Source organism: Gymnogyps californianus, chromosome 5 (genome assembly GCF_018139145.2).
Source record: "Gymnogyps californianus isolate 813 chromosome 5, ASM1813914v2, whole genome shotgun sequence".
NCBI classification, from domain to species: Eukaryota; Metazoa; Chordata; class Aves; order Accipitriformes; family Cathartidae; genus Gymnogyps; species Gymnogyps californianus.
Genome location: NC_059475.1, coordinates 32,973,784 through 33,082,885, shown reverse-complemented (window position 1 = coordinate 33,082,885; position 109,102 = coordinate 32,973,784). Strand labels below are relative to the sequence as shown.

Here is a 109,102-nt window from a genome sequence, read left to right as displayed (position 1 = left end):
GAGCGGCGCACTGCATGGTATAGGAACAGTAGTTTGCCAATCCAATTACCACCACGTAGGTGTGTTTTGATTAGTTCAGCTGCAGCCCCAAGGTGTCAAACTCAGTCAGCAGCAGGAGATGGGCCCCAGGTATGATTACAGTCAGTGGCCAAGACACGTCTCCTGGGCTGTAAAACGTTCCCAGTCTACACTGGAAATGCCTTGTCAGAGGGAGGTTTGGACAAAGCCTTCAGGTAGATTGCAGTAGACCTTTAGGGAAAAACTGCTGTTCCAGTTAGCGACTGTGTCTGCTCATTCACCCACCACATTTTGCCTTCTTTCCACTGTTTTCCAGCTCTCCCCGTTTGCCCTCTGCTAAACAGACCAAGCAGTGAACTTCAACCACAGTGCAATGATGCGGGGAGCAAGAGCCCTCACATCCGTGCTGGTGGGCTTTCTCTGCAGCCCCTAAGGCTACAAACAAGATGAAATGTTGGCTATGCTGGAGTCACTGCAGGTTTTATCCCAACTCTAGTACTACCAGGGAGCAAGGGAAGTTTTGTGCAGGCTGGATTTGGGCCACTGGGCATCTCTTTTCTAGGTATTTGCAGCTACAAGGGCACACATGGACCACGGCGGTATGAACAACACATGAAGAAGACTGTTTTTTATCAAGGACCTTGTCCAGTGTTACAGCAGGATTGGTTTCACTGTTCAAACTGATTGCTGTTTTGAGGACGAGGGTGAGGGGACAGGCTTGTACCTGGAAACAGTAATGCAGCTGTTCTTCGCACAGCTACCGATATTTTTAGGTTTTGGTGTTAATTAGTGCTTTTCACCAACGGATATGTTTTACTTTAATAACCACTCAAATAAATAAGTAAGTAAGTAAATAAATAAATAATAAAATAGTACTTTGTGCTTTGTTAGCATCATTTGTCCAAAATCTTTGAAGCGTTTTGGCGAGTGTTACTATTTCCTGCAAGTCCCGGCAATCCCGAGAGCCTGACTCTGCTTCCGTTTATATCAATAGGGGCAAGCCCAGCCCCTGAGGACTTGCCTGGCGTTACACAGCAAGCCAATGACTGACGGAGCAAACATCGCTCAGGTGCCCTAATTCCTACTTTCATGCTGCCTGCCCTCACCATGGGTGAGGGTGCCTGCAGCACCAATTGTACCGTGATTCAAAGAGCAAGTTCCATCAAAATCAAAGAAAATCCCTACTTGCTTCGTTTTTAACAGTTTTTATAATGCCTCCAGCCTTGTAGGGAACCAGGGTGTGCTTGGTCTACTGTTGTTGTTGCTGTTCACTTAACACCTTCCTTAAAGAGGTTTTTTACCTGCTGTCACCTCCTAGGAAACTCTGGTAAGCAATCTAGGCATGCAGGACTGCATGCCTGTGCCATATGTCAACCTTCTTCCGGTTTTCTCTTCCGCTGTGTTGTTTGCCAGAGACATCCGCAAGGAAACGAGATCCTGGCTGTTCTTGCTGCTTCTCCCCCATGTTCCAGGTCTGATGCTGTCACCACAGCAACCCCAGCACGGCATCACGGATGGTGGAACAGAAAGCTGGCGCTGCCCGGAGCCAGAAAAAAACAGCAGAAAGTGCCTGGTTTGGATGTGTGCTCGTTAACTGCAACCCAGCAGAGAGTAAACGTGGAAACCTGGAGCAGAACACTGTGTTACTTGAATGCTGTGCACAGGGTAGGCTTTTCACGTTTCCAGTGCATTAATGGCAGGAGGACTCAGTTACCTCTAAACGGTATTGAGTTTGAGTTATAAAAAAGCTGTGATCCTCATCCAAGAGAATCTGTAATGTACCTTATTTTGTGCATCTACTCTTTCTTGTGCCCTCTATAAGAATACGACTGTTAGCACCAGTGGACAGACAAATGCTGCCCTGCTCAGTAGACAACGATAAGAGCTGGGTGAATGTCTCATTGTAAGCAACTCATAGAACCACTAGGTTGGAGAGGACCTATGGAGGACACGTGGTCCAACCTCCTGCTCAAGGCAGGCCAAATTGGATAAGGTTGCCGAGGGTCTCCTCAAGTTTTGAGAACTCCCAAGGGTGGCATTTTCTCTGTGCAATCTGTTTGCAGATTTCCATTTACAAATGGATCCGCATGTTTGCCACAAAGGCCAGCTTCCACAGGTTCATTCACTTTTATATCTTAATGAAAAAGTGGGTTGCACGGGTGCCTGGCAGTCTGTGGATCGCCCACAAACTTCTCTCCTTCTCTCCCCACCTCCAAAAGAAAAGAAGAAATTGTACAAATGTTTGTAAGAGAAACTTGGAAAGGAGAAGGAGGGGTGAGGATAACCAGGACGGGCAACAGTTGCAAACAGCAAAAGTGAAATTGTATTTGTGAGCCCTTCTAACAGCTTCTGCCCAGCTCTCATCATAACGTCTACTTACATGGTGTTATGAAGTCTTGATCTGTGCTTTCTCTAGCTCGGTACCAGCAGCGGGCGCGGGGCACCCAGGGGCATGTGGTGTTCTCTACTCCAGCCCTCCACACCTTTGCCATGGGAGCGCAGCAGCTTTGAAAATGCAGTCCCGTAACTTAAACCAAGCTGCCTGTCACTCAAGCCAGAATCAGCTGGGGTGGTTTTGGTTCTTAGTCAGTAGGCTCTAGGAGTCAGCAGTCTCTGTTGTCTGCATTTCCAATTGAAGAGAGTGCAGCTGTAGTCAGCTCCGGTGTAGACAATCAATCGGTAACTCAGAGGCTTCAAGCAGACTTCTTCTGCAGCCCTCTCTGAGAAAATGTGTGTGCTTGTGGGGTGGAGGACACAAAAACTCGCTTCCCCTCTGTAAAGATGACTGAGGTCAGTCCTTAAAACACACCTAGAACAAACCTGTATTTTAAACAGTATGTGGAATAGCTGCCACGTTTTTGTGCGGTATCCTGCTCCCCCAAAATAAGAAATTAGGGTGGTTGTTGGTTCTTGGGTTTTTTTAAATGTTAATGCAGAGGAGCTTTCTAATGCATTATGATGGACAACCGGTGATGTATCCCCACTCATCCATGACAAGATCTTTCATTTCTTATTCAGGTGGGCATGCAGTTCTGCTTCCAAGGCCATCTTGTCAAAGGTGCGCATGTTCGTCTCCTCCCGTACCTTTTCCCGGACATGGAAAGACGCCCGAGCAACAGACCTGGCATTTTCTAAGACAGTCTTCTTCTCCTTGAAGATCTGCTCACTCCTCTCCAGCTTCCTCTCTATAGAGAGGAGGATCTCCCTGCGCCGTAAGTCCTCGTACTGTTCCACCTTTTGCTTGTTCATCTTCTGCACTTTCTCCTTCTCCAGACGGCTCAAGACCACCTTGCGGGCTTTTTCTTGGACGACCTCTTCAGCCACCTGGGCAGCATGCTGGAGCTTTCTCTCTGTCTCTCTAGCCAGAGCCTCCAAGTGCTCCTTCTGCTCTCTTTCCTTCTTCTCTGCTGCCAGTTTGGCTCTCTGGATCTGCATGTCCTCCCGCCTGGCCTTCTCCCTCAGCTCCTGGTTCCTCTTCTCCACTAGTTGCTCATAGTTCTCCTGAGCCTTTGTCAAACTCATCTCCAGGGAGGCCTTCAGCATTTCCTTTTCTTCTGCCTCTTGCTTTGCCAGTTCCTTGAGCAAGGCCTCATGCTTCATCTTCTCTGCTTGGTTGAGCAGCTTCTTTTCCTTCTGCAGCTGCACCTCCTTCTTCAGCCTCTTCTGCGCGGCCGTGGACAGCTTCTCTTGCAGGAGCTGCTCCTCTCGCTCCCGGTGCTCCTTCTTGCCCTCCTCCTTCGCCTTCAGGTTGTGCTCTTGATGGAGCTTCTTCTGCTTGTCCTCCTGGACGGCCCTCTCCAGCCTCTCCCTCCGCAGCCGCTCCTGCTTCTCCGCTTGCTCCCGCCACCTCTCCTCGCACACCAGGCGCTGCCTCTGCTTCAGCAGGGCGGCTTCCTCCTGCTCCTGGCTCAGCCTCCCCCGACGCTTCTCCACCTGGCTCTCCCACATGCGCTGGCCCTGCAGGAGGGCCCTCTGCTTCTCCTTCTCCTCCTGCTCCTTCCGCTGCTCCGCCAGGCGCCGCTGGCTGTCCCACTGCAGGTGGGCCGCCTGCCGCTGCTCCCGCAGGAGGCTGGCCTCCTGGTGCTTGGCGATCATCAGCGCCGCGATCTTCTTGTCCCTCTCGGGCACCTCCGAGAGGCCCTTCCTCCTCTTCACCTCCCTGACGATCCTCTCCACCCTCTGGGCAGTCTGCGGCGAGTGGCTGAGGTCGCCCAGGCTGAAGCTGCGCCCCAGCAGGGAGCCGCTGACGGCGACGGCGGCGGCAGCTCCCCCCCGGCCCCGGCCGCCCCCCTTGCCCCCGCGCTCCCGCAGGCTCTCCCCGCTGTAGGAGGACGAGGCCCCCGACTCGGAGGAGGTCTTGCCCCAGCTGCCCTCACGGCGCTTCTGCAGCGAGTCCAGGGAGTGGCTCTTGGCCTTGGCACCCCCCGACGCCCCGGCCGTCCCCCCGCCATGCGGCCGGGGCCCGCCGGCGGCGGTGGCGGCAGCCCGGGGGGCGGCGCGGGCGGCGGGCGAGGGCGGCAGGCTGCCGAGGGGCGCGAGGATCCGCCTCTTCTCCTCCCGGATAATCCTCTCCCGCTCCTCCCGGCACTGCTGCAGCTTGCGGCGGCGCTCCCGCTCGTAGGCCTCGTAGAGGCCGGCGGCCACCCGCATGGAGCGCCCGGGGGCCTCCCGCAGCAGCTCCCCCAGCGCCCGCGGCAGCAGCTCCACCGGCCGCACGGCGCAGCGGGCGCAGGCCTCCAGCGACCGCGGGCTGGTCAGCACGTACCGGCTGCCCTCCGCCGCCGCGCAGTCGAAGTTGTACAGGTCCAGGTGCAGCAGCGGCGACTGCTCCCCGGGCCGGGCCGGCTCTCCCCCGCTGCTGCCGCCGCTGCCCCCCGGGCGCCGGGCAGGGCTGCGGGGGCGGCTCAGCCGGCGGCTCCACCATGGTTCGGCCTGCAAGGGAGAGAGCGGCGGCGGGTGAGCGGGGCGGTGGGCGAGCGGGGCGCACGGACCCCTTTTGTCTTCCCGGGAAGGCGCAAGGGCAGGGCGGGCAGGAGGAGCCGGAGAGGGGCGGTGGGGTTTGCACCGGCGGGGGGGGGCGGGGGGTGCCCGGGCTGGGGGAGTGCAGCTGGGGTGTGTTTGTGGAGGGAGGGGGGCAGGTTGCGTGGGGTGTTTGGGGGGGGGCAGTGTTTGGTGGAGGGGGGGTGCCTGGGGCGGGGTGGTTTTGGGGCGGGGATGTGTGTTTGGGCGGTCAGTGGGGGTGTTGGGAGTGTGTGCTCGGGCACGGGGGGAGGGTGATGGGGGAGTCTTTAGGGTGCGTGGGTTGTGCATGGAGGTGTGCGTGGGGGCGTTTGGGGTGACGTGGGGTGCGTTCAGAGTCCCTGCGGCATGTTTGGGCTGTGGGCGCAGGCTTGTTTCGCAATGAATGGGGGTTCTGGGGGTGCACGGCGTGTGTCTGGGCTAGAGGTGGGGGAGTTTGGGGTGGGGGGTGGTCGGGCTATGAACGAGGATGCTTGCGGTGTACCGGGCTTGGCAGAGCGGCGGACGGGGGTGTCTGGGCTGTGAACGAGGACGAGGGTGCACGGGGGTGTTAGGCAGGGCTGGGTGCGGGACCGGGACCTCCCCCCCGGGCCGGTGCCCACGGCGCAGGACGGAGCCCCCCGCCCGCCTCGGCCCCCCGCGGCACTCACCGGGCGGGCGCGGCGGGCAGCCCCGCGCTTTGTCTCGGTGCCGGCAGCCTCGGGGATCAGGCGGGCGGCGGCGGCGGCGGCTCCTCCATGGCACCCCGGGCCCCGCGCGACGCCCCACCTCCGAGGCGGCGGCGGCGGCGGCGGGCACGGCGGCCGCCCGCAGGCTGCGGCGCCCCGCGCTGCCCGCTGCAGGCCCCGCGCGGGGGGCGGGCGGAGGCGGGCGCGGGGGGAAACCGCCCCGCAGCCCCGCGGCGGGGCCGGACCGGGCCGGGGGCAGCGCTGCTGCCGGGCGGGGGTCCCGCCCCCCGTCCCCGTCCCCCCACCGCGAGGGGCCGGGCCGGGCGGTGCTGCGGCGGGAGCACCGGGCAAACGCCCGGCCCGCCAGGCGTGTGTCCGTCACTGCAGGCATCCTCCATCCCGGTGTGCGCATCCCTCCATCCCTGCGTCCCTCCGTGCACTTGCCCCTCCGTGCACGCAGCCTTCCCTGCAGACCTTCCCCGTATGAGCGGCACTTCCAGGCTCGTGACCCCTATTTTGCACTGTGCCTGCACGCAAACAAGCCCGTCTGTATTTACAGTTAATATAAACAAGGGTAAAAGGGGTGTAAGAAGGAGGAGGGGATGCTAACCCAGTTTTACAGATAGCAAACTGAGCCAAAGGGAGATGAAGGTGCCTGCCTTGGGCCACCTAGGGAATTCGTGCCAGAGCTGGAAAGGAAAGGCACAGCTCTCAAATTTCAGTTCAAAGCACTTTCCAGCCATGAAACCCTATTCCCTTTAGTGCTAATGAAAGCTATTGCTTGCTGCAGGGATGTGTCAGGACTGACAAGGGGGGAACTAGATTGTTATAGGCAATACAGTACACCTTTTCAGGTACCCACTTTGAACATGCTGGTTGCAGTTACTTTGATAGATCCCCCATTTCTACAGGTATCCTGGGCTCAGCAGCCTCAGTGGGGTTGAGGAATGCCCTGCTCTAGAAATACCGTTCAGCAAAAAGGGGATTGTTGCTGGTTGTGGAGCTGCAGAGCATCTGTGCCACATAGCGGAGCAACTCTGATTTTGTCAGGCAGAGGACAGTAGTAGCAAATGCACCATTAGCCACTGTGTTACAACTGCAGCGCTTTTCAGCAATTTCTCATTTAACCTCTACAGGTGCAGCTTAATCTGCTTTACTTTAATAAGGAAGGACATGGCACTCACCAAAGGACTTCCAGGATGGCCCAGGACGAGGATGCAGAGCAACAGAAGGACCCAAGAAAGGCCTAGGGAGTCCTTGGGAGAAAGCTGAAGAGCTGCAGGTTGGTTGTGGTTTCATATAGTACAGGCAAAGACTGAATCGTGCTCATCCCCATGCTGATGAATGCACACAGTAATGATGCATCCACAGCGAGTGGGCAAACTCCACCAATAAACCATATTGACTAATCGGATCTCATTCATCATCATCGTAGTCTGCGGGGGATGGTTATAAAGCTTGGTAATTAGTTATGTGAAAAATCCTCAGGCCAGAGAACAGCTCTCTGCTGTCTGTAGAGCCCAGCTCGCTGGTTGATGGGGCTAAGCATTAATACTAGCTGCAGCACCGGAGCTGTCAAGCCGTGGCTGTGTTCCCTCCCTGTGGAAGATATTAAGCCGGTAAGTGTATATGCCACGTAAGGTGTGGGCTTCGCAGGGCTTTTGGCAGGTTGCTGTTTCAGGCTCCAGTGGGGCTGTATTTGGGCCTTGATCTTCCAGGTTTCCTTGTGGATCTTTAGGAGTCCCATAAGTGGTCTCCCAAATGCAATTGGAAAGAGATTAATTGGGAGATTTTAGAAGCAGCTGGATATGACTTTAGGAGACATTAACACACACTATCCAAACATGGAGTCATATCCCTACCTTATCAAGACTAAAGGAGATTTGGGATGGGGCAGGAGGAGATCTCTGGAGGAGTTAAAGAGGTTCAGTGCTAGTGAGTCATTTTCCCCCCCACAATTATAAAACCTAATTCTCTGTTGGCTAAAAATGTCTAGAAATCTACGCACTCAGGTGGAGCAGTACTATAAGGTTACGCTCCTGCTTTAATAAACATTTTCCTTCTTTGCGTTGCTGTTAATGATAGGAAGAGATGCAGGGCAGTGGAAAATTGGGACTACAGATTGTGGAGGTGGAAATATTTGTATCACTTCAACAAATTCTTCTGTGTGCTCTTCATTGCGCATGTATTAATTACTTTCTTCCCATCCAACTTTAAAACTGCCCGTACCTGGGTTTTTCCCTGCTCTTCTCGTGAGAGCTATTTCACAACCTACTAGAGCTCATTGGTAAAATGTTATTAGTTACTTTCAGCTTTGGTTTTTCCTCTCTTTGTTTTGTCTTCTCTAGTAGGTAATTTGCCCCCCCCTTCTGCTTGGATTTATGCGTTACAAATGTTTGTAAACTGTTTCCATATCCCCTCAGAGCCAAGGAAAACGTACTGTCATTGCAAAGCAATCCCCTGTAGTTGCACAATGAGCTATCAGCTTGCTTCTGACCTCCTCCCAGTGTGTCGGGCTCTCCCAGTAGCTGCTGCCCTGAACTGAGCAATCGGCTCCTGCCCAGCACTTACTTCTGTGCTGCGTGGGACAGGGTAGCTGTGTGCACAGTCCTGGTGCCAGTGCGTTGCCTTACTGCTCTCTAACATCTCTGCATGTCCCCTCCTCTAATTTGCTAGCTGTCCTAAGGTTTCCTCAACGCAGTTTGGCTTTCCAGAACTGTTCCCCCTCTGCCGTGGGGAACATTAGTTAGTGAATTACTTCCTCCTTGCTAAATAGCTTTTGTTTTCCACGTTGAATCCTGTCTCCATCTACTTTGCAATTTCTACTGTCTCTTTCTCATGCTGTGTTTACACCGTTGTTGGGAGGACCCTGACCTAGCTATTGTGTCGCTACTCCAGCTCTCAGCCTACTCACTCCTGTTTAGACTCCTGGTTTTGCACCAGAATACTCCTGCTCCTTCCTGAGCCCTGGGGATAGGGGGAAGGTGACAGCCTTGGAGAGAGCAGAGTAAGGAGTCCTCTGACACAGTTGTTAGGCTACAGGCTGCTGGTATCTCCCAGGCACAGTCTCCTTCTCTTTCTAGCTGCAGATGGAGCACAGGCACCCAGTGCCTTCCCGAGGGGCAGGAGGACAAGTGTGTCCCTTCCCTGCCTGGAGGCAGCTCCTGCACCTCTCCCAGACACAGCAGAGCCTCTCCAGCACAGCCTTCCTGTCAGCTGGACGGTTTAAGTACTAGTTTAAAACTTTAATGAGGCACTCAGTCTGAGGTCTTACTGATCCCCATCCCCATGGTACTCTTGGTCCATTCCCTCTAGACAGCCCATTGCCACATGCCATAATCCTTTGTTTACAGTCCTGCAGCCCATCCACCTGAGTGATTTTGCAGCCTGCTCTGAGCTAATGCTGAACATAAAGTCCCATGAGACTTCACACACTGGGCTTGCCTGGTAGCCAGGGACTGAAACCCAGCATGCCACAATGTCGGTGTAACAACCTGACAAAAGCCAAAGTCCTCCTCCAGGAGATTTCAATGTTGGCTCCTTTTCTCCATTTCCTGTGCTTTGCCTCTGGCTTTTGTCACTGTCTGTTTCTGCTCTGCCCACAGCGCTGGCACGGCCTGCCTTTCCCTTTCTCCGTGGGCAGCAGGATGGGCGTTTGCTTTCTTCCTTCTGCTGCCACAAACTGCCTGCCAGGGAGATGCAGGCAAAAGCCTTCCTCCTCCCCTGGGTTGTAGGCATTGTTCTGCAGCCCCCTGCCAGGCTGTTGCAGTGCAGTGAGCACGCAGCACCCTGAGCAGCTTCAAAGTAACGGCCCAAAGCCGAGGCACCATCCCCACCGCTCGCAGCCCAGAGGCTCTGCTTAATGTTGTCATCTGTGGCTGGGCCTCAGCCACTTCACAGGAGTCTCTCGGGAAATGGAGCTTCTGGCTGGGGCAGATGCGCAGAGCAGGGAAGCAGAGGAGAGACAGGGCGTGAGGAGGTAGCTGGAGACGGCGACATATGGTGAGGGGCAATGCAAGAGGGCTACTGCCAGAAGCAAAATGTTTGGCAGCCACTGGGGACAGACTTGCACTACAAATACTACATCCTTCACTCTAATTTAAAGCCAGAGTCTAAGGCCAGCATGTGAACCGTGCTGACAGTGAGTTGTTATTAGTGTTCATCTTGCTGGGTAACACTATGGTGTGTGCTGTTTGCTGTCTCACCAAAAACACTTGGTCCTCAGTAACGAAAAGGTTTTGTTGGTCCCTGGCTGAAAGGATGTCCAGACAGTTGGTGCTCTCTGTATTAAGGACTGGCAGCAGTGTTGCTGCACGGATGCTTTCTTGGGGTCACGCTTGTCCTGGTTTCAGCTGGGACAGAGTTAACTTTTTTTATAGTAGCTGGTACAGTGCTGTGTTTTGGATTTAGTGTGAGAATAATGTTGATAACACTCCGATGTTTTAGTTGTTGCTAAGTAGCGCTTATCTTAAACCAAGGGCTTTTCAGTTTCCCATGCTCTGCCAGCAAGCAGGTGTGCAAGAAGCTGGGAGGGAGCATAGCCGGGGCAGCTGACCTGAACTAGCCAAAGGGGTATTCCATACCATGGAACGTCATGCCCAGTATATAAACAGGGGGGAGTTGGCCGGGCAGCGCGGCTCGCGGCTCGGGAACTAACTGGGCATCGGTCAGCGGGTGGTGAGCAATTGCATTGTGCATCACTGGTTTTTTTTTTTTTTCCCCTTCCCCCCCCCTCCTTTTTTGTTATATTCCTTTTTATTACTATTATTATTATTATATTTCATTATTACTATTGTTAGTATTATATTTTACTTTAGTTATTAAACTGTTCTTATCTCAACCCACGAGTTTTACTTTTTTTTTCCCTTTGCTTTCCTCCTCCTCACCCCACTGGGAGGGGGAAGGGGGAAGCGGCTGCGTGGTGCTGAGTTGCTGACTAGGGTTAAACCACAACAACGCTGAACAGCTCTCTACTTGGCTTTGTGCAAGTTTGGCACATCTGCAGTAGTCTTTGTATTTGGGTAAACCTATGCAGTTACCAGGGCTGTCTGAAAAAAAATAGGGTAGGCTGGCAGAGAAAATTTTGAAAATGAGGGAAAAAACCTTGTCACTGCGTATTTCCATGGAAACAAGTATAGATGTGAGAGTAGATTTTATTTGCTTTTGGGGATATTCTGTTGTCAGTGATTATTTCTGGAGAAATTAGAATACTGGCATGTTTTGGCTCAAACCAAATCCAAGGTGTGGCAGCTGAACCTCATGCACTCAGCTCTCCTGGTGAGGCTTGGCTTCTTACGGAGAGCTCATGGGTCGTGAGGGAGTTACGGAGCCCTTGCACATCGTGAATCATGGAGGATAGGTTTGGCCCCAGGGTCATAGAGCAAACTTAAGATGAGGTGAACAAATACATGAATCACTCGGAAATTAATATAAGGACATCTTTGTTATATCAGAGGTCAGAGTACACCACTGGAGTGATCTGCGCAGGACTACAGCCTACATCTGCATGAGCTACTATCCATATACAAATAGTGCAGTGACCCAGAATTGTCTCTAATAAGCAAGTGCCATTGAGTGTAAACTCGACAGGAAGATTACATGCTAACGCTGGTTACATTTTCAAGCTGAAGCTGAAATGCAATTACGTTCCATTCATTTACTTGAAAACTGTTGGTTTTGAGCAAATGATCAGTCTTGCATGCCGCTTCAGTTTCCAAGCTGTGCTATTTATTCTAGCACAGCCTGGAAATCGCAATGTTGAAGCTATTGAAGAACAGTGGGAAATATGACATTGCTGGTGACGCTCTTCAGGGGCAGTAAAATGCGAAGTGTAATCAAACAGAATAAACTGTTAGATTAAGACCGGAGATTTTAAATTATTTTACTTTTAACTGATCTGAGGTGTTTATTAGCTGAATAGTAAGAGATTCTTTCTCTTCCTGTATGATTTCTACCTTGACCATGGCATGGATTTTATCAGTTAGGTATTTTTAGGAGAACTGCAAAAATCTCACAACACTCCTCCTTCCCCTATCAGAAGCCACACCAAAGCGTAGTTGTCCAGGGTATAGTATTTAACGTTCCAGTCTAAATACGAGCTACTTTTCCATTCCTAGATTGTACTTGGTCTTGCCTGATGGTGCTGTGCCAAGGAGCTTATAGACAGAAGGAAGAGATTTGCTGTTTGCTTCTGCTTCTGTGGGAGTGAAGTGCAGCAGGGAGCATGAGAGAGGGGTCAGAAGTTGGGAGCTGGACCCTTCCTTGCTTCGTTAGCCGTACACCCATGCTTATGGAGTGTAAAAGAGGTATATGGGGGCTTTGCACTCAGCCTGCATTGATGTACGTTACGGCCTGAGGAGAAAGGCAAAGAAGTGTTAAGCCCATGATGCCCGCCTCCCGAATTCAGGAGAACTGAAAGACAAATATCACACTCGGGAGGCAGAGCGATCACACACGGGCAGAGTCGTGTCATGCACCCACATTAGGCCAGCGACGCCGTCGCCCAGAGCTGCGTTGCCCCTGCTGTTTCAACACTGTTTAACAATAACCTGAGCTACCGAGTCTGCCTTGACTACAGCCAACCCCCTTATGAATAATTCTGCTTCATTACAGGCGAATGTCTGCAGCTGAAGCCTACTACTCGTAATGAGAGGATTACATTTAAATTCCTCCAAATTATACCTATATCTGTATGTTTAGACTTTGGAGGGGATAAACTCTATTATTCTTCTACAGCACGAGCTGGGATTCCTAATTCCTTAGGCATCAGAGAGCATATGTCCCGAACCCCGGAGGCCATACCAGTTCCAGTGCAGTTCAGATCCCGTCATCTGAATCCCATGTCATAAAAACCTCGCCGGGTAGGGACACCATTCTACCTGAAGAGTGAGAGACTGCAGCTGGAGACAGTGCCGAAAAGATTTTTCTTTTCCGTTGGGCTGATATCTGGGAATAAAGCCAGCTGGAAGGCTGCTGGAAGGAAATCTTCCTAACTCTGATCATACTTGCAATCAGTGTTTATGCCAGATGTTGCCTCAGAAAATATGGAATTCAGCAGACAGTAGTTTTAATATGCAGCTTTGCAACTTGAAAAGGGCTGAGTTTTTATAGAAAGGAAAGAAAATGAAGATTTTACTGCTTCCTTGAAGTGTACAGAGTCGCTGTGTGTAGCCAAACAATGCAAAATCATGTGGAAAGAACAGACAGGAATCCAAGAAGTTAACAAATGTCCTGTAACAAAAACCTACTGTCTAATAGAAAGAATTTTACAGCTACCCTTCATTTTGAAGAATAAGTCAAGAGATGACTGACTTTCTTAATTTAATTTTCAAAATTGACAATGAAAGGAGAAGCCGAGAGTAAATCGGGCTGCTTTTCACAGGAAATCCTGGAACATGAAGTTCTCGTTGGAAAAAAAGAAGGGTTGAGGACAATGGACATTAGACAGGAACAGGTTCAGTTCTTTGCTTTGTCACTTTTTTTACCTAAATAAATACTATGAGTGAGTATCTTTGGGATCTGGGCCTCCCTCTTCCATCTGTGAAGAGGAATAATAGCACCTTCCCTAAGCAGTGCGTAGCCAATGTGATAATGAAGCCGTATATTAAATATATTAGATAAATTTGGCAGTGTGAGGATCTCAAGATGGTTGGAAGGTAATTTAAATTAATCACAGGATTTTACAGTGAAGGAGATCTTGTCCTTCAGCCTCTTTGAAACGGAATCCCTCAGACAAGCAAGAGCGGGCCCCCTGAACCTCTTTATTGTAGCACATAGGCAATGATACAGCTACTGTATCATTGAACAGGTACTAAAAGGGGGCAGGATGGATATTTTCCCCTAACCGTTTTGTAGAATTGGTGTTTCATGTATATGTGTATATAGGTCAGATTCTGCAGTTTCTCTGCTTACACTAATGGTCTCACTGGACTCAGTAATTTGAGTTTTGTTGTACCTTTTTTCCCTCCAACTCTCATGCTTTTTAGGACAGCGTAGGGATGAGATTCATGAGATGGTGCTGAACAAGCTGGTACAAGTCCATGGCCCTGTAGAACACCATGGTGAGATACCTGCGCAGGATGGCTGCTGTACAGCGGCGCTGTGCCCAGGTGAATCGTTCTGCTGGGATTTGGGTGCAATTCTCTTGGACATGGAGTAGGTGCTGATTGCAGGGCGGCTCTGAGCTACCCATATGAAGCAAATGCTAAGAAGGCCAGTGTGATCTTCTGGTTTATTGGGCAAAGTGTCTCCGGTAGACATGAGGGAGTACACCACCAGTTTGCGAGGTACCGAGGAGACCCTCTCCAGAAAGCTGCATGTTATTCCAGCGTTAGGAAATCCTGCAGGCAGGACTCTGGTGTTAAGAAAGATTAAATGAAGTTTGAGACAGCAGGGCTAGTTAGGATGATCAGTGAACCAGTAAGCTAGCCTTAGGACAGGAGACTAAAAGCGCTTCGATCTTTGAGCCTGTAAAATGCAATTTGAGGCAGGATGTGGCAGACCTTTAAAAATACGCAAGGGACCAGGCAACTTGCTCAGCCAGTGCCTTTCATATATCCTGCATTTTGCTGTGCTAACCCAGGGGCATGTCACAGTCAACTTCAGAAATGCAGGCTCTGAAGAAACCACTCTTGTGAAAACCGGGGTGGTTTGGTTGTTGACTTCAACATGACCAAGACCTACAGGAAAATCCCTTTTCCTTGCTCTGAACATTTAGCCCTTAAGTGAAGTGGAATTAATACCATTGTGCTGTGTGGCTTGAATCTAGCACAACTGGAGCAGAAGTCAATTTGCTGTATTTGAAAGAAAATTAATTAAGGCCTCGTTCGTTTTCCTCAGAGAGAAAAGCTCTGGGTAGTTTCCAGGAGATGATTTTTTTTTTTCTGAGCTTCTTTGGTACAGGCCTGTATGTACAGAACAAATGTTGTACAGCTTCAAGCCCCAAATCCCTATAAGCTTCAGGCTGCGAGCTGGGTCTTCTGGCTCCCACAACGGCGTGACAGCCCCAGTGGCTGCTCCACAACTGCACGCTGCATTTCAAGTCACAGAAAGGAAGATTATCTCAGTGCAGTGAATATTGGTGGTACTCCGGGAAGGGAAGTGTCATGCAGGGATGATGCTCGTAGCCTGGTTTAGCCTCACCTGTCCTTCATCAGCAGGCTATGAACTGCACAGAGAGAGGGCTAAAGGGATGTAGAGACGAGGGGCTCGGCATCATCCCCTCTGCTGCTGGAGTGCCCCAGCAAGGTAGGAGGGTGGATAGTGTGCCAAGATTTCTGTTCTACTGTTGCTTTTCCCATGTTGCTTCAGTAGTCTTTTGGAGACGAGCTTCTCTATTTGCATCTACTCTGAATATTAATAAATGAGTAATGCCCTGCCAAACATGAAAAATGTGCGTGGGTTCCAGTGTATGATCCTGGAAGTGTAACTGAGGGCTGGCAGAACAGGAGATGTGTGCATAGGGAAGTGGGAGAAAACAAAACAGGAGAGGTAAACTGTACAGGAGGCTAATGGGCTGTGGGGATTTCAGGAGCACTTAAAAACTGATTTACTGCTGCACAAATCCCACTTCAAACAAGTTGCCAATGAATAGGTCACATAGGTGTTATCAGCAAGAAGGCAAAGGAGCAAGAGTGTGCGTGGCTGTCATGTATGCCCAAGTGGGAGATGCCATTTGCTAGAATCATGTCTGGCATGCTGCCGGCTCTGAGGAACAAAAGGCACCGCTGGTGTGATGCCAGCTACCTGCTTTCCCACTGGAATCTGGACATGGAGCGTTGATGGAAGCAGCCAAAGGTGAGTAGCTCTCCTGCATCTTAACAGTAAGAGTTTCAGAGCTGCGTCACTAAGGCGAAAAGGTTTGTGAGGGTGCCCTCTGAAACCAAAAAGTCTTTGGTGACTGAGCTGGGTGCTGAAGGATCTCTGTAGCAGCTTGTTCTTGGAGTGAAGCTGTCTCAGTCTTTGGGCTTGCTGGCTGGGCAGCTCTGCAGGGGAGGGAGCAAATGGCATGGAGCAGGTACAGCACTCCGTCGTCTGCAGGAGCACATAGTGCTGGGGAGGAGGATGTCGCACAGGATGGTAGTGTTACCAGGGCTCATGGGCAAGGATGGGTTGTGTCACAGCCTGAGGTAACGTTATCTCTTAGGCTATTTTTTTCTCCTCTGATAGTGCTTAGACTGTCATGAGACCTTTTCCAGCTGAGCACTACCATCAGGAATCATATTTTACCTGTGGCTTCTCTCTCAGAAGTGAAATTAACTTGAAATTGGGGTCATGTTAGATATGTGGTGCCTGGACAGACATCGATAACCTGTGAAGTCCATCTTGGGATCGAAGGGATGGGCAGGTGTGTGCCTGAGGGTGAAAGGTACCATTTGTTTTCACGAGGATGTGAAGGGCTTTCAGCAGTTTGAAGGAGAGGATAAGAATTTCATGGCTGGGATTAAAAAGATGTTTCTTTTATCTGAATAATCCAGTGGCAGGTCTGGATCTGGATGGCAGCAACTGTCCCTGCGGGGGTCTATCAAGGCGTGCAGAACAGCGTGCGTTTGCTGCACTAGGAGAGATGCTTTGTATTGCTGTAAAACAGGGCTTCTCCAGCCCGGCTTCCCCCACCATCCCACTGCTGCAGGTTTGCCAAGGGGACTGGGGCAAAATGCAGTGTGGGGTGCCCCACTGCCCCCATGTATGGGCCGCCCTCTTCCCTCAGCCCCCTGCCAGCGAATCACAGCCTGACCAAATGCCCGTCGGCATCTCTGCCAGGAAGGAGCGTATTGATGGGCTAAGACTTATGTGATAGTAATACTCCTTCTGTGGAATAAAAGCAACATCCATAACCACCGGATAAGAAATTAATTGTTTAATCAGATGGGACTGCACAAAATAAGTGTGCTTTGACCCCCTGATGAAGTTTGGCAGCTTTCATGCTTTAAGATTTCTGCTACCCAAAATTAAATGTTTCAATGAATTTTTTCTTTTCATTTCTATTCAAGCAACCTGAAAGCCTTTGAACATCAGGAAAATCATGCCAAAATACCTGGGTTGAGACCATAAGCTTTTCACCTGGGGGAGAAGTGCTCTGGTGGTGGCAGCTCCCGATCTTCCTTTATTGACACGTGTAATAAAGGGAAAATATTTCACCTCCCTGTTCAGAACCTGGAGCCCAAAAAGAATGGAACCAGCAGGTCGCAAGCACTGGGCTGTGAAGAGGGAAGTACCTGTTTCGGGGGCAGCTGGTGGCGTTTACTTCCTCTGAAGCATCGGCTGTTGGCTAATGCTGGAAACAGGATATTGGATTAGACAGATCGGTGGTCTGATGCAGTATGGCAAATCTGAGGTAAAAGGCATTAGTTAATGTCTGTGTGATACTTTGGACATATAACATAGTCTGTAAATGCTGATTTCTGTGACTCCACAAAAACCAAAAAAACGAGCACAGTCACATTAGCGTATCTGAGGCCCCAAAGGAAGAGTGTAGTGTTTTTTATTAAGGCTTGATACAGTTATAAAGACAAATACATATGAATGAGAAGTAAGGAAACAAAGTATAGCATAGAAATTAAAAAGTTCCTCTAAGTATTTAAGAACTTTAGCTGATTGAACACAAAAATGTGAACCAGCCCCCAGTGAGAGGCCATTTTAGCGAGGATTTGCCAGGAGTTGCATCTTTCTGTGTGCGTTAATACCATGAGCAGAGGGAGCAGCATGGCAGCCTCCTCACAGCTCTTTTCTTTCAGAGTTTCTGTATGGGTTCTGTATGGGTTTCTGAACTTTTCCTCCAGGTCCAGGAGAGCTGCACCAACGGGTCAAACCAGAGCAAAATGCAAAGGTGGAAGGGATCGAGTGAAAATATTGGCCCGCATCCAAGATTTCCCAAAAAGAGCAGCTGTGTGAATCGGCAGGTTTGCGTGCAGCTCTAGCTCCCGTGTTCTTCCTTCCTGCCTTCAGGCATGTTTTCCGGATGACCATGTAGTTTTTTCCTGCTTTTTGGTTTTGAAGTGCTTACAAGGGGAGTATTTATAGGGAGTGTTTTGTCATGTGCCATATTCATCTCCTACATCCGATCAAGTGATGGTAAGCCGTTTCTATAGCCTATTATGGGCTTTTACTATACACGATCACTGTGCTATTGCAGAAAAATAGGAAAAGTAAACTTCCCTCCACCTTTCCAGTAGAGCTACGTATGCTTCCCCCCCATATAAGAGGGAGAACAGCTTACTCTCCATACCGAAGTATGAATAATATATCAGATCTATAAAAGGTAAGTGTTAATTCAAGGAAGAGAAAGGAAAGCAAAGAAAGAGATCCTTCTTGATTCCCTGCGTGTACTGTTGGATACAGAAGTGTTGTCTTGGGAGAGGCCGTAAACAGCAGATGAAGAGAGAGAGGAGGTGGCAAGAAGCTGTAGAACTTCCCCCTACACCTGCATGCACCAAACCCCCATGAGCGTGCTCTCCTCCTCCAGCAATGGCTCAGCCTTGGACCTTCCAGCCAACAACCTGTCTCTGCTGGTGCTGCACAGCAGGACGGAGCCAGGTGTGGCTTGTGTTTCCACAGGCCTGCCACCAGCAGGGTCCGGCTAGGAGGGGAGCCAAAGGGGCTGCCAGCAGGCAAGCTGGGGAGACAGGGCAAGGAGCGGGCTGGCAGATGGACGTCTGCTGAAATAGCAGCTGCTGACGGGGGCTCAGCACGGCTTCTGTGCTGCTGTGGTATATTCACAGTGACATGCCAAGGGCTGAGCCTCTCCCCTGCCCAAGTTCTAGTATGATTCACAGCCACAGCAACGGGAACGGGCATCTCACTGTGAGTTAAACCCCTCGGCCTGGGAATAAAAAGGGTTGAAAACGCAAGGAAACGACTTGGATTTTGCAGCAGCGTTCTCCCCTGCTGCTGCGGAGCCGCTCCTGCTCCGGGAGAAGAGCAGCAGAAGGCGGGAGAGCGCTCCCGCTCCGTTCACAGCCGTTGTTCCCAGGTGCTGGGCCGAGAGCGAGCGCCACGTGCCTGTGCAGCGCCGCGCGGCGCCGCGGGGAGGGGGTTTGCAGCGCTCCCGCAGGCCTCCGACAACTGCAGTTGCTGGTTGCGGTGGGGCTCCCTCTGCTTTGCTACGGCGCGTAAATCAGAAGCGGCAGCTGCCGGTTAACCGGGCCAGGAGCTCGCCCGGCGGGGCCCTGCCCCGCTCGCCGCCCCGCTCGCCTTCCACACGCGCCGCTGCAGCCGCTCGCAGCGGGCGGGACGGCGGCGCACCGCAGCGCCCCCCACCGGCCGCGCCGCGCCACCAGCGGCCGCCGCGCGGCCCCTTTAAGGCCCGCCCCGCCCCGAGTGCCCCGGCCGGCGGCGCGCGGGGCGGGGCGGGGCCTGGCGGGCGGCGGCGGCGGCGGCCGGGGCGTTGAGCGGGCGAGACGCCGGGGCGGCCGGGGTGCGCGGCCGCCGACCTTCAGCCCCACCGCTGCGGCACCGCCGCCCCGCCGCCCCTCCGCCGCGGAACCGCGCCGCCCGCCCGCCCGGCCAGGCGCCGGCCTCGCTCCGCGACCCGCCGCCGAGCCGCCCGGTGAGCCGCCGCGGGGGAGGGTGTGCAGCCCGCTCCGGGGGCTGCGCCGCTGAGGGGCCGCTCGGGCCCGGCCGGTTGCGCGGGGCGGAGGCAGCGGCAGCGGCCTGGCTCCGGCGGGGCGCGGGGCCGGGAGCCGGGCCTGCCGCTGGCGTGCGGAGGAGCGTGCCGCCTGCCCGCACGGGAGCGTGTGTTTCGGCGGAGGGCTTGGCGGCGGGGGCAGGCGCCGGCTGAGGCGGAAGGTCTCGGCGGCGCTTCCCCGGGCGCGGGGCGGAGCGGCCCGGCCCGGGCCCCCGCGGGGAGAGGGGGAGACCCGCCTGGCTGCCGGCCCCTGCACCCGCGGCCGGGGGACGGCGTTTGCTTTGCTCGGGGCTGCGGCGGGAGCCCCTTCCCCGCCCGGGAGGTCGGCGCTGGGCGGTCCAGCCGGGTCTGTTACATAATGCCACCTGTGGTACCTGCGTCTCCCTCGTGCCACAGCGGTGTGTGGCCGGTAATAACGACAGAGTTGGATTCTTCTCTGAGGTCTGCTATGTTTAAAGTGTCTGTTTAGGCTTGTGGATCCTCTTGGTGTGGGATGAAGCTCTAGGATTTAAAAGCCCCGAGAGTAACAGCCGAGAAGTATTCTTTGCTCTCTTCTGTTTTTCCTTTAGTAGAGCTTATGGGTGCATAGAGAGACACAGAGGAAAAGTGGTGCCTGAGATGAAGGTATTAGCGAAGGCACTGCTGCAGATGACTCAATGTGAGAAACTTCGTGTTCATTAGGGCTTCATCTTTGCTTTCTTGTTTACGGTGCCTTAACAGTGCCTAGAGGTCAGAGCTTCCCTAGCAGCTGCCTTGACACGTGTGCAGTGCTTAGGCTGAACCTGTACATGTGCATAACAAATCTATCGCAAATCCCCTGGAAAGCAATAACTGTTGTAAGTATCCCTAAAATTGAGTAAAAGATGAAAAAATACCATAATAAATAGTTCTTATTTCTAATATATTTACTAAATGCAAACAGTGACACATTTTTTCATCTTTGTAGTGTTCTTTTAAACAGATTAATGCAAATACAGTAGTTTCCAGTGGGCTTATTCTCAAGGGGGTTACGTTATTGTTGGGAATGGACTTGATCTCAGTGTAGTTACAGTAACACAGATTTTGCTGGGTGGAAGGAGGTGAGAGGAAGTAAACATATAAATTAAAAATATCCTGAAGTCGTCTTTGGAACAGTTGAGAGCTAAACTGAGCTGATGGGCAGAGAGGATTTTGCACTTGTCTGGTTGCGCTTCCTAGTGGCTTTTTGTGTGTGTTCCCATAAATGCTATTATGTAATGGTGCTTCTCTTGGCAGGAGTCTATTGTCACCGTAATTCCTGAGGTTTCTGGAGCAATGCAGCTTGTTCAGGAGACTCGTGGTCAGAACAATGGGAAGAAAAGTTCTTAAGAGGAGGTTTTAACCTCCTTAATTTTCCATGCTGTAAGACTAAGCTCAAGGCATCTGGATCTCTTCCAGAGTATCTTTACTGTCCGCTGTTTGTTGTTCAGCTTGTCTTTCTCTTCTCCTAGGCTGTGCTATAGATACCGGGCACCAGCTTGCTGCTTGCATCCTGCGTCAGAGCTGGGAAGACATTGCCTCTCTCCTCTAATAACAGTTTTTATACTTCTCTTTTTTGTGTTTTTTTTCTTTTCCCCTCTGAACAGAAGCAGAAGTTATATAGTTATTTTCAGAGCACTTAAGTATTTTTTTCTAAGCAACAGTTGAGATAATGGGGAAAGGGGACTCTCCCCAGTCTGCATCTCTAGTTAGAACTTGTCTGTATACATCAAAGGGAGGCAAAGCACCTAAGTGGAGCGAGAATTTGCGTATTAAATGCCAGTGCTCTAAGGATCATTGCTTTTGTGTTTGCAGTTTATCATTGATTTCATCCGCCGCCTCCTCTTCAGGTGTCTGTCATAAATCTCTTTGCAAGTCTGCCTCCTTTTCTTCTTTTCGTGCCACGCTATTCTTTGGGGGTATATTTCTATGCAGAGAGAATAATTCTTTCCAGCATTGTGATCTGGTGGCCAGTTGTGGTACTGGCAGTTTTACAGATCACCCTTCTGTCTTTTTATAACTTGCATGTTGTTTCTGGTAGTGATTCTGTAAGCAAAACTTGGAGAAGAAAATAACTTTTTTCTTTTTCCTTGTTTGGAGTTTCATCTGCCCTCTTAAATTGGCTTGTCCTGTTATATAAATGAGTGTTTTATGGACCACTAGAGAAGAGAGTACCGTGTGAAAGTAGGAGGGTATGTTTCTTTAAGGGACCACTGGGATGAAGGAAATGTGCCTGAAAGACCTGCAACCTAATCTAACTAGCTTTTAAAATCGAAGATGATTGTTATCGCTTTATGGTGTTGCACCTCATTGTAGAGCAGAGTAGCACATGACAAGGGAGTCATAACCTCCTCTTAGACAAGTCCTCGTCAGAACCCAGGTGCCCTCATGTTCCTACTTTAAAGGGGTTTTTTAATACACAGATGCTTTGGTGAAGTCCGGGTCTGGGAAAGTACTGATCTGGAGGCTGAAATTTCTGAACCACGGTATTACTGTAGCAGAGACTTTGGTTCTGTCACCTTCTCTCCGCTTGTCATGCAAATTGACCACCTGTGGTCTTTGAGGAGGGCCCAACGTCCTTGAGTTGTTCAGTGCACTGTGTCTCTGCTGAAACAGTTTCCAGACAGTTATCAGCAGAGTTTATATTTAGTGCTGCATGTGAAGGTGGACTGAAATGGCTGCTTGAGCTCATGAGCTGCCTGGGGAGTCAGTGAGCAATGGTTACTGAAATCACTAAATGTGTGTCCTGCCTGTAGTGTAGTGATTTTGATGGGATTAGTTCTGTCCTGTGATCATGGTTGTTTTCAGCTATTTTATTCCTGCCTGGAGAATTGTTTCAGCTCTCAGTAAGAGCAGTCTGCAGTGGTCTTAACCTCACCTCCTCAGCTGTGCAACCTCTTAGCTGCAGACTTAGGTTTCTGTGTCTGCAGCTGTTCCTGTTGCATCACTTCTGCTTTTTATCAGCGTATATGCTCACACCACAGCCATCTACTGCTATACCGCCCAAATAAGTCTCTTGCTTGTTTTGCTTTCATGAGAAAACAGATGTAAGCTGCTGGCCGCTGTCAGTCCGGGAAGGTTTGATGCTGCACCCAGAGTCTGTGTCAGGCCACTGCTGCCTTTTTTCGCCCTTTTGAAAGTTGCATCTCTTCTTGCTAACCTGAGATCCTCCCAGAGAAGCCCATTGCCTGCCGATATCTGCATGAAAGGTCAGTAGCTTGGAAGCCTTGCTCCACTGTTTCCCAGTCTGCATCCTGTTGTGCACTCTGCCAGGTACAAGGACCCCCCACAGCTCCCCTGCCCTCTGAGCCACTTGTCAGCTGCTGTAACCAGCTGATCCCAGCTGATCAGGCTTAGCTGGGAGAGAGGTGATCTTTCACTGGCAGGGCTGGGCCCCCTTGCCTGAAAGACTCAGGGTGGGCGGGGGGCGGCAGCGGCTGGAGGAGAGGCAGCAGGGATGGAATTTTGCTTTAGGAGTATGTAAATAGAAACATGAAGGTGTTTCCTAGAACAGGAAAAGGGAAAACTTAACCAATACGTAGCAGAGATGCTTGCTTATAATGTGGTATTGGTTACAGTAGATTTCTCTTGCCAGAAATACAGTAGTCTGTAATTATGTTTATCTAGTTGTCATAAGTGTCATGTCTTTAGAAATGTCATCATACATATTTAATCTCTGTTATGAAGCTATTCTGGGTACAAATGGAATTACTTCAGATGTAACGATTTAACCCCCAGCACAGAGCGTAGTAGTTAGGGACAGGTAGATGACTTCGATGAAGCACTCTCTGTCTGTGTAATTCATCTGGCTTTGCTGTTCTGTAGTTATGCAGACAGTATTTTCCTTGACTCTGCTAGCAGGCTCGTTTGAGCAGCTGCAAAAATTGATTTTAAATTTAACCAGTGGAAATGCTTCCTATAAATTTCAGGAAGTGAGCTCTTGTGTGTAGCAAGAAATGTTTTCACCCGCCATTCGTATGCTGTTTGGTTTGTTACTGAGCAGTGGCAGCTAGTGCTCTCACAGGAAGCTTAGTGTTCTCACACGGCTTACATTGTGATGCAGTCTGCAAACAGGGTATTTTCAGACTGAGCCTAGTGATGCTAACAAGAAACCAGTGGAAGCCTGGCATATTGTTTGCTTGCTTATTTATTTACTTTAAACTGATGATATTTGTGTGTAATAGTTCAAGACAGTTTATTGAGGAAGCTCACACTGCCAAAGAGCGGCAGGACCAGAGGTTAGAGGTATAAAACCCCTACCTCTTTCCCACTGCTTCAGTTGTCCCCTTCCCCCAGCTTCTGGCTTCTTCTGCCTGTGTGTTGAACGGCGGGCAGGCTCCAAAAGCGGAGCATACACTGAGAACCTGCTCCACAGCGTGAAGGGTTGATGTGTGTCTCATGTTGTTCTGGTGGTTCCCCGAGGGGAACTGCTATCCTGGCAACCGGCCCACCCAGCAGTAAATTTGCTTCCTGGTGTAAGTGAGTGTTAAGTGGAATGGGTTGGTCATCACCTCTGCAGCAGTAACCTTGTAGGCAGGGTGAAGTACAGCTTTTGGAGCTGGTAGAGCAGGGTAAAGGGAAACTGGCTTCTGGAAGCACTTTTATGTGGAGAATGAAACTCTGCATTGTATTTGTGCTATAGACTAGAATGGCTTTCAGTCCAGCAGTGTAAACTCACTTGCCATAGGAATGACTTCCTTGTAGATGCTTGAACTTTGCTAGGCTGAAATGTGCACCATTTTAACCTCATGCTCAGAAGTGAACGAGTTTCAATACTCGGTGTCTCTGTCCATAGCTTCCTTATGCTTTAAAAGCTCCAGAACCATTTTGAAAACTTTAAAGCTGTTTACATTTTCCCTCAACTCATTTTCCTCCTGGTTTGTAATTAAATGTTGCTGTGGTTTGCTGCTGTTCCTGGCTTTTCCCTGCATTGGTTTAACGGGGTTTTGTAATAAAATGAGTGGGAATTGAAAGAATCTCTGATCAAAACCAAGTTTGCATCTTGTTTGGGAATGAAGATAGATAAGTTATGTTGGAGAATTGGATCTCTTTCTGCAGGACTCTTAAGGGAGCATGAGTTTTAAGAGGAAAATTCTGTTGATACATCAGTCTTTTTAAAAAAAAACAACACCAAAACCAAACAAAAAACCCCCAAACCCAACAATACCCTCCCAAACCTCCAATTTCTGTAAGTGAGCTTGAGAGTGATGTTCTTACGCTGTATAAAAATGTAGGTCTTTCAATAGCTAAACTTGCAACTTGATTTTCAACAGTAGCTCTTAAAGGCAGCTTGCTTTGAAAGGAACTGTAGTTTGTATGTGTAGTTTTAAATATATAGATTAGTGAAATGCTTGAATGTCTCTGACCTATTCAAGATATTTGGGGTTTTTTTCTTCTTGGTAAATAAATTCTGGAAAGTCTCCAAGGAGTAGATATTGGAGCAGCCCACACTAATACAATTATATTGTGGGATGTGCCAGAATCCCCTTTGGGTATTGGAGCCCATTTGTGCCAATCACTCTCACAAGGCATTTTATTTATTGGACCTAGTAAGGTGCTCTGATGTTAATTACAACCCCTTTAAATGAGGGGCGGGGGGAAGGTAAAGATGCATACTGAGTATGTGTTGCTCTCTAATGAGTGAAAATGCAAAAGAAAGCTGATGTGCAGTGAAGAAGACTTAACAGTACTTTATCATTCTCTGCTATGTGGGGATTCATTATACCTGAAACCTAAGACAGAAACTGCCCCCAAAATAGCCTGTATAGGTTATCCTTCGGTGTTGGTACACAGCCTGAGGAGAATCCCTTCTGTGCCAAAACACCAGCCTGGAAGGGTGATTGACATCTCTGCTTTTCAAGAGAAGCGTCAAAATTGCAGAGCGTTGCTCAGAGGGTATGAAAGCTTCGCTTCTATGCAGCTCCATCTGCCGCTGCATATGCCACTGGCGACCCGGTGGCCATATGTGGGATCATCCTGAAAGCTTTAAACCCAGTGCCTCTCCGAGGGCCCCTCACTCCTTTTGAAAGTCCAAAAAGGGCATGCTGCTTGCTTCAGGAGAGGGAGGCTCCTGTTTTCCCCTTAGGAAAATCTGGTAGTACATCTTTGTAAAACTAAAGCATTATTGCAGAGAGCTGTGTGATCCTGAAATGCTGCAAACTGGTTCTGTGATGTGCAACAAAAATATGCTGGAGACTCATCGCAGGCTTTGCCCTGGCTTTGTGAGCAGAGACTATAAAACCATACAAGCTTACTGACAGAAATCCATTAAAAACTGCTTCATCGGTATGGGGAGCAGGGTTGTATGATCAGGGGTTGTGTCTTTTGGTAAGCGTATGATTATTTTAAGTTGAATGAGAGACATGAAGAGGAGTTGCTAGGTTTACTTTTAATTTCATTAGCTGTGAGAACCTCCATCTCAATTCTGTTTCTGATTTGCTGTCTTGCAAGGCTTGTACACTTCTGAGACTCAAAAAGCTGACATTTAAATGTGACACTGAAATGTTTAACAACAAAGGAGATCTTTAAGCAGGCTAGACAAAAATTCCTTTCAGCTGCACAGCTTTTACTTTCACTTTGGGATGACCAGTTTGCCCAGTTCTCAGTTGGTTGCTGTGCTTTCCGAAGTGGAGAAGGTTACCTTATTAATAACCATATTTTCTTTTTAAGTCTTGGAATTTTTAGTATTAATACTGAATAAAAAGGGTATGTGGGGGGATAAGAGACAATAAAACATACCTGTGGTTTTTTGGCACCATAGAAATCAATTTCCTTTCTCCTATGCTTGTTTGGGAAGTATGCGGTATTTGTGATCACTAGATTTTTATTTGTAGAAGTGTATGCGTGTATCTGATGGCTGGACTTGATGCAGTTCTAATATGTCTATTTCAGGTAACTTTTCAGAGGTTTGTCCAATTGAAAAAAAAAAATTAATGAAGCTTGAGTGCTGCTGAAAAATGTTTTCAGTAACACTCTGCTATGCTTGAAACTGATCTGTTCTCTTCTTATACTTGAGATTTTTGGACGGAATGTGTGAGGGTAGTTTTGAATAGTCTTTGTTTTTGAGTAACTTGTACAGTGTATCTCAAACCCAGATCTGAATTTTGCGGGTAATGTCTGTACCTGAAGCATAGCTGTGTGCCTGTGTCCTAAAAACATAATAGAGCTGCTTCTACCCCTCAGCCTTCTGGCTCTTTTATGTGACAGTGCCATTCTTATCCCCTATGTACTCACTGCTAATACTTACTTTTTTGTGCATTCCTAGGTGTGTGAATCAACCTATCGTCACTGAATCATCCTTTAATCATACTAACTTGACAACCATTGTATGCCAGCTTGTGTCAACACCAGGTAAGATGAAAGCTAATGCTGTTACTTTATTTTTCCTGACTCTTTGCTTTTTAAATTTGCATTTTGTCCAAATGCAATGACTTTTCAGTAGACTAAAGTCAGAATGTGCTGCCTTCCATGTTCTCCTCCTGCAGTGAGACAGCCACTTACTGTTAGCATTACTTCCTGTTTTGAAAGCTAGCGTTCTAAAATGTTCTTAGGGTCTGACTCCTTTGTAGCCATGCCTTAGCCTTTTTTTGTGGTGTTCAGATACCACAAGCTGTTTTTTCCTTGTATTCTTCGCTCCCTTACCACTCCCTGGTTTTGCTGTAGAAACTATTGAACTCCTGCCTTCCAGAGTTAAGCATGCACGATAAGACACCTGTACTATCTGACGTTTTCTCTTGAACAGAAAAAGGTTTTTGTTTTGTTTTTGATTTTTTTTCCATACCTGCTCCCAAATGCTGCGTTTGAAAACCTATTACAGAAGGATCTTACTTGTGTATTTTATCTTTTAGTGGTAAGAAACTACCTGGATATGTCTTTCAGAGAACTAAACATAAAGCTGTTTTTTTGGACCTCACCCTTTTATCCTCCTTTAGAGAAGGGATGTAGATTGGGAGGGGGGGAGGAAATCCCTCTAATGCTTTCAACAAGGTTATTATCCAGTGCTCTAGGGGAGTCCTAGTGCTGACGAACTAATGTGAGCCTTTGTTCTGATGCTAATCAGAATAGGGATAATTCCTCTGACTACGCCCTCTTCCCCTCAGATCCCTCTAGCAGCGATAAGGCATTAAGCTCCTTTGCTACCACTCTTCTTGCTGTGCTGACCTCTTGTCCTTGTTTCCTGCAACTGCTACCTGGAGTGCAAATGCTTGAGTTTTGAGGGGATCTCATTAGGAGTGCTCATTTAAATCTTCTGAGATTTTTTGGGTGCTCCTGAGTGGTACTTGTACACTTCAGATATCTTGGTGGATATGTGCGTGTCTTATTTTTTGTACCATTAAATAAAAAAATAACTTTTTGTTGATGCAAGACACATTGGGACTTGACTATAGTGGCATCTTTTGTTACATGTTGGGACATGTAACTAAAAGAATGCGAGTCGGCATGTAGCTGAAACTTAGAAGGTATTTTTCCTTCTGTCTCTTCTTTCCTCCTTCCTTGACCAGAGCAAACAAATATTGTTTCTCAAGTGCTTTTAAATACTCTTAAGGAGACTGACTTCTGATCGCTAGTCCAAAGAGCTCTGTAAGTTTTTTAGGATGAATGTGTATGCAACCCCTATATTGTTTTGGTTTATGCCAATGATCTGCTCCCAGCCTAAAGACAAACTGCACAGCAGTAGAGAGGAGCTTGGAGCCTAGGTATATAGTGAAATATGACTTTGCATGTAATATAACACAAAAAAATAGTCCATTAAAACCGTGTCTCTTCACTAAGTTTGTGGCTGTGGGGAAAGGGTGGGGGGTGGTGGTGAAGATACTGGTTAGGTCTGATGTGAAATGATCACATCAGACAAAGCTGTTAAAAACTGTCTTGCAGATCAAGAAGGGAAGGGGAGAAGTGTACAGAGTTAGCCTCTTTAGCCTTTCCTTGGCAGTATGAAGCTGATGAGAAGCTCATCCTTGTGCTTCTAAAAGCAGGTCTCCTAGTGTAGCCGTTTGGTTTGTGATAGTGGGTTCTCTGAGGATAGATGGTGGCTATCCTCCGTGGATAATCTGTCCTGAGTCTGGCTGAGCTGGCCTTCTGGTGAATTTGTAAAGGAGTTTGCTGTCTTTCACTATGGGCTGTTCTCTCTGCAGGGTGGTTTGAGACCCTCTTTAGTATCAGTACAGAATAGAGGGATAGGAAGGATTTAGACAAGTTAAATATCTTCCCTAGAAGACGGAGATTGACTGAGTGTGTCCACACAGCTAGCATCTGGATATCAGCGCAATGCTCTTGTAGTGTTTCATTTTGATGGGGGGTGTTTTTTCCTAATGCAGAATTGAAAAAGGCATACAGTGATGATATAAAAATCTGATCTTTTTGCAAACTGCACAATTTTTGGCTATGTGGACATAATGTCTAGATAAGCTGAGCTCAAAAAAGTGTGCAAAAAGGTATTGGGGCGGAGGGAGAAAGGCTCCATCAGAAGATGCCCATCTGAGGAGACTGATTTAAAGTGTGTTTTGCTAGTGACTGTGCACAGGTGGGGAGTGTGCATTACAAAGGTAGTCCAGTGTGGCTCCTTGATGCGAACCTGCGTGGAAGCGTTAGCTGCGGGAAGGGGTTTATTAGCATGTCCAAACAGCGATTTTTTTTTTTTTTTTTTAAGGTTGATTCTGTTGACAATATCCTGCAGAGACATCACTAACAGATGCAGTGTGACACATTTTATGTGGGTAAAATTATGGGCTAGGCATAACTGCATTTGCCTAGCACTATTAACCCAACAGTTGTTAAATCCCAGGAAATGCTAATTTTCAGGGTGGTGATTGCTTTTATGACCTGAAAATAAAAACTGGAAGGCGTATGTGTTGTTCGTTTTATCTTTTCTTTATTCTCAATTCTCAGAAAACGCCCTGCATATGCCAATGAGTGCCCTATACTTAGTTATTCATATTCTATCACTTTTCAACATCCTGCTCATCTTTTATGATTTGAAACAATTATCTGAAATGGTGTGTGTGTGTGAGAGAGAAAGACCGCAGACAAGTTGCAGTACAGAACACAGGATTCCTTTCCCCCATTGTTTTTATCCTGTGAAGTGAGAACAGGAGGAGGATGGCAGAAGCATTTCTGAACAGCTCCTGTGTAAAGCTTCCCATAAGGCCTTGAATGCTCTCTAACCTGCGCTTTCTTGTCTGTTCCCCCGTTGTCTACTTGAACCATTTGTAATGTGGAAAGCCTAAAACCCAAGTGCTTGTAACAGTAATGTCTGCTCTGGGGTTGGCCAGCATTCACCTGCATCCCTTCATATATATTGGGGTTTCTCCTTTGTGTATATTTTGACTCAGGTTTTTTGTTTTGTCCAGTTAGTATGTCCTTTTCAAGTGATGTGCTGTAGCATGAAACTCCAGGGGCATATAGCGTTGTTTGTATTAAAAATTAAGGAAATGGTACAGAATATTCAAAATTGATCTGTTTTTTCTCCCCAAATATTTTCTTTCTACTCCACTGATAGGAGGCCAGAGGTGACTTCTTCTGCCTGTTTCTTTATGTATGAACTGAGGGTTTGGATTCTAGATGAGAGTGAGTTGGATTTTTAGTGGGGGTTTTTGGTGTTTATTTTAAGGTAACTTGAAGACCAGCTTAACCCTTGTGACTCTCTGGTTGAATCTCTGGTAGACAGGAAGGAAGATGGGTTTTCAGCGGCCACCATATACTGGAGACAGTATATTGTTCTATTTAAGCTCTGACGATTACTTCTTCCCACCTCCTCCCCACTTCCCCCCAACCTTTTGTGGAACAGACGCGTCTTGATTTTAATTTTTCATCTGTGTTTATCCCTTATTGTGAAGCTAGAGTTTTTAATTAGCATAGCTTGGTCATCAGCTACCACATCGCAGAAAGGCTCTTTGACTTTTGATATGACAACCAACTTGCTGTGTGTGAGACTGGGAAGAAGATTCCCCCCCATAGCCTTGTGCTCCCTGGCCGATTCCCCTCTGGCTCTTTTGCCTTAACAGCCAGTTGTGTTTACGGGTAGAGCTTAGCATCTTGGGGAGTGCTTGGGTCAAACTAGCTGGTGATCAGGTATCTCGCCTAACCTTGGAGTGGCAGGTTGGAACCTAGCAGTACCTGCGGGTGCTATTTCCCCTCTGCAGTAGAGGATCAGGCTCTGACCATATGCTCCTTAAACAGGAGCTGCAGTGAGGCAAGCTGGGTTCACGTGGGATGTATAGGTTGAGGTACTTCTCCTTTACAAGGATGGGTCCTTCAGATGAAGACGAAGGCATGCCTGGGGGAATGGGTGTTGCCAATGTCTTTACTGTGGCTGCTCAAGGAAGTTGGCAGTTTAGCTGGTCTACCATCTCACTTGCTGAAACCCTCTCTTCTCTTTGCCTTTCCAACAGCAAGGGCTCTGCCCTTTGTGACAGAAAGCAGTCTTCTCTGGTTCAGCAAATCTGTTGTAAGAGTCCCAAGAAAAGACAGCTATCTGTAACGAGCATCAGAGCTATTGATACGTAACTTTTGGGGCAGGGACTCGCCTCTGTGTTGGTAGAGTGGCAGTTTTATGGCAGTGAGAGCCTGGGATGAACTCATCAATATGAAATACCCAGCTGAAAAACTACAGAAAATGTCCTGTTTGAGAGGTATGTCACCTGAAGATAGACCTGTTGCAGAATAGGTTGAAATCTGTCAGTACCTTTGTTTTTTGTTTGAAATGATTCACAGGAAACACCTAGATTCTTCAGAACAACTTGGGTGTTGTTTTTTGCTTTTTTTTTTTTTAACTAAAACCAGGCTGCCCTGCATAAAGTGTGAGGCAGCACAGGGAGGTGGGAAAAGAGATGTGTATTGTACTTTCAAGACTTCTGAAAGGACCTGAACACTGAAGTTGGAAGGAATTGAAGCATTTGAGCCACTGAGTTTTAACAGTTGGCACTAATATGCTTCTGACCTCTGGCAACATGGCTGAGAAAATAGTCCTGGTTGCCCCTTGTAAGTCGATATCTATTGCCTTGGTTGATATGTGTACCTGTGCCTGGTCTTTTCACCATCTCCAGTGGTGTACTAGTGTGTTGGTTGGTGCTGACTAAAGGGGAGGACTTGAGTCAGAAATACTGCATCTTACAAAATGGTGCATGTGCTGCAGCCTCTCAAAGCATTGTTCCAGACAAGCCTTGCTGAATTTGAGATATGTGGTAAGATTTTTTTTTTCTCTGAGGTACTTCATGGCAAGCAATCATATTTGCTAAAGCAAGCTAGTATTTTATAGTCGTCCTGCATTGTGCATTTAATTGCTGCATAACTAATTCCTGCTGTCTCAAGCGTCCATTGATTTTTCTTTTTATGCCAACTCTTTAACAGGCTCCCAGTACATAGGGGAATTTTGCACCTTCTTTCTACTTAAAGTAGTACTTGGAGCTGTTGAGGGATATTAGTCAGCTTAGACAATACAGTACTGTGTCTTAACAAGGGCATGTGTGTATCCTAAATTCTGTGAAGATATAGCTGGGCACTGTCTAGCTGCTCAGAGAAGTTCAAGGCAACACTTTCTTCCCTTTCAGCACCTCACGCTGGGTGCTCAATTTGTTTAATTCCCACAAGAGGTGAATTTTACGGGATGGATACAGTAAAGAGTGCAGAGGGTTTTTTTGTCTTCCAAGCCATGAAGATCAATAATAAATGTAAAATCAGTAAATTCTGTCTAGATTTTTCTTTTTCTCTGAGACTCACTATTATCTTAGCCTTTCTTGTCTTTGAGTTCTTCTCTGTCTCCTTTTTGGCTATGGAGCCAAAAATGTTGTACGTGATGATGGTACAACTTGCTGTAAGTGCAGAAGGCAGCCTGTTTTTCAAGTTGAAGCAAATTTTTGGAGGTAGGTGAGGTTAAGGAGGAGCCAATAAGGTATTTTAAGCAGGCTTTTTGAAGCTGGCTTAACTCATTAGTTATACTGGGAGGAGCCCATGAATTCAGTAGAGTTATTTCAGACTTGCGCTGTGAGGGTGATTGCTGTTACACCCTTTGTACCTGATGTTTGAAAGACTGCTGTGGAGATCCTCTCCCCTTTTTGGGGAAGGGAAGGAAAATAAGAATATTGCAAACAGGGTATGTGGAATCCCTTGGTGAGTTTGACACTGTGCCTGCTACCCAGGAATCGGATGCTGAGAAAGGTATTTGATTTACACTGCCTGTGAGAACAGAGACTGAGAGCTCTGGAGAAGAGGCTCTATTAGCCTCTCAGGAAAAAAATGGGGAGGTTAAGAAAGGTGATTAGTGTAGACAGCGTTAATGCAAGCTTTGTATATTGCCATGAGTGTTGTGTAGTTGTTGCCTGGGCTTCTCTACGTGCTTCCTGCCTATCAAAGCCTCTGGCAGCTGCAGGAAACAGAGCAGTAGCCTAGATGAGCTTGTTTTGATCACATGTGAATTTTAGCACACCAATATGTGTGCTATTTTTGCAGGTAGATCATTTTCCTCACTATGTATCTGTCTGTAATCAAGATGTAATCTACAGTGTGTTAGGCAGTGCTCTCAGATGGGAACACAAATCACAGTTAAAGGCCGGTAACATGCGACGGAGGAAGGTAGGAAAAAAAAGCACATAAACACGTAACTGATTAAAACTGAACTAGCCTGTTTCTTTTACGTGAAGCTACTCTTAGGAAGATGATGATCTGAGTACATTTGGGAAGACAAACCTTGCAACAATCTATCAGTCTCCTGGTGTCCAGGAACTAGTTCTTGGAAGAGATGATGTTGCTTAGCTTCCTGGTGAGAAAGAATAGTTTTGGTTGTGAAAAGTCAGAGTAATAAAGGTTGGACCTCTGGAGCTACTATAGACCCAACTTCCTGCTCAAAGCAAGCACTCAGGTTATGTAGATCTGGATACAAGGGGTGGGTCTGGATGTCTTACATAATGGTTTGGGCTATATGTAGTAGGTGAGTGTCCATCATGAGACCTTCCCTCAAGAGAAATGCTGAGCTTGGTTCCCACCTAGTGAAATCACTGCTACTAGCCAGAGAACACCACGAGGCTCAGAAGAGGATTGGAAAGGCTTCTCTGTTCAAATCCACATGTTTACGTGATATTCAGCTGGCTGCTGGGGTCTGGGCTTTGAGGTCCTTTATTAGTATTTCTGTCTTTGGAGAATCTAGATCCAGGAAGAAGTGGTAGGAGGTTGTAGGTGTCCTCTCAAGAGAAGTTGTTGTGTTTGTTTAACATGGGGAGAAGGAAGATTTCTTGCCTTGAGTTCTTGTCTTGTATCAAGTAGAAACATCTTTGCCTGCCCAGATGTGACAACCTCTCTCCCTCCCTTCCCACCCTCCTTCACCCTCCGATAAAAGCATGTATTTCAGGACATACATGTCTTAGAATAGATAAAACATGATGTTTTCAAACACCACTGCAGCCTCTCATGCTGTCAGTGGTGTACCCTGGGGGTATGGGTGTTATTATTTGGCCATAGGTTTTTGCATTTAGGCTGTGTTTGGCAAAAGAAGTTTTAAGTAAATTCAATCCAGTTTACTTTGTATTGGTATTAAAAGCTTAAACCCCGTTCTTTTCCTTGGTATTTCTGTAGAGAAGACATTGCTGGGGTGAGACTTGCACAACTTGGCAGTGTTTTATGGGTAACCCTCTGTAACATGGGATGAACTTCTCTGATGTCTTCTGAACCAAGAAGAGCTAAAATAGCTAAAGTACAGAAGCAAAAACTCATTGAGTAAAAATGATATGTGGATTTACGTCCACAATTAATGACCGTTGCCAGTGTAATAGGGCATAATGCATGGCTGCTGCATGCCTTGTGCTGTGGTGTGTGACTTCATTATGTTGTGGTTTTCCCAATGTGCGGCTCTAAGGTTGCCAAGCTTTCAGCTGCTGGTGTAGGGTTGTGACAGCCATGCCCGGCACATGGGGAGATGGTGACCTTGTACATGTGCGGGGCACAGGCGGCTGCCAGGAGGACGAGAGTCTATGTACTGCACGGGGCAAAGTGGCAGGCATTGGCATTACTGTAGCCGGACACAGAAGTCTGTATTCATTTAGTCATTCAGTCTCAGGTAAGTGCCAAACTTAGGAACACAGGGCTGCTACCTGGCCTGGAAAGAAAAACAAAGTCTTAATGCAGAAATGCTGTTCTTGGGTGGAAAATGTTAAGGTAGAAAGAAGCAGAGAGGGGTCTCTGCTACTGCTGCTGAGCCAGTGGTGGCCTCTGGAGTGCCTTGCTCCTGGTGGTGTTGCAGGCTGTGGGGGTGCACATTTTGCTGTAGTGGGCATTAAATAAACCACTCAATTTATCTAGAATGCAAACATGCAGTGATAACTATACCACAGAGGAAGATTTGTATGAATCTCTGTTGAACAAAAACCCGAGATAGTTTGTCCTGTGTTTTTGGCTTGAGATACCAAATGCCTGAGTTTGAGGGTGTACTTGTCTTTGTTCTTGGGGAAGGTGAATTTGAGGATCTCTTCCCGCAGTAGCACTGAGCTAGACCTCATCTCCTTTTGCATCAAATGGAAGCACTTCTCACCAGGCTTCATTGGGCAGGAGAGCTGGAATACTTGGTGTTCAGAAAACAAAAAAAATCCTGTTGCTCTGGGGTTTCTGAATGCCTAATGAGCAGTGACTACTTAAAGGGACTTGGTCAACTGGGAAATCCTACCTTTGTCTGAAAAATTTCTCTACATCTGTTCATGTAAGATTATGAAAAAGTTTGGAGGGTGAAATGTTACTTTCTCCTTTCAGATCATAGTGTGCTCATTGACATAGGTATGATCATTTTAGTATCTCACAGGTTAAATCTGGTCCTTCCAGGTTTGAAAGCTTGGTTGTGCTTCTGTTTTTCTTCTCTGTGCTGCATGAGGTAACGAACAACCGAGCTATCATGAGTCTAAAGTTCAGACTATGGCAGAGCAGCTTGGGGGCGTCTCTTAATACGTGAAGCTCCTTTTAATTTACGGAGGAAAAAAAATCCTTTAATTACTGGATAGATGACAAATATGAGGATCAAAGTGAGACTTTTGAGGCAAAGCTTAACTGCTTATAAGCCAGAAGTAATCATGGCTCTCCTTGCTAATGAAGTTTAATGTTGGTACTACAGAGCTGAGAAGGCAGACTTGGGAAAAGATAATGTGAAAGACTTATTTTCTTGTCTGCCATGTGAAATACTAGCCTCTCTCCCTTGGCCTGCTTACCCTCAGCAGAGGACAGGTGCCACGTGCAGAGTCATTTTGGCCACTGCCACTTCCTAGAGTCCTGTGTGCTTGTGTTGGGGTCACCCACACAACTGCTGGTCTGCTCTGACCTTTTCTTCTCAGTCTTCCACTGCTTTGCGCCCCAGAGTGCGAAGGGGACACCACGTCCAGCTCTGGATTCAGGTGATCCTAAAATGGATAGGCTATCCCAAGTTCCACACAGGAAAAAAAAATGGATTTTGTTTGTCTCCACAAAATCTGCCTTTTCTAAAAATAGTAACAAGGTTGCTATGGTTTGATCACTGTTAGCCACAAGCAGAGTTAATGATACTAGACAAAAAAAGAGCCTAGAAATGTTTGTTACGGAAGTCCATATTTAATCTCTCCCAGTGGCCTTTGGCTTGCTTAAAGCTGTGCTACAACCTTTGTGATTTCCAAGACTATTGATTGCCCCCTGTGTCTGAAAATGCATTTAATTCTGTGATGCTTTTGCTGGCAATAGGTCTTCCTTTTCACATGGAAGAAATGTAGACTATAGATCTTGCTAGAAATTGATTGGGAGTAACTTCTAGTGGCATGGAAAATCTTAAATAAGAATAACATAAGCCATGTGCAGAAGCCTGAGTTGCAGAAGGCTTTAAAGTCAGAAGCCTGCTTTCAGCTTCCATAGGAGGTTGCTACACCACACGAGTGCACTGTTTCTGCTGCTCTCTGGTGTGAAATGTATCCTTTTATAGTAGGATCATCAGTAAATGAAATATGTACGGAGGGCAAAACATGGAAGAAAATGACACTTCGTTCTACAAACTTATCATCAAAAGCTGGCTTTTATAAGCATAAAGATGAAGTTCCTGGTCCTAAGATAAGACTGCTAGCCCCCTCTCTTAGTAAATACTTAGCCTGGCAATAGCTAAAATTCAGATATTGCATCGCTTTTTCCCCTCTGGCACTTTCTGGCTTTGAGGCTGTTAACCAGACAGTTACTGTCTGTGTCTCTTCTGTGCTGCATTGCTTTTCCCCTTACTGCTTGTGAGGAGGCTGAAAAAGCCTTGCTGTCTGAGCAGTGGACTTGAAGTCCGCATGAGAGCTATACACCAGGTACCTGGGAGACTGCCTTTTTGTCTTCCTGTAAGCAAATGCTTGGCTCTGCTGGAGACACTTGTGGATTGCTCTGCGTGTAGGAGTGTTCGTCTCTGGGTTTCTTGCCTGAATTCCCTTCCACGGGCAGAGAGCGAATACAAAGTGAGATGTGTGGGTCAGGGCAATAATATACCTGGACTCAGACTGGAGTGTTTTAAAGGGATGGGGGGGGAGACTGGGACATGTTGTGACCTGGATGGATCTGGGAAGTAATGCTGGCACTAGTTAATCTGGCCTGTCATTTTCCATTTTATTTACTCCTGGCACTTGATTGTCAGAGTAGGCTTTTATACTGTGCTCTCTTTGTGGCTTAGGCTGCTCAGCACTGCTGCAAAATCCTTCTAATCCTTTTTGCTATCCATCTCTTGCAATGAAAACTCAGTTGACAAAGTGAATACTTGAATTTCAGAGAGCAAGTGTGGATTCAGGTTTGGGAAGAATGAAGAACCAGCAAACATGGCAAGACCTTGTTGGGACTGAGGGACTCTTAGAATAGGTGAATTAACTTGTGTGCTATATCTTGACAGCTGTTGAGGGACTTTGCTAGTACCAGGGGTCTTATCTCCTTGCACAAGACTTTCACAACTAAATGATACCCACTAACAGATGCTCAAATAGAAAAAGACCTTATTGATCTGTTTTTTAAGAGATAATGAGGATGCATTAAGATTGTCCCTCTTGCCTTATAACTTGGCTGCATGGCAGACCCCTATGTGGGGTACCACTGCTGAAGTAGCTTTCTCAGCCAGTGTGCCTGTGTTCTGCAAGATATTAGAAAGCATTGCTGCCATGTGTCTGGCCTCACATTTGTTGAAGACAGACGTGTTCTTGGGTGCTCTGAACCAAATGTGTTGGTTGCAGTTCTGGGCAGTGCTTTCAGGAATTGAAGATGGCTTCACAATAGTGGTTGAGATTTACTGTGCTAACCATGCTTACTGCTGCCAAATGCCTCACAGCTCCAGAGCGTTACTGTCATCTGTTAGTGACAAAACTGGTCTTTCAGTGTTGCAGCTCTGACTGGGCTGTGGATAAACCAGGCTGGTGTTAGGGCTAAGCAAAACTCCTACAGGAGTGTTCTCATCCTCCTCATTCTGGTGTCCTGTCATGAAAAGTGCTCTGAGCTTGACTGTCCGGGCCAGAATACTGGCGGCACCAGTTCTTCAGAAAGCCAAATCTGGGCTGAGGATGATGGGACTGGAACAGGGGAAGGGGAACAGGCATTTTTCCCTCTTGTCTTGGAAGGAGTGACCTATTACTTTTGCTTTTAAATATGAATTAACTCGTTCTCCGTACCTCAGATGCTGACCATGTGGTATTCCTGGTAAAAGTAGCAGATGTTCCTCTCTTGCTGTGTTTTGCTTTGTTACACACATTCTTTGTTTTCTTTCTATTCTGTCTGCAATGGGCTGTAATAGTGTTCAGCTCCAGTGTATCGGGTTATTGCCCTGAATTTCTAAATGTGCATTTACAAATAAGGTGGAGGCCGCATGAAATGTTGCTTGGGTTGTGGATCTGATGTGTGTGTGTATAGGTTGTAACTGAACCCTGTGTTCTGGGTCAGTATGCTCAGCTGAATCGTTTCTCCTTCTGTTTCGTTGTTACTTGTGGCCTCTGCACTTTGTTCTTCAACATAAAACAGAATGTTCCACCCCACCTTCTTTGTGGTGGTTTGGTTTTGAATGCAATTTCTCTGCAATCTGCATGACTTTGTATCCCAGAGCAGCGTTGTTTTAGTGAGAGAATGGGGATATTTTTGCATGTAAGTGGTTGTTTTCTATATTCTCCCTGCCAGTGTAGTTGTTGTCCTCTTGTGTACTCATGAGCTGCTGTTCCAGTTTAGTAAGGGAGAGTAGGCATATGGTGGTGGACTGCAGCAGACAAACATCTATGAGTGCCAGATAGACCATGGCATCACACAGTCTGGATGCAGGAACTGGAGGATTGCACCCGCAAACAGTTGTTCTCTGTATCTTTGTTTGCATGGGGTATGAAGCACTTGACACAACACTAAGAGAAACTTCAGTCCTTGCTGGTGAGAATGACTCAGCTCTTAATAAATCTCATTTCATGTATTCTTAGGAATCCTCGTGTGGGAAGGGGCACATTGCTTTGCCAGGGGTGATCTGTTGCCCTAAGGCAGTGTCAGAGGCTGGCTGAGCCTGCGCTGCCACGCTGACCTGCGTGTACTCTATCGCACATGTAGCTGGAACAGGCAGGGTTATGAACTGAGCCCTTCTGCGGGCTTCTTGTCTGGGCATAGATGAAGACAGCTCCTTCCCCATTCCCTGTAAATCTAGCTGTGGTCAAAATTTCTTTCTTTCCCCTGTCCAGGGACCCTGCCTGCTAGTCTTCTGTGTAAAGATAAGTGTGTGTCAGTATTGACGTATTTACGAAGAAGGGTGTCAAACAAAGAAGAATGTGGTGGTACATTTCTGGAATGGGGAGGAGGATTTGCTGTTAATATCAAGGAAGCTGCCATGGTTTAACAAGAAAAACTTTTCCATAGTTCAGTGAAGTATATGGTGATGGGATTGCTTGAGGTGAAACAAATATTAGTTTTGTCTTTCCTTTTTGAGAGAATGCAGATACCAACTTTCTGCATATATAAATGACTGTGGAACAGTTCAAAGTGTGGGTGTTTGTGCTCACTGGTTAATGTGATACTGAGAAGAGGCACTAGCACAGGTCTTGTGACCAGTCTGTTGATGTGTTGTCTCTTGCTTTGCTTTGGAAGGCTTATGTCAGTGGCATGGGTCGATTCCCCTTTGGGGAAAGCATGAGCCTCTAGAGGAGGGATTCTGTCTTTCTGGTGAAGGAAGCAGAGGTGGGGAGGTGATTATCTCAGGGCCCGAGGGGTTTGCCTCAGAGCATGCACCAAAGAAAGCTGTGGTACAGAACTGCCCTTCCTGTCTGTGCTCAGAAACCACTAGTCCTTTCTGGAAGACTTGTGTCTGTGTGCTCTTGGGCTGGCTGTTTTCTATTTGGGCTGTAAGTCACCTGTGATGGTGTGTTTGTACAGTGCTGCTTAGCATGTGAGGGCTTGTAGTTGCTACGTTCAGTGAGACAAAGTGGTCTTGCAGGCAGCTTTAACTGCAAAATACTGTAACTTGCAGGTAGTTCCAAACTTAGTGTGGCCCCTTGGCAGAGACAGTCAATGGGCCATGCTGTTTTAAGCATCTGCTCGTGTAGGAGACTGAAACCTAGGGGACTGTTTGTCTGAGGGAGGAAGGGTGTGTTTGAGGATGTTGGGATTAATGGTAGAGTTATTCAGTTATGATAGATTGCTCTAAAATTTTAGTGCTGCTCTTAGTAGAAGACAAAACCACAGGAGTGAAACCTGCTGATAGCTGTGTTTGGGAGCAGGCTCAGGTTCCCTGAGAATCCCACTGGGGCCAGTTACAAGGGTGCAAGGAGGCAGCGATTTCATCTTTGTCCTTAATCGGAAGAGGAACAGCTGCACTGGGGGTGGTAAAATGCAAGGAAAGGCCGGATAAATGCTAAGACACCAAGAAGAGACAGATCTCTTCTTAATGATCCTGTTTGTATTACAGAAGTTACCACAGTCTTCGAGGTACTGCCAGAATGTACACCCATATAAACAAAAAAGAGGGGGGAAAAAAAAAAAGAAGCTTAACCTCTGATGGACAAGATCAGTGTTCGAGATGACTGGAGATGTTATGTGGTGAACCTGTGTTCCCTGTCCCACTGCTCTCAGTAGTTTACTCTCCACAGCCATTGCGGCACCCCGTTGTCCGTGCTGCAGGCATGCTTTGGCTTAGTGTCAAGCTTTGAAAGCTACATTCAGCAGCAGCTCTTGATCTCAGCCAAGGAGGGGGTGTACGCTTGTGCGTAGGTTCTGTCTCTTAAGGAGGCATGACTAAACTGGGGAACAGTTAAAAAAAATAAATCCAAAAAACAGCCCTCACTCCCATCCCCCCAAAACCCAGACCAAAACCCCCACCACACAACCTGCATGCTTTCAGAAAAGTACATCTGGCATGGGAGAGGAGCCAGTTTGCTCCTTTTTCCCTGGAGCAGGAGATTCCTGTGTTCCCAGTTGTGGTTGTTTAGGGAAGCCTGATGCCGGTATCTGTAGAGTGGTGATAACCCCTTGCATGAAGGAAGGTAGCCTCCATTACCAGTATGCAGCTCATCTCTGCACTGAGCTCCAAAAAGTGAGAGTACAGCTCAGCCCTTGAGAGGGGGTGGTGTGCCTGCACAAGTCTCACTAGGTTGCTAATGCTGCAGCCACACAGGGCCTTTGCAAAATGCACAAAGTAACTGCCCTCAAAACCTTACAAACTCATTCGTATATGCCCAGGGGCGATTTTTTTCAGTTATGGGAAGTCCTGGAGACATTGTTAATGAGTTCAGCTGAAGAAATAGCACAAGGAACTGTGGGAGAGGGAAGGCTCACTCTTGCGTGCGAAGCGTGAACTGGAATGTGTGCAGAGAGGGTCAGGAGGTGTGGTAGTAATCTTAAGAAGGAACGAAAGAGAAATGAAAGCAGAGGTGAAGCTGTGTTAAGACTTGAAGATGAGGGGAAAGAGCTGGGAACTGGAGGGGAAGAGCCATTGGCAAGGAAAGTCTTAGTCTTTACTCCTTTCATAAATGTGGTTTTATAAATTAATAAGTATCAAGCTCATGTCAGTGACTGTAGCTACAAAAATAAAAAGGGAGTTAAATATTTACTGATAAGAATTTGAGGGAAGCCTGTTTCCAAGTAGTCTTGCTCTTTGATTCTTGCTTCTGAGCCAAATTATTGGCATGTTCTGGGACAGAAATAGCTTATGTATCTGAGTGACCTTTTAATTTCCTTTTCAGTCTTCTGTATCCACTGTAATGAACAAAGAAAGCATTAAGAACAGGTGTGGTGCAGATTTTATTGCATGTTTGCAGTAGACCAAATAGCTCTGGATTTCTCTGGGTGTTATATAGCAAGAACCTGCTGTGAGAGTAAGATCACAGGGAACCAGTTGTGGTTCAGAGTAGAGGTGGTTTCTCTCCATGTGATGGTAGCTCATGATATCTTTGTAGCAGTGGTCTTTTTTGTTGTGTGTTTATACAGCACCTAGCACAGTGTGGTCTGATTCCTAGGCTCTGATTTCTGCCTCCCTTTGCCCTGCAAATGCTAATAAGGCAAGAAGTGCTTGTGAAGAGCTTTTTTTTTTTTTTTTGGCCTAGTCCCATACCTGTCTGAAGCAAAAGTTTATCATTTGGCATGTGCCCCAGGCTTCCTGTCTGCATCTCTTTCGTTGCAGTGACTTCCATAGTGAGTCACAACAACTAGCTGTTATGTATGAAAAAGGATGTTAAAAAGCATGTGCTAAAGAGAAGGGGATAAGAAATGACGGTTCAGTCAAGAGGCTTTCATTGGTTGAGGGGATGAGGGAGGTGTATGCAGTGGAAGAAGAAGCAGCGTGAGATCAGTGGGCTTTTTATTGCGCAGCGTGAAAAGATCGCACAACTGAAATCTGATCTAAACTTTTCTTCCTGTGTGTCTTACAAGAAATGTTTTCCATGTAAGGCACAGGAGAGCTTGCTGTAAGGAAGCACGTGGCTGTCATTTATTTCAGAAAATGTGTCTCAGCATTCAAACATAAGAAAACAGACTAGATAGACCTGTGGTAGCGGCAGCCTTTATTGCCCACATTTATGCTATTTAAAGACTAGTCTTCTCCAACTTGCTTCTAGTGAAATAACAGGCTTGCCTAAAGTCTACTGGCTACTTGTAGGTAAGGAGAATAAGCCAAGTGTTGCTGGGGATAGGCCTGACATTTCTCAAGTCAACATAATTGTATTACCCAGCTGATGGTAAGCCGAAACCCTTCCAGAAGGCTTCTAGAGCTCTGGTTTGACTGTTGGTAAATGATTTATTATGCAAGTCACCTATACAAAGCAGCCCGCAGTTCAGGTGTGGTTTTAAAAAGAAGCATTGATTATGTTAATCACTTCTCTGAAGTTCTTCAAGACTGGTTCATTCCCCTGATACCCTTTTTCCCTCAAAATTTTTCTCCTGGCATATAATAGTGGAGGAAAAAGTTCTCTCTAGGAAATGGGGATTTAAGCATTTCTTGTCTAAAGAAGCAGAGGATTCCTTTTTGCCTCTTGAAATGAAGGTGTTTTGCAGACCTTGGGTTAATCATCTTAATATCCAAAAAAATAATTCCAGCACTTAACATTGGCTAATTCCATGAACTGGACCCTCCCAATATTGATGATATTAAGGCAGTAACATGCCTGTTCCAGTCTCCTCCTCAGCTTTTTTTAGGCTTCTGCAAAGTCTGAGAGTCTCATTGTACGTTGTGCATCTTTCTTTTGTTGCAATGTCTGTCACATTACTAGCATAGGTCTTAATTCACCAGTCTCAAACCTTTTGCATTTTGTGTGTAGGCCTGTGTCAACACTTGAAGTGAACTGGGATCCCTCTAAATATCATCATCTGTTGATGATTGGTTTGTACATAAGCTCTATAGCCTGCTCTCAGGAATGTGCAGTGGGCATCGAGCATTACCGTGCTCTGAAATGACATGGCCCTCACAAGGCTGGTTCTTTCCTCTTTCTGTATTTCTTCATTCTGATCAGATCAGAAGTCCTTCCTGTGGTTAGGAAGTCTGATGGTCAAGCTTATTTCCCCAGAAAAGAAAGAAAGCAAAAATTTCAGGTTGGGCATCTTGTAACTGCTGACACTGCAGACCATCACCTGCTCTGCTTTTCTCCTTGCAGGTGGAAGTATCTGTAGTGTTTGCAAGGAATAGTTTAGTGTTCCCTTGATGATGGTGGTGTTGAGGGTGTACCCTTCAATTCTACAGAGGCCTCCCTCCTGAGGGCCTTTGCCTCTTGAGAAGAGTAACTTTCTATGTCATGTGATGCAGAGTTCTGAGATTGAAACTTGCCGTTGGTCTAGTGAAAAAACCCGACAGCTTTCTTTGGTCAGAAATAAAGATTTCTGAATGGGAATGCTTCTTCAAAGAACTGAAACTCCTGCCCTATTACACCTGTTTCCTAGCAAACATAGCATAAATATAATTAGCTCTTTCAGATTTGGTTTGTTTGCAAGGAACTTGTGAAGACTATCAGTGCCTTTGATGTAAATAAAGCATGGCTGTGCTTGGCAGAGAAGATGAAACTTAACCTTGGTCTATCAGAAGTAAGTTGCCGGGCTCTGTCCTCACCAGCAGGTGGTCCTACCTTTGAAAAGAGCTGGTAATAGCGTTTCACTGGGATTTCTTCCCATTTGCAGGGGTGGTGTGAAGCAGCCTTTGCAGTGATTCCCAGCAGCTATACTGAAGCGCCTCTGAGGAGTGCAGTTTGGAGGTGGTGGGGAGGCTGGAGAGGGAGGTGGAGGCTGTGGGACTGTTGCTAGAGGCCAGGGAAGGGGATGTGGCTGTTGGAGAAAGGGCTTCTGATAGCTGTTGTGCTCTGTAGTATGCTGTAAGGAGGGTGGTTTCCTCAAAATGTGCCTTATAGCATCCTGCGGAGCCTTAATGGAGCTATTTATTTTCCACAATGCAGGCTTCTCTTTGTCCTCGCCCCACTTCCCTCTGCATGTGAAACAGTGACTCTGCTTCATGAGGAGAGTAGATCCTGAAGCGCAAAGGGAGACAAAGAAGATAGTTTGTTGTCCAGAGCCAACTGCTGCTTACATCTGTTACATGTCGTGTTCAGCTCAACCAGAAAAGCAGTTTTAGGTGAGCTAGAATGTGTATAAAAGCAGGCAGAGGCTAGCCTTTTCACAAAATGAAGCTTCTAAGTGGCCTTTTAAAAGATGCTGACGGAAGCCCGGACAGTTGCAAATGACAGACCACCAACTCCTCTGGATACTGCTGCTGTACATGACGCTCACAATACAATCTTTCCCTGAACTTTATAGGTGGAGCTACAGATGACATCTGTTTGGTTGTGGTTTCTGGCCCCCCCCCCTCCCCCCCATTGTTTCTCTCTGCATTTAGTGAAGAGAAGTGAGGTTAGCTTAAAAAAAAAAATTCTTTGTCAGTTCCTATGCAGGGACCCTTTCTGGAAACTCTGCATAATGTATTTTTTTCTTGTGAATAAGAATGAGAAGCTCAGTTAATCTGTGCATATAAGACAGTTGCCAATCTGTTGATGAGTAGACCTTTCTGCAAGGTACAGGCTCTCTTATTTGTAAAGCATGCCGTAATTTAAGTGGTTGCTCTGTTTCTTTTGAACTGTTGCTCCTGTGCTATTACTTTACTGTTGCTTCCTACTGTCTGTTCAAGAGATGCCAGAGAATTGTTGAGCAAGTTTCTGATATTGATGTCAGGCTATTTGTTTCCCTCCCCACACATGTAGCATTTGTAGGAACTAACACTTGTGTCTCTGTATGGTTTTTATTTAAAATGTTTGGCCGTAGAGGAAAAGGAAATTGGTTTGTTAACGCTGAAAGATGGAGCGAATGGATTTAGCCTGTTGTTTTGCAGCAAAGTCTTAGACTGCGAAGGCAAAAGGGGAACAGTTTTGGTGAGGATGACTGCTGACTCTTGAAAGACTAAATTGCATGTCAGATTGACAAAATAGGGAAAACAAATTTAATCTTAAGAGTACAGTAATAAAGGGATTGGGTGAATTCCCTTTGAGAAACTCACTTGAAAATAGATTAAACAAACATGAAAATCCTCTGCTGTTGAAAGTCATTTTAAATCTTCATCTTGCAGTTTGGTGGGTTTTGCATATTAATTTCGCTATCCTATAAGCTCTTGTAGCTGATCTCTTTGTGCTGCTGCTTGGAGCACAATGTTACAGGTAAAAACATGAAGAGGATGACTTTTAAACTAGCTTGCTTTATACTAATTCTAATAACCTTTATTTAATCAATTCACTCTGAGGGAACCTTGTCTGCAGAGACAGGAAATTGCTTGAGGATTACTGGCTGTGGCAGGACCTTCATATTTATTTGCAAAATGTCGGGGGTGAGGGGGTGGAAAATCAGTCTTCCTTTAAAGGCAGTTGAAGCTGGAGTTGCTGTACTTTTCCTGCAAGGCTGAGTAGAGGTCACTGAGAATTCTGTGCTAGAATGTTTTTTCTTGACAAATAGTTTGATGGCTTGAGTGTACTCACGCAGGGTGCTTGGAGACACATCAAAACCTCAAGGAAAGCAGTATGACCTGTTTCCCATGTGGATGTACTACTATTCACTTAGCTGCTAGTGGCTTGACAGAGTTGTTTCCTACCCTGCAGATAGTGAAGAGTTAAATGTGCCTGCTCTAAAATGCCCTTTTTAGGGGGAATGGGGAAGGATCTTCCACTTCTCAGCTCTGTGTGCGCAAGAGGAGTGTGGGGAAGAGGTTTCTGGGGCAGCATGTGTGGTATCCTTTATGCTCATGTGCCCAGCCTGTTGACATTTGAATATAAGCATGCTGGAGAAGTAACAAAACACAGAAATCCAATGAAGAGACTATACTCTCTTCTCTTCTTGCTTGTGTTTCATGGATGCTTGCCTGGTAGTTGGCCCATTCAGAGGGTGGAGGACTGTGACTAGAGCCAGGAGGGAGACAGCACCCAGGAGCAGTGTGCTTGGCTGAGGGACAGCAGGCAGTATGTATTGCTTACAGGGAGGCAACTGCCCAGGTCAATGGCAGGATGCTTCACCTCTAGCTTCTGGTCCCAGTGGTAAAGAGGCATTGCCTGTGGCTTTATCCAAGGTTTGTCTTTGTCCATGTGAGTATCGGGAGGGAATCTGATCTTTGGGAGGGTTTTCCCTGGAGTTTTGAGGCAGACTGGACAAAGCCTAGGTGTGCTTTTGCAGTCCTGGGTGGTCTAGTGAAAAAGCCAAGGTGTGAGGCAGAAGGTGAAATAACCTGTGTCCTCTAACTTCTGGATGTATCTCCTTCTGACCTAGCATTGGCACGTGTGCGATTCTTGCCTGTGTGCAGGAGCACTTTGTAGCCTTTCTCACTGTTGCACAGAACTGTAAGATTTATTGCCAGAGCAAGTTGCTGACTCTTGCTGTCCTGCTTTGTACAACTCTTTCCCCTCTTTCAGCTTCGATTTCATTTGACTTCCTCTAACTAGGCAAGCCTGTGTTGCCTTTGGCTATCGTGGAGCACTGTCACCCAGCTTTCTGGCTTTTAATCTGCATGGAAACCAGGATGCTTGGAGCCCTGATTTAGGGGGAAGGTTTAGATCTGGAGTGTCTTTATGCATAGTAGATTATTTCTGCCACACTTCAATGTGGATTGAAAATGGAGCTGGTGTTAGGAGCAAGAAGCCTGTGCAATTACTTGGCCCAGCATGTTGTACAGTCTGCTTGCTTAAGTCAGAGAGTGGTTCCACACACTACAGGCTTTGGCAGCAAAGCTGGGGTGGGAGTTTCTTACCTCTCCCCGGCTGCTGCTTCCACTGGTCCCAGAGCTGTGCCAGTGCAAGGACCCAGTTTGCACAACAAGCTCCTGAAAGTTGCATCAGCAGTGTGGAGGGGACAATTAGCTGTGAAGTGGGCATGGGAGCAGCAGCATGGGGATGTCTAGTCACCAGGAGCAAGGAGTCATCCTTCAGCCAAGGTAGCAGCAACAGCCTCTAAGTGCTCGGATGGTGGAGGGACAGGCCTCAACCCCAGCTGGCTCTGCAAAGGAGCAGTGTTGATGTACAAGGGGCAGACTAGACTAAGGGTCAGTAAAGGCTGAGGAACCATTGCCGCTGTATAAAGAAGGTGCTGAGAGCTGCTGAATGAACTATTACTACCAGGCAGTGCTCCTCAGCTGCCTTGAGACCCTTTGCTTAATGTTTTATTTGAGTTTCTGTTTGGTAGCGGCTGCACAGAGGCTCCTCTTCGGGGAGCTGAGGAATGGCAATCCCTGTGACACTTGCAGGGTGGGTGCTGTGGGATGGGTGCAGGAGGCTGTGGGTGTGCTCCCCCTCCTGCTGCAGGTCAGAGCATCCTGGGTCCCACTTCTGGGCTGTCCTAGTTCCAGCAAACAGTGTCCAAATAGATTTTTTTTTTGAAGTATTTTTTTTCCACTAATAGCCATGCTTTGTAAAGTCTAAATGTCACTGAGTCAGGTGAGGGCAAAGTTGAAGCTTCAGACTGACCTTCTATTGAGATGCAACTTACAGGTTTTATTTATGACAGGTTTTATTCTGTGGACTCTTACTTCTCTACTCTTCTTTCTGGCATGCTTCTCTACCACCCCAAGTTAATGGTGGAAATCTTTAATGCGTAACCTTTGAATGGTGGTTGTGGGTCTCAGGAAGCCGGTTTGCTACCCTATCAGAAAGGGACCTGTCCTGGGGATTGCACTTGGCCTCCTCATGGTGTGTGTGTTTCCCCTCATGACATGTAATGAGCAACGATCCTTCTTGGAGTGCCTCTCTGGCTTGACGCTCCTAGCTTGTGCTGCTCAAATCAGAATATAATTACAGCTGATCCCTTGTTAGAAAATCAAATTAAGCATAGCCTGTTGAGGGAGGCCAGTTAGAGAGAAAAGGCTGTGGAGGTCTTGTGTGCTCTCTGTGAGCTGGTAATTGTGAGAGTGATTTAAAAGAAAGGAAGCTGTTAGGACTCCTATTTCCCCCCCCTCTTCTCTCAGCCCTTGAGTATTGATTTTTGAGATAAATTTATGGTACCTTGCCTAGAGTCTGAAAGCCTCAGGTTGAGTATTGGGGTGGATGCTGGTGTGCCTGCTGCCAGTGAGGGTGCCCAGCTGGGGAGCCTGCCTGGGCTACCTTCTGCAGCCACCCTTGACCATGGCCTCACAGGAGCAGGCCTGTGTGCAGGCGGTGTGCTAGTCATCCTACAGTTTTAGTTGCAATGGGTTTGAATGGCAATGCAAAACCTGAATTTTCCTTTTTCAGTTGTATGCTGGCAAGAGTGGTGTGGCTGGGCTATGTGGAGTGAAATGTGCCCAATGCCACTGTGATCAGCCTCTGCCACAGTGAGGGTTTGTGGCAATACATGTGCATCTGTGATGTTAGCACAGTGCATCCTAAATAGGAAAAGCAACAGGAAACATCTAAGTTTGCTGCTACTAAAAAAGAAAAGTAAAGGGAAGTAGTGAGCTAATAGATACAAAACTGAGCCATGGTGCTGAGATCTTTTGAAGGCCTGCTTTTTTTTCCCCACCTTACTGAGATCTATTGAAGCTGTTGTCTGCTGTGTTAGAATCTCAAATGCAGTCTTAAAGTCAGAACCAGAATTTGAAACTGTGAAACTGTAGAATTTTAACTTTCTTAGTTTGGTCAGTGATACTGGGTTGTTGGAAGATGAAGTTTTCAGAGGACTTAAGGGCCAGTCTTGTTTCTCAGAGTTTTTTTGTGTGTGTGTTTATCTTTGAAAAGACCTTTGTGCTGACAGACATCCAAACATCAAGGATTTGTTAGCTGGGAAGGTTCTGGTATTACAACATGTCTGTTGTGGAGAACTTTCTGTATAAACTGTGATACAAATAATAAGCACTGCACAGCAATTGTCATCATCCCTTGGAAGTGGGTGAGTGGATGTTTTCATATCTGGGAAACTTGATCATTCTAAACTTGAGTTGTGTCTCACAGCTGTGCTTTCAGAAATAAATGTAAGAGTGCCTCCATATTCTAGTATAGTTTCTTATTTAATGTCAAACTGGTTCACTGAAGTTTATACATAGAGGGCTTTGATAGGAAAAAGATTTCCCAAATGGATGTCCTCTTCAAATGGCAGTGCTGCCTGGTGGTATTGCAGCTGCGTGTATAGCAGACTGATGCTTTTAGCCACACCAGTTGAAATGAAAACACAACAAGTGGTAAGGATGGGGAGAAGCACATTCTAGTAGTGAGAGAGTATAAAATAAGCATTTACTGTACATGAGCCTTGTGGTGCATTCCGTGAAACAGATTAACATAACTGCATAAATAAGAAAAGCATCCTGGATATACAAGTGACCTTACCAATCCAGTGCTGCTTCGAGAACCCTGTTCTTAATGAAAGTAACATTTCAAGCTTGTATGTGGTTTCAAGAGGTTCTGCCTTTGCATGGCTTTTCTTTATTCTCCTTCCCTGAAGCCATTTCAGTTTACTCTGAGTTTTCTTTTTTAGGACTTATTATTTTTGGAAAGCGTTCTGGAACATTTTGTGCATATGGTCCTCTGTAAATGTGCTGTTGTACTGATTAAAGCTGAAAGTATGAAACTTAGCCTTTCTGATGCAGTGTGGCAGGGGAAAAATGCTGAAACAATAGTTTCCAAAGGGAATACTTTTCCAAATAAAGATGTATTTAAAAAAACCCAAAACAACCTGAGAAAGATTGCATGTGAGATGTATTCTCCACTATCCCCCAGTCTCTACTTTCTCCCATAGATTACGTAGATGCCAGTATGTTTAAAAAAACCCCAAAACCTTAAAGCAGATCCAGCACTTTTTTTTAATAGCTGGTTTCTCTTCATTCACTGGTGACGTGACCCCATCGTTATAAGCATTTTTGTAATAGCACAGAAATCTGCCATGTGTTGGAGTTGTGTGTATTAACTGTCTAACTCTCCACCCTGCCCCTCCACAACTCTGCTTTTCCTTCCTACTGGTGCCTGGAAGCTCACAGTTTGCCCGTAACTAGCTTCTCCTTCCTTATTTGGAAGGACAATTGGATTTTGATCTCTTTATGTTCCTCCTTCCAAGTAAAACAGAAAAAGTTTCCAGTAAAATTCTGTGACTTTCAAGGAAACTTCTTAAAACTTGGGGAGCTAATGATATCTGGGGCTTTCTCTCAGACTTGCCAAGGCAAGGAAAATTGGATGATTTTTTTAAGTCATAAAATTCAAATCTTTGGTGACTGTCAGACCTGGCATGACAACCACAGTACTTGGAAATGGGGAATGATCCTCACAAGACTGAGACTGTTTCTAACTATTTGTCTCTGACTCTGTTTCTAAAAGTATGAGTGTGGTATTTGCAAGAATGAAAACCAGGTCCTAGAGCAAACTCTGCTGTGGTGTCCTCTTCACTGTGTCACAGAATGGGAAAGCAAGTCAATTGAACAGAAAACATTTTATGGCTTAAAGGCTATGATGTGAAACAATGTTACTATGTGTTGCTGTATCAGAGTACCTTGCTAACAGTTTATCCTCTGCGGTTGGGTGTCTGATGCGGTCCGTCCTGACCTGAAGTACGTTTTTTGGAGGCCTACTCTGATGCCTTCTTGGGAAGATGGAATTTACTGCTGCAGTGCACAGATTTATTTAGAAGACCAGTGTGTGGCTGGTTGGTTGGTTCTTAAATGGTTAATATACCATGCAAAAGGATGGCAGTTTAGCCTGTAGGAGATGCAAATCTGCGAACTATGACTGACAATGGTGTAGCAATGGACTTTTAAAGTGTGCAGTGAAAATATGCTTGATCTGGTTTTCCTTGAGGGATCCAGGAGCCCTTCACTTGGCTGACTTTGCAGGTCATAGGCTAAACCCTGTGGCACAGTTGGGAAATGAGGAAGGAAACCCAACAATTCAGGTCCCACTACAGGTTGCAATCGGGTCTTGGTTTGCAGGAGGATGTGCACTGATTTCAGTGTCTCAAATAAGCAGCTCAGTCTGCCCTAGTGATTCCTTTCTGTAGCAGGGGATATGTGCAGTTCAGCCCTCTGCTTTATGCTGTGTCTGTGCTATGCAGAAATCTGCCTTTTTATAATTCAAAGATGAAGGTGTAAAACAAAGCTACCAAACACACATACTCTAAATTATCTGGTTACTCTGTCGGGCGGGGGGGGAGGTGGTGGTGGGGGGGTGTGTGTGTGTTACATGGGTTGTTTGGTTTTTCTTATTTCCACTCTTCCTCTTCTACCTTTTCCAATTATGCTGGACAATTGAGAGTTGGCTGTGCTGAAAAGTCAGACGATTAAGATTTTTCTAAACTGCCTGCAGGTAACTTTGAATGCTTTGGTTTTTTCTTTGTGTCTAGTTTAAGTGAACAGTTTAATTGAACTGTGAAGTTATCCCAAAATGTTAAAAATACAATTCTGTTTCTAAAAGCTTTCAGTTAAACTGGTTTAGCTACAGAAAGTAAGTAGAATTAGGGATTTCTTTCCTCTGCTGGCACTTGGACTTGATTTTTCTGTAATTTTTCTTATTAAGCAGCCAAGAGGATGACGTCTTGTTTTAAAGCTTGACTGCTCATTGAAAGCAGACAAAATAAGGATACAACAAAACCGGCAACTAAAGGTGAAGGTTAAACCTTCCGAACCACACTGCTCACATTAGGTTCTACCTGCAGTGTGACCACGAGGCAAGAACAATCCTTGTGCTTTGCCTTTCAAAAGGTATGCTGTGCACACCCATCACTCATCCCACTGCCAAGATCTTTGCTGTGTGCATTCAAGAGATAGCAAACAACTTCTGAGTATTATTCTGTGGGGGGGAAACTATGTGAATAAAATGGATATTTCTGATGTTCATGAGGATAACTAATTTTCTTTTGGCAAGTTTCAAGTATGGTATTCAAAAGCAAGCCAGTAGCATTCCAAACATACTGGATGCTTCCCTAAAACTGTGAAGAATCCAGGTTGAAGACCTGTTTTCCAGCAACGATGACACAGGACATAGCTGTGCCAGGCATCTTCAGCAACTGGAGAGCCTCAGACTGTCCCGTCCACCCCCCTGACATCCCATGCCCTTGGTGCACCAGAACTACCCGATTCTGGTTCTCTTTCATGTCCTGAGCATATGACCTTCCAAAGAACACTTTTCCATGGGGACCTAGGAGTCCTGCTGTGATGAAATGGAGAAAAATCAGAAAATTAATCATAATCCTGGGAAAATGTACACATGCTTATGAAGGGATCTTGGATTAAGCGATATGAGTTGGCAGCTTCTGAAGGTCTAGAAGATAAATGGCAGAGGTCCCCAAACAGCTTAGCTTAGAAAAAGCTCCTGCCATATGCGAGTGCGTCGTCTTTCAAAATGGCTGATTGTGGTTTAAGAGTGAGCAGGAAGTCTGGCCTGCATGGAAGCTGATGCCTGCTTTAGGGAGTTCGTGTAGAAGTGAACCACTGCTCGTTGTGCGAGCAGGGCTGGCCATGCAGCAAGGAGGACTAATGCTGAAGCATCACTGGGAAGGTTGCTGGATGACAAGACTTCAAGAAAAGAAAGAGCCGGGGGTGGCTGTAACCTGGGAGCAATGAGTACTTTTTTCCTTGTTCATAGCATTCCCTGAGAGGGTGTGTGGCTATTGACTTTGTGGCCGTAGAGGATGGTTTATTTTCTCATCCATATTTAGTAGGTGTTTTTCAAAGTGCACTTTAAAAAGCAAAAAAACCCCACCAAACCCTCTATTGACTGACGTACTGTTAACAGAGAAGAATCTCCTGTCCCTTCCTTACTGTATGTATGGGAACTGCTGGCTATACTAAATATTATCTTTGAAAACATCTCTGTTTAAACTTAATCCTCCCATAACCCTTCAGCCTAGGCTGTAGCATGTGAAACAGGTCTGAAGTGTCCTCACTCTGTATACTCGTGCTACTGTCTGCTTCTGCATCATTCTTCCTAGGATCCATTAAAGAAACCAGCCCATTCCTTAATGCTGTGTGTAAACAGGGAATCGCTTTGATTCATGTGAACCCATGAATTGTTAAGCTATCTCCCTGAGAGTATGTCTCTGACAAATGTGTGTGCTCTACAATGCACTCCAGTTAACTTCTGGAGGTGGAGGCCTGAAGAGTTGTTATGAAAGCTGCTTCCCCCTGAGCTGTAGGTATAAGGAATGTGCTAAAACAACAGTCAACTTTCAGAGCATGTCCGTCTAAATAGCTTCCCAACCACCAGCTCCCCTCTGGGAAGAAAGGATACCTTCATATCTAGCCGGAATCTCTTTCATCTTCTAATTTTGCCAAGGAAAAGTCAAGGCTGGGAACAAGTTTTGTAACTCGGCTGAAGCCCGAGGGAGGATCCTCGCAGGCAGTACCTGTGCCCATTGTCTCCCAACAATTCCGAGGGGTTTATCGATGCTGTCTTCCACTAAATGGTTTTGCTGCCTTTGTGTCTCCTTCAAATCCCACGCTAAACTAAATCAGCTTAGTGGGATGTTACTGTAGGCGTAGCAGCAGCAATTTACGGCATTCCTTGTGGGGCAGCCCCATGTCTCTGACAGACAGGATCCCTGATAACCTGGGGCTCAGGTGACTTGGTAGCTGAAAAGAGGTGGGGAAACCATGCCTGACTTTAGAAGGAAGGAGAGAAACAGCGCTGTGCTTTGGAGCAGTCTGGTAGTGAAGCGAGAAACCGTGCCTGACTTTAGAGGAAAGGAGAGAAACAGTGCTGTGCTTTAGAGCAATCTATTAGTGAATCGAGAATAAGCAATAATTGAGTCCCTCAGAAGACATTCTTGTTTTAGGTATCTCTAACTTCGTTGTTGTTCAGAGACCAGAATTGGACTGCTGGCTTCCACGTGCAGTCTTTGAGAGGAAAACGCCTCTGGGGCAAGGTAGCACACCTCAGGTGGCTCAGCAAATTCTGTGATAATTGCATGCCCTCTTCCCTACCTCTCCTTCTGGCCGCTGATATGTCACCCAGCAAGCACTGTTCCAAGGGCAGGGAAGGCCACCTTTAAAAGATACCTTGGCAAGACTTGCAGAGTTTGTTATACTAATGAGGCTTCATTAAATTGGAATGGGGAGGACAGACCTGTCTCGATTTAATCAGAAGGGCCGTTTGCTGAAGATGGTGCGTTGCTTTGTCAGAGCTGTAATTCAGTGTAGCGCAGTGACTCTTAGAAGAAAGCATCCAGCTGTTGGCCTGGAGTATAGGCCAGATGCTGGCCTCTTCCAATTGAATATGAACTTAAAATCCATGCAGGAGATCTGACTTGAGAGGAGGGGGCAGATGTACAGACTAGCTGGCTTGGCTTTCTTCAGAGGAGTATTTTTTTTTCATTCTGTGGTTTAATCGTTGCTGAAGGAATTCTAGTAGGTGAGTGGCAGCATCCTTACTCCTTTCTGCATGGTAGGAGTTTGGCCAACAAAGCATTGGCTCCTTGTCTGTGGAAGACATGAGAAATCTATAGGCTGTGCTACAGGCGTAGAGTGGGATAGCTTCACTTCTTTCCCTCCCTTTCCAAGGGAAGCAAGAAACAAAAGGGGCAGACACAGAGTTTATTGTAGCATCAGCTCCAGACTTGCCACATGGCAGTTTAAATGTCATCTTGAAATGACATTTCAAGGCAGGGGTGTATGCAGACAAAGAATTCTTCTTTGATAGAGACTAATTGACTTGAAAGATCCAAATTTTAAAGATAGCTCTTTTATGAAGTAAATATGAGCAAAGTAGTCACATGGAACTAAGGAAACCCTCTTTTCACTAGGATGACTTCCAGGTTTAATGACAAATCTACATAGTCCTTCCCATAATGCAGCTTCTTGTTTGCCTGAGAATGGAAAGGTGAGTTGTGGCTGTTTGAGCCATGTGTTTCTCTGGTCAGGGCTGGCTTGTTGACTTTGTCTTGGAAGTACTTAAGGATCTGAAAGTCATACTGCCTTCCCTAGTAGTAGGCGTACTAACCCAGGTCTCCCATCTGTTCTCATAGGGTACAAAAGAGTATGATACCCACCTCTGCACCTCTCAAATTTGTTTGGAATTATCCAGCAGTTTTGAATTTCTATGGGAAACTTGGCCAAAAAAAAAAAATCCCCCTTCAGTATGAATATCCATTTAACTGAAGAAGCTGTGGCTGAATGGGATTTCCCTCAAAATTAAAAGTATTCCTGTGGTCAAGTGTAAAAAAAAAAAAAAAAAAAAAAAAAAAAAAACAAACAAAAAAAAACCACACAAAAAAAAAACAACCCAAAACCAAAAAAAACAAACCACCATTAATTTCTGCAAATTTTTTTCCCTGGGAGCTTTAGATGTTTGTGTAAGGAATAGCATGATAGAAGTGTTGAAATGTGTCTCCATGTGGTTTTTTTTGTTTGGGTTTTTTGTTTGTTTTGGGTTTTGGGGGGGTGGGTGGTTTGGTGTTTTTTGGTTTTGTTTTTTTTTTTTAAACTCCATCACTCACCCAGTTGTCTTTATCCCAGTTTTCTCCTTCCTCCTTTGTAAAACTAGTACACACAGATTTTTTTAGTCCCAACTTTCTTTCATGAGCATTGGAGTTACGCATGACACTGTTATTCATCCAGGTCCAAAGTTACCATTGGAGGTCTTGCAGGCTAAAACCATACTAGGTTGGTGGGATGTGTATTCTGCTGGGTCTTTTTCCTTCATTAAAAATAGGGGTTCAACTTTGTGCTTTCTTGATTTCCCAACTGCACTTTGTGTGTTTGTGTACGAGTCTGTTTTTGCTGTGACAGTGCCTGATAGGCTATGGCTGAATCCCTCAGTCCTCACATATGACAGTGTCACATCCTGCAATTTTAATTGCTATGCTCTGTACTGTCAGAACATTATACCTGAGGTTTGCAAGTTGTTTTACATTCTTCCTCATAAGTGTGTGTTTGCCTGCCTGCTGGCTGGCTGTCAGGTTTGCTGTGCTTCTCCAGGTGGCTGAAGAAGCATTTGATTTATTTATCCTAGCTGTCTAGTACAGTCTGCTGTGTCTTGGAGACCATCTGAAAGGTGGTGGGGGTGTAGGAAGGCTGGGTCTATTGAAGTTATTTTGAAACAGATTCTCCAGATGCTGTATCCTCTGGGGTTGTCTTGAAAGGAAAAGCTGAAATTAATTGTAAGCTAGGCAGTCTTCACACCTGAAATATTAGAGGGTGAGTGAAAAGTTCTGGTCTCTCTATAATGCAGCTCCTTTTAGTATTTCCTATGTGTAAGATTGCCTTTTCTACTCCTGTTACCTTGTGAACTGTGAATACTTGGTAAGATTCCTAAATGCTAGAACATGCAAAAGGTCGCTCGTGTTTGTTTCTGAATTTCCCCTTTTCCTCCCCTCCCCAGATGTTGTAGGTGTTTGGCTCAACACTTACTGTTTCTTTCTTTGTCTTTGTTTTTGTAGACCGAGGTGCTCCTGACCAACCAGATATTTCAGGAATTTTTTTAAAAGAATCTTTGGTGGGTAAAAGATGTGCCATGGAATGGTAGCACCAAAGAGCAACACAGGATTGTCTCTTGCCTTGACTAGCCATGGGTTATTTCTTCTGCTAGTTATCTTTGGTACCTTTATCTTGGAAGCACAGGCCACAGGTAAGTGAAACCTTTGCATATGCTGCAGGGAGGGGGAGATATGTGAGTGTGGAGGTGGCCTTATATTTTTATGGGGAAGCTGGTGATGGTTGATGTGTTTGTATACATCTTTCAGTACTCACAGGAAAAATTCCATTGCTACTTGTTAAGCAGAGGGCAGTGTCTGAACTGAATGAGTCGTGCGTATTAGTAAATAAGTGCTTGTCCTTTACCCTGTCATTTTGATTCCCCCAGCTTTTTTGCCCTCCATTCTCATCCCTTCACTGCAGCTGGGGGCACTCGGACCATCTCAACAGCACGGACCACATTTTGGTTGAGTGAGATTCTCATGTAGACACTCCTATCTGTATGCCCTGTAGCAACTGCTCATGTGAAGTAGTTTTTGGAAGCACAGGCTGTCTTCAGCTCTCTTCACAGCTGATGAATCTGTTTGGTGTTTCCTTGTGTGCTATCTTCTGATACCTCAGCACCCGCTAACTGCACCCCTCTATTAGATCCTCTTTGTAGCTTGAGTTTTTCCCTCTCCCCTTTCTAACTTCTTGATGTTTATCTGATGGACAAGTGTTGTGAATAATGTAAATAGCAGCGCAATGGGATGATATGTAAAATGTCAGCAGAGATGAAGGGATCTGCCTTTTAGAAATGAGTGGAAGAAGAAAATATACCAGATACTCACAAGGTAGTACATGATGTGAAGTATGTGCTTGTTTACCCAGTATACCCTGAAATAAGTCTTTTCTCTCAGACCAGCCATGATGTAGTTTTTGTCTGTAGAGAGATGCCTGATCATAAGTGGCATGGGATGGAAAGAATAACTTTGTGTGCTCTTGCACAGAACTTTGAAGGAGGTTAGTTCCAAAAAGACATGTAGATTTGACTTCAGCAGCTGTTACAATGTAGAACAATAGCTTACCTTTGAAAACAAAATCTCAGTTCTCGACATAACTCTAAAAAGTCCTATTTATTTGACATATCATGGCACCTGAAAATGTCTCATGACCAACACTCCTCAGCATCAGTGAAGCTTGAATTGGCCTCTTTGTGGTAGAGCAGAATAAATGTTAGTTGCCAGATGCACTCAAAGCCGAGGTGATCCTGCATGGAAAAGTCTGCTGGTGCTGGAAACTGCTGGAGGAGGAGTTGATCTCCTGTTAGTATTTCTGGCCCTTCGAGTTGGAAGGGAGTGGCTGCTGAAATCAGATATCCCAGACTTGTATGTCTTCCTGGCCTGATTTTGGCTTTGTAGGTAATGAGGGATGGGGGGACACACATGAGGGAGTGACAAACAGGCAAGAACAGATAGTGAGAGTGGGAAAGGGACAAGGTCTTTTTGGATCTGGTCTGTCCTTGTTTTTTTTCAGTCTTGCTGTTACTGGTGATAATGTCCCTGACTCATTTCAGATGTAGGCCTGTCAGATATGCCTCCCAGCCTGGGGCTGGAGTGCACCATCCCCATTTGAAACTCCCACGACACACTGCAGCACCTTCAATTGAGTCTGTAATCAGTATGCAAATGCCTTGTGCTGCACGGAGCTGCTGGATGAGGAAAGGCAGCCACAATACTGGCAAGCCTTTTTAGTATCATTTTTGAGGCATCCAGTCACATTAACAAAAGCACTACTTAAGCATGTCAGAAGACCCGAGAGTGGTTCTGTGTTGTTTCCCTTTCTGTGTTCCTTTTGCTTCAGGATCTGAAACCAGCTGTGGTAAACTGATCAAGGCAGGTCATCAGCTAAATAGGATTATAGTGGCTAGGCATGAACCATTTTCGGCAGGGGAAATGAGAAAGTGAGTGCATGTGGAGGGGAGCCCAAGATCATAGCAGAGGGCAAGACATGCAGGGGAAAAAATCCTGGGGGAGGGGAAGGGCTCGCTGAGGAGCACTTCCATGTACAGGTTTTCTGAGACTGGGAGGTAGCAACCCTACTGCCAGTTGCTGGGAGGGATGGGGGTGCTCAGCGATGCGTCATGGGCCCGGAGAGCTGCACCTGCAGCAGCACGCCAGCCATGAGTAACATTAATGAGCAAGTCAGCCGAGGAGCAGAGAGCCAGATGGAGAAACAAAGAATACTGGCGAGGCGCTTGGAAAATCATCTTTCCCTCATCTTTGTCCCCCAACCACCCCACCATCCTCACTTTATTACTTTACATAGCAAAATCATTCAGAGCAGGCAGAGCAAAGCGATGTTAACATGAAGCAAGAGATTGTATTAAATCTCTTGGTGGTAATGCTTATCTTGAATGCGAGGCCAATGTGACATGCTTACAGTTGCTACAAAAGCTGAAGAATGTTCTCATAAAAAGATAGACGAGCATGGAGACAATGGCTGGCTCAGCTGGCTGAGAAAGCAGAGCTTGTGATTCATATGTTTAAAACCATATGATGTGTATTGTATTGCAATAGTTTTGCTGTTTAGAAATTCTATTGCTTGAGTTCCAGGAGGCTTAGAGATATATTCCTGTTCTGGGCAGGAATTTGTTCTCTTTGCCACGTGGTTAATGCAGAGGGCAGACTCATTTCCAGTCAGCAAGCATCCGGTCTGTCCTCTGGTAATAAATTGATTTTATTTATGCATGGATTTTTAAGAAAAATCTTCAGCACTTTGTCTCAAGCAATCTATCCAAATATCCTGGAGTGCCGTGAGATGAGTATGATAAGTTGCTTAGTCACTAAGCACACTGCAGAATTTAGGGAAACCGCTTCCTCTTCACAGGAAGATATCCATGAATATAAAAATAACCACTGCACGTATTTTAACACAAATGCAGCATTTGGTAATGGGCAAGCAATGAAGCTATGTCAGAAGAGGAGGATTTATGGAAACTTCAGTGCTGTTCAGAAATATTTTTTGAGCTTTATCACTGTTGTGCCTTTTTTCCCCGTCTGGCAAGTTCTCCGAGATTAGTTGGGGGAAATAGTGAAGGAATGAGCAGGTGAGGAGACTTGGGAAGCAAGGACCTGAAATGCTGAGGCTTAGTTATTCCTCTGTCTCTTCTGTTTTCTTTGAGGTTTCATCTGGAATGTAGCTAAGAGCCGGGGTGCTCAGTAGGTAGAGATGGGGAATTTTTGAAGTGTTGGAGAGGAGCAATAACAACCATTTTGTCTGCTTTTCTACAGATAATGCTTCTCTAATTCTTTCTTTGTTGCTGTTTTGGGTTGTTGGTTCCCCGCCCCCCCCCAGCCTTGCTCCCATCTCTGGCCGTTAAGGTTATTCCCAAGCTCTCAAAGGCCTTGTGTTTATATCTCATTCACGATGGTCGTCCTGTCTGGCCAGGCTATTTTTGGAAGGATGACAGTGGATCAGAATAAGTTGTTCATTAAATTTTAACATGTAGTCTCTAAAATAGTCTGAAAGCTTCCTATCATTTGTGTTCCAAATGGTGTAATCTCTCTTGGATTCATAACCAGCTCTGTCAGAAACCTATCAAAACATAGGCTGGGCCTTTCATTATTCATAACAGCATCACCTGGTCCTGAGAAATGCAAGTAAAGGTGTTGGTAAAAGTATTAAACATCCTGAATTAAGCAAATATCAGTACCCATAAAGGAGAGAGTTTAAATATTAACCTTTAAAAATTAATAATAATGCAGGCTTGGTGAATCTAAGTCCATTTAGATGTAGACACAGCCTGATTTTTGTTGACTGATCACATGTGAAATGCTATAAAGCTAGCTCTTTAATTTTTAGGATTGCCATTACAGTGATAAATTGAGCTTGAATAAACTGAAACGACTTCATTCCTGTGTGTTGTCTCTGACGCAAATGCAGCCAGTCTGCTGCTTGCTGTTCTAAGGTCTTTTCAGTGCCAAGGTTATTCTGCACAGAAGCTCTTGGATACTGCTGGTATTTGTTTGCATTGCATAGAACAGCTTGTTAGAGCGCAGTCCAGTCATTGAGCAGATTCAGACTTGTTCCTATTCTTTGGGAATCTGTGCAAAGCAGAGTTTTCCTTTGTCTCTGATTATGCAGCTGAAAGGAAGGCATTTATACAGCTAGGGATGAATTCAATGGTCATAAAAAAAGGAGACTATAACATTAGATGGCCAGACAAATGTGGGGAGGTGTCGTGCATGAACAAAGGATCTTGATTCTAACCTGCATGCTTCATGTAAGTGTGGGTTTGGAGAAATTATGGGGTCAGCCCAAAGAAGTGTGTAGTTCTCCATGGAGAGAAGGGGGAGCAGTTTCAGGTGCAATTCCTCTTTCCAGTCCCTTTCGAGAGCTTGGTAAGAGCAGAGTGGTACAGAAGAGCATGGTGGAGAGCTGTGGAATAATGGCCGGGCTGCAGAGGTGGCTAGGAAGCAGATGCAGATGGGCCCAGAATTAGACTATTCAAATAATAGTATTCACACTGTTACTACACTGATCCAGGCAGTGCTATTTAAGCAACTGGCTTGAAGGGAGTAATAGGGATCTCAAGAAGCCACACAACTTGTTTAATTTTAACTGGTTCTAATGGTTGAAGGATGAATTAAAGCAAGCATAATAGTAATCCTGAATTTTCGTTTTGTCTATCCTAGGTTGGCTCAGCAAATCCAAAGGACCTGCATGTGAGTAGACTTACATTCACTGCTGTACTATGAGAAATGAGTGTGATGTTTTACTGTTTAATATAGGTGACTATGAGCTAAGATTCCCATTATACTTTTGTTGTGTTGGATAGGCTGAGATCTATCTCTACACCCTATTTCTATTTTTGGTCCTTGTATTTGGAAAAGATGACTGCCATCAGTTTGAGAGAGGGAGATCAACTTAATATGTTTCACTGTGCTTGAAGGGATCCCTGTGTCTTCTGTAGCATTTAACTTCAAATGACTCAAGAAAAAGCAAATAGAATAAATATTTCATTAAAACATAGAGAGAGATGCTGCTTGTGAGAGTTTTGGGAGGCTGCCAGAGAGGACTGAGAGGACAGGAAGGGCAAGCTGAGGCAAAAAACCTTTTGTTTCCTTTAATCAAGAAAGGTGAACATCTCATCACAGAGCATGACTCTGGATATGTTGCATTGGATACTCCTGCTTTTCATTTCCTGTGCTCAGAAAAAGTCTAAAATCTTTCCTGTGTGCATGTTATGGATGTACATAACTTTGGGAGGAATTGGGAAGCATATTTGGCTTCTGTATGTGTTCTAAATGTATAAAATTTTGTGTAAATCTTCATTGAACTCTGAAATTTGATCTGTTTAGTCTGAACTTTCTGCTCTCCTCCTCCAAAAAAAAAATGGAATATAGGAACAGAATCTGAGGGGAATGGATTCATAGTGAAGTATTTAAAGGTGTAGGAGGGGAATTTTACCACCTACCAAATTTTGGTCTTCAGAGTGGGAGATGGTAGAAGAGCTGATGGAATCCTCTGAATCCTGGATTTTTACCCAATGCCTGAATTTTACTCATGGCAAGACTGGTGTCACACACACCTAGCATTAAGGGGCTTTCAATTCTTGGCCATGGTTGCTAGCAGGAAAATAAGCTGCTTTAGAAAATAACTCAAGAGTTGTCTGGTCCAACTCACCTTAGCTTCTTGGGCTAGAATGAGAAAGACGGAAACTGGTAGGAGCTTCACTATAGAGGGAAGCAGAAGGGGCACTGAATGGCATAGTTTGTTCTTCAAGAGAAAGTATTTGTGAACCGTAGTCCAGGTTCTGACTCATCACCTGGTGTCCCTTGATGACTGCTGCCCACTAGGTTGAAGATACAGACTTGTCTGTCTTATGCAGCTTCCTTCTATCACTGAGTACTTCCTTTTTACTTGAGCAGATCATTTGGGAAGTTTGGGTTTGTTCCTAGTCTCGTGGGAAAAGTCCTGACAGCAGGACAGAAGAAAGTTTGCTTGCTATCACCTTGTGCCATTTGAAATTCCTTTGCTGCTTCTGTCCCTTTTGAGTCCTAAACTGGTTACCATTGCAGCTGAGGCATTACGTTTTTAGGTTATGTTGAATGTTTTTCATCTGTGCAACCCGTGTCTGCCATTGCTTCTCCAGCCCTTATATTTAACTGTAGCAGCACAAGCAGTTACCACCTCCTGTTTATGCTGCCAGCTATTGCTGACTCTGCAGTGGGGATGGCAGAACAAGAAGTAAATTTGCTCTGGAACTGTGGCAAACTTCAGCCTGGGCTGTTACTGCAAATACTGCTGGAATAGCTGGCGTGTGATATGTAAAGCTGTGGAGTAGATATGTCCTGAGCATGCTTACATGGGTGATAAGGGGGAAACAAGTGGTAGGGCAAGGTAGGTAGCCGTAGACTGTTGAGTCTTCAGCTTTTGTGGCTGAATCTGTTAAGGTCCTGTGTTAAACCCAGCAATCTGTGTCTAGATGAGGATTGCTAAAACGCTGCTGATAACAAGCCACTGATAGTCAAGAGTGAAGGTAGGGTGCTGAAGGCACTTGAACAGCAAGCTCAAAAATGCTTGTACCTTCGTGACAGTAATTGGAACCCAGTGACAGGATTATGGCATTGTCTCAAGAGGTTATACCTGCTTATCTGTGCGCACTGATCTGCATCTAAAAAAAACATTTTCCTTTTAATGAATTGAAACCTCTGGGGAGTGTTCATCTTCCTCTGCAAGCAGGAATTCCCCTGAGGCTCTGCTTCTGCAAAGTTTTGTACTGGCGTTGGAGGACTAGCAAATTGCTTGCTTCCAGATGTCGTTTAAGGGATTTGAAATAACCCCTTAGGTATGGGGCTGCTTAGATGAGTTATAGGATGTGCTAGGTGGATTGGGCTAGAGGGGGCTTGTTGCTAAACTGTTGAAGAATAAAATGAGCTTTTTGGCCCAACCTAGTACAGTGATCCTTTTGTTATGGAAGGGGGAGGGGAACTTTTGGAGGTCCTGTGCTGAGAAGACTGTCTAATCTCAAGAGATTGTGGGGATGCTCCCTCACTGCTTGTGTACGTTGGCCTGGCTGGTGCTGGAGGGAGATGCCTCCTGTGTTCCTTCTCTATAGGGCCAATGCTCTGAATGCAAGGATAAGTGCATTTATCCGCTTGGCATGGTAAGAAGCATTTCAGGGGAAGCAGAAGCCAAAGAGTTGAACGGTAGCGTAACAAAAGAGCATCTTTAAATCCTGCAGGCTCAGCATTTTAGGTCTGTCTAGTCTTAATTCAGTGGGGAAAATCTTTCTTGTTCGAGAGCAGAAAGAAACATTGCTGCTGCTTTTGAGATATATCTTTTACTTTGTCAGTAAAGGGAGAAGCATGTCTGTATTTGAAAAATGTTGCCTTGCTGTAGAGTGAGATAAGCAGCTCTGGTGGACATTGTCTTGAGTTTTCAACCCATAGACAGGGAAGAAACGTGGTAAGCCTGACACATGCAGAGTCATAACTAGAAAGTCAGAGGCTGCTGCTGCTTTTCTGGCTTGAAGGAACATTTTCTATGTCCTGAGAAAAAGACCAATATGGTATATAACGAGTTTTGTGTCAGACATACCCTTAGGCACCCATAAAAGTATCCATCAGAAAGAGAATAAAACTGTTTTGTGATCTTACCAATTTTGTTTAGTCAGCTTTGCATTTTCTTCTGCTTATTTTTCAGCAGAGATGTCAGCTGCTGAGACAACAGGTGAAATTTTTGTTTTAGGTAGAACTAGAATATTTTGAAGGAAATGGAGCTATCTGGAGACTCTTCAGGCATAGAAAAGGACTAGAAGCGAATGGAGACTTGTAGGAAAGTGGCAGAATAGACTGAAGGTGAATGAGGATCAGGGGAAAATAAGATCCTAGGAAGGAGAGGAAGGGGACAGAGGAGTGCAGCAAAACAGGAAGTTGAAGGTTTCCGCAGGTGGAGTTGTGAAAAAGATCCTGGTGGTTTAAAAAGTCAATTAGTGGCTTGGTGGTTAAGTAGTGTAAGTCCTGAAAGAAGGCAGTGTTTTAGTTATGCAGGCAGATTAGAATGGTTGAGAATAGTATGGCCTTGGGAGGGAGGACTCTAGCAGAAATATATATATGTGCGTGTTCATTTTTTTAATGGTTAGGTAAGAGTGTCTTAATGGAGGATGCAGGATATGCCTTTACAACATCAGGCTTTTGAGGCTTTTCTATATGCAACAGGACTGACTAATGAGACGCTGACAGAGTTTAAGAACTTGAGGGTTACAAAGTGTGTGTGCCCTCCAGGGACTGAAGCTTCAAGGCAGGAATCTCCTCAAGGCAAGAGCAGAGCAGGGTGAAGATGCCAGTACACTGGCTGTGTCTGCCTACAAGTGCTCTAACATCATGGCTGGGGATTGGAGGGGGGAGAGAAACTGCGAAAGACCATATAGCAACTGTGTGTGAAAAAAAGACATAGGGAGGAATTTCAGGTGGAAGTTGCTGCCATGTTTAGAGACATATCCGTGACTTTCTCAGAAAGTTCTGCTTTTCTTAGTTTGTGTTCAGTTTTATAGTTAAAAGCTGCTTTGCTCTTCTCCCCCATCCTGCATTTGTTTGGCTGCTACACCCACTGTAGAGGAACCCTTCCTGTAAACCAGATAAACCTATTAAAGCTGCTAGACCCTGGATCCTTGTCAACACCAAGGTATCACTCTGCTGATGCTTTCCAGGTGGGGTCTGTGTATCACTGTATGTGTGGAATTAAGTTATATCGGAGTGGGTTAGGGACTTCTGGTGCTGCCTCTATTCTGGAACACCAGCATCCTGGAGATTTATCTCAAAGAGACTTACCTGATGCTGCAGAGGCCTTTAGGAACGTGCTTCTGGTGTATCACACAAAACCCACAGCTGTTGATTTATCCCTGGCTGGGAGGGGAGAAGTGTGGGTTTTTAAACGTTGTTTCCTCTGGCCCATTCCACTCCTACCTTCAGAGCAGCTAACTTTGAAACTCAGAGTCCTGGGGATGTGCCTGCTGTGTAACCCGTCTCCAGTAGTTCAAGTTTTAGGCCTGCTGACATGCTTCTTGAAAGGGAAGAGTACTGTCAGAGTTGTGCTGAGCCACACATTATGCTGCAGCACATCTTTACTTCTCTTTAGCACAGGCAAAGGACCATAATTGTAATGCTCTGTATTATCCTAAAGCTAGTACTACTTCCATTCTGTCACTGGTTTTGCTTTGCCTAGCAAAAGTAACCTTTGTTCCTGGAGAACAACCTTCAGGTTTCATTGTAAACACTTTCTTGGGTGTAATTGACTTAGGTTATAAGATACTAAGATAAAGGCTTTATCATTTGAGTGTTTAGGTTCAACTGTCACTTTTCTCTCAACTGAGGAAATTATTTATTTTTGATATGTAAGCTGAAAAATCTGAACAGTCAACAGTGGCAATGAGTTTGCCTTTGAGTGCAAGTCTTAGTGAAATCAATGAAGATGGTGTTTGTTTTTTCCAATTGTATTCTTTCAGTCCTCCACTTCTTTGTCTTTCCCAACAAGCTAGTCTTGTTGCAAATGTTATTGCCAGTAGCCCAAAGCAGAAATGAGTCTTGCTGTGACGTAGAAATGTGATGTCCTTGAGCTAGCATAATTTTAACCTTCAGGCCTTCCCACTTTGAATCTCTTTATCTGCATTTACTTCTCAAATACTTAAATGTTATCTTTAAGTTGACAGTTTGTGCTTTGATGGTAGCTGTTTCCTCCATGGCATTTAGTAAGCTAGACTCTGCTTTTGGAATAGTTGGGGGAGATGTACACTGCTGGGAGAGCTGAGCTCTCTATTGGTACAGGATCCTCGTTCAAGTTTGTGTCACTGAAGTGGTAGTGAAACAAATAGTCGGCAGGTTTGGTCTGAGGCAGTTCACAAGACTAGCAGTCAGGCATGGTTAACGTGCTTCCACCATGTGGGAGAGGAGTTGCATGCAGTGGTGGCCAGATCACTGTCTGCTGGCGTAAGGCGATGCCTCTGGTGGGTGAACACACTTGAAGTGCAGCGTGGGTGCTGTGCTGGAAGAGGTTAGCCCCTGTGAGTAGTTCTGCCTCCTCTTAGTACCCTGGAGAACTGACTGCCTCTTGTCACGTGCCTCCAGCTGTGGAGACTCCTCAGGGCTGGAGCACCTTTTCAGAGCACTGTTTCTTTTTTGTTTTCTTTTTCTTTATTTTTCCTGTCCGTGTTGCCTTGGCCATGTTTGGTCCCACTTTAACCAGCTCTTTCCAGTCATGAGCTGATCCTATGTAAGAGTTGAGTCCTTGGGTGGGCAGTGGTATGACTGCATGGGGGAAAGAGGACATTGCAGCCTGTCATCCGGTACACAGGTAGGGCTGCTTTTAGCATTCTTGATTCTTGCTGTCAGTAAACCCGAGAGAGACTGTTGGAAGCTGCTAATTAGGGGTGTTGTGAGGAGATTAGTTTTCTGCTACAGTCAGGGTGAGCAAAGACTTAACTATTTTACTGCATACCTCTGGCCACCTGCCACTTGTCTGAGGCAGGTCGGGAGTATTTCATGCTTGGCCGCCTCAGGTGCCATGAAGAGATTTGGGAGGATGAAAATGAATGTCTGTTCTGCATCCTCTGACAGCAGGGAAGCATCTATCACTAAGTCTGTTTCCACCCACTGAACTCTTAACTTAATTAGTTGCTTTAAATGGAGGAAATTTTTCTCCTGACATTGGTTAGTTACTAGCACCAAGGGAGGGTGCGTGCCGAACTGAAGCTTTTGTGTTTTTCATTTTAAAATGATTTGGGTTTGGTGGCAGCATTTCAGAGCTGCTTGCCAGTGTGCACCCTGCACAAACGAAACCAAGCACATCTCCCTTTCCAGAGCGGTCTGTCACCTTTCTTCTTTCTGTGGCAATAGAGGCTGTCCTCCTCATTAAATGCAGATATTTCTCTATAGGTAGGAGTTCAAACACCTAAGCAGCAGTGGAAAGACAACTTTCAAGGTGAAATAGTTCCTGTTTCTTTTCCAGCAGAGGTATTTGGGGGCTCTTATGTATTATTTCTGTGGTGGTAGAGTAGCTTCACCCAATCTCAGTGAAGTGGGAATTGCTATAAACGCAGCAGTGTTTGTGAATGGCAAATGTTGTTTCAGTCTGTAGCTTGCTTTTCCACTTAACCTGTATTTCACCTGGTGTAAAACTTAGATTGATTTACTTCTCAGCCATTGTGGTGATGGTCTCCATTTTCTCCTGTAGTGGGAGGCTCTTTGGGAGATGGTAGGAAATGGTAGGTTATAGGAAACACTTTTTTTGCAGCAAATCCTGTAGTATTTAAAACAGAATCATTACTTGAAGTTACTTTTCCCTGGTGATTCCCTGACTGGTATTGGAGGCAATGAAAACTGAACACTAAATTGAAAACAAAACTAGAAAGCCCTCTGGTAACCATCTGTCAGTTGTTACATATGGCACGGTGGCAGGATGAAACTTGTGGTGCCTGGTCTGGTCTGCAATCTCCCCACAGCAACTAGTTCCAGTTGCTTTTGCAGGGAAGTTGACTGCTCTCCATCCCTTTGGAGTAGCTTTCTCAATGGGAGGGATTTTTCACTGAGACTGAGCTGGTTCCTGGGGTTGTGAGGATAGATGTATTTATGCTGATTAGTTTCTTTGAGCTGTGCTTTCCTATACCAATATCTGTTGTGCCCAGTTTAATGACCAGCTGTAATGATTTTTACTATTGTGCAATTGTTTAGCTGTAGCAAGAGAGCAGTTGGGGACCTTTTGGTTTGCCTTTTCTCAAGTCTTCCCCAAGCCCATCTTTGTCCTCATGTGCTCATTTGGAGAACACAAGGCCATGGCGTACGGCTGCTGCGCCCCGGGCCCCTGCCCCGCATGCATGAATTCATCAGCTTGATCTTTCCACCCCTGCTCCTCAGGAGGGTCGGATGGCAGCTGCAGCTCCTGTCAAGCATGATGCTGGGCAGGGAGCTTTGGGGAGGAGAGTTACAAAAGGCCCAGCTTAAATCATCTGTGTAAGGGCACAGTGGAGGCTCTGTCACCCAGACCCCACTGCTTGTCTTCTGGTGCTATGGTTGTAATGACATTAGCATTTCAAAAAGGGGATTACCACAGCCCCCACGTTCTGAGGGGAGGATGTTTTGGCTGTTACTTGAAAAGCTGCTTTCTGGCTATCTCTGCTTTTTTTTTTTTTTTTTTAACCCTGCGTGTGGATCCTGAAGGGTTGGTGAGGGTGGCCACACCATGTTAAAAGTTGGTTGTTGCTGTTGTGAGGAAGCTGGTTGTTTATTGGCCTAGATGCGGGCTGGTAGATGTGAAGTTGTCGCTGATAGCATTCTTTCTCGCTGATTTGGACTGACTGTCTGAGAATTTCCTAATGGAAGAGTTCAATTAAAGAGTCTGTGTTGGGATCACAACTGTATGCTAGAGAAGTATCCTGAAGTCATGCTTACAGGAAGAAGTTACGGTAATTAATTATACTAGTTTGTCTCGTGTGTCTCAACCAAAGGAAATGCGCAGCACATGCATCCTATTCATTGTCTGTCTTCCACACCTCTTGTGGTACCAAAAACGACTTTCTGTGCCCAGGCACAGGATTTCAGGGCAGTTCCTTGGGAAAATGATTGTATTTTTATAAGGTCTTGTTTAAAAACAAAAATTCTTCTAGTGAAACTTAACTCCTGACTCTTGCAACTCTGTTGCATTACCCTCACTTCGGATCAATATTCAGTTGATCTTTGTTTTTCACTAAGTTCACTTTCCCTTTCTAGTGTTGCTTGTGCTGGAAACTTGCGTTAAGGCCCTGCATATGCTGGGCTCTAGTGGAAAATCCCCATGGTTGCTATCTCCTCTCTAGTTCCATTAGCTGTAGAAATGACGGGTCAGACCAGGCAGGCTGGTCATCTGGTCCCTGGGGCAAGAGAGCAAAGGGAATCGTCTTGTTTGGCTACCAGAGAGAGGCGAGAGTACTTTGTGCAACCTCTTCAACCATGTACGGGCCCTAAAATTAGTAGTTGACCCACAGTGTCCAAAATAGGAGCCCCTTGGCTTGACTGTGTGAGCATGGTTGGAGGGCATGTAGCAGAAAAGGCTGGTGGTTGCCTGGAGCCTTGTCCTGAGCAGTGTTGCTAGTGCTGTGTGTATTGAACTGTTGAATAAGAAGGGGAAAAGGTATGTTTTGAAGAGACGTTATTATATGCACAGGTTGAAGTGTTCTCAGGCCTTAATCTTTGCCTGTGCCCATAAGGACTTCTCTTGCATGTTCATGTAGGGCATAGTTCACCAAGTGGTTTTGCAAAGCAGTGCTGGCTTGAGTCACAGCCATCCCTTGCTCTGGGAGCAGCCACGAGCCAGGCCGTCTGCAGTGAGTCACGGCTCCTGCATGGGGACAAACAGCCGGAGACCAGCTGGAAGAACTGCGTAGCTCTTCCTGAGAGAGATGGCAGGCCTGGGCCATGGATAAGCTGTCCCTCAGGGCATTATGGAGGAGAAGTAGTACGGTTTCCTCTGTAAACACGGGGCAGGGTACTTGGTGTGCTGAGGAAGGGAGGCATTTAACTTCTCTGTGTGAAAACAGGAACTGTGGAAGGCCTTCCAGGATTGCGGTGGCTGCTGAAAAGGTGTGTGTGCTTATTCAGCTTATTTCTAACTCGACCAATCTCCAGGCCTGTTCTAATCTGCTTATTTCTGTAGAGCACACATCTGTCTATAAACTTCAACAAGGATGGAGTATCTTAAACACTAGATGTTCAATTGAACCTGCACTGAGCGAAGGTGGAGCTTTTGGGTGCCCTGTGCCTCAGATGAGCTGGACAGAAAGCACAGGGTGGCAGAGCTGCAAGTCGCTATGGTCACTCTGTCTTGTCCTCTCCTTTTTTCTGTTTCTGCAAATGCGCCAGCAGACACAGCTATGCAAATCTGCTAGCTGTCTCCTTGGGCAGTTAGTCACTGAGTCGCTGTGCAACCAGCTCTAGTTGCACACGCTTTTGAATTTGCAGTTAAACTTAGCTATTGTGCATCTTTGTGTGGCTGCTTTTGGGATGTGTGAGTTTCTGCATCCTTTTTCGAAACACCTTTTCTGGTAGTGATGATAGAAATTAAATATTCAGTATTATGGTGGAAGCAGACTGGAGAAAAAGTAAAACTGTAAATCTGAATGCTGTGAACTAAAAACCTAGGAACTAAAGAATGCAGAAAACAACAAACAGCCTGGTTTCTGAGGGGCTGATCAAATTTTAGGTTTACTGGGGGAGGAACCTTCTGTCATTGGAACCCTCTGTCATTCTTTCCAATTTCAGGGCAATTACTGTTCTAAGGCTTGCAAGAGAAAGATAAGGGCAGCAAAAAATAGAATGAATAAGTGCTGGTCATAATATTTAGTGGGATAAGAGCATTTATAATGATTATGGAGTAAGAGGAGGGCAAAAAAGCATGAAGGAGAAAGTAGTTTTATTTCCCTTGCTCCCTGTTTGGATTAATGAATTTAATTACTTGGAAATAGCTAGTAGCAAACTTGTGGGTTTTTTCAAATGTACTTTTAACAAGACTGCAAATTTTAAAAGAAGAAGAGGCAATTCAGTAAAAATAACTGAAGACATGAGTAATAACTTAACTGCTATATCCCCCATTGCAAGTGCTTTGTGTCTGTAGATGTTAAGAGAACTGAATTAAGATGTCTCTGATGTACTGGGAGGGGAGAAACCAGGACAAGAAGATGCAATTCTAAATGCAGGGAAGCAAGTGAGATGCCGACTTTCAAATAGATCCTTATAATAAAGTTGTTCTTTCTTTTGTTCCCATCAGCATAAAAGAGACAAATATGGAAAGGAAATGGCTGAACAGAGTAATGGGATTCTGTGTAACAAGCAGCAAGAGTGCATGAGGTGGGAGAAGGGAGATGGGGCAGAATGCCAGAAAAGGATCTTTGTATAATAAAGCTTGTGTCAGAAATTCCTCCCTTCTTGATGGTATAGTTTAGTTTCCACTAAATTGTTTGCTCTTTTGTCAGCTTAAACTGGTCTTTATAAAGTGATACGGCAGCTAAACAAGTAAATAGCAAAGAAAAATAGCATTGCATGTTCTTTAAATTAGGGAAGATATCTGTTGGGATGGCTCTTATGTCAGATACATTTACCATCAAATGAAATTTTCCAAACTAATGGTAATCAGCTGGGAGAGGATGTCTCAAGTCATGCAAGCACTGCTGAAAATCTTGCCCAGTGTGTTTAACAATCCGAAAGAAGGATTTAGTATGCTGCTGCTTAAATTTGCAGGCAATACAGTACTGAAGGAGAGCTGCAAAATTCCTGTGATGACTGAGTAACATGAGATTACTCTGAGTAACAGAGCAACTGAGTAACATCTGGAAATCCATGAAGGGAGACTGAAGCTAGCTTTCTCCAAAGGTTACTTGACTAGTAAGCAGATTGAGGCAGCATTTGGAAGAAGGCATGAATCCATTCCCTTAAACAACTTGCAGTGGTGGCAGCCCATTCTCAGTTGTTTCAGGAAGGCAGCGTAGAGCCATATACCTTTTCATTTCCTCTTGGTGGGTATGTACCCCCAGACAATACTAATCTGTAATTATCTGTACTAAAAGTCTACCAGCAGTACAATAGAGCTTCATATTTCCAGCTTGTCCAATTCTGTGATGAGAACAGATGCATTGCCAGAGCTAGCTGGGCCCTGAATACTGATGGAGGGAAGCTTAATTCTCTAGCTGTAATTCTACCCGGAAAGATGCTTCTGTGTTCCCAGTTTGCCCAGTAGCAACAGGCTCTTCTATTATCTTCAGCATTAGCATGAGCCCTAGTGTGAGGGCTCCCAAGGACATGATTTATTAGGAAATAGTACGCTGAATAAAGCAATTTTATGCAGCAATGGTGAAGCAGTTGCTTGTGGTTTTCTTAGTGACTCTTTGTCAAGTCATCAAGAGGAGTGTTTGAAAGCAACATGCCATGTTTTGGTCAGTCTCATCAGGTGCTCAACCGTGGAACAAGCATGTCCTCTGACTGGAGCCAATACAGATGCTGTAGGACAAAAGTAGCTGTTCATTCTTGTCCTAGGAGCACCTCTTGCAAAACCATTCTTCCTGTTCCTGTGGGCTACCGCAGCCCTGGAGATCTCCTTGACTACAACATAGTTCTGTCTATGCAGGTATTTTGCACTTCTAAACAGGAACTCACTTCAGTCTAGTAGCCTGTGATTACTCAAGAGGATTTCCACGTTATGTTCCCATTGCTGTGAACCTTGTTTTTTGAACGTTTTTAATCATTTTTACTGAGGAGTGGCAGATCCCTTAATCTATCCTAGTTTTGTACCTGCAGTCACATGACCTCCTCTCAGAATGGAGCATTATGGAAAAACTACTTTTCTGGGAGCTTTTTGCAAAGTCTAGACTGGAAATCTGTTGCAAATAAATGTGCTAGACTGGGATTAGAAGTTTCCAAGCAGTGGTCTTCAGAACGCATAATAATAGTCCATGTAGTACTGCCTACCACATGATGACAGCTTCTTACTTTCAAACTGCTTTAATTGTGTTAAAATGGAGCTTGAAAAGTGTTTTTGCTTTCCAGTGCAAGGAGTTTCCGTAATTGGCAGGGGTATGTGCCCCTGAATAAGAAGGTATATGATCACAAACCACCTCTGTTATGGAGGAATGCTCTTGTTGGAGTGTGTTCTACACACTGGGGTGACTTTCATTGCTGATGAGGAGTTTGAGGAGTGGGAAGGAATAGCTCCAAAAAGCACAGCTTTTAAGAGGAAAACACAGGTGCAGTTGGGTAGCTCACTCTTCCCTGTGGAGTTACTGCCGAAGGGAGGCTAGGTCTGGTGGTGTGGTGGTTACAGGGTAGTGTGGGATCAGTGTCCTTCCGGAGCAGCGGAAGAGATATTGTGACTTGGTTTCTGTTTACCCTGTGAGCTAAAGAGTAAATGTCAACTGTCTGATTGTCTCTTCCACCCTGAGAGCAAGAGTGACAGTGACAGCTTTGATGTGCAGTAACTAGGTTGCTGTGATTTGGGTTCATGGCTTTAAGTTCTGATGCTTGTAGGGGCAGGGCTGTGAAAGTAGATCATGTCATTTAATATAAGACAGACACCTCCACCCACCTTATTAATGAAGCCATACCGACTGGGAAGAAAAGTGGGGAAAAAAAAGTCCAGTGTCATAATCAGGTGACTTTTCCCGGTGCTTGGGAGGCCTTTGCCCTCTTTGTCTTCAGCCACAATACCAAGAAAAAGAGAATGGGGAAGAACAGTGGGTCTGTTTTTTTGAGGAACACCCTAGTTTTCCAGACATTAAATTCTGTTTCTACTTCTTGAGAAGTCACCTTTACTTCTGGTGGGAGTTGACACAGTATAATGGTGTTTAGCCACAAAATGCCCTTTTGGACAATTGTAGCATCAGTTTAAGAACTGAGAACCTATTTTAAGGTTTGTCGCTGGGTAACCCTTTGAGAGAATGAAAATCTATTTCTTGGCAGTGCTGGGTCTTGAACATGTATTTTAGAAACAGTAACTTTGAAATACCTGGGTACTTAGTGAAACGATCTAATCCAGAGGTTTTGGAAAAGGGCTTTTTGTACTTTGATCCTAACATAAGATCTTCTTGTGAGGTTTTAGGAGGCTTTTGCGTGCATGCATAGAGAGAATGTGGTGTTAGCTGGAGGATATGTGGTCAAACTCCAGTTGAGTGCTCTAACCAGTGAGCAGTGATTTGGGAGGAGGGGACACAGAGGAACTTCCAGTTTAGATTGGGCTGTTCAGTATTTCATTAATACCCTGATTATGATTATTATAAGGAAGTCCAGTTGGGAAGTAGATACTTTTAACACTTCTCCCTTCTTTCCTAAACTTTAGTTACTTTCCACTGAGGCTGAGCTGTCTCCTAGAGTGTTGTCCTCTGCTCTCCATGTCAACTGCCAGAATATAGCTGTTCTTATGAGTAGCATCCTAGATCCTAAGTGTGGCTAAAGTAGCCTTTTCTGAAAAGTGAATAGAAAAGGCAGGGGTGGACAAGGGGCAGAATAAAGGATGGCGCTGCAGGCTGTCTGACATGATCAGCACTGTGAAATTGAATGCAACAGCCTTTGGACAGTCTTTGACTGTAATTGCGTTGGCAATGGGAAGAAAGTTCTGACAGTGTCTGTGCTTGATGGAATGTATCTGCTGAGAGGGAGTAACTCCCATGTGCTGAGCAAATTGTATGGGGGTGGAGGAGATTGGAAGAAAGGAAAATTACCAGAAGTTTGAAAGAAGGGGCTGTGGAATTATTATACTGCCTCTTGTCCTGGTAGCTTCCTGCTACCTGCTAAACATGGTTTTGCAGTGCCTGTCACCTTACTACTAAGACAGTGGGTTTTCTGTTATTTCCTTCCCCTAAGACTTCAAATCCCATTTTCCCCAATCAGATGGAGGAGACGGGGAAACAAACGAACAAAACCAGGAAAGCTTTGGGTAAAGGAGATACTGTTCTGTCTTTCGTATCAGAATGGCTTTGTAATACCTGCTGTTGATCCGTAGGCTTCCTAGATGGTCTATGTTCAAGACACAATGTGTTCCTAGCAAACTTGACCCAAATGATCAAGTTTGGGTTTGGAGCTCTCCGATTTCTGTTTGTATTGTTAGCCCTGTAATGCTTATTCTTCCTGATTAAATGCATGTGCTGTTCTCTGAAATTCTCTATATTAGTGTGAAAAAGAGATCAGTTACAGAACCATAACTGATAGTAAATGGACTCCTGGTTTTTCTCTGGAACTCTGTTTTACGGTCTGGACACTAATTTATCAGTGTCAAAATAACCTCCCTCCCTGCTGGTTTTTCCCACTAGTTCTCAGGCATAAGATATCCATATCTGTGATTTAAGTGTTCTCAAGAAGTCTGCATACACAGTTGGGAGAGTTCCCAAATGTGTGTCTCTGGGGGGCGGCATTTCTGCTATTTTTAGCATGATTTCTTTGGGTGTTCCATTTCCTTTGTGTGAGAAACTTCACTAACTGGCAAGAGGTTGAACCATATAGTAAACGGATCTCAAAGTTACATGGGAAGCTTACACTCCACAACCAAGAAACCAGTAAGCGCTGTCTGGGCATTTTCACCAAACCCTCTGGTAGCCTGAGCTCCCCTGAGTAGCTGAAGAGACATCATGGTGTAGCCTGGCATAGAATTACTACATCTTGGAAATGGTTGGTGTAGGGATGCTATCTGTGTACTGTTTATTTTCGCTGTGTCTGGGGTCTTCATTTGTGTCAACTGGTAAATTCTATCTGGCCGTAACGCTTGGTGGTTTATTGCCTCTCTACTGAACTACAGTCCAGAGGGTGTGATGGGAGAAATTCGAACATCTGCTGCAGGGAGAAAAAAAATGCATTAACTTGTGAATCGTCTATTTAAATGAGGAGGAGAGACTTTGCAGTTCAGGGAATTCATGGAGCGTAGAGAGACCCTGAATTCTGTAGCGGACATTGGAGGTAAGGCTGAATGATGGTCTAGAAATGGCAGTAGGGATGTTAGCATGGAAAATGTTCAGATGTAGACACGGTGACTAAGAGTGGGCTGGAGTCAGTGGCCTGCATGTCTGCCCTGCCCTTCAGCTGCCTTGCTGGAAGGGCACAGGGCTCCTGAAGGCCCTGTGCCATATCTACCAGCCTTGTGTGGATGTCTAGTGCCTCAGAACTAACTGAGCTGAATTGAACCCTCTGTCTGGGGAGCCCTATGCAAGAGGTGCTTTCTTCAACTCCCTGAAAAAGTGACTTGGGAACATGCATGGGGTCAGCTCTTAGGATATGGGGTACCCTGTGTGTTGGGGGATCTTGTGGATCTTGTGTTTTTCTTGAAAGTGTCAGATAATCTGCTTGTGAGCTGTCTCTTCACAGAAATGGGGCTTGCTGAGTCAGTGCCCAGGGCCTGTAGATGTCTGGTTGAAGCCAGGCTTGATGGGCAGAAGCCTAGTGAGGTCTGGGAAGGTGTGTGTAAGGCAGGTTCAGCAATTAGATCTGTAGAGGGAGGGAAATCTAGCTGCGGAAACTTAACCCTGGCAGTAGTAGTAGCATTGAGGCCTCTGGTGAGAGAACACAGAGAAAAAAGAATAGCATAACCTCTGCCCTCTCCTGATTTAAGCTTTTGATAGTATAAGTGCTCTTACTGGAAAAAAAACAGATGCTTTTTTTCTTTAGCTAGATTGAGGGAGTATTAGATGGGAGCACTGATACTGGAGAAGAGCTGGGATTTGGATACTTGCTTCCTACCACATGTGTTCATGTGATGACATGGGAGGCAGATCTGGGTCCAGCTGTGTGTGAGGGCTCCCCGGGGTGTTCTCAACATTCCTCCGAGCTCCGGCCCCAGCTCTGCAGAAGCTGGGAATGCTCATGAATTTTCCCCCATTTGTGCTCAGCAGAGCACTTCCTGTGGCATTCAGGCATGCTGCAACAGCTTCCTCTACTGCATTCTTCCCTGGGGAGCATCTGAAATGCTCTTTTTCTGTGTAAGGAATTTCTTGAAACTGCTTTACTCTTGCATGGTTTGGGAAAGATTATGTTGTTTTTAGCTGACGGGCTGTAACTTCTCCTACTGTCTTGGTTGCTCTTGCTTAATGTTTCCCTTCCAAAGCCTGAGTCAGAAGAAAGGTGGTTGTGAAATCTGTCTGCTAGATCAGTGTCTATACATATGTATTCTATGTTGACCAGAGTAGTGGAAGGGATTTTTATGTTCTAGGGAATTATGAACCTATAAATAAATACATCTTTCCTTTAAACAATTATTTGTCTTTTGGAATAATCTGGTCCTCCCACCTCATCCTGTTTCTCAGAATATCATAGAAATGAGCTATTGTAATGACACTTTATAATGTAAAGTTAGCATTTCATTCTGATAAGTCTTCTGTGTCTCCCAGTGAAGATAAGACTGTTCTGCAGCTCTTGAAACCAAATTTGAAATGTCATCCTGCTGGATTGACGATTTAGACAAAAAGGAGCAAGTCATAATGTAGTGGATACTGTTGTTATCCACTAACATTTTTACTTAAACATCACTGAAATGTACAAAAACTGTGCTTGCAGCTAAATGCTTAAAAAAACCCAAACCAACCCAAAACACCAAATGACAAGACCAAAAAACCAAAACAAGAACAAAACCCGAACAAAACCAACACACACCCCAAAACCCCAGCTAACCACACCATCTCTTTTATGGAGCTAGGTAGTTGAAACAGGAGTTGAAATTATTGTCTGATATGAGGGAATGCTGGAGCTGAGCAGGAATTTTCTCATGCACATTTGATGGAAGATGGCTGTGAGGAGGAGCCGTAGGACTTTAGGAAGGAGGCGGCAAAACTGTAAGAAGCTGAAGAGGGACTTGAAATTTCTCTGACTTGATGCTGTAAATGCTCGCTGGAAAGTGCATAGGACATCAAGCAATGAAAATGGTTTCATGTTGTTTTGGTTCTTGTGGTATTCAAGGAGACGGGGTTTTGTAACAGCATCTGCAAATCAACTGAGTTATCTGGAAGAAGCTGGCCTGCAACAGTCTCTTCTTTTCAATAAGGCAGTGTCCTCGATGCCAAGGTCTGGCTGGCAGAAAATGATAATAGTATCATTCAGGCTTGGCCTGTCAAAGTCAAGAGTGATCCAGGTAAAATGCTATCGTTGAGGTTTGATTCTAGGTGCTTTATGCAGCCAAAACTCAATCAAGCATTTTCACGCTGTTGTTATCCTGCTAAATGTATGTTGCCATGAGAAATACTCTTGCTGGTTTAGCAAGAACTGCTCTGACATGACTGATGATGCTGTATAGATAAGATGTAGCTGAAGGAAGCCACTTGAGAGAGCTGAGCAAATAAGTGCCTCAAAACAATAAATGAAACTTAATGAAATGTCACAAATAATATAAAAAACCAGCTGGCACAAAAAGAGCCTTGTTGAGTTAAAACCAGACAGTAACATTGCAAGATGGTAATGCAGCATATGCGTCCCTAGCCATGTGTGAGTCCTGTTTATGGCAATAAAGGTTGAAGTAAATTCCTGGCTGGAGAGACCTGTGTGGAAGAACTACTGAACTGTGAAATCCTGCATCTGGGTTGGCTTTCTTTGTATAGAAAAAGAAGACACAAATATTAAAGCAGTCAAATTTATCTGTAAATCTTTGTAATTGAAATTTAATTACATTGGTGACAAGAATCCTTAAATCATCACGTTGGGCTCTCCAGACTACCTGAAACCATATGTTCGCAAAGGCAGGCAGGAAAGCTTTCTGAAGAGGGAAGCTGAGGCAGGGAGGCAAAACCTCAGGTTAGCTATCAGTGGAGCATGTCTCTAGACCTAGGTCCCTTGTGCCTAGGCCTTAGTTCCAGCCACTAAGCTGCAGTGTCTCCTGCTTCAAAATTTCAGCCTCTGGTGTAAGGATCCGTAACCTCTAAGTCAGTGATGGGATGTGTTTTGGCTGGCTCTGTGGCAGTAGGTAGGAGCTGGAGTTGTGTGTCTCCAAGGCTCTTGAGCATCTCTCAGGCCAGCTATGCTCGAAAAACACCAGGAAAGGAGCAAAAGCAACCCCATAATAAAGCATTATGAGTGTTTGCTTTCTTTTTTTTAAACTTTAACTTGGTATTTTAATTGTTACAGAACAAAGAACCTGTCTAGGTTACCAGGGAATATAAATAAGAAGCAAAGAATACGTGCAGTCTTGTATTTCTTGTTGCTCAAAAGCAGCAAAGTGCAGAGAGGCAAGACTGAAGTTTAGCAGTCCTTGAGGAGATCTGGTCTCTTTCCTGAAGATTTTGTTTTGAAAATAGTTATACTGTGGGGTTTTGGGTTGTATGTTTTATAATCTCTTATGTCAAATGGAAGGAATAGTATTTCATCTCTTATGTTTTTGTCAGGCATCTAGGGCTGCAAATGGGTCCTGTCTTGGCAGTTGCTACCTCTAACCTTTTTTTATTACATGCTTTTTCAGCTGGATATTTTGACTTGCCTGTGCTTTGATTCCAATGGCTATAGTGAAAGTGTCAAAGGGCAAGTAATATTTCAAGGGGTGAGAACTCCTTCTACACATCTTTTCTGAACACTTTTCTTGCCAGCTGTGGAAGGACCTTGTTTTTTGAACAGTTTCCCAATCCTGGCTTATTTCAGTTCAGGCTTTGTTTACCCTGTGGGTGTTTGGGATGAGGAGCTAGAAATACAGAAAGGAAGATTTCGTGTTTGCTGCTAGGTATGCTTTTGACAATTTGCTAATATATCTTGTTAGGCAATTTGCTAATTCATATCCATTGAGTTGCTTAGAGCTGTTGGTAGGTACTGGGAAAATGGAGGTATAGAAACAAACACTTTGAAGCTATTACATCTATATAACAGGACAGTCTTCTCAAAGGAGGTGGCTGAAAATCTGAATTCTTTTATATGCTGCATTTGTAAGGATTATACTGAGTTGCCGTTTACTTTCCATGTGCCATTTGATCCCCAGCAGAATCTGAGTGGGTGGAATGTGTGGGACTCTGCCTGTTCTGCCAGAACTGATGGTGTCTTCTGTGACTGGTAAATCAAAGTAGCAGCAGCATCCCACCAGACCTTGATGCTTCTTGCTAGTCACGCTCCAGTCACAAAGCAAGCTTACTGATAGCTTTACTGGGTTACCTCCCTTCTTTCCAAAAAACACTCTCCAGTTACTTGCATTGCCAGGAAATAGAGAAGACCACATACTGAGTAGCTGTTAAGTTTCAGTGCAGGTTACATGGGGTCTGACACCACCTTTCCTACTATCACCTCGCTAGCTCTTAAGTTGCCCAACACTGTTAAAGTGTTAGGCAATTTAGAAAGGTGTATCATAGCTAGCTCTTCTCAGTAGAAGAAACTTCTTTGCTTTGAAGCTTAGTTCTTCAACTTCACTCCGTGTGTCTTAGAGCTTTTGAATTATTAGAGTCTGGATTGAATCTGTATCAGCTAATCAGTTCAAGAAAATGTAGCTGAGAATGGTTGCACTTGCAGCATAACTGGGAGTCTCTAGGACTTTGTGGTCTCTGGGAAAGCTAGGTTTGCCGTGTGGAGTACTTCTGTCACTCTGTAGTCTGAGGTGCTTCCCACTTTGAATAGGATGACTTGTGGAGTATTCAAGTGGGGCTATTTTTGTTTTCCTGCCAAACTCTGCAGAGAAGTTGCTTGTGATGCTGAGCTTCTGTAAAGCTGGTAGAAAAAGATGACTTAATATTTATGGCTAACCTAACCACATCTAGAGTGAAAATATGAAGTGTGCTTAAGAGAGGCTTTCCAGTGAAACAGAACTAATAACTATTTGCAATTCTGCCCAGCCAGTGGTAAATGATTTGAGTGCTTGTTCTGATAAGTCCCATGACAGAGATGAGTCATTCTTAAAGGATAGACAAATCTGCACAGATATTAGATTCTGATATGTTCAATGGTCCTGAACAGAGCCAAAGGTCAGAAGAGAAATGGCATGGCAGGATGAAAAAATACTCTCCAGTGCGTGTTGATGTATCAGACTGAGGTTTCAGGATTGCTGTCCTTCCCCACCTTTCCCTAGCAAAGCTGTCCGTAGATATACTGCAGAGGGAAACTTTAATAACCTAAGGCTTTGAGCTTCCCAGTTCCGTTCCTGCACAGATGAAAGTGGAGCAGCGTTTAGCACAAAATGATCTCCTGTGTGCATGCCATTACTAGATCAACCTTGGCCAAACTTCCAAATTACACTTTTTGGATAGGCTGAGTCAGAGGCAACAGCTGCTGCTGCTGAAAGGATGAAAAATGAGTCAGCTGCAAAAGGCTCATTAGTGAACGAAGGAGGCCTACCAGGGCAGAGCTTTAAAGTGACTTGGCTAGCATAGGGATCGTTCCATGCACACGTAAGAAGACAGGGCTCCTTTCTAAACTCTAAAATTCTTACTTCAGAGATTCCCGTGTCCCCTCAGAGTTTAGGACTGCCTCTTGAGCAGATTCATGACTGTGCAATGATCTGTGTCAAGTCTCAGAATAAACCATAGCAGAACTGGGGTTAGAAGGTAGGCACCAGCTGGCCTCTTGAGTAAGGAGGAGCCAGTTGTGTAGGTCGGTGGTGTATGCCTGAGTTCCACCTCACAGTGGAAGGAGAGCAATGGACTCCTACTGCTGTGTTACCAGCCAGGTGACATGTGTCATCCAGAGCTTGAGCAGCTGTGCTGGAGCCCACAACAGGGACATATTTTGGTAAACTGCCATAGCAAGAACTTTTAAGGCCTTATTGGAGAAAGGAACGTGATTACTGTACTACACTGAAGTTTAGGGAGTGGAAGTGTTTTGTAGTCATATGGAAATCCACAAGCAAGTTAAGCCTCCTGAGGCACTGCTAAATGGCAGGCCTCTTGTGACTTGCGGGTAGTGAGGAGTTTTGCTCTGCTATATCCTGAAGGTATGTTTCCCCTGTGTCCTCACCTAGCGTCAATAGAGGGACTGTATTTATTTCAGTCAGGACTTGCAGACCAGTCAGCGCAAATCAGTCATCTCTGTCCTATCAAAACCTGGTGTCCAAAATCAGCATGAACATCTGATAGCTATGCTTTTTCCTATCGTGTCTCATTGTTTTTGCTGAAGAGATGGTTTTCCTAAGACCAGAGCCCATAGTGTGTGTCAGACTTATATCCTAAAAAGGCAGCCTTGGGGTATTAGTATATGCAAATTGAAAACCCACCTAGGAACAGCCAAGGAAACAGCAGGCTAAATGTGCAGGTTACCTCTGAATTGAGACCAATTTTTAGTTTTTTGTAGGTTTCTGGAAAGAGGCGACCAGGGACAAGATGAGAAATCAAAGCTGTGTGAAGAGCGAAGCTGAAGTTTAAAATTAGCAGCAGTAATCGAGGACAGTGGATGTTATTTGAGTTCAAATGCCATGCTAATACCTTTTCTACTAACCTGCCTCTACACAGTAGGTGCTGTAAGTTCCTGCGCAGCTGCCTGTTCCTGTTTTGTAAGAATATAAAATATTTTCACAATTCTTTATCTTTTTAAATAATCTCCCCCTTATTGCAACATAAGATTTAGTAAGATTTAGAATTGGATGAGCTGCCAGTGAGAGGAAGAGAGGCCCCTGATGAATGTTAGCTGCCTCTGCCCAGTGCAGCAAACACTTTTGGACTCCTTACATTTCTTAATAGTCAGAATTTCAAACTAAAACCCATATGCAACTTTCTTAGGGGGACCCTCTTAATCAAACTTTTGAAGGGGGGGGAACCCACAAAACTAGCTGGGTGCTACTTATGACAGTGAGTTTGGGTTTCAGAAGCAGAATCCGGGACCCTGCCGATTATACAAAGTGTTGTTACAGCACTTGCTTAATTTCCTTCTCCGAACACGTGGAAGTAATTATGGGGTGGTTGGAAGAAGGCATGGGGAGGCCGGAAGCAGCCTTGGAAAACAAAAGCAAATGAAACGTGCCACTTGGAAAGCTGCGCTGTGCCCATGGGGGAGACCAGGTTTCTGTATTAAACTGGCTGTTCTGAAGCCACTGTACTGCTGGCTCCAACTGCAGCCCAGATGCAAATTGTTTATACTGTCCTGGCAGTATTGGATGCTATAAAGTACCAGTCAGCTGGTCTTCATCCTTACTGGACCTGAGCAAGCTGCAGGAGCTTCCACATGCATCACCAACAGCAATTTTTATTTATTTGTGTGTGTCTGTGCAACAATAAGATTGCTTTATCAGAAGACCTTAAAAGCACTTCTGCAGTTGTTCCTGGTTTTTTTTCCCCCCTCCTCATTAATGCTTCCAGAATTAATTTATCAGTCCTGGCTTTGTTTAAAAGCACCAGGTTTTTGTCTTACAACTTGGTGTTATCCTGATGTCCAGAATGCCCGGTGCGGATGAGAGGCCCACTGCAGCCGGCCCTGTGCAAACATAATGCAGAGCGAAGTCTGAAAAACTTGGCAGTGTTAGTCTCGGAGCCTGTCAGGCTGAATCATTTGGGAATGTATCCGAGGGGAGTGCATTACAGGTGGGCCTATTACAGGGAAAAATAATACAGTTGTCATAGTGAGTAGCACTCTTCTAGGGAGGCAAATCTGCCGCTGGAGTGCAATTGTGTTTTGGTTGCTGCTTTCCATCACAGAAATCTTCCTTTCACAGATGTGGTTTTTGTTAGCCCTGGATTTTGTGTTTTGGTTTTCCCTGCCTAGCATACAGCAAAGTCTGTGCTCCTGTTTTGGAGGGGAAAAGGAACTTGAAAGGCATAAAATTTATTTTTCTGCTAAAATTTCAGTGAGAGAGGGAGTTGTCTAACTGAAGTAGAGCTTTCTAAGGGGCAAACAGAGAGAAGTACATTTTATATCAAGACAGTCTGTAGCACTCTAGAAGCACCAGTGGCAGCTTCATATAGCCTAAACACTTTGACTCTTGTAGAATGTAAATAGAATTTGCATTTTAGAGCAAGCTTTGATGCTAATGGTTTTCTTTTTAGGAGACAGATAAGCCGCTGGGAAAAAAACATATTTCTAATAGAAAGACAGACAAGACCCATAATTAATGTTGCACTAGCAGGCTTCCTCCATGGTTGGCTAATCACAGCTGAGTGTTAATAAGTGTAGAGTTTTTTAAATACTGTTGTAACATGTTAATTAAGATAATTCGGCTCCATGTGTCTCTTGAGTTACCAGATGGCGACTGCATTGGTGGAAGGCTGCAATTAGAGTCTTTTCTTTCTTGCTTTTTCTTCCCCTGCCCTAAAAAAAAAAAAAAAAAAAAAAAAGGAAGAAAAAAGAAAAAGGCAGCTTTGGTGTGTATGGGATGGCTGTGTGAGGGGTGCCTGTTACTGTACACAGTGTAAGTGCTTATGTCTAATTATATAAATGCACAGCTATATGATTATATATACAAATCTCTTTGCTTTGGTTTCTTCTCATTTACCCACATTACGACATAAAGAAAAATAAGCCTCCTCTTCAGAGTATACCCTTGCTAGGGAAACTGTAATTTCCCCATAAAGGCTCCAGTCCTGCTCAGTTTGCTCTTCTGTCATTGACTTCAGGGTAAGCAGAATCTGGAGCCAGTAAAGACAGAGAGCTTATTTTTCAGTGGAGTTTGGCCTCTGCTTAATACACAGAGGCCAAAAGAGGTTTATGTTTTGCAGTGTGTTTTTAGGAAGGCTTAAAATATTTTAGGGGCACGGTCGGCGAGAAGTGTGTGCGCTCACAATGGAGGCCTTTTATTGACTTCTGCCTCCCGTAAGTAAAATATAAAGAGGTCCTTTAGCCTCAGCTGTTGTGACTGGGCCCTGGCAGCAGCTGCCTTCCCGGGTTTGTCCCTCTGGGAAATGACCCATCTGCTCATGTGCTAGAGAAAGCCAGAGTGCTGAAAAGGAGAAGGTTCAAAATCTGTTCTCCTGGTTTCAGTCCCCACCTCCACCCCAGAAACTACAGAGCAGTGGAAAACCTGGGCATCTGGTAATCTGTCTTTTATGGTGTGAATGCTGTCTCCAGCTAGAAACTGTTTCCAGCTGGCAGAGGATAGCTTCAGTCTGAGTCCCTTTTCAGATGTTTTATCTGCAGCTACTGTATTTGTATAGTTAAAACATGCAGGTTAGCACACCTGTGGGCAACAAGCAAGAAAAAAACCCCACACTAACACCTCAGTCTACCTGAAAGGGGAGCAAAGCATGCTTCACCTCCACTGGGAAGGACCCACCTGTCCTTTAGGGAGAAGGCTTTCTAATGACTGCAGGAGACATTTGTGTTGGAATTTAATTATGTGGGCTAAAAAATGTCCCCAAGATGCTGGATGTTGGGAGAAGGTAGAATCTCAAATACGATTCCCAGAGCAGGTCATTGCTGTGTTTCTCGGAGCCAGCCTGCCAAGAGAAACCCTGGTCCAAAGCGTGTGGCTCTTCGTGTTCAGCACAGACCTGCTGTTACAGGCAGTGACATTTATCCGTGGAATACTTGATGAGCCATTTCCTAGCCTGATATTGGTATTAATCCAAACGCTCAGACTGGGGAGGACAATGCAGGAGCAGAGGGTGCATAGTGGGAAGCTGCCGTGCTGAAAGCTTTTGAGTGCATCCAGGCAAACATCACTGGTTGGAAACCTGAAGGTATTTAGCACTCAGAAATGGAGCTGGCACTCTGACTAGCTAGAGCATGTGGGTGGAGGTGACTGCTTTTGTATCTTCCACTTGTGCATCTACCACTAAAGCGCATCCCCTTGTCATTGCTTTCTCAACAGGAAGGAAGGTGTGGGTGGGGAAGAGGCAGTACTGTTGATCAAAGCCTATCTAGGTGCTTTTTCTCTGCAGACCAGCTGCCTGGGAAGTGGTTTTTGCTTTGGTGAAAGACGGTATTTAGTTGACATAGCTTGTCTAAAAAGGGTATGAAATGATAACAGGCTTACTTCTTACTAAAACCAAACTGCTGCTGAGGGAGGGGCTTCCGAAAGTGGCTTCTGCTGTTTATAGGCTGATTTGTGTGCACAAGGGAAGAGAGGAAAAACAAGAATGTTTCCTGTCTGGATTTCACACTGAAAGTAAAGCTGGCTAGTCTTCTCCCCCCATCATCTCCCTCTTCGCAGAAGAATCCTGGAGCCAAACACCAGTCCTGCCTCAGGAAGAAGGAAATGTTATGTGTGACTGAAGGCCCTGGTTTAAGAGGGGAAAAAATCCTGACCCAAAGAGGAGCTTGTGGAATTTTTTTGTTCTGCAGTCACGGTGTCACTGCAGCCATGCTGGTCTTCCCCTGCTCCCCCAAAGAGTGATGCAGCAGGAGGCTTGGGTTAGAGGGGTCTGATAGGTAGCTGTATGCTCTTTGAATGAAATAGGTGTGTACATATATTTTTTTTTTTTTTTTTTTTTTTTTCCTTCTCGAGGCAGCAAACCACCTTTAGCCCAGACTCTTCAGGGCATAGGGGGTGAAGTTCTTGTGAGAAAAGCAGCTAACTTGGACAGTGAATTTCCTGTCTGCTAGTTGGGAAGGGTTTATAAAACAAGTGCTTGCTGTTGAAAATGGCATGTATGCCAGTTGTATGTGTGCCTTTAGTTTTGGTGCTACTTTTCTAGTTTTTTCTCTCAGTAGGTATATAGTGGGGTTTGAGTTCATCATATGCTAGGTAGGGATCTGTATTACCCTAGCAAATGTGGGAGGGTTTGAGACAACCACTTCTCTAGGAGGAAAAGCTGAATTTAAAAACCCCCAAAAATTTTACTTGCATGAAAACTTGGACAGTGTATTCTGTTAGGTGTAAGCTGAGGCACTGTAGTCTGTCTGCAGCACTGGGAGACTGACGTGTTGCCTTTGTTGCTCAAGAAGCTGCTAGGTGAGCTTGGCAACTCTGGCTGGTTACCCTGCTGCTGTGGCTAAGGACAGTAGTGACACTATTATCTGGTTGGGTCGCATTCATGCTTCTCTGAGTACCGGTGACAGAGGTTGGGAGTATATCCAATAAATAGAAGAGATCCAAGAACTGGGCTAAGGGAGGGGTAAATTGCTTCCTTACTGGCTTACTAAACAACCAGGAGATTAGTGGAGAGGTCGGGTAGTGCCCTGCTGGCTGAAACTCCGCAAAGAGAGAAAACAATGTCTCTTCTCCTGTTGGCAAATACGGCCAGAGCTCTTGCTAGCAAATTCATTCAGTTGCTTCCTAAGGCGAAACTAATGTTCAGTGTCACCCCTGAGCAAGATCCATGGGCAGCACTCTGCTAGAATTGCCAGACCCTCTAGAAGCAAAAGTGAGCATTATTGCTGGTCTCTGACTTGCACTTCTAGCCCCCTGGCTGTGTCAGGGTGTCACATTTTTATTGTGAAAAAGCATTGTGTAAAAAAGATGAAGCCCTGCGTATGAATTTACAAACAAATAGCAACTGGAAAAAAACCCCAAAAACTATTGCTGCAAGCCTGTTCAGGACACTAACTGGAGAGAAACGGTGAACCTGGCTCTGTTGTTTTCAGCATGGTGTTAATTACACCTGAACCTCAGGTCTGAGATGCTGGAAATACACAGTCTCTGCAGAAGGCTTCAGATGAAGCTGGTGTTTCAGACCACCCATTTAGTGATCCACCAGTCTTTTGGCAGGACCCAGGTTAAAGAGGGGAGTAGAGAGGGAAGGTTACTCTCAAGGATGCCTTGGAGAGTTTGGGGCTTTTTGAAGGTCCTTGCCAGAAGTTAGTAATAGCTTTTGCAGTTCCCTCTGTTGTACTGAAGTGGTGGACACACACGAATTACCCAAGCTGAAAATCAGAGGCCTCCATAGCAGGGACAAGTAACTGGAAGATGGGGATATCTTGTGTTTATTTTGGATGCTTTTCTAGATGTGCTGTTTCTGTGGCTAGTGGCAAGTCCTGGCTGAGAGAATAAAGGTGGTGGTGGTTTGGAGAACTGGAGACTTGGACAGAGAAGTGATCCTTGCCACTGTGGAATGCGCTGGAGCACAACTTGGAAGAGAGTAAATAGGCAAAGGCAGTGACTGTGACCAGGAGGGAACCTTCCTGTGTGACAGGAGATATGAGAAGAGACAAAAAGATATACTTTAAGGCAAGACAACCTTTTTCAAGCTGCTCCACAAAAATCCTACTGTAAGGGAGTCAAGGTAGCACAAGAAAGTTAGGATGAGGCTTCAGAGGGAACAGCATGAAGGAAATAGTATGGCCTCTAGTACTGGGACAACTTAACTGGGTGCTTATATGTTCTGTTTCACAAAGATGTTTGCTCACCAGGCAGGACATGCTGGCGTGAGACAATCATGACAGGTTTAACCAGACTAGCCAGGGGAATGTTCATCTTGTTAGATCAGGAGGGTGGTTTTTGTTTGTAGGATGTTTTTCCTCTGTAAGTCTTGATAATATCGGTTAAATGGAGTAAGTCTTGTAGGTGAGGAAAGAGAAATACTGAGCTTAGGATCTTCCATTTCCGGTCTTCACATCCCACAAAAGTCGTGGTGTGTCTGAAAGGCCAGGAGATGTTAACATATCCAAACACGGCATGTGTTCAGAGGATCCAGCAGAGCAGTCATCGTCTACTCAAATTGCTTCCAAAATGCTTCAGCGCTGACATGTAAGATTCCTCTGACACTGGTGATGGTCAAACATGCTAGAGCACTTGTGTAGTCAGTAAGGAATTTACCTGAGGCTCAGTCCAGCTTCCTCTTTAAGTTGCTGGGATTTGCACCTGACTCATATAAACAGCAGCTTCAATTTGTCAAAACTGTTCCCGTCCTAGCTTTAGTGACCTTTGTCCCTTGCTGTGGAGAAGTAGAAGAAATGTTACTGGATGTTCAGTGCAAAACATCCCTTTGTTAAGCAATGTTATACCCATCTGTCCACCCACGTAAGGTGAGCAATGCAATGGTTTGTTCTCCCTCAGTTACAAACCTAGTTACGCACTCTAGCAGATGATGATTAGTAGTTGTCTTGTTCTTTTTTTTTTTTTTTTCTCTCTCTTACAAGAGTGCATTTAGTTAAGGAGGATTTGGTTTTCATCTCTGTGTGGTCAGACTGCCCAGCAAAAGAGATGAGTGACTGAAATACAGTTCAGGTGCTTGGTGCAGAAAAAAGGGGTGTAAGACCCCTGCTAGGATCTGGGAGTCTTACTAGTTGAAAAAAGAAACACGCAGTGCCAAGCAAACAAGACTGTAGAGAGATGCCTTTTGGTCAGCTGTTGTACGGTGGTGTGCCTGTGCAAAGAAGGTCAGTACTGGGGAGCTTTTATAATTCTGTGGCAATTATCCAGTCAAATTGACGTATGTTTTAATCTTACATTGTGTGTGTAAGTGGAGTGTATTGTTCTTGATACTTGCCACAACAGGCTCATCCTGCTTGGGCTTTGGAAATCTGCTTATCTGTGCATTTCACTCACAGAGATCAAGGCTCAGCTGTGCTTCTGTGGTTTATGTTCTGAGTACGTAAAACCCTCGCTTTTATGTCAGCACACAAAATACCACATACTTCCATCTGTGGTATTATCTGTGACTATGGCTTGGTTTTGTGTCTGTTTTACATTATGTTAGAAATGCTTTGTAGCTCTGCATCAGGTCAGCGTTCAGGACCACGGCTCAGCTTCAGCTCAGCCAGGACATGGAAGATCCATTTCATCCTTTGGTGATTAGGTTAATCAATTTGGCCAACTGACATCTCTCACTGTCTCTAAAAGAAGCCATGTTCCAACCCCTCACGGCTGTCTGTGAATTTGGTAGAAGAGAAAGCAAGTAGAGCTCGCTACTACTAGCAGAGCCATGGGAAAGGAAGCCAGTGAAGGTACAATGCGATGTCACTGTGGTTGCAACAAAAAAAGAGGTTCCTTAGTGTTGTGCTGCCTGTTGTCAAGTTGGTGACAGCTATGCAAAGAACATAAGAGCAGTTAACCCTCCTTGAAGGAGAACAGTATTTTCTCATGTGACCTAGAGACAGAAAAATATGGTGCTTACAGATGATTTGATGGGAAACTGGGTGGAGGTGCATACTGGCTTAGTATTTTTTCATTTGTGTATAAAAATTTGTCTATATATTAAATACCTGGTATTTTGGAATGGCATTTGTAGAAATGCCAGTGCATAACTTTATTTCTCCCTGTCAATCTGGAAATGACAGTTTCTTTACCTCTGAACAGAATTCAGTGATGTTCAAAATGTTTGGACTTCTTGTCAGTTGTTATCTCCTTCCTGTTTTCCAGCAGCATATGCTGGCAGAGAACCAGCTCTCTCAGGAGATGTCATAAACTTCAGTACCTCTTAGAAACGGGGCCTTTGGGAGTAGAGCTCTGCCCCCTTTGCACACAGTGCTGCAATGTTCAAAACCACTTTTTCTGTGTGTCCTCAAAGCTTGATGAATCAAGATGCTGGGAATAGCTTTGCAAGCCTAGGATGTCTGTAACCCCCTAGGAAGTTGATAACTTCTGTTACTTGGCTCTCTTTCTCTTCCCTGCCTGGTGTGAACATTTGTTTTAAGATGTCTTGTAAGCTCTGGGATACTTCCAGGAACACGTGTTTCAGGGAGGGAGTTGATGAAATTCCTGCATGTTTCTTTGTGCTATTGTGAGTCTAGGCTGATGCTACTGGGAAGGGGCTCAATTGTTACGATATGTATACTTAGTGTCCCACGAATTTAAAGGAATTTTTGTAACCTTTTGGGAAGCTTCAGTGTATCCACTATGTGCTACACACCTTTGAGACTTGGAAGGAGCAAATCTGGGGGTCATGGTTTTGCTGTGTCCCTTGAAATCTGCCCAGCTTTAATTGGGGCTGAAATGCTGAAAAACCCTACTCCATGGTTTAGTTCATGTGCCTCAAAAAGCATCAGTGTGCCAAAGTAATATGCAAACAACAACGCTGTAGCCTGGGGCTGGGCCACACAGCAGCATGCAAACACTGCTGAGGGTTAAACACGAGCAGCCCACTTGGGAAGCATGAGCTGGAAGGAGAGCTTGGTAAGGCTGCTCCCTGCTCCCAAACCCAGTACCAAACCCTCACGACACAGCCACGCTCCGGAGTGCTGATAAACAGTTCACGTAGGCAGCTATTCCTGTCCGTCTGCACCTTCTGGCTACAAAGCATAGCCAGGAGCAGGCTGCTCTGGACACGCATTCTGGCAGCAGTTGGCACCCAGCTCTTTCACCCTGGGTGTGTCAATGGTTTATTCTGTCAAAAGTGGTAAATGGGCCACTCTGCCTGGTTCTGTATTGGCATGGGTATACCAGTGCTGCAAACTCAGGGTGTAAGCTTTGCTGCTGTTTGGTGAGATAAAGGGTTGTGCAGAATCAGACTCTACCTTTTCTTCTGTTAGCCCCAGTTTAGAGCACACATATGGAGGCAATTGAAGAAACCCATTATGGAGCATGTGAAAGCTGAGGGTACTGAAAACTTAGGAACAGGTCGCTGTAGCGGAAAACTGCATTGTCTGTCCCAAACTTTCTGGGTGCCTGTGTTATGCTGGGCTGGGCCCTGGTTTGCAGAGGTGCTGAGCTCCGTCAGAGATGCCAGGGAAAGGGAGCTGGTTCAGCAGGGAGCAGAGGTGTTTGACTTCCTCAGTTTTTTCAGGCGCCACCAGTCCATCATCTTACCCACCCAGCCCTTGCCTGGGCCACCTCCAGCAATCTTTAAAGCCATCAGCACTGTCTAGTAGCTATCTCTAAAGCTGCAGGCTCTGAGGTGCTCTGTTCCCTGAGGCTGCCTTGCAAGGGACAGTTCAGGTGGTCTTCCAGGGGAGCTGGGGTTGCCCAGAGATGCTCAGTCAGGTTGAGGGTGGAGGGTGTTGATATTCTGGCTGCCTGATCCAGATCTCTTTTATCTGTTTCCCCAGCACATAAACAGTGTTCTTCCGTCACAGTGAAGGTGACATATTTTAAAATACTTGTGATGCTCTTGGATGCTGTGATAACAAATGACCTAAGGAGGTGGGAAAAAAAAAAAAGGGGAGGTGACTAACTCTGCAGTCTCTTCCCTGTGTGAAGAGGACAAGTCAGGGACAACTGACTGAACACCCTTATCAGCTGCTTCTCTCCTTTTGTGTGCCAAGTGGCCTGTGGAGGTGAGGAGGAAACCAATCTGCAGTTGCGTAGCTGCGCACCTCCTCCTGAAGCCCTTGCACGAGGAGGCCAAGTCAGGGTTCTGCAGGTGACTGATGCAGTGGTATTTCCAAGCCTTTGAGAGCACTACTGCAATGTAAATGAGTGCCTGTTTCTTGTTGGCTGGCTGATTTTTGTACGTAACTCAGAAACCTCATCAATGTAGGTGGCACTTTACAATAGAAGGGGAACCAAACAGTGAGCTGCTGCCTGGTCCAAAAGGGCTCCTGGCGCAATGGTCACGCGTGGGTACAGCTCAGGAGAAGGGAGAACAGAAGGAACGAGCTCTGTTTACTGCAGTCATTTAGCAAAAAGATGCTGTGCGTGGCTCTCAAGCAATTCCAGGTACCTCCTGTGGCATGAAAAGGTGTAGGGAAGTTGTCCTCTCTGCTCCTGAGGTCTGGCAGCTGCTGCGGCAACAGTAGCTTTTCCCCACAGCTCTCTACCATTGCCTAGAGAGGTACGTGTTAAACTGCTGAGAATATTTCTAGTGCTCAAATGGGTCCTTGCAGTTTAGCAAGAAACCCCTCTCCTGGGTTGCAGATGAAGCAGGGCATTTGTCTATGTGCCTGAAAGTGAAATGTGCCATGAATCTGTTGCTTCAGCTGATCCCAACTGACCCTAAGTGTTGGACAGGCTTAAAGTGAAAGCAAGTTTTAGCCTCATAAGGCAAAGAGTTAAAACATTGGTTACAAAATGGGAAATTATTGCAGAAAGGAAAAATAAAGTAACACAGAAGAGGCAACAGTTAATACTCATGAAGCATGAGACAGTGGCTTCTCTGAAGCTTATTTAAGAATGAATCTCCTCAAGAACAAAGTCGTCTTGAAAAGCTGCTGCTTAGACCCCTGTTAACCTTTTCTCTCAAGAAGTAAATTGAGTTGCAGTTATAAAGCTGGCAGAACTCACACCAGAGGGTTTTTGGCTTTGCTCAGCACTTCATCTCAGGGTTTACTGGCATTTACAAGGCACTACCTATGATGCATTCACACATGTGATTAGGTTCAAGGGTCACTTGCACTGCAGCAATGTAGCAAATTTTTCCACAGTGGAAAGAATCTGTAAAGTTTTCTTTTGCTTCTTAAATTTTGCCCAAAATCCAGTTACTTGAACTTTGCGCAATTGTTTCTCGCTGTTCGTCCCACAGTAAGTGGGACACTTAGAGGCAGAACGTGGGAATGCGTGCTCTAGGGTTTAAGGGCAGGCCTGGATCGCCATGCTGTGATGGAATAGGGTGGGTGGGCTGGCTGATTTTCCATGCCCCAAAATATCTTTGATGTATTTTCTTTTGTGAAGTTTGGGAAGCTGATGTGGATTTAAAGGGAAAAATCTGGATTTCTCCCTCTTTCATCCAGGCAGATGCATGGCATTGGTGGGGGGGTGTTGGGGCTGTTCTGCAGGGTCACTGTGACCTTCCAGAGGAGAGGAAATTCTAAGCAATACAACTATCCTGATTTTAGTGTAGTTTCCTCATTTGTGGTTTGTTGTTTTTATTTGAATGGCTATTGAAAATTCTGCAAGAAAAATTCTGGTATGTGCTATGTCTATACCCATTAGTCAGGATAGGGGAGATGCAAGGAGAAATGTAAAGTGCCTTCAGCACTCCAGACTTCACGTAGATAAACAGAGGGTTTTTTAGAAATGTCTTTGTAATATAACTAATTCCTTTTTAAAAATAGGCTAGAATATTTGGTCCTACTGCAGCAAAGCTCTGTTCCTCATGCTGTTGGTGGTATAGCTAAAATAGCTAATATAGGTAAAATAGCTAAAATCAATATGCTCTTACAGGCTTGCAGCGTGTCTTATGGGGCAGCTCTGTACCTTGACATTGTGCCCATAGTACAGTGGGGTGTTTGCATTCTTCATTCGTTTCAGTAGGAGGTCTCATGCCTTTTCCATATCAGGCTAATAGGAAAGCCTAGTTGTTAGGTTCCCCGCAGTCTCTAGTGAAACAGCTGTGGGGAAAAGATAGCACCAAGGATTTTCTGGGCCTCTCTCATGTGGAATCTCTGTTGTGTCACTGTTCAAAAATATCACCAGTTTGATGCCTGCCAACTAGATTGTACTACTGGGATAACAAGCCGTATTTAGCAATCACAGAAGACGTATCAGAGGTGAAACTGAGCTGTGTTTCTGCTGTTGTGTAACAGTCTTTCTTCTCAGTTTTGGTAGTTTCTTAATTTAGTGGGTGTTCGTAGGTGGAAGTCTGCCTATGTGCCGTATTTATTGTGCAACAGATGTCTTCCTCTGAGATATACTCCATGATGCTTTCTCTTTTTTCCAGATTGTCCCCAGCCACCACAGCCTGAGAATGGAGGCTATAAATGCCACCCTAGCCCCTGCAACAACCCTCTGACTTCAGGCAGTGTCATAGAGTATCTGTGTGTCGAAGGCTACATGCTGAAAGGAGATTATAAATACTTGACCTGCAAGAATGGAGAGTGGAACCCAGCCATGGAAGTCAGCTGCAGGCTCAGCCCGGGTGAGTGCTCCCTGACTACAGTGGGACAGTCAGAATTGCTCTTGCATTGGCTTTTCAGATTATCCTTAAACACTGAGTCAGTGTGATGCCGAGGAAGTCCATACAGCTGCCTCTCATTGCTCCAGCAATTTCATAAATGCAGCTGACAATCACAGCTCTTTATTAAAAATGTCTCTTCTGTAACAGCCCATCAGATGCAGGCTCAGAGTGCCTCACACAAGGGGACAACCCATGGAAAGGAGTACAAAGGAGGCAACTTGTTACTTATGTGGAGCCTCTTATTTTGACAGCTCTCATCCCAGAAATGGGGGAGGCCCTAACTGAAGCATTTTCCATGCTGTCTGGTTTTGCTCCTGATGGGTTTGACAGTACATCTCCCTCAGTGGTGTACCTGTCTGTCCACATGTGCGTGTGTGTGAGTATATAGAGCCGATCTTCCTTGCAAACAGATTAAGTAACTGTTGGCCACCTGTGGCAAAGAGCTTGATGGTGCTGCTTTTCACTGTACTGGCAGGAAAGGACATTGCTGACAAATGATTCCTGCTTCTCTCCAAATGGAAGTGGACAGCTTTTGTTTTGTGGGTCTCTCCCAGCTGAACAGGAATTCCTCCATCAAAGCAGGAAAGAAAAACAGTTTGCAGGAAAATGTTCATCATACAGCTCTTAGTTTGTCTACGGCTCTTCTGGTTTTAAAAGCATGCATACTGGATAAAATGAGAACTCCCTCCCCTCTTCAAGTTTGGCAGGTTGATAGTCTTACTGCTTGTCCTGGTTTCGGCTAGGACAGAGTTAATTTTCTTCCTAGTAGCTGGTATAGTGCTGTGTTTTGGATTTAGTAGGAAAAGAATGTTGATAACACACTGATGTCTTTAGTTGTTGCTAAGTAGTGTTTATACTAAGTCAAGGATTTTTCAGCTTCTCGTGCCCAGCCAGCAAGAAGGCTGGAGGGGCACAAGAAGCTGGGAGGGGACACCGCCAGGACAGCTGACCCAAACTGGCCAAAGAGCTATTCCATACCATATGACATCATGCCCAGTATATAAACTGGGGGGAGTTAACTGGGAGGGGGGATCGCGGCTCGGGAACTAACTGGGCATCGGTCAACGAGTGGTGAGCAATTGCATTGTGCACCACTTGCTTTGTATAGTTTAATTCTTTTAGTATTGCTATTGTCATATTATTATTATTATCATTATCATTGTTTTTCATTCCTTTCTGTCCTATTAAACTGTCTTTATCTCAACTCACGAGTTTTTTTTTTCCTGATTCTCTCCCCCATCCCAGGGGTGGGGGGCAGTGAGCGAGCGGCTGCGTGGTGCTTAGCTGCCGGCTGGGGTTAAACCACGACACTGCTCAGTCATCCTTAGTCAGCAAGATGTACACTCTGGAATTAAGTCTCATAATCCGTAAAGCAAAATGTGTTAGCTTAATCGGAAGGAAACAGAAAAGCACCTTCTTTAAGCTCTTTTTGGAGCTCACGGCATACCTGTGATCTCTGGAACATCCTGTCCTGTCCCAATCCTGTCTTATTGCTGCCTCTGTCACAGCCACTCCAATAGCCCCTTCCTATGATGTATAAGGAAGGGAACTGGGAGTTTACCTGGCAGCAACTAGATCTTGAAAAGGCTTTTCAAATTCAGCACAAGCTTCCTTTCCACAGTGGTCCCCCTTCCTATTGCCGCACCAAGGCTGGAGAACAAAGCTGTGCAGGTAGTGTTCCCTGGGTGGCATTCCTGCATGGTGGTACTTGGTCTACATCAGAGATGAAGGGATTGTGTTGTGATGAGCAGAAATCCCTCAGATTTCTTTAGCATCCTAAAGAATCAGTGGCCTTATCAAAAATATGGGGCCTCAAAAGTCTGACCCAGTGAAAAAGCCATTGCTTTCACAGCACAGGGTTTGAAACAACTGGTCAGGGTCAGAGACAGCTGAGGTTTAACTAGTGGGTCTCTTTCACAGGGCTAAAAGGAGGAGGAGGTGGGAGACTGTAGAGAGAAAGGCAGTAGATCTTAAAATGATTGGTAATGGGTAGGATCCCACCTGTTTCATACAGAGTAAATGAAATCCCTAGCAGTTATCCGATGTTTTTTGTAGCTCTGAGCCTGTCAGCCTCATAGCCTTTTGACAGTTTATGGTATGAGTTAGTGAGCATCTTGTTGGAATATGAGATGGTGAATGTGCTGGAGTGTACCCTGGGTAGTGAGCAGTTTTACAGCATCGTGTACTGATGCTGAAAATGGAGCACCCTATTTACCTACCTTCTTCCTTGTCAGCTTACTCAAAGTGCCCTGAGTAATGTTGAAAATGGAAATCGTTACTCAGCCCTATTTTACGATAGGGAAAAATGTACCAGACATTGTTTTTTACCCTAGGGAGAGGTTAAGCTACTTTTGAAAAATTTCAGGAAAACAAGTTTAAAACAACTAAACCAAAAGGTTTGACCCCAAGAGAAGATGCAGAAAATGCAGACGGGCTTTCCAGCTTACGTGCCTGTTTTGGGCATAGATTTCAGGCTGTAGGCTTAAAAACAGTGCTCCTTCAGCTTTTTTCTTCTGTTTGCATGCTGCTCTTCCCCTCGTCCCTACCTGCATGTGTGTCTTGTACCTCCCCGCAGTTTGAGACCTGTGCTCCCGAAGAATGTGTTGAACGTAGCAAAAAGGAATTGAGGAATTGCATACATGGGAATGTCTCAAATGTGAAATGCATGATAGTTTTTGCCAACGGGGAGGTGAGGTTTTTCAGATCTCTACTAAAGACATAAATTAGGGACAGAGGCAACACGTTACAGACAGTTATTTGCTCTAGGGAGGTGAAAGGACTAGTGTAGCATTCTAGGCATGATGTGCAGTGCTCAGCAATACCAGCTCCAGGCCATTCGCTCTCCACTCCCAATTTATTTGTGACTTGCAAGAGACCTTTAAAAGCTAAATTGGTTCCCGTACACAGGGCACAGCTGAGGAAGGGTAGGAAGGAATAATGTGAACAGGACACATGTACCTAACACTGAAAACTCAGCATCCTGAAGCAACACCTGCCTTCCCTCTCTGTTCCCTGGCATATGTTTGTGTGAGAGAGAAACTGAATACTTGCTGCATCTTAAATATACCTAGCCAGGTGACTTCCACCCCTTCCTTTGGGAGGCTGTTCCATTAGCCAGGACAACCTGTTGTTTGGAACTTTTCCTATTGTTTGGCCTAAAATGTCCTGCTTATTGTGCTAGACAATTATTAGCCTTGCTGGTAACATCAGGACAGTTTTTAGCTTTTGCTCAGCCAGATCGGTATATAACATGACCCTTACCACAATCTGTCAGTTCCCATGGCCTGCTTGCACTGCTTTTCTGTTTGCCCTGTGTTTTTCTAAAGGACCCTTGTATGTGCATGTTTTATTTTAGGTTCCCTTTACAGCTGATGCACAGGTGTCAGCTTGAGCTCTGAACTGTCCTCTATGAGATAGCTGGTGTGCCTTGACTGTATGGGAAACTTGGGCTCCTCACATGTGCACCCAAGTGTAACTCCTGAGAGCAGGCAATGTGGATGTTTTTCTTTCCCTATGGCAGTGATTTAAGGGAGTGGATCATTTTATCTTGTGTTCCTCTTGGTTTTGTAGAAAAGGACTCTCCTCCAACAATTGGAGTACCCACGCTGTCCATAGTAGCCTCCACAGCAAGCTCCGTCGCCATGATTCTGCTGTTAGTTGTGCTGTTTGTTTTGCTGCAGCCAAAGCTGAAGTCGTTCCATCACAGCAGGTAAGTGTAGCTGGGGTTTGGAGGGGCTCAGAGGCATCCTGTTTCTTTGCAGCAAAAACCCATTAAGGTACTTGGTTTAGGCCTTCATTTTGGAGCAACTTACCTCCTTGCTTCTCTGCTCCTGTTTTAATCACCTCAGTGGCACCTCTGTCCCATGATCCAGCAGTAGTCTGAAATGGTGGTCTGCGATACCCAGCTGCAGCCCCCATTCTAACATGCCATCTGATGAGTGGTTTCCTTGCTCTTTTTCCTTGGCTTTGAATGTGAAAAGTTATGATCCCTACTAGCCTGGCTATAGATCAATCTCCTGCCTCTTCTAGCCTTGGATAGCTACCGAAGTATGTGTCTGGGTATCTCCCCCAGTCTGTTTGTGAGATCCTATGGACATGAATTCCAGCAGTACTGCTGATTAAATACACATGCAAATCTGCTGTCGTTCCCTGCTATGGGAGGAGAACCCTCCTGGCCTGGGTTTGTGGATGAGAGGAGGGACCCAGCCGTAACACTGCTGCTAGCTGAGGTCAGCAAAGTCACTGTGGACTCTCTTCCGAACCAGCTACTAGTACTCCTTAAATAAGAGCAGAGATGTGGCTGTCCAGCAGTGGGGAGGTTGAGAGGTGGGTCCCTGGAGTCTGCCTGTCCTGGTTTCGGCTAGGACAGTGTTAATTTTCTTCCTAGTAGCTGCTATAGTGCAGTGGTTTGGATTTAGTAGGAAAATAATGTTGATAACACACTGATGTTTTTAGTTGTTGCTAAGTAGTGTTTATACTCAGTCAAGGATTTTTCAGCTTCTCATGCCCCGCCAGCAAGAAGGCTGGAGGGGCGCAAGAAGCTGGGAGGGTACACTGCCAGGACAGCTGACCCAAACTGGCCAAAGAGCTATTCCATACCATATGACATCATGCCAAGTATATAAACTGGGGGGAGCTGGCTAGGAGGGGGGATCGCGGCTCAGGAACTAACTGGGCATTGGTCGGCGAGTGGTGAGCAATTGCATTGTGCATCACGTGCTTTGTATAGTCTAATTCTTTTAGTATTATTATTGTCATATTATTATCATTATCATTGTTTTTCATTCCTTTCTGTCCTATTAAACTGTCTTTATCTCAGCCCACGAGGTTTGTTTTTTGGGGTTTTTTTTTTTTTTCCTGATTCTCTCCCCCATCCCACTGGGTGGGGGGGAGTGAGCGAGCAGCTGTGTGGTGCTTAGTTGCCAGCTGGGGTTAAACCATGACACTGCACTTTTCTGAAGAAGTCCAAACCACTGGAAAAGAAAAATTCAATCTCAGGACTCTGACTCATGAGCCTAGGTGATTAACACTGTGCCAATTTAAGAGCTGTCTGACCCACCTCGCCAGGGGTTCTCTCGCCAGCAGCAAAGGTGGCAGAACAGGCAGCGCTGGATGTTGTAGAATATAGTAGTGTAGCAAGCTGAAATCAGCGGTGGTCAGAGCTTTTTTTTTTTTTATATCTGCCAGCTGTGACAGCAGAGGGCTCGGAGTCCTGATCTTTGTCAGATTTATCTATGGAGGCAGGTGAGGTGGGAAGCGTTGTAACCTTTTCAGTTCTTGCTGCTAAATACATCAGGCACTGTGAATTACAGCCCCTGCTCATGTTTATGGCAATTCACAGTAGGGCTGCAACGCTATGCTTGCTTGACCTTGTTAAACCACCATTCATGTTTCTGTCTTTTCCCCTAAATAAATGGTGAGCATTAGAGTTCTGCTGTGGGAGGTTACTGGAGTTCTTGGTAACATATATATAAAAATAGAAATGCTCAACTTGTTTGTTTTCCCCCCCACCCCCGCTTTGTTTCTTTTTTTGAGGCGAGACCAAGGTGTGTCTGGAGATCAGGTCTCGATCATGGTGGATGGTGTCCAAGTGGCCTTGCCATCCTATGAAGAAGCGGTGTATGGCAGCACAGGGAACTGCATTCCACCCTCGGACTCCCGAGTGCAGATTGTGCTCTCGGAGGGAGCTGGGCAGAACGGAGCCAGAGAGATGCAGCAGCAGGACCAAGGGGCTCACAACAGCTTTGAAAGAGAAGATGAAGCCCCCGGACATTCTGGACTGTGTGAAGCCAGTGGCTCTCAGCGTTCTGAAACTGTTCTTGTGCATCAGGCTGCTACCTCTTCCTGGGTAGCTGGCATGGCTAGCAGTAGACCTGTACACAAAGAGGTCCAAGATTCAGAAAGCAGTGACATACAGAGCCTTTTATCACTCACTTCCTCCGAGGAATACACAGATGGTACGTGACTTGGGCAAGGAGCACTGAATGAGACCCTTACAAGAGTAGGTTCTGCAGTTGACTACCTAGGATGAAAATGGCAAGGAATGTTCCTGTGTATGTCAGGCACCAGAGGACCTTTTGAAAAGAGGTGTCCCAGTCTCCGTGGCATGTTTCATAACTTCAATGTGCAAGGAGTATTTAATACCTTCTTCTGAAGTATGCAGTGCTCCTGGACTGGGAGCCTAGGGCAGTCTGGAAAGACTGTTGGGGTTCTGCTGCTCACCTTGTTGTCCTAGCAGAGGATTTGCAGAGAAATGCCAGCCTCCAGCATCATAGCACAAATGCAGTAAAATAGCTGTGTTTGTGGAAAACAAGTTGGTGGGAGTGGGAGGGTATGCTTGGAATACAAACCCTTTGTGATGTTTGGGCTTCTTCATTTTTAGACTGTCTTAGTAAGCAGCTGACTGCCACAGTGCATACAGTGCCTCAGCCGTGGCATGCGAGAAGACCTAAAAGGGATGTGCTTGAACTTACTGTGCAGGGCAGAGGGGCAAGCCTGTTAAACAGTCAGTGTATCTTTCGTTCTTCACTTCTGTTCTGCCCTGAAGGAGTGGCTTTACAATGCCAGAGCTGATGTGAAGCTGCAGCTTAAGGTTGTTTCTGGAGAGATTGCTGTGTCTTAGGGAAGAAGTGTAACTGGCTTGTAGATAGGTCAGGGCAGAACTTCTCCTTTCCATGGTGTCAAGCCCTACAGCCATAGTAATGCCACTCAGAACCCTTGCAGTAAAAACAGTTAAAGGGGATTTCCACTAAAGGGCAGAAATGGCAAAATGTCCTGAGACGGGCATTAAACCTCAAGTGCGTAAACAGCAGAAATCCAAAAGTGAAGCTTAACAGGAAATGTCTGCAGTGTAGAAATTAGAGGATGTTGCCTCTGCACTGTGTCATTTTTATCACTGCCTGGAAACATCTATTGCCTCTAGGGCTTGTTGTACAGTAGCAGATTGCCCCTTGCAGCAGGAGGCCATAAATCTTGTGCTGATGGCTCAAAGATGAGGAAGCTGCAGCTACTGGAGGAGGTTGCGTTTCTTCAAGTTAGATAAGGGCAAGTGTGATTCTTTTATTTCCAACCATCCCTGTCACAGTAAGAAATGTGTCTTGGACATTTTGAGGAACTAAAAGATTGATGAGGTCATGGGAAAGGAAACTGTCATTCTTAAGGGAAGTTATTACCTTCCCTGAACAACATTGGTGAGGCTTTACTGGGAATACTGTATCTTGTTGTGGGACCCCCAGTTCAAGAGAGAGATGGAGAAACTGGACAAGCTCTATTGGAGGCCTGCCAAGATAGCCAGGTGCTTGTGGGGAGTGACTGGGGGAGCTGGGCTTCTTTAATTTGGTGAAGAAGCAGCTGAGGGCCAAGCCAACAGTTGACTACAATTACTTTGCAGGGAGTTGAAAAGCCTATGGAGCGAAACTCTTCTCTGCCAGATGATATAATGTGGGGCAATGGCCGCAAGCTGTAATTTGACAGATTCAGATTGGGCATTAGGAAAATATTTTGCACTAGGAGGGTAGTGCAGGACCAGATGGGCACCCAGAGAGGTGATGGAGTCTCTGTCCTTGGAGATTTTCAAGGCTGGAGCTGGCGATGGTCCCACTCACAGGGGCAGGTTGGAGCAGAGTCCTCCAGAGGTCCCTTCTGCTGTGTTGTGATGACAGGAAGACCACTGCATTATCACGTTATGGGAGTGGGAGCCTGTCTTGCTTTCAGCAGTAGTTTTTCTGGTGTACATTGAACTGCAGAAGTCTGACTACTCTTTCTTTTTTTCTCTCCCCACCATTCAGATATTCCCTTATTGAAGGAAGCATGAGGCCTGCTGTGTTTGTCTAGCCTTCTCCTTCTTGGATTTCTTCCTCCTCCCCTCCCCCTGCCTTCGGGACAGAAGCACTCTGTGCAGCCTTCCCCGTCCTCGCAAGCTGTGCCCTGGATACCTCCAAGCAGAGATGCCCTCAGCTGAAGATCCAAAGGATGTCGCCAGGTTGCCTCCTGGATGCACCAGTGGACTTGGTGCAGCGCTGGCTTCCCCATTCCATCAGCATCAGGGGCTCAAGGAACAGAGTGGATTTGAGCTCTCCTCTCCTCTTCCCCAGCCAGATGTTTGACAGCAGTCTCTGAAGAGCTGCTCTTTTCTCGTGCCTTTCTCCTCCTCACACCGGCTTGTTGCAGCTTATCAGCCTCTCTAGCCCTTCTGCTGTCCAGATTGCAGGGGCTAAAACCGCTTGCTCACTGGGTGCAGACACAGTTTATATATACGTATATATGTTATATAGGCTCTTCTTCCGGCATCCTCTTTGTGATAAGGCAGGACAAAATGCCTCACTGGGACTGAAGCTGGGCTTGGGAGGGATCCCAGTTAAGGGGCAGCTTGCGATGTCTAGAAGCGCCTCAGATGAGATGGGCTGTGTGACAACTTAGCTGTGCAATAACAGTTCATTGAGACTTGCTAGAGCGCTGAAGGCTGAGAAGTCCAACGTGTAGGAATGCCCTCTGCCTGCTTCTCAAAAACCATCTCTGCAGGAGTCCATTCCTGAAAATCACTTTTGTCTCCTCCTTCCTTCTCTACCCGTGCAGCCCACTTGATTATGCTGTGTTTCTGGAAGCTGGGACTGGGACTGTACTACCAATAAAACAACCCTTTCAGCTTTGGTCTGGTGCCAGAGCAGCTCCTGGTGTTAGGTTGTAGAAGAGCCTTGGATGAATGGCCAGTGGTTAGCAGGGTCCAGAAAGCTTGGAGGATGTGACTTTCAGTTAGCCAACCGTGTGTTAACTATGAGTTAGCCCCATTCACTGAGGCATCAGGACCGGAACCAAATTTGTGGCCCTGCTCTTCTGAATAAGCTGTGTGTCTCAAAGCTTTTTCAGTTAAGGTGGTTCTGCACCAAAGCTTAGGTTCCTTTGGTCACATCTTCAGGCAGAGGTAACACTTTTGAGATGTAATTTGGAAGTGGTTCAGGTGTTTGAAAATGTCAAGAGAAAAAATGCCTGTAGGTAGTGAATGCCTAGGGGCATTGGTGCAATTCCAGATTACCTTTCCAGGCACACTAGGTACCTTGGTACTTGAATCCTGGGTAGCTACCATCTCAGAGGCTAGAGTGTCTTCTAGCTTCATACAGCAAGAGTCTGCTGTTTTATCCTAATGGGCTTCAGTGGCCCCACAGAGAAGGGCTTCTTCCTTGTGGCTGGGGGTAAGCAGCATTTATAAAGTCTCTTAAATACAACGCGGTTGCCTGTTGCTGTGAGGGAAGGTTGGCTACGTTGACAGCGGCACCAGAGGACACCATAGCTTATTCTTGAACCTAAGTTTCGAAGATTGTTTCAAGTTCTGGTAGCAGGGAAAAGAAAATCCAAAAATATGTATACCTCTGTCCCCCAGTTATCTACAGCAGGTCAGAATATCCTGGTTGCTGTTAACAGGACTCTCTTTTTGTAGGAAGCCACACTCGTCTGGGGTAGGTGATCCAATCACAAAAGCATTGTGGTGGTTGCAAGGTTCTTCACCGGGGAGGTCTGGACACTGTTCCGTGGGATTGATTTCAACAAGAAGAGTTGGCTTCTTAGATGCATGTACCTTGTCATAACTGTATTGAAGTAACCAGGAAAGTGTTTGCCCTGTGAGAAGCTGCTATATTTTTATTTGAGGGAGCAAAATGTTATGGCCTTATACATCATGTGGTAATATACAGGTAAATAGGGATGCTGTCTTTGCTGCTTTGCTTTTGGTTTATGACCCTCACCATCCTCATCCTTGTTGCTCCAGGAACATACCGTCACAGCACTTGGTAAAAGTGGCACACCACCTTTATATATAAAATCACTGTGGCTTAGCTCCAGTTCCCGGAAATGGGGAATGGCCATAGTATCCAGCCGTGTACCCGCTGCTCCTGTTCCTGATTAGCTGTTAAATCCCAGGACACCTGGGACAGTGTGTGCCTGTGGATGGAAGAATCCTATTTACCCTATCCTTGTTTTAGAGGGATGTTATTAATTTAAAAATACAGTGTTTTAAACTTCCTTCCCTATTGCTCGTGTTACCTTGCATTAACACAAGGATTTGATAAATCCCATTTGGGTGGTTTGGGTATTTTTTGTTCAGTTTGGATGGTGAAAATCCCACGTTGTTTTACAGTGGGCTGCAGTGTCTCAGCTTCAAGCACTGCAGAGGGCAAATGTTGTTTACACATCTGCTATTGGAATTTTAGAAAATAAGCATGGGAACGTTTGTATTTAGTTTTTAACTCCTACCTTGGAAACGGTCTAAGCTTGAGCAAATGGCCTCATTCACTGGTTTATCAGGGCAGATGGAGGGATCGAGCGAGTGTAGTGGTAAGGGAGTGTGGAGGGAAGAATACATGACTTCTTTCCTGCTACCTAAGCCACTCGGAGCAGGAGGAGTTGCTCTTTATGCATTTAAGGTCCTGTCTACTCAAACCGACCCTCAGCAATCAAGGTGTAGAAGTGGGGTACATGCTGTCTTCCTGCAAGGGACAGTCCTTTAACTCAGTGTTAGCACCGGCTTGGTGGGAGAATCACCCAACGAAGCTGGAAGCTGATCCCGAGGCCAGACCTTGCCCTGCATGCACGCCTGCTCCGCCAGCAGAAAGCACGTACCGTATGGCCCTGCCTCCTCTCTCTGCTATTGTAAAGCAAGCAGCTGCCAGTTTGGGAGAGAAAATTCAATTTAGGTGGGGGAGAGAAGGAAGCAAGCTGCACAGAAGAGACAGTGCTTTTCTTTTGTTTCATTTGTAGAAATTGTGGGAAATGGCTTTACTAAGGAGGGGGGGAAATGCGGAGGTGGAGGGAAATATGCAAGCATAGATCTTGTGATCAGGCATAAACAGGCAGCTTCTGTTGGCTTGCTGAGGGTAAACCAGCAGCTCCCAGGCCAGTCTCTGCTGTGCTGGCTGGTAACCCCAGCTGATGGTTCCAGTGCTTGCAGAAGAGCCTGTCCCCTGCAGCACCACTTGTGGGAACAGGCCCAAGGACCTGTGCAAGCCAGAACATGGAAAACAGTTTGGGGGCATCACATTCCTCTTGCCCACATCCTCAGCTTTAGAGTTTATTTTCATATAAAGTGAGGTAGAATGGGTGGGGAGGAACCTGAGAGATGTCTGCTTGACAATTGTTTTTCAAGGAGCAGGGGGGAGCAAGGCCTCACTTAACAATCACTTGATAATCAGCCACTCATTCATGTTTGTTTTAATCCTGTGGAGGCTGAAGGTTTGGGAAGTCTTTTGGGCAGAGATTTAGGAAAAACTAAATTGCACAGTCCTGTCTTTATTTATGGGAGCAAGGGCTGAGGCTTAAAGATCCCTCAGTCGTGAGCTCTGTGCTATCTCAGGAGCGTTCATTACCTCTGAGCAAAAAGTGTGTCCTCTTTCGCTGTTGCCATAGGTAGATGCAGCCTGGGTCTCAGCATGGTGGATGGGGGAGCACAGGGGCTCAGCCTTGCAAGATGTAACGCAGTAAATTATTTTTTTTTCCTTTTTTTTTTTATTTCTGATGGGGCCACAGCCTCCTTACCTTTTTTCCCACCTCTGTCTGGCAAAACAATTCAAAGGGAGGCATTTTTTCTTATTTGACACTCCTGACATAATCATCTCATGCTCTGTCATACATGCTGGATCCTGTGATATTCAAGAACATTAAAATGATTTAATTGCATTGGAAAAATAAAAATAGCACTTCTTTTAAAGGTTTCTGTTATTTTTGGAGTCTGATAGGTTAAAAAAAAAGGGCATTTCAGAAATTCAGAATATTATGTGCAATAGAAAAACCTCCTTGCTCCCTTTCAGTTGCATAGTTTTTTAAAAAAATAAAATGCAACTTACTGCAGTGTTTGCAGCCCAAGTGTTGCAGAACTGGCCCAGCCTGAGAGAACCAGAAAGTGAAGCTGACAGTAACCCATGGGGAAGCGGGGCAGTCTCCTGTCAGGACCTGCATCACGAAGCTCAGATCAAACGATGAGCCACCTTGGATTGTGTCAGAGCCTCCTGCCACCTTGAAGGGGGTCGGCAGCATTGGTGAGAGAGATGGTTTTGTGCGTTCTGGTTTTAAATAGCTTGCATTTCCCCATCATTAACTGCAGAAGAGGTAAAAAATGAAGTCCGGAGGAGAGACGTGCTGCAGCATGTGAACCTGTGGAGTTGTTGCTGAGTTAAAACTTCATGAGTTTGGGAGGGAGAAGAGCTTAATGCATTTTTATCCTTTTTCTTAACCACCAGGAAACTTGCTGTGTAGAAGAATGCTTACTCAGCAAGCATGCTGCTTGTTCACCCCTTGGACGTCTCCCCTGCGGTTTCTCCTTAGCCTTTCAGCTCCGGTGTGGCGAATTGTTTAATGCATCTGGAGCCTTTATTTGGCCTTTCAGCACATGGAGAAGTCAGGTGTGTTAGGAAGAAATCTGTTCTGTGTGTTTTGGGAGGAAACATCCTAAGATGCTCCCAGAGGTGGATGACTTGGGTCAATACTGAGGAGTGGGGCTAAGAGAGCAACAGGCTCAGCCATTGGAAATGATCTGGGATGGTTAAGTCCTTTACAGCACAGAAAAAGGAACACAAGGAGGGGGGTAAGGAAGAGCTGTGACTGAAAACAGAGGTGTGCTGCAGGCTAAGGAGCTAATGCATTCATGACCAGGTTGTAAGGAAGCTTGTGCTTTGTTTAGATGATTTAGCAGACACCAGCAGGGTTGCTGTATAAAAGAAATATTGACATACAACTGGTTGGACACACTGAGATTTCCTTGCTGACCTTTTTAGAACATATTTGCAAAACCTGGTTTTACTGTTCTGATAGCAGTTGTTTAAAAAAAAAAAAAAGTCTGCCTTATTACTCTATCCAGATAACTAATTAAATCAATTTCACTTTCTGGTTTCTGTATATAAATGCAATAAATCCCATCCATTTTGCACATCCTGCCTCACCCTTGAGTCCTTACCAGGGAACTGCAGATTGAACTTGCTCTTTGTGAAAACCTTTGTTTGCAGAACTTCATTAGAAAACATTTATTCTCTATGATACACTTTGAAAGTGCAGAGAGGTTTCCTAGAGCAGACTTCATTTTAAGGCGTGTTTTTATACAGGGAATAAGCCTTTTTCCGATCCTTCATCCCCTCCTCCTGCCCTTCCACACCAGGACAGAGCACGCCACTTCCCACACTTCTCTTCAGGGCCCTGTGTTCAGCACTGCTTCCAAACTCAACCCTCTGCAGATGACGTACAGCTATATGTACCCACCAGAACGGGTTCTACTGATGCTCTGCATATGCTTTCCGTAAGCTGTGCTTTTGCTTCTGTCCTCGAGTGAGCAAGGACGGAGGCAACAGAGTTGTGCTGGAAAATGTTTTAGTTCTGATTCTCAAATTTGCTTCCTTCCAAAAGAAAGTGAAGTTGTCTGTGAAGCAGATGTCCTATGATGTGGTGGGTAGACTGATGCTGGTAGTTGCTGATGCAAATGCAAGGGGAGCTTGATTGCCTTTGTGCATTAATCTTTTCTTCTTTCCTATACGTGTTTTCTTTTTATCTGAATTGCACCACTATGGAATTATTTGCAGAATGGTACTCCATATATATGTGGGATTTAAAAACAAAACCATAATAGATGCTGTGCAGGATGTCACTCAATTGGTTTTATTTTGCTTTATTTTATATATATTTTCTGGTATCCTGTACATTGCAGTGGGTGTGAAGATAGTATTTTAATATTTGTACAAAGTTTAATTTAATTGTTCTATGTATATAACTGCATTTCTAAATTAAAAAAAATTTCTTTTGAAGTGAAGCTATAATCTCTTGTGTATTTTTTTTTAACTACTTGTGCCTTGTGGACTGGAAATCTAGCAGATCATTAGTGAATACGTTGTGGTAGTGCGATGCCTTCCATGCAAAGAGCAGGATGAAGCTAAAGCTAGGGATGCTCAGATGGCTTGGGGAAGGAGGTGCAGAGTTGGTGCGGCCTTAGAAGGATCATCTATTTCCAAAAATACCCTCCACTCTCAGAAGCAAAGGCCACCCTCAGTGTGCATGCATATAACTGCATGAGAAATTGGGCCAGGTCAGTTCAAGGGCCATTCTGGGAGGGCTGTGATCACTCGAGTGCCACCTGGACCTGTTGTCTTGTCTTGGCTGACATTCATGGCAGTGGTTCTTAGCAGACGCTCCTCAGCCTGCCTGAGAAGTCTCCTGATCTAATGTGCAGACTTGCTGCATGAGGCTGGGCATGGTATGTGCCTTTGCTCTCTATAGCACTGTGTGCATGCCTGGCAATTTACTGATATGGTGCAGAAAGACCCCCACAAGTGCTCTGTCCCTTCCTCTGCTCCCCCAAATAAAATGGTCTGTGCAGTCTGAGTTACTTGGGAGCGAGCAGCAATGGTCAGCCAGCAATGGAGAGGAAGGATGTGAGCTGGGAGGAGGACATGGCAGTTACTTGGCTCTCCCACGGCAGTGGTAGGAAACCCCTGCCCGCTGGGTCTGTGCGTCAGAAAAGGGAATAGCAATAAAGC

General features: G+C 45.6%; 2 protein-coding genes across 4 annotated transcripts; one reads left to right on the top strand and one right to left on the bottom strand.

The window, feature by feature from the left end:
* Positions 1–2,602: 2,602 nt before the first annotated feature.
* On the bottom strand, positions 2,603–4,942 carry CCDC177 (coiled-coil domain containing 177). Its single transcript, XM_050898251.1, is given in 2 exon segments — positions 2,603–4,893; positions 4,895–4,942. Coding segments are annotated over 2 exon segments (1,920 nt in total). The 3' UTR covers positions 2,603–3,021.
* Positions 4,943–19,190: 14,248 nt separating this feature from the next.
* Positions 19,191–108,378, top strand: SUSD6 (sushi domain containing 6). 3 transcript variants are annotated; one of them, XM_050896946.1, is made up of 9 exons: positions 19,198–19,251; positions 22,365–22,535; positions 26,591–26,676; positions 56,557–56,744; positions 61,267–61,296; positions 94,362–94,559; positions 98,169–98,307; positions 100,134–100,555; positions 102,386–108,378. In XM_050896946.1, exons 4-9 carry the CDS (start codon positions 56,624–56,626, stop codon positions 102,409–102,411), a joined length of 936 nt encoding a protein of 311 aa, XP_050752903.1. In that variant the 5' UTR covers positions 19,198–19,251; positions 22,365–22,535; positions 26,591–26,676; positions 56,557–56,623; the 3' UTR covers positions 102,412–108,378. The 3 variants fall into 3 exon arrangements, with proteins under 3 accessions (XP_050752905.1, XP_050752903.1, XP_050752904.1); XM_050896947.1 differs by having other exon boundaries at positions 19,206–19,251; positions 22,372–22,535; XM_050896948.1 differs by lacking the exon at positions 22,365–22,535 and having other exon boundaries at positions 19,191–19,251.
* The last annotated feature ends 724 nt before the right edge of the window (positions 108,379–109,102 follow it).

Bases quoted from the DNA above. Each gene is read 5' to 3' on its own strand.
- SUSD6 (XM_050896948.1), top strand. From the start codon at position 56,624: ATGTGCCATGGAATGGTAGCACCAAAGAGCAACACAGGATTGTCTCTT. The intron at 61,297-94,361 runs GTGAGTAGACTT...TCTTTTTTCCAG, and splicing joins CAAATCCAAAGGACCTGCAT to ATTGTCCCCAGCCACCACAG. The intron at 100,556-102,385 runs GTACGTGACTTG...CCCACCATTCAG, and splicing joins CTCCGAGGAATACACAGATG to ATATTCCCTTATTGAAGGAA.